This window comes from Podarcis pityusensis (genome assembly GCF_964106645.2).
Source record: "Podarcis pityusensis genome assembly, chromosome: 1".
NCBI classification, from domain to species: domain Eukaryota; kingdom Metazoa; phylum Chordata; class Lepidosauria; order Squamata; family Lacertidae; genus Podarcis; species Podarcis pityusensis.
In genome coordinates, this window is record NC_138028.1 from 118,337,413 (window position 1) to 118,481,591 (window position 144,179).

At 43.1% G+C, this 144,179-nt stretch overlaps 3 protein-coding genes and 1 long non-coding RNA gene across 7 annotated transcripts in view; 1 reads left to right on the forward strand and 3 right to left on the reverse strand.

Moving 5' to 3' along the window:
• Positions 1-638: 638 nt before the first annotated feature.
• On the reverse strand, positions 639-23,034 carry LOC308458059 (mitogen-activated protein kinase kinase kinase 20-like). 2 transcript variants are annotated; one of them, XM_080972666.1, is made up of 5 exons: positions 22,917-23,034; positions 8,513-8,629; positions 6,144-6,218; positions 4,909-5,059; positions 639-2,228 (listed from the first exon to the last, which is right to left on the reverse strand). In XM_080972666.1, exons 2-5 carry the CDS (start codon positions 8,612-8,614, stop codon positions 1,546-1,548), a joined length of 1,011 nt encoding a protein of 336 aa, XP_080828792.1. In that variant the 5' UTR covers positions 8,615-8,629; positions 22,917-23,034; the 3' UTR covers positions 639-1,545. The 2 variants fall into 2 exon arrangements, with proteins under 2 accessions (XP_080828792.1, XP_080828793.1); XM_080972667.1 differs by lacking the exon at positions 22,917-23,034 and adding an exon at positions 19,126-19,171.
• Positions 23,035-39,446: 16,412 nt separating this feature from the next.
• Positions 39,447-107,665, reverse strand: MAP3K20 (mitogen-activated protein kinase kinase kinase 20). Of its 2 annotated transcripts, XM_080971590.1 has the most exons (13): positions 107,507-107,665; positions 107,179-107,367; positions 88,666-88,753; positions 85,722-85,823; positions 83,716-83,781; positions 79,314-79,342; positions 79,048-79,185; positions 74,800-74,886; positions 68,973-69,047; positions 62,655-62,761; positions 53,519-53,654; positions 51,558-51,599; positions 39,447-43,378 (listed from the first exon to the last, which is right to left on the reverse strand). In XM_080971590.1, the coding sequence occupies exons 2-13, from the start codon at positions 107,335-107,337 to the stop codon at positions 43,004-43,006; spliced, it is 1,404 nt and encodes a 467-aa protein (XP_080827716.1). In that variant the 5' UTR covers positions 107,338-107,367; positions 107,507-107,665; the 3' UTR covers positions 39,447-43,003. The 2 variants fall into 2 exon arrangements, with proteins under 2 accessions (XP_080827716.1, XP_080827717.1); XM_080971591.1 differs by lacking the exon at positions 51,558-51,599.
• A 17,172-nt stretch (positions 107,666-124,837) lies between these two features.
• On the forward strand, positions 124,838-133,826 carry LOC308458753. Its single transcript, XR_013977639.1, has 3 exons — positions 124,838-126,870; positions 127,881-127,963; positions 131,886-133,826. It is a non-coding gene; the product is annotated as an uncharacterized lncRNA (long non-coding RNA).
• A 118-nt stretch (positions 133,827-133,944) lies between these two features.
• The window catches only part of RAPGEF4 (Rap guanine nucleotide exchange factor 4), a 175,495-nt gene continuing 165,260 nt past the window's right edge, over positions 133,945-144,179 (reverse strand). For both annotated transcript variants that reach the window (XM_080973326.1, XM_080973327.1), the window contains 6 exons: positions 143,386-143,476; positions 141,346-141,396; positions 140,581-140,668; positions 140,200-140,264; positions 135,807-135,861; positions 133,945-135,340 (listed from right to left, as the gene is read on the reverse strand). In XM_080973326.1, the coding sequence (XP_080829452.1) occupies positions 135,213-135,340; positions 135,807-135,861; positions 140,200-140,264; positions 140,581-140,668; positions 141,346-141,396; positions 143,386-143,476 (478 nt within the window). In that variant the 3' untranslated portion in view covers positions 133,945-135,212. The remainder of the gene's footprint in view (positions 135,341-135,806; positions 135,862-140,199; positions 140,265-140,580; positions 140,669-141,345; positions 141,397-143,385; positions 143,477-144,179) is intronic.

The window sequence follows — 144,179 nt, forward strand, 5'->3', positions numbered from 1 at the left end:
CTGAGGTGACCCAGAAATAGAGGCCGTTTCCATTCTAGCCAGGAAGACAAAACCCTAGAGACAAAACTTTGGAAGGATGGAGCTCCGCTTTAGTAATCTGATGACACTTAATGTATACATCGTCTATGCAACCTTTATGTACTGCTGTTTGATGTGAGATAGTTTTATGTTATGAATCCTTTGCTGCGAGTCCCTTCAGAGACCTCTGCAGACTAAAGGATGTTAAGAATCATACAAAATAAATACTTAAAATAGTTATATACGTGTGAATCTGTGCTGTGTGATTGAGAATTCTTGAATAAATGGAAGCAAGTCATTTCTCAAAACTTGGTCTCTGTGCTTTCCCCTCTTCTGTTTCTGGATTGGATTTATGGCAGCAGGGCACACCATCTTACTGAGAGCTAGGAAGGTTTTATTTTCTTTTAAAAATCTTCCAGTGTATTGCAAGGAGGGGGAGAACAGATTTGGGAAATACGGAGTAACTGCTCCACATATACATACCACTTCAAAATCAAAAGATTTGAAAATAAACCCTCAAACCATTTCCTTTTCATAACGGACTGATGCGGTTGAATATGCTAAGCTTTGTTTTCTGTTTATACAGAATTAAAAATTTCATTGCCAAAGTCAACAAGAAACATTGTCCAATCCAAAGCATGTTTACTCAGACAAAAGTAACATTTAATGCAGTGGGACTTACTTTCGTGTTCAGGACCACAGTCTTAGAAGACAAATCCCTCCCCAAAGGTACCTCAGTAGAATTATAGCATGTATTAACAGTAGTTTATAAGGCTGGGTACAATTAAAATGCAATTAATAAAAAACATTTGCCATATGTTAATAAATAGTCATACCAAAACAATAAAAAAATAAAACAAGAGCGATCAAGGCTATTTTTTTTCTATTTTGTTTGCTCTTCTCTGCAGAATATACAGTATTAAATTATTTCATGATCGTAAGAATTAGTCCAAAGGAAATATGTGGGGACTGCATCTTTAAATGGAGGACTGGGGTTCCCCCATCACCAGAGAGGAGCCTGGGTAAGGTGCAGTGAGCAGATCGGGAGAAAAAAACTCAACAGGACAGGATATTGTAATGAGAGCTGCATAAGTAAGGAAAGGATAACCTTTCCAGTCACATTTTTTTTCAGCCATTGTGTTGCAGGTGGGAGGCAGTTGTGTTTTGTGGTCCTATCCCTACAGGATCAGACTGAAACTATGGTTATTTCCTAATTTAACACTTGTGGAAGTATTAAGTTAAAATCATGAGCACCCAACTGGAAGCAAAGAGAACTTGCAGCATGTGACTATTCACAATGCAGACAATAGCATCCTATTCACCAGGCTGCAGTGAGTAGAAACCCCAACAACCCATGCTTGTCGTGGACTTGTGGGTTTGATCTCCATGAGAGGTAATGTATTCATGTTCAATAGCGCTAGTCTCACATTCATTGTCAGGCGAATCTTTAAAAACACCCCCCACACCTTTCTCTGTAGAAACTAAATGTCCAAAAGAATAAAATAAAACCTATTTCTCAAAAAAACATCAATGGACTTTCTTCTGGCTGGCTCCAGTTCCTTTTGCCTTCTCTTCTCTTTGTTTGCCAACGATATGCCGATGAGACTTTTTCGAATAATCAACTTTGGTCCATCCGCCTTCACCAACTTTGCTTCCCTCTTCCTCTTCTATTTTGGGTTTGCTTTCAGTTTTCAAAGGCATCCCTGGTATCAACTTGGGCTGCTGGGGGTAATGAGGAGACTTCCTGTCATGTGACCTTGATGAGTGTTGACTGTACGTTGGCTGGGAATGCCTGCGGAATTTCTCTGGGTTCTTAGCAGCTGCCTGAGCACCTCCCGAACCCCTTGCAAAGCGCCTTCCGCTTCCTGACACACTACGAGAGTCGCCGCTGTGGTAGCTGTGCCTGCTTTTAGTTTTGGACCTGTCTCTTTCCGAAGGGCTATCTGAAGCTGCGCTGGAGGTGCTGCTTCCCTTTGAGTTCAAATGCAGTGATGATAAATACGGTGTGGGAGACGATCCTCTCGACTGACTCAGAGAAGTGATCTGATAGGTTACAGGAACCTGGGTCCGTCTCACGGCGGCAGCGTAGGTGCCTTGGTCCTGAAGGTACGGCAAAAAACCGTTAGGGCTGTGAGGGCGGGAACGTTGGAGAGAAGGGCTGCTGGTCACTCGGCGCAGTTTCAGTGCATTCATCCATTGGGCATCAATACCTGAAAGAAAAACAGAGGGCATCAGTTTTGAATTCTTTCTGAGGAAGCACCAAAAGTAAGGGCTGTCCATGACTTCGCATAGGTGCCGGTGTCTTGTTATCTGTGGGCTGCCTGGCCATGTCACAGTCTGACAGGAAGGGCAGTTGGTTCGCAGGTTGGAGAGAGAAAGAGAGAGAGGCTTAGCTCACTTGCAGTTAGTTTCTTTATGAAGGGAAACAAAACAAAGAATTTACAGAGATTTCTAATGGGTAAGGGACGCAGGTGGCATTGTGGGTTAAACCACAGAGCCTAGGAGTTGCCGATCAGAAGGTTGGCGGTTCGAATCCCCGCAACGGTGAGCTCAGTCCCTGTGCCTGCCAACCTAGCAGTTTGAAAGCACGTCAACATGCAAGTAGATAAATAGGCCACGACTGGACATAATGGTCAGGGGTCCCTTTACCTTTACTAATGGGTAAAACTGTCTAAACGAAGACGTTGTTTGGACTGGTTTGCAGCCCCTCCTTAGCATTCCCTAGCACTCGGTATCAGGCCTCTCTTTCTGTGATTATTTGTTACGGCGACCTACATGGGACTCCCTCTGTGTCTGCCTGGCTTGCTGTTCGGCAACATGCAGCTACAGCCACCTCGTTCTAGGAGTGGAAGGGGAAGGCAGGCTGTCAGTAGAGAAGCTGTCAGAGGGCGTAGTCTTTCTCCTCTCTATCGTTGCTGCAGATTGTGAAGCTCCAATACTTTGGCCACCTCATAAGAAGAGAAGACTCCCTGGAAAAGACCCTGATGTTGGGAAAGATGGAGGGCACAAGGAGAAGGGGACGACAGAGGACGAGATGGTTGGATAGTGTTCTCGAAGCTACCAGCATGAGTTTGACCAAACTGCGGGAGGCAGTGGAAGACAGAAGTGCCTGGCGTGCTCTGGTCCATGGGGTCATGAAGAGTCGGACACGACTAAACAACTAAACAACAACAACAATCGTTGCTGCCAGTGCCTCCATCCAAACTAGGAACCCCATCCCCCTGTCCTGTGCTGGGGCACCTGTCTGCTCCCATCTCTTTGCTGTCCCTCAAGCTCCATGCTTCCAGCACTTCCCAGCTTGTCCTCGCCTGTGTGACTGGTATCCCACCATCAATTGCCAGGTTCGAAATCCTCTTCCTCTGCATCTTCCCTGTGGGGCTCTTGGTTGGGCAGATTCCACCACTCTTCCTCATCCAGCTAGTCCCTGACAGGCCATCAATCAGCCCTTTTCTTATAGCGGTGCTGCTAATGTGCTTGGGGAGCTGTGTTGTTAGTCCTTTTCCTTCCAAGGAGATTGCAGTCACTGAATAATGTTGACGCATGTGTTGAGAACACACTTAGGAAAGTTGGTTCTTTCGGCAGGATTTCGAAGACATGACCTCCATTGCTCAAACAATTCTAATTGTTTATAACTGTGCAATGCCCGTCTATGCACCTGTCAGGGAACTGACATCGGAGCCTGAGGCGGAGGCAAGGCTCCCAAGCAATGCTGGAGAAGGGCCCAGCAGGGAGAGAGGCAGCTCATCAGCTGGGGAAGGAAATCAGCGTAACAACAGGGATAAAGGGGGGCAGATGGGGGAATTGGCGAGGGGGCTCCAGGACTCCTCGCCGGAGACCAGCGGGGAGAGCACGGGTCCTCCGCTACCCACACCCTCCCTGCGCAGAAGACTTCCGCGCAGGGAGAGTAGGAGGAGACTTGGCGTCAAACAGCTTTTATGCTGGAAAAGGTTTAAGAAACGCCCACTGACGGATTCTGCTAGCGACTGAAACAGCCACGAAGTGAAGGGCTGTCCAGACAGAAAAAGTTTAACAAGGCAACCTAGCCAGGAGTGGTTGCACGAGCAACCCCTATATTTATTACAGCACCCTTCGAATTAGGCACATCCTATATACAAATTAGTAGATACAACCGTACACTAAAATACACGACTAAACAGCACACACTTATTTTTAAAGCTCTTCTGCCATTATTCATTGACTTGACAGACTTCTAGCTGTTTGTACTATCTGCAGTTAAGGGATGAGCGTGGCGCTGTGGGTTAAACCACAGAGCCTAGGACTTGCCGATCAGAAGGTCGGCGGTTCGAATCCCTGCGACGGGGTGAGCTCCCGTTGCTTGGTCCCTGCTCCTGCCAACCTAGCGGTTTGAAAGCATGTTAAAGTGCAAGTAGATAAATAGGTACTGCTCCGTCGGGAAGGTAAACAGCATTTCCGTGTGCTGCTCTGGTTCGCCAGAAGCGGCTTAGTCATGCTGGCCACATGACCCAGAAGCTGTACACAGGCTCCCTCGGCCAATAAAGCGAGATGAGTGCCGCAACCAGAGTTGGTCACAACTGGACCTAATGGTCAGGGGTCCCTGTACCTTTAATATCTGCAGTTAAGTTTTTGTCCATTAAAATAAACTACAAAGTTGATATGTCAGGAAAGTTCTGATCCAATGGATGCTGGAAAACAACTGCAAAGTTCTTAGTAAGTGTGAATATTAGACACATTTCTCTGAGAAAAGGGAATTCTAGAGAGATGCCTTCGTTTCTTGTTGAGTGAATGGGATGAGCTAATGGGAGTGTGTTTTCTGAAACAGATATTAATGTCTTGTTTTGTTTTGTTTTGTTTACTTATGTCCTTCTTTCAACACTCTGCATCATTAAACTTACTGGAATTTAAACTTACTGGAATTGGATCTGCTCCGAGGGTTGCCTTCTGAGTTTGGGAGCGATGTCTGTATTTTAAGCTGTATTGACTTCACCTCATCTTGAAGCTTCACTTTACTCCATTCCACTGGCTGGATATGTCTGGTGGATTTTGGAGTTCTGACAATGCTCTGTTCAACAAGATATTCAGAAGCAAAAAAATAAAGACCCCCATTGCAGTCATGCAGTGTTTGTCCAGACACTGAACTTAGGATTGTGACATTGATGGTACCGTAAATTCTCATGCTGAGTTTGTTTAATATCCTCTTTTAGTTTGGCCGCAAAGAATTTTTTTCAGTTGTGCAACCAATCTGGCGGCAAATTACGCTTTCTCCCCCCCCCAAAAAAATAGTGTACTGAACAAGGGCAAGATTTTAATGGCTGCCTTTTAACAGAACCGTTTAGTAATTATGAGATCATGTAGTGCTTCAAGTAAATAATCTTTTCTGCCAGAAGAGGTAGGCACTAAGGAGGTATTGTTGCTGAGGTTTCCTTATGGTAGCTTGCCTATAGTGGCTAGCTCTTTAATCCTGCTGTCAGGCTCTGAGACCTGTGAGGAGCTACAGTCTGAAAGGAACCTAGGGTTATTCTTCCTGTTAATAGAAAGCTACTGTTCTTCACTTCTGAGGCAGGCGAGGTCCAGAATTTTCCTATATCGCTCTCTCACTGCTTGAATGCATGCCACAGGACAGAGCTGAAATTTCAATTATTGGCCTCAGTGTGAAATATCCCATTGGTCTTTAAACACTTTTTTTTTGTAAGTATCCAAAAATCTACTCATACAAAGGCTAATTTCCATCCTATTATACATAGCTAAATTGCTTCTAGGTTTTATTTTATGTTTTCCCTCTTGCCCTTTCCCTTCTCCTGTTGTTCCTCTGCTCTGCTAATTAGCGTTTTGCCAAAAAGGTAAGAAAGATTGTCTGTTCAACAAACACCACCTACACCGACCATTACTCAAAAGGAAGAAAAAAGAAAGGTATGTGTGTGTGTATATATTTTACACTTAAGGGAGCAAGCTTTGCCAGCTAGGAGTCTGGGTGTGATTTCTGAAGATGGCATTCAAATTCGCATGAGAAGTTGGTAGTTTAAAATTAATTACAGTATTTGGTGTTGACTACAGTGGGCAAGAAAGTTAAGGCATGTCAACTCCTTATTCTGAAACCCTACAGGCAAAAGGAGCGGGTTGGCTCCCCACCCACCCACAACACTTACCTCATAAGTAACTAAACATTCCACAGTCTGATCGTCTTCTATTCCCACAATCCATTTCTCCATGACAAATGGTGGCTGCAAAATAAAAATAAACGAAAGAAACATTTTTGTTTTCTGCCTCATTGTGCGAATCAATTTCTATGCATCCATCCTCTGTCCTTCAGAAAGAGTGAAAACAAGCAAACACAGAAACTGTGTCAAATGACTAAATAAATACAAAAGTACAAATCTTAGCACATGATGTCTCGTTGGGCCTGCATGTCTTCTGTGATTTATTTTCACGTTTAGGCATTTCAATTTTTGTCATGCTTTTATTGTTTTCTATGCAACCAACTGACCGATTCATTTCATACTGTATACTCATTGCTGGTTAGAAGTTTAGTCATAGGCATTTTTCATTCCGGTGAAGGTCCGTAGCAAACCCGGAAGTACCGGAACAGGTTACTTCCAGGTTTGCCACTCGCGTGTGCGCAGACGCAGTGCTTTGCCCTGTGTCCTTTTTGGCTAGCAGCTGGGGCTCCAGAACAGATCCCACTTGCAAAACAAGGTACGACTATACCAGGCTGCAGAAAACCTGCTTGGACTACTGCAATGCGCTCTACGTGGGGCTACCTTTGAAGGTAACACTAAAATTAATCCAGATTGCAGCAGCTAGACTGGTGACTGGCAGCGGCCGCCGAGACCATATAACACCAGTCCTGAAAGACCTACATTGGCTCCTAGTACGTTTCCGAGCACAATTCAACATGTTGTTGCTGACCTTTAAAGCCCTAAACGGCCTCGGCCCAGTATACCTGAAGGAGCATCTCCACCCCCATCATTCAGCCTGGACACTGACGTCCAGTTCCAAGGGCCTTTTGGCGGTTCCCTCACTGTGAGAATTGAAGTTACAGGGAACCAGGCAGAGAGCCTTTTCGGTAGTGGCGCCTGCCCTGTGGAACGCCCTGCCATCAGATGTCAAGGAAATAAACAACTACATGACTTTTAGAAGACATCTGAAGGCAGCCCTGTTTAGGGAAGCTTTTAATGTTTGATGTTTTATCATGTTTTTAATATTCTGTTGGGAGCAACCTAGAGTGGCTGGGGAAACCGAGCCAGATGGGTGGGGTATAAATAATAATAATAATAATAATAATAATAGTAAGTATTATTATTAGTATTACTATTACGAATGAGCTCTAATACTAAGGCTTGGGGTCCAGACTTGGCCAAGCAGAAAGCCACTTGTGCAGCTGGGCTTTTCCCCACCCCTCCTCCTTACTGCAGACCCCTTCCCCTGACAGGCTACATCTTACACACTTTTCAGAAGACCCAACAGGATTTCAAACAATGAACACAGCAACCTTTCTCAACCTGGTGCCTTCCAGAAGTTTTGGATTACAGCCCACATCAGCCCCAGCTAGCACAGCCAACAGTCAGGGATGATGGGAGTTGTGGTCAAAAATATCAAGAAGGCACAAGGTTGAGGAAGGCTGGAAGAGGACACACTCAAATAGCAGGTTGAGTCTAGGGCTACTTCCACACCAGGCACTTAGGGTGGAATTGCCATTCTTCAATCACTCCCCGTTTTTATGGGACACCTATAGCATTCCATAAACCACTCTATTGTCACCTTGTATTTTCCTGCAGTTATTCTGTCTTTGAACTAAACAAATAAAATTTAAAGATAACGGCCTTTCCTAATCATTTCCCCCCCTGAAGAAGCATTTTAGCATTAGTTGAAAGACTGGGTTTAAATAACAAGCAGGCTGATAATATGAAATGAATATTCAGGAAAAACTGCAATTTTTTGATATGTGTGGAAAACCAGTGGAAAAGCCATTATTATTAGTCCAGAATCAGTTTTCATAGAATAGCACATTTCTACCATGAATCTGCTGTGGGTTTTTCCTTTCATAAAATGGAAGGAACCTGGCCAAACCTCATAAATCCTGGTGATTATAGGCCTGGTTCAAGACACCTTCCCACTAAATATACCTGTTTTATTTCCCCATTTTAATAACATAAATTGCTGCCAAAGGCCAACACTTTATTTTCCCAGCGCACCTTGATGAACACTCTTCTCATTTAGAACTTGTCTGTACATTGTCTGATGTACGATTTACCTTGTTACGGAACCAAGAAATCACACACTTTAATTGTAATATCTTAAGCGTGCCATCGCTTTCTTATTACCATGACTGAAAAGGTAATGTTAACAGGAAAAAAAATCTATTGTGATACAAATGTGGGAAGGGGTGGGGGGTCTTTAAAAGCTGCCTGCAGAATGAGTTTCTATAGGCACAAAAGTCTGCCGCTGTGGTATTTTAATACCTTTGTTCGAGATCTAGGCAATCATGAAAGCTTCAAGCCCGTAAACAGAACCTTACCTTTGTCATCTTTAAAATCTCTGTGTCAGGTAAGTTAGTGTTAAATGTCACGTCTTTTATGTAAGTTATTGCAATCTCATCCCCATCCATTTCCATGTACATCTTCCATTTACAGTCCTGGCACGGAAAAGAAAATACAGAATATCAAAACTGGACACTGGAGCAATTGTGACCTTTTCTTGTCTCCAAGGGGAAAAAAATAGAAATCCCAATAAATTAATTGATTTTATATTATCTTAGGAACTGAAGCATCCAAACTCCATTTTAATGTGAAATAATCCTTACTTGTCAGCAAGAGGGGTTCTTAAATGGGTTTGGGGACGCTCCTTATCCCCAAACAACACCGAAAGGTCAGGGGTTTAATCTGAAATTCCTAAAAAAAAGGTAAAGGTAAAGAACCCCTGACAGTTAAGTCCAATCGCAGACGACTCTGGGGTTGCAGTGTGTCCGCAGACAGTTTTTCCGGGTGATGTGGCCAGCATGACTAAGCCACTTCTAGTGCAATGGAACAAACCGCCGCGCAACGGGAGCTGACCCTGTCGCAGGGATTCGAACCACCAACCTTCTGATTGGCAAGCCCAAGAGGCTCAGTGGTTTAGACCACAGCGCCACCCGCGTCCCCCTGAAATTCCTACCACAGAATAAAAAGACAACCCGCTTTTCAGTAATTTAAAACTTAAACAGGTTGCCTTTCCTGCAGCGTTGCAAAGGGTCACAGTGAAATCTTTTTAATAAACTTCATCTTTCCGAATATGCTTCGTCTCTATATGTACATATAGCTTTAGCTGGCTCACAGCCACAAAGCACAAATTTTGAAGCCTTTCAAGTATTCTGCATCAGCAAGCAGGAAAATGTGGATGGCATGCAGGAAACAAGCAAGTTAACTTAAGGACTTCTGTTCCACATATATGACAGCCTTTCTCAGCCTGGTGCCCTCCAGCTGTTACTACAGCTCCCATCAGGCTCTGCCACAACAGGGATGCCAGTTGGAGCTGATGGTAGTTTTAGCCCAAGAGTAGCTGAAAGGAACCAGGTTGAGGAAGTCTGTTATCTGCAAATGTCACCCGAGTTATAATATTATTTACATCTGCACCTGGAGCATGTTTTCCTAAAAGGATCAGAGAAGCCATTTGAACTACGCACATTCAACAGGTGGTCTGTTATTTTGAGAGCAAGTGCTGAGGACTGTTTTAATAAGCGGTCTAGGAAAATTCATAGATTAACAACAAATGGCCTTAAAACAAGGCATTTCAAATTATTTTCCATTTCTCATTAAGTCTTTATTTAATTCATGATTCCATTTCCCAGGAAGGCATCACAGAGTGATTAACAACAATTAAAAGAATTTCAAATCCAGCAAAGATAATAAAAAAAACCTTCCCTTCCTTCCTCTCGGCTGTTCAGGGCAACATCACTGGCCGTTCCACATTTTATCCCTATCACACAAGGATGTGGTGAATGGCTCAGCCACCCAAGGTGTTTCACCAATAGCCCACCCTGTCTTCATTCCCATTTTACAGAGAAGTCAGACAATACTAGGTAAAGGTAAAGGTACCCCTGCCCGTACGGGCCAGTCTTGACAGACTCTAGGGTTGTGCGCTCATCTCACTCTAGAGGCCGGGAGCCAGCGCTGTCTGAAGACACTTCCGGGTCATGTGGCCAGCGTGATGAAGCTGCTCTGGCGAGCCAGCACCAGCGCAGCGCACGGAAACGCCGTTTACCTTCCCGCTATAAAGCGGTACCTATTTATCTACTTGCACTTAAGGGTGCTTTCAAACTGCTAGGTGGGCAGGAGCTGGGACCAAACGACGGGAGCTCACTCCGCCGCGGGGATTCGAACCGCCGACCATGCGATCGGCAAATCCTAGGCACTCAGGTTTTACCCACAGCGCCACCCGCGTCCCCTCAGACAATGCTGGTGACAAGTAATTGTGGTCCACTGTTTTCTACATTGATATCTCGTGTTTCTAAAGAACGATCAATAAAGAAGAAAGGGGGGGACCAGAGAGTTGCCACACCAGCAATCTAATGTGGCCAAGGCTTTTGTGCCTTTAATTACATTGTGCATTATTCAGGCTTGGGGGGGGGGGGTTTGTGCCTTTAATTACATTGTGCATTATTCAGGCTTTGGGGGGGGGGCTTTTGTGCCTTTAATTACATTTTATTGCCTGTTTTCTGCTGATAGTGGAAGTAGGTATTAATGACGACTCAGTTAGGACTGACATTGGGGCAATTAGTTTCTTCAGCATTACTCCTGCAGCTGTGATCAATAGGAAGCAATGAAATGAAAAGAAGAAGGAAAGAGGAACCTTTTAATTAACATTAGGAAGGACTTGTGAGAAAACATTACAGAGGGGCCTTGGCCACTGGGAAGGGCATTGATAACACTGTATTAAAAGCTGTTGGTAACCAATGTTTTAAACCTGCTTCCAGTTAATTATAGAAAAGCAACCCCTTAGCATCACTAAAGAGTTCTGTGTGTGAAAACAACTTTAACGATCTTCTAGCATGGATTCAAACCTAAATGTCCTTAGTCCAAGTCCTACAACCAGCACACCAAACCTGCTCTTTTTGTGCACGGTACAGCAAAGAAAAACAGGACATTGAGAATAAATTTTTACTATATAATAATAATATTTTTTTATTTATACCCCGCCCTTCCCGGTTCAGAAAACCGGGCTCAGGGCGGCTAACAACAAATTTAAAACACTTAATTGTAGAAGCAGCATAAAATACAGTATAAAAACACGAATAACAATAAAATTCAAAGTTCAAAAAACAATTTGGGGGAAATCCATCTAATAAGCATTAGATAGTCACCAGGGCTAGCTGGCGGAATTAGTCCTACTTGGGCCAGCGAGGAGGCCAGGGGAGAATTAGCTGTGGGGTCTCAGAGCGGGTAATCTTCATAAAAGGGGAGGGGGAGGGAAGAGAAGGGAAATAAAAGATCAGGCTGAATTCAAATTAAAGGCCAGGCGGAATAGCTCTGTCTTACAGGCCCGACGGAAGAAGGTAAAATCCTGAAGGGCCCTAGTCTCATGGGACAGAGCATTCCACCAGGTTGGAGCCATCACTGAAAAGGCCCTGGCCCTGGTGGAGGATAGTCTGACTTCCTTAGGGATATATATATCCTTAACAAATGCTAAAATGGCAATGAAAAGACATTCCACGTGATTTAACAGCGAAGGCCATGTTTTGTGTTGAATCCCTGTACAGTGGTACCTCGGGTTAAGTACTTAATTCGTTCCGGAGGGCCGCTCTTTACCTGAAACTGTTCTTAACCTGAAGCACCACTTTAGCTAAGGGAGCCTCCCGCTCCTGCTGCGCCGCCGGAGCACGATTTCTGTTCTCATCCTGAAGCAAAGTTCTTAATCTGAGGTACTATTTCTGGGTTAGCAGAGTCTGTAACCTGAAGCGAATGTAACCTGAAGCGTATGTGTCAGGGGTTCAGGGACAGAGGCACAGGGTAGGCAGGAGATGGAGAGCGATGGGGATGAATCCCAGGACAGCGAGGAAGAGGATGACAATGACTCTAGAGATTCCATGAGTCTTTCCAGCGAATCAGAGGATTCCCAGAAGGGGGCGCCGGTGGTCAAGGCCAGGGGAGCCCCAGGGGGGACTTGTCAGGAGCAGGGGGCCAGCGGGGGATCCCAAAGTGGCAGCTGGGCGTCAGGACCAGCCTCCCCGCCAGAGTGCAGCGAAGGGGGTGGAGGTTCCAGTGTATCAGGGGAGGCGGCTCCGGCAGTAGAGAAAGGAGGGAGGTCGGAGCAAGCCACCCTCCCGGAAGGGGAGGGGAGTAGTGAAGGGAGTAGCGTAGCTGTCAAAAGGAAAGTTAGAGGTTGGGGGCGCGCGCCAAGTTCAAATGTAGAGGCGCGCGGAAGTACAGGGAGCCCGGAGGAGGGGCCAGGTCCCAAAGCCCGCAGGAGGGGGCAAGAGCAGTCTGATTCCGCGTCGGAGGAATCCAGGAGGGGCGAAACCCCAGTGGGCAGAAAGACCCTGCGGAAAAGGAAAGAGAGAAAGAGGTGGAGCAGCGCAAGCCTCTTAAACTGGTGCAGGGCGGGGACAGATTCAGAAGGGACTTCAGCGGTCTAAGCCTAGCAGACGTAGGGCTGCGCGCCTCGGATCTGAAGCAAACAATGAACTGCAATAAACACTTTTATATATAAGAAAAGAAAGGCGTTGGTCTTTTGTGAGCTGAGACTTGAGGCAGCCCTGACAGTAAGTCCCTTCTCTGAAAAAACTGCAAAAAATTTTTTTTTGCAAAGCTCACGAAGTTTGGCAGAAATGACTACTGAGGAGCAGATAACGACCCTGCAAAACGCAGTCGCTGAACTCTCCGTTGCAGTACGGGTCTCTCAGAAGACAGTTGCCGAAGCAGAAGCGCGATGCCAGGATCTGCAAGCCAGGTGGGATCAGGCGTGCACACAGGGGTTCCCGGGGTCCAGATCAGAGGGAATCGCTCTCGGACGAAGGGGAGGCAATTTAGTAGCCCACTTCGATGGGAACCTGAAGCATTATTCCAATTTCAGAGCAGACGTCCTATACGCGCTGCATTTGCTTCGAAAAGACTTCAAAGATGAGGAGGAGAAAGTAAGCTTTATTGTGTCGCATTTGCATGGGGAAGCTAGAACCTGGTTACGCAATTTGTGGCGCGAAGATGGTCTTGCCCGCAGGGACTCTGACGAATTTATCAAAGCCATGGACGCTTGCTTCCAATCTACTGTTGACGTTGATGTGGCGCGCCAGGAGATGCATGGATTGCGGCAGGGCAAGGCTACAGTGCGTCAGTACCATTCTCGCTTTTTTGCATTGCTGAATGTGCTGGGCTGGGAAAAAGACTCCCTGGCAGTGAGAGACTTGTTTTGGGAGGGGCTTCATGGCTCAGTAAAAGATGAGCTGGCTAGGGGAGACAGACCTCAAACCCTAGCAGACGTCGTCCAGAGGGCACTCACGATAGGGGTGCGCCACGAAGAACGCCCTTGGCACAGTGAGGAGGGGCGTCACGTCCGCCCACCAGCTAGAGCGCCTCCTTTTCTTCTTCCCAGGGACCTGGGACGTACAAATCCCTCGCCTATGCTGAAGGGAGGGGAGGAGCCAATGGAGCTGGGTCGTGCAAAGGCTCAGTCAGCTGCCGGAGCCTCAGCGTCCGGAGCAGTCAAGGCGAAGCCTCCTAGAGGGACCAGGAAGTGTTACATCTGTGACAGCCCACAGCACATGGCTAAAGAGTGTCCCCAGAGGCTCCAGAAGCACACTGCAGCCTTAGCAACAGTAACAGGGGAAGAGTTCCAAGGAGAACAGTTTCAGGGAAACGAGAATGCCTGGATGGAAGCAGAGATGCTGGGGCTCCACCAGGCAAGTCAGTGAAGCAGTCCCCAGCGCTTTTGCAGCCTACAGACCCCTTACCACCCAAGCCAGTGGTGCAGCTCACTGCTACTCTCCAGCTACCTAATGGACTCACCCTGGAAGTCCCCATTACGATTGACTCAGGGAGCAACGCAGACTTCGTGGGGATGCAGTTCATCAAGCAGCATCGCATAGCGCTACTACCAGCCACGCTGCCTCTGAACGTCGTCACGGTAGATGGCAGAAAGTTGCTGGGTGGGCAAGTGGTACAACAGACGCCACCCATGCTGCTGAAAATTGGGAATCATCGCGAGGTCATCAGTTTCAATGTCACCCAACTGTCAGACACGCCTATAGTGTTAGGCATGAGTTGGCTGGATAGACACAGCCCATCATTAGCGTGGTACCAGCGGCAGCTCACCTTTGGCTCGTCCTACTGCGCACAACATTGCATCCAGACAGGCCAGGAGGAGGAGGGCCAGGAGGAAGGGCAGCAGTTGCATCTAGGCATGGTGCAGGCAGTGCCCCACAAGTACAAGGGGTTTTTGGAGGTCTTCTGTGAAAAGGAAGCTGACCAATTACCACCCCACCGGCCCTACGACTGTGCAATTGACCTCTTACCAGGGGCGACGCTGCCGACTGCGAAGCTGTATTCCATGTCTGAAGATGAAATGCAGGAACTCCGGGAGTTCATAGATCACAATTTGAAGCGGGGATTCATCCGAGAATCCAAGGCCGTGGGGGGCAGTCCTGTGTTTTTCGTGAAGAAGAAGGACACGCCCCAAAAAAGGCTCATTGTGGACTATAGGGCCATCAACTAGATGACAAAGCCCAAGGCCTTCCCCATGCCCAAGATTGACGACCTGCTCGCGACGGTGAGGAAGGGGAGGATCTTCACCAAGTTGGATCTACGCGGAGCATACAATCTAATACGCATGAGGGAAGGTGACGAGTGGAAGACGGCCATGTTCACGCCGCTGGGCACCTATGAATACAGAGTTATGCCGTTTGGTCTCCAAAATGGCTCCCACTGTTTCCAAGCATTCATGCACCACGTGCTAGCAGGACTCCTCTACAAGAAGTGCGTATGCTTCCTCGACGACATTCTGATCTTCTCAGAATCGCAGGAGACTCACGAGAGAGACGTAAAGGAGGTCCTGCAGAGGCTACGGGAGCACAGGCTCTACGCCAAACTGGAGAAGTGCCAGTTCGACGTGACGGAGGTGGATTTCCTGGGCTACCGGCTGTCAGACAAGGGACTAGCCATGGACAGCGCCAAAGTCCGCGCGGTGTTGGACTGGAATAGTCCGCGCAATCGGAAGGAGGTCCAGAGGTTCGTCGGTTTCGCCAACTTTTACCGCAAGTTCATCAGGGGTTTCGCGAAAGAGACGGCAGCTATCACGGACACCCTCAGTTCCAAGAAGAAAAAGTTCACCTGGACGGACCAGGCGGAGCAGTCCTTCAGGAGACTTAAGAGTCTCTTCGCGTCCGAAGACCAGCTGCTACACGTGAATCCCGGCAGGCCCATGCGGGTTGAGACTGACGCATCTGACAGAGCAGTGGGGGCCGTCCTCTTGCAGGAAGATCCGCAAGGGAACTGGAGGCCCTGCGCTTTCTATTCCCGGAAGCTCAGCAAGTCGGAACAGAACTACACCATCTGGGACAGGGAGTTGTTGGCCATCCACGCGGCTTTCAAGGCGTGGCGGCACTTCCTTATCGGAGCCAAGCACACCGTGCAGGTCCGCACGGACCACAAGAACCTAGAGTATTGGCGCACGGCGAAGCTCCAGAGCCAGAGGCACATGAGATGGGCGGAGTTCTTTGCGGATTTCGATTTCCGGATAGAGTATATCCCGGGAGACAACAACGTCATAGCGGATGCGCTCTCCAGGAAACCGCAGTATCTCGAGGAAGCGGCACCAGTGGCAGCCAGGCACATTTTCGCACCGCAAGCGTGGGCGTGCGCTTCCGCCGCCGTGGACCTGGACGCGGTACGACGCGCGCTGCAGACGGATCCGTTCGCACAATCCAAGATGGAGGAGGTGCGAAGAGGGACAGCAAAGGACGGCGAATTCCAGATACGCGACGGTCTGCTGACCCGCAAAGGTGCTCTCTACGTGCCTGGAGACGATCTCCGCGCGAAGGTTTTACAGCGAGGAAGAGGATGACAATGACTCTAGAGATTCCATGAGTCTTTCCAGCGAATCAGAGGATTCCCAGAAGGGGGCGCCGGTGGTCAAGGCCAGGGGAGCCCCAGGGGGGACTTGTCAGGAGCAGGGGGCCAGCGGGGGATCCCAAAGTGGCAGCTGGGCGTCAGGACCAGCCTCCCCGCCAGAGTGCAGCGAAGGGGGTGGAGGTTCCAGTGTATCAGGGGAGGCGGCTCCGGCAGTAGAGAAAGGAGGGAGGTCGGAGCAAGCCACCCTCCCGGAAGGGGAGGGGAGTAGTGAAGGGAGTAGCGTAGCTGTCAAAAGGAAAGTTAGAGGTTGGGGGCGCGCGCCAAGTTCAAATGTAGAGGCGCGCGGAAGTACAGGGAGCCCGGAGGAGGGGCCAGGTCCCAAAGCCCGCAGGAGGGGGCAAGAGCAGTCTGATTCCGCGTCGGAGGAATCCAGGAGGGGCGAAACCCCAGTGGGCAGAAAGACCCTGCGGAAAAGGAAAGAGAGAAAGAGGTGGAGCAGCGCAAGCCTCTTAAACTGGTGCAGGGCGGGGACAGATTCAGAAGGGACTTCAGCGGTCTAAGCCTAGCAGACGTAGGGCTGCGCGCCTCGGATCTGAAGCAAACAATGAACTGCAATAAACACTTTTATATATAAGAAAAGAAAGGCGTTGGTCTTTTGTGAGCTGAGACTTGAGGCAGCCCTGACAGTATGTAACCCAAGGTACCACTGTAAAATGTTCTTATTCCTAAGTCCATGCAGTTGACATAAATATAAAATATTTGGGCTCTTATTCATTATTGTTTTTTCATATGTTTTTGGCTTTTTTAAAAATCAGTTTCAGCAAAACTTTAAGCAGATGGACCAGTCTTCTTTCTGTATGGGAATAACCCATATTAACTTGTATCACTGTAGTCATGATAATTAGGCATAGCTGCCAGAAAATGACCCCAGCTACTTCATGACTCTCCAGGGGCCTTGCTGCCAGTATCTGCCGTCAAGAAAGGCTTTCGACCCTGGTTAGCATTGACCCGTTACTTCTTAAGGAGTCAGCCTAAGGACAAATATTTAGGGGAATCTAAAATTAAGCTACATTGCTGCCAGCATATGACAGAGCAGTACCATTTTGGAAGTTTAATATAAGATTACATAATTAACTATATTCAATTTAGACTTGGTTATATGTGTTCACTTTTTAGTCCCCTTGCTTTCCATTTTTATCTTGCACGCCCTGAAACCCTGCATGTGAGCTCAAATATATATCTTTTCCCCCTGTACGGTATCTCTACATCAACCCACAAGCTTCAATACATCTCGAAACAAAAAACGGCAGGCTATGGCTACTTGACCCTCAATGGTTTCATGTCGCAGGATGGTCTACTTTACAGTGGCAAAAATACAGAAATTCAGATACATATAAAATACTGTAACTTGACCTTGCTCCGCCGGAGATGAATAACAGGCAATGGTACAGCGACCATAGTTAATTTTACTGTGCTGGGAAATGGCGCTATCGCTACAAAGAACTTGGAGCAGAAAGAATGTAAATGTTTTGCAAAGATGTTGTTGAGAATTTGGAAAATGGAAAACAAGTGCTCAGCAGAGTCACTGAATATGTGGTAAGATTAAAAACAAAACAAAATCTAAGACCTGAAATAATTAGAGGTCCTCTGTTAAGTTGCAGTTATAGCCCCAGGTACAACCTGGAATATGTAGCCTCAGTGGTGTAGCCTCAGTTGCCAGTGCCCGGGGCGGGCATGCATGCACTGGGCGGGGAACTCCAGCCCAGTCCTTGCTGCCGACGGAGCAACCCCACCACCACCAGAGCAAAGTGGGACCATGCTGAGCCACCTGCCCCCCGTGCAGGGGGGAGCCCGGCCGGCCAATACAGCCCTTGGTGGGCAAAGAGGAGCACTGGGGGCGCATGGTTTGCACCCCCTCAAGAATTGTGCACCCAGGAGCCACGGTCCCCCCAGCACTGCCCACGCTATGCCCCCGAGCACAGTGCAATCTTAACCATGTTTACTGAGAAGACACCCTGGTTACAATGGGAACTTACCCCTATGTGTGTATAAGGATGGGCCACCTGTGGCCCTTGAGATGCTACATTGCAACTCTCCTCATCTTTGACCATTGGTCTTACTGGCTAGGCATGACTGGAGTCCAGCAACGACTGGAGGACCACAGCTTCTCCGTTGTATGTTAACACAGACACACCTTCCACGAAAGCATCATACAGCTTATCAGAAATTAAATCTGCCATCCTGTGGTTCCTGGGAAGGTGTCCCAGAGGCCTCACGATACAGCAGGACTCCCTCTCCATTGGAGAAAAAGCTCCAACAAGAGAGAAGGAGATCCTGCCTTCCCACTGTTGCACAAGCTTACTACACCCTGGCTCTGTGGGAATCTTTAGGGATGCGAGGGAGGATATATTGTCTAAGATATCCTATCCCAGGGGTCTGCAACCCGCAGCTCCAGAGCCGCATGTGGCTCTTTTACACATTTGCCGCGGCTCCGGGGCGGATACTAGCGAGGGGAGGAGGCGCATTGTGCGCCCCGACACTCCCCCACTGTGGCGGGCGCTGTACGGGCTGTGACGTCGCATGGGGGCGGTGCGTGCATTAGTCCCGCCCGCCTGCCCGCTACATTGTAAGGGGCATGTACGCTGGTCACTGCTTTGAAAGGGGGCGTGTACGCTGGTCACTGTTTTGAAGGGGAGTGAAGAACACACACACACAAAAAGGTAACTTGTTAATTTAACGTTTATTTCTATGAGGAGGAGTAATTCTGAGGGGTCAAACAAAGAAATAATAAAAAAGTGACAAAAAGGTTATTTTTATAATGACGAGTTTTGCGGCTCCCAGTTTTTTTTTCTTCGGAAACGGGTCCAAGTGGCTCTTTTTGTCTTAAAGGTTGCAGACCCTGTCCTATCCCAACTTGTCTTTACAAGTTCAACAAAATCAGCAGAGTTAACATTCCCCTTTTTTAAACACACGCACAGCAGATAGCCTGCTCAGACTCGTTAAGAGTCTCTGTAAATATTTCCTGGTATTTTCCCTGTTTAATCCCTCCTAAAATAAGACGCTACACAGTCTTCTGTATAAAACGTTTACTCACAAGTAATCATCTGCTCACACAAAGGTTCCCAGAAGGCAGACTTAAAAGGTTATAACATAGTTTAAATGTGGATCTCCTTATGGGAGAAAGCCCCCTTATGGGAGAAAGCCAGTGTGGTGTAGTGGTTAAGAGCGGTAGACTCGTAATCTGGGGAACCGGGTTCGCTTCCCCGCTCCTCCACATGCAGCTGCTGGGTGACCTTGGGCTAGTCACACTTCTCTGAAGTCTCTCAGCCCCACTCACCTCACAGAGTGTTTGTTGTGGGGGAGGAAGGGAAAGGAGAATGTTAGCCGCTTTGAGACTCCTTAAAGGGAGTGAAAGGCGGGATATCAAATCCAAACTCTTCTTCTTCTTCTTCTTCTTCTTCTTCTTCTTCTTCTTCTTCTTCTCTCGGCCTGGAGCCAAGGGTGCATCTTAGTAGTGCTGTTATTAAGATGGCGTCGATAGAGACAAGAGGAGACAAGATGGTCACCAGCCTGTGGTTCTGGTTCTTTCTATTCCATCTAAGTTACACATAGGAAGTTTCGTCTCAGTCCTGGAAAGCAGGAAGTTCCGGCTGGAGGACTGAGACAACCTTCATGTCTACTCTAGCAATCTTGTGTTTGACTGCATCTGATTCTTACATCCCACAGGCTCTATGGACAATGCTGGTAAAGCCAAAGGGGGGGGGGGGAGAGATTGGGGCACGTCCAGGGAGGAAAGGGGAAGGGCTTGGACCCCAAGCCTTCCTGATCACCTGACACCTACCCCACCTCTGAGCTAGAGAGAGGTTTAGAGAGAGGCTCAGAAGCTAGCATAAATCTCTCCTGATTTCTCTCCCCACTGTTTCTATTGGTAGGGAAACAGTTGTTTCAAAAAATAAAATCGTGAAAAAGGATGGAGGAAAGAAAGAGCACTTCTCTGCACTGCCGGCAAAAACCCAGAAGGACTTTGTGTAAGGCTATTCTTCACAGGGCCTACCTCCTACATTACGACTGCAGCCTTAGTCTAAGAAACAACACTCAGAAACAACAAAATCACATTGAAAAGGGTTTGCTAATTGAAGAGAATTTCACATGGAAGATTGGAAGTCATACAGTGGTACCTCGGGTTAAGTACTTAATTCGTGCCGGAGGTCCATTCTTAACCTGAAACTGTTCTTAACCTGAAGCACCACTTTAGCTAATGGAGCCTCCCGCTGCAGCCGCACCGCCGGAGCACGATTTCTGTTCTCATCCTGAAGCAAAGTTCTTAACCCAAGGTACTATTTCTGGGTTAGCGGAGTCTGTAACCTGAAGCGTATGTAACCTGAGGTACCACTGTAATGTTTCGTTTGTTTTATAGGTTCGCAAAGTTTCCCCATCATTTCTCACAATTCAGACTAAAAAACTACACTTGCTACTTAGCAAAAACTATATGTAAAGCCATGATGTAAAAACCATGGCATCTCTTACTCTGACAGTTTAAACAGATCTGATAGCCTCATTCTATTAAAAATGGACCAGAAGCAGCGCTGTCCATTAGTTCTTTAGATCCAGAAGAAGGAGCTGTGGGTCGCCGACCCCCTTTGACCCCTGCTCTCCTGTGCCAAAGAACTATTGTGCATAATGATTTCACCCTTCATGAGCTATGAGACAGAAGAGGTGCAGCAACAGAGATTGGTTGCATTTATTCGCGACGCTAAGCCATGGTTTAGGGCTATGTGGCTGAGCCAGAATTAGCTCAGCTGGAAAAGAAGAAGAAGGTTTTTTTAAAAAAAGAATCCCAGCTTAGCGTTCTGTTCAAAGCAGAGATCATGGTTTAAAACAAACTCTGGCCATTTTCAACACAAGCCAACTTCAAATCATGAGTCATGAAGCGTGCATGTTTAATTAGGCAGAGTTGTTTTATCTCTGGTTCTAATGTAATATGAAAGCCAAAATCCTCATACTTTGTGTTAAGTTGTGGGTGAACATATCAGACGACACAGCAATTCTTCAAACAGCTCTTGTTTATTCAGAGCCCAGAACAGAACTGAACTGAAGGGTTCAGTCAGCCTGCTTATATAGAGCTCCAGTACAACGTAACTGTAACAATTTTCTAAAACTATCCAATCACTGAACGTCACTTTCGATCCCTTATTTGCATAACTATCTACAGTATCCCCCTGCTGGCCCAGGGTGAGAACTTCAGTACATAACACTTCGGAGCCAAACAACCTACAAGAGAAGCCCATGAGGAAATGTTGCTTTCCTCAACCTCATCCATGCAGTGGTAAACCGTGGTTTACCATGCTGTGTGAACGATTATTAGCCTCCCTCACATTATTGTATGTGTTACTAAGGTAGGAAGCAGAATACTCCGCAAAGCAGTATTATTTAATTATTTAATATAGACATTTGTATTATATCATTATTTAATATTGAAAGAAGCTAGGAAATTATGTCATCTATGAAATCCCATCCTAATTGCCAAAGGCCTCAAGACAGAAGCTTGTAGAAGCAAATTATACATCATGACATTCTTTAAAATCTGAGGAAGCAATTGTGCAAAGCAATAATAATAAGACAAACACTAAAACCAACTGAAAATTCTGGAGATTTTGAAAGTGGCTGTGGAAGGAGAAAGCTATTATGAAACATTATCCCCTCCACAAATGATCAAATCTGTACTGGTGGTGAGGCTTTTAAAAACTCAAGGTGCTTCCTGAACACAGTGACTTTCCCTCACATACATTATCTGAACCCCAGTGTGAAGTCATAGAATTTGGTAAAATAAGTACAGTGGTACCTCGGGTTAAGTACTTAATTCGTTCCAGAGGTCCGTTCTTAACCTGAAACTGTTCTTAACCTGAAGCACCACTTTAGCTTATGGAGCACGATTTCTGTTCTCATCCTGAAGCAAAGTTCTTAACCCGAGGTAATACTTCTGGGTTAGTGGAGTCTGTAACCTGAAGCGTATGTAACCTGAAGCGTATGTATCCCGAGGTACCACTGTAATATTTTACGTTGCAGAAGATTCATAACTTTTTTTTGAGGTGTGTGGGGGGGAAGGGATAATCAGTTTTGAAGGAGGCCTATATTCAGAATATGAATTTTATAAATTAGAACGTATTATTATTATTTAATTCAAGAGTTACAGCAAACTAAAGGAGAAACAGAAAAGGAAGATAAATGAGAGGAAAAAATGGAAGTGCCATCATAGCAGGCAACTGGGTATTGAAAAATATAAGATGTAATGTAAGATAAAACAAACATGGGGGAAAGGAAAAGCCTGATCATGCTGGTATTAAAAGTCGTAGCATGTTGATAATTTAAGCTCCCAGTAGCTCCTTTACATTCTCTGCTATTATCTATCTCAGCTGCTGAAACCTGCTGTTTTAAAGGCAATAAGAGTTGGAACTTCTATAGTGTGAGCACCTGGGTTATTTATCATTAAGGCTAACTCTGCTACACTACATTTTATTATGCCCGATTTAAAGGGAGATAACACAAGTATGGTTAATTTGCTTCTCTTCTTTATATATAGTGTCATGACCCACCACTGCTTTGTCCCAGGAGAGAGAGAGAAAGAGAGAGAGAGAAGGAAAGGGAAATAGATAGAGAGATTTAATAATAATAATAATAAATAAATAAACGATAAAAACCCTAAAAAAAAAAAAAGAAATCTGCAAGAAACTCTCCCTCAAAATTCCATCAATAACCTCTTGTAGCGTGTTTAGGGTTGCAGGGTCTGGAACTAAGAATGTTTTAATCTCTTTCAGCAAAACAATGTCTCATAATGATGTACAGGACTATTGCTGTACTGATGAAGAATCATACATAATTCAGCACCTTTCACTTGGCACCACTGTGATATCCTCATTAGTAGTGGCTCACGGTGGCTGTCAGATGGTGTCCATGCGAATGCAGGCATTATATTGTCTTTGAGATCTGCAGCTGCTTCCATGACACTGCCAGTATATAAAAACATGACGCCAGTTTGTTTTATTTAGTGCTAAACCTTCCAGTTTGTAAAAACAAGGCTGACACAGAGCCTGACATGAGGCAGTGAAAATAATTAGCTCTCATTTTCTCAGCCTCCTATTTCCTTCTCCCCGCTGCGTTCCCTTTCCACTAAACCACCACATGTCAGTCGAAATGGGAGGCAATTAGTGGGCTCATTTCAGTCCCCACAACTGTGCTGAAAAGAAAGTATTTATGATGGCACAATGAACAGCTGAAAGATTAAATAACATTTGCCTTTTGAAAAGAAAATGACTTCTAGCTAAATGGGCAATTTTTGATTATTCTCAAACAAGCTTAGAGTAGTTTGGTCTTTTTTTTTTTTTTGGAAAAAAAAATACAAGAAAGGAAAATGAGTCATTTTTAGGTGAAAGAATCAAATAAAACTTGACACAGTAATGCAAATAACTGATGTTTTATTGCAAAATATGTAAATGTGTTATAGCCTTAACAATGGCCCCAGCCTTGGGTCAAGGGAGTCACTGCCAAGTGGAAACCAGGGAAGAGAGGGGTTGCTAGCACAGCAGGGTGTTGTTGTTTTCCATTGGGGTTTTTTTTTGGGGGGGGGGGAAGTGTTTGGGTTTTTTAAAACCCTGGTTTTAGGGAAGAGGTGTTTATTAAAAACAGTAAACAAATGGAGCGAAACATCAGTGTACGTAACTTATGGCTTTTCACTACTACAAAGGCTCCAGCAAGGTTCACGAAACCATCCCAAATCAGTTGCTATTTTGGCCAAGGAGAACTGAATCAACCCCTCAAATGTAATTAAAACAGGCAGCGTTTTATTGTAGGGTGGGGGTTTTTTGGTTTGGTTTTTTATTAAGAAAGAAAGGAATTATGCTTTGCTTGCTGTTCTCTTTGTTTTCAAGTATTGTGAGGTAGAATTTATGCATAATAATGAATTGCTGAGGTACTAGAAATAGATGTTTGTCTCCAGCACTTTGCAAACAGCAGGTTTCAGTGGCTTAGACGGATGGAATTCTAAGACGGGAAATTATATTTCGAAAGGAGCTGCTGTGGCTTTAAGCTTGTCCACTGCCGAAGTGATTGCAAGAGCGGTATTTTGAAAGTCTCTTGGGCTTAAGCTCAGATTTGCTGCACACCAACCCAGAAGAGCTTCAAGTGTGTGTGGCACCAATGGAATAGCTGTGGAGCCAGTATTGTAGAACCATAGAATTTTAGAGTTGGACAGGACCATGAAGGCAATCTAGTCCAGGCTTCCTCCAGATGTTTTTGGCCTACAACTCCCATGATCCCTAGCTAGCAGGACCAGTGGTCAGGGGTGATGGGAATTGTAGTCTCAAGACATCTGGAGGGCCGAGTTTGAGGAAGCTTGATCTAGTCCAACCCCCCCTGCAGGTTGGTAGGAAGTTGCTGCTGGGTACAAATATTCAGATATAATGGGCTCTATGTTTTGAGTCAGGCTGCCTGTCATAAGCAGTATCATAAACGCAAGAATGCCAATACAATACCCATCTTTTTTTAAAGAATACCAGTGGATTTTTCTTGTGAATTTGATATGTAGTTTTAAATCTTTAGATGTATTTGTTTGAGAATCCAAGCTTTTGTCGCCATTCAATTAAACAACTCTATAGACATCTCTGTTTTTATACCAAAAGGTGTGTCAAATAGTGTGGTCTGGTGAGCCCTCAGTTACTTCCTTTATAAAGGCTAAATTTAATTGAAATCTTAGTATTATCTTCAGTCCTCCTAGAATCATATAGCTGGAAAAATGACAAGAGTCCACCCCTTTGCCAACAATAGGAACATACAGTGATACAGTGGTACCTCGGGTTAAGTACTTACCGTAATTCATTCCGGAGGTCTGTTCTTAACCTGAAACTGTTCTTAACCTGAAGCACCACTTTAGCTAATGGGGCCTCCTGCTGCGGCCGCGCCGCCAGAGCACAATTTCTGTTCTCATCCTGAAGCAAAGTTCTTAACCTGAAGCACTATTTCTGGGTTAGCAGAGTCTGTAACCTGAAGAGTATGTAACCTGAGGTACCACTGTGCCTTGGTTCTCGAAAGGCTTAGTTGTCGAACAAATCGGCTCCCGAACGCCGCAAACCCGGAAGTAAGTGTTCCAGTTTACGAGTGTTTTTCAGAAGCCGAACATCCGACGCGGCTTCCGCTTGAGTGCAGGAAGCTCCTGCAGCCAATCGGAAGCTGTGCCTTGGTTTTCAAATGCTTTTGGGAGTCGAATGGACTCCCGGAATGGATTAAGTTCAAGAACCAAGGTATCACTGTATATACTTAGAGCACCCACAACAAACGCCCCCTCACAACAGCTCCTCTTTTTTCCTTTTCGAACCTCCAAGGAAGTTGATTTCATAATCTTTCGAAAGGTAGATAATTCTCTTATTGAGCTGCTCTTACAGTTAGGATATATTATTCCCAATACTTAACCTTGGGGTACAACCCAAGGGTCTTCTAAATGCAAAACAGATGCAGCACAATTAAATATATTTAACGGAATACAAAAAAAAGACTGAAACACAGAAGAACTATATTTGCCTACATTACTAAATGGATGCTCTGTTTGTGGTGGGTTAAGTGTCAACCTGCCACTTATATCTGTCTCAGGCAACTTCATTATGACTATTGGTAATTTCATCTTCTCACCGGATGGTATATAGTCCAATAGATGACAACATTTCGCTGCCTAAAGACAGTATTCATGTTGCTTGCAACTCGGCATACACAGTGACATTTGCAAGCCAGTCAAAACACTTTCCGCAAACATAATTCACGATAGAGATTATTTGCACTGAGGGAACAGATACATAAAGTTTTCAGTAGATCGCAGTGGTCCATGTTAAGCCTCAGTTGGCCTTCCATTTCAGAAAGAAAGTACCCAGTCACCTCACATTGAACTCTGAGTATGATTTAGCTGGCTCTGACCATGTCAATTTACTAGAACAGTTTGAAGTTGGCTTAAGAGCCTAGTTAGGAAACTAACGTGAAACCCTAGTACCCCAATTTTGGACAGAATGACTAACGATGATTTAATTCAGGGGTCAGCAAACTTTTTCAGCAGGGGGCCAGTCCACTGTCCCTCAGACTTGGGGGCGGACGGGGCGGACTATATTTTGGGGAAATAATAATAATGAAAGAATTCTTATGCCTCACAAATAACCCAGAGATGCATTTTAAATAAAAGCACACATTCTACTCATGTAAAAACACCAGGCAGGCCCCACAAATAACCCAGAGATGCATTTTAAATAAAAGGACACATTCTACTCATGTAAAAACACACTGGTTCCTGGACCGTCCTCGGGCCTTAGTTTGCCTACCCACGGTTTAATTAAACCAGTATGTAGGGCCTGAGAGAGGGGAGAGGGGTCTCACTGCTCATTCTTGGCTGCTAAACTCTGATTTAACAAGCAGGGAACGGAGCATCTGAATTGGGAGATATAGCCCACAGCTTCTCAGTTTCGTTTTTCAATCACTTTGGACTTCAGCTTCAATCTAAACCGGATATTAGAAGAGAAGACCATCTTACAGGAAACCAGCTCACTACGGAGAAGGTTGGGCTGGAACCTTCCTAACTTGGCGCCCTAGTTTTCCAGAAACAGCAACTTACTGGGGTATGGGAAAGTGCTCAATGATGTGACTTCATTCTGAAATATGGCAGCCCTAGGAATGCTGAGCCCTGTGCTCATTCTTAGTGAGTTGTTTGGTTCTTAGCATTCTGGCATGCAGAACAAAACATCCTTGCCACACTACTGAAAAGCAGGATGAGTCGCACTCGGCACACTTCCGCCGATTTTGGGTTCCTCCAGATGCTGCTGCTGCTGCTGATTTTATTGGGCGTCTTCCAGCATATACAACATAATAATAATTAAACATTAAAAACTTCCCTACACAGCGCTGCCTTCTAAAGGTTGCATAGTTGCTTCTTTCCTTGAGGTCTGATGGGAGGGTATTCCACAGAGAGGGTGCCACTACCGAGAAGGCCCTCTGCCTGGTTCCCTATAACCTCGTGGTGAGGGAACCAGGGCTGTCTGTACCCAGGGGTGTGGGGCAGAATCAATGTATCTGGTGCCCCCCCTACTGGTGTCTTTCATTTTTGCAAAAACGGAAGACGGAGCTATCGCTGCCGCTTTTTAATTTTTCATATTAGCGGTTTTCGTTGCTCCCCTCCTTAAAAGCTGAACAACTTAGACCGTGCGCCCCTAAAAAAAAGCTGAACAACTTTGACCTGCCCCCCCCAATTGGGGGCACTGGGCAGATCTTTGCACACCCCGGCGGCTATGCTAAAGATGGCCCTGGAGGGAACTGCCAGATAACGTGTCTATTGAGCATGCATCTTGATTTGCTGGCACGAAGCTTACACTGAGGTTGGACCGTATCTGGTCTGCATTGAGAATTCATTCTGATCTGTTTTCAGATAAGCGAACATGAGAAAATAAGAAGAGCCTGCCAAAGGCTCATCTACTTCAGCATTCTACCCAGCAAGATCCCAAAGGGAATCCCAAAAGCAGAACAGAAGTACAATAGCACTCTCTCAGCAACTGGTATGCAGAGGCTACCTGCCTCCAGCAGTGGAGCTGGAAAATAGCCTTATCCTCCGTGAATTTGTCTAATCCTCTTTTAAAGCCATCCAAGCTGGTGGCCATCACCACCTCTTGTGGGAACGAACCCCGTAGTTTCACTGTGTGTCGTGTGCTTCCTTTTGTCTGTCGTCAACCTTCCAACCTTCAGTTTCATTCAATGTCCACAAGTTTTATATTATGAGACAGGGAGAAAATCTTTTCTCTATCCACTTTCCCCACACCAACAAGAATATTGTATGCCAATACCACGCCCTCCTTATTCGCCATTTCTCTAAATGGAACAGCTCCAAATATTATATGAGAATGAGCCTTCATCCTGAACTGCTTGTGGGGCGTTTTTACGTCTTCCTGTTAATCATGCATTCATTCCACACTTTTTAATGCATTTCCTCTCCCTTTCCTAACAGCAAAAGCCATTTTCTTTTTTTTAGGTGGATTTGTATTGCTAGGGGGAAAGAGCACTTTAATCTACTTCAACTGTGCAAACTTATGTTTCCTGTTATGAGATTAAATTCATCACCCCAAATATTAACCATCTGGAGGCACCTGGGGTGAATATATGCAGGGAAATTTTTATGTGAAGAAAACAAATAATGTTGTTGTTGTTGTTTAGTCGTTTAGTCGTGTCCGACTCTTCGTGACCCCATGGACCAGAGCACGCCAGGCACTCCTGTCTTCCACTGCCTTCCGCAGTTTGGTCAAACTCATGCTAGTAGCTTCGAGAACACTGTCCAACCATCTCGTCCTCTGTCGTCCCTTTCTCCTTGTGCCCTCCATCTTTCCCAACATCAGGGTCTTTTCCAGGGAGTCTTCTCTTCTCATGAGGTGGCCAAAGTATTGGAGCCTCAGCTTCACGATCTGTCCTTCCAGTGAGCACTCAGGGCTGATTTCCTTAAGAATGGATAGGTTTGAACTTCTTGCAGTCCATGAGACTCTCAAGAATCTCCTCCAGCACCATAATTCATAAGCATCAATTCTTCGGCGACCAGCCTTCTTTATGGTCCAGCTCTCACTTCCGTACATCCCCTTCATGGATCACTGCCTTGCCATGGCGAAGGGGCTTGAATAACTCAGAGAAGCTATGAACTATGCCGAGCAGGGCACCCAAGATGTTTTTTTTTAAATGATATTTATTAAGATTTTCAAAAATACAGAAAGTAAGAGTTAAAGTACATTTAAAGCCTTATTTTCATACATCCACTTTCTGGGACTCCCCCCTTCCCCCACCCCTACCATATTCCCCTTTCATATTGTTGGCTCCACAAGCTCTCAGTTCTAATTGAAACTTAATTTGTTTAGACCATTATTCGAATTTAAAATTTATACACTCCTCATCAGTACCCTTAATAAAAAACAAAAGTTCTCTCCCCAGGGCCCACCCCATTTTCATTCCACAATTTTCCCTTTTTTTAATGATAAAGACACCCCACACAATAGAAATATAAGAAATAAGAAATAAAAAATATAATAGATGAAGAAAAAGCTCATTCAGAAAAAAAAAAAAATTGACAAGCCTTTGGATTTTAGTTCTCCCCCCCCCCCTGTCCCCGGTTTAATATCCCCCTGACCACCAAACCATGTTATCCGCCTGGAATTCTTAAAGTCCATAAATCACCTATTTCCCCCAATTCCTTGCTGGCTTTTTCTGTTTATAATTATTTTTTAAAACATTTAACTTCAAATCTTTAAATAAAACTCCCCCCATTGTTCTTTCCAAGTTGTAGTCCAGTTTCCTCTTGTTCCGCTGCTGAAACGTTCTAATTCAGAAGCTTAGTAACTCTGCAGGGATTATTATTATTCAGGAACGAAAACTTGCGTTCAGTCCCTTCCTTTCTTCAATAGAAAATTCTATTGTCTCCTTTAGCCGAACACCCTGTAGACAAAATATTATTTCCGTTTTGCAGCTTTCCCAGAAGATAACCAGTCCTGTAAAATTCCAATGGTATTTTTCCACTTACGACCATCTTTGTAATGTCCCAAAACTCCGCTAGGGGGATTGTTGTAACTTTGTTTTCTCTAGTCCAAAAGTCCGATTGTTATCCATGTTATCGCCATTTTGTATCCAAGTTTTAACAAATTATAGCAAATTGTAACAAATTCAACCAGCAAAGTTCTCATAATAAAATCCTCTCTGCTTTCCGACTTTGACAGCTACTTTGACAGCTGTCAAAATCTCCGACTCTTTTCACCAGGCTCTCTCTTCAATCACCCCGGTTCCCAGGGGGGGGGGTTACGTTTCTTCTCCCTCAATTCTTCCTCCAGCACAGTTCTTATAGTTCCCCATCGTGGAATTCTTAGTTTTAATCAGCAATACACATCTTTTTGGACCTTGGTTTCCCCGTCCTTGTTTTGGAAGGTTTACAGTAGGGGGGGGGACTGACTTCCTTTTTGGATCCCCCCCCGCTCGTGTCCAATCCGAAAAAAAAGAATTCTTTTTTTTCCTCCTTTTGAACCCGGTTTCCCAATTACTCACGGGTTGTTGTTAAGAAGTCCGAATTTTCAATGGAAGAAGTCAGCGCTCTCCGCCGGATGGCATGCGGCTGCGCTCGGCAGGGATAGCAGAGGACTCAAAGCACCACGCTTCTCCCCGGCACCCGATCCGTAGCCTTTAAAAAGGCTCCTTCACGAGTCGGGAGGGCGCTAGCGGTGCCAGCCGAGTCTCCATGTCCACGACCTCCGTGGCCGTGGTTTTTAAGGGTCCCCGCATCGCCGGTGCGGTAGGACCCAGCCCCTGCCGAGCAGACTCCCTCCGAAGCTCGGAGGGAGTCCGCCATTCGGCGATGGCGCCAACCCGGAAGTCCTCTCAGGGCACCCAAGATGGACAGGTCATAGTGGAGAGTTTTGACCAAACATGATCCACCTGGAGCAGGAACCGGCAAGCCACTCCAGTATCCCTGCCAAGAAAACTCCATGGACAAAGACAACAGGCATATAAAACAAATAATAGCAGCTACGAATTATTCATTTACCTTAGGGCCACTTCCAGGCTTTAAATGATAGCCAAAAACGAGTTCAAGGTTCACGACTTTCTCTTCACTTGTCTCATTTTCACTTGCAGAATCCTACCACAGAAAGAAAGGATGAGTCATTTTTGTTTCAGATCTCAGTTTGTTTAAATTCAGGGTATTTGACAGTCTGGGTTAAATAATGTAACATTTTTAATATCTTTATAAACAGTTCTGACCCTACTTAAACCTTCAGTGTGAAAAACAACAAGTGTAATTTTGCATTGTACAATTTTGGGAAACAGTTTCCTTCGACTTGTAAACTACGGGTGAGTTTCCAGTCATCACTCAAGCAGAGATGATAGTGCAGAACAGGATGTGCAAAAGGAATTCCTCAAATAAGAGGTATTTCCTACAGGAGGAATTTAAGGTACCTGTGACTATTTCAGCATGAAGCAGTTGTGTTATTTGTGCTGGCAGGGCTTGTCTGTGCAGACTAGCAGTGATTAGTACTGTGAACAAGTGGATTGCAGTAAACTGGTTCAGAGTGCCTCTTCAGACTACAGCCATGTGGTCCTAAATGCCCAAATATACCAGTAAATATACCTTACCGGTAAAAAAAACAGCACAGCAAACAAACAAAAATAGACAAGGGAACATGTGATAGCATCATCTTCTCTGCCAGTGAAAGGTTTTAACTTTGTCTTAAGGGTTTAACTGCCTTTTAGTTCTACAAAGTTTTGCTGGGTTATCCTTAGACGTCTGACCTCGGAAACCTTTGGAAGCTACCAAATATTGAGTGAGTTCTCCAATAACTACAGATGAAGACAATTTTTAAGACGGCAGTGCTAGAGGCATTGTTTTCTACTGAAATGTCCTTTGCTACAGAACTATTAGAAGTACATTAAGCCTGCCTTCTTTTACACCTCAGTACTGTGAGTATTAATGAATCTACCACTTTCTGAAACTAAGCAAAGATCTGGCTCCGGAATATTTATTGTCTCATTTCTAAGGCCTAGTTCTCAATAAAATGGTAAACCTTTATCTTGGGCTGTACTTCATCCTAAAACACAATCCATGCACACAGGAAACTAACTTGTCTAGGATCGTTCTTTATGGCATCTAGTTTATAAATATATTATTATTATTATTATTATTATTATTATTATTATTATTATTAATGTATTTGTACCCCGCCCATCTGACTGGGTTGCCCCAGCCACTCTGGGCAGCTTCCAGCATATATAAAAGCATAATAAAACATTACACCTTAAAAAACTTCCCTATACAGGGAATGTTAGCTCTGCTTACAGAGCCTGAAGCAGTACAGGCCCAACATGGGCTTAGCACCTCAAGAGAACTATATCTGAACCAAATATATATAATGCGAGATTATGGAGGTCAATAGCACCAAGATTTCTTTCCCAGGTGTCAACTCATTATATTTTACTTTCTAAATACAATCGTGGTTACCTTAATCAGAGGTGGAAAATGGAACATATTGATGTGGTCCTGACTCAATTTCTCAATGGCAGTCTAAGAGTAAAAAAAAGAGGGGGAAATAAGAATAAACCAGAGTCCACGTCACACAAAACTGCACAATTTAAAGACCTATGGATTCAATTTTTTCATTAAGAGACGCTGAACCAGGTGGAGAAGCATTCCATGAAAAATTATTCTGGTTTGCTTTCATTCTTGTTTCTAGGGGCAGAGCTCCCTTCACCCTGAATTGTAGGGCCTTTATTGTTTCAATACATAAAATAGGTAATGAGTCTGTTAAATATTGTTAAGTTGTGGGTGAACATATCAGATGACACAGCGATTCTCCAAACAGCTCTTGTTTATTCACAGGTCAGAACAGAACTGAACCTGAAGGGTTCAGCCAGCCTGCTTATATAGAGCTCCAGTACAATGTAACTGTAACAACTTTCTATAACTATCCAATCACTGAACGTCACTTCCGATCCCTTATTTGCATATGTGGACCTGAAATATCTACAGTATCCCCCTGCTGGCCCAGGGTGAGAACTTCTGTACATAACAAATATGTTGATCATTTCCCACAACCAGCAAGTTCCAAAGCAATTTTACAAAATGATAAAATGCAGAAAGTACGATATGTAACAAAATATCCATTCAAACAACACAGTAAAATGCAGGTCTCCTACATGGTTCATCCCCACAAAAGGATTTTTAAAAAGATCTCCACCACCACCCCACACAAGAATGGACTCCTTCCTCAACAGTCCCATTTTCATCCAAGGCATTTTTAAGTACCTTCAAATGAATCATGTGGCCTTTAGAAACAATCCCCATGTCCTTCATGTCCTCTTCATCCAGAAGTAGCAGTCGTTTCCCAGTGATGTGATGCTCCTTAAATAAAGTAGCATAAATACTCATCTCACCTGAAGTGTCACCTTAAGAAAAGAGGAAACTGTTTAGAAAACGGATCAATAGAGACAAAAAAAAAAGTCAACCAAATACAGGAGACTTACCTTTCGTAACAAGCTGCTGCATCCAAAAGTACTGTGAAGAAATAACACAGATTTATTATTTTAAGCCGTAGTCAATGACATAGTTGCACAACCGGAATGAGGTCCATTTGCGCAACGGGACTTCCTCCCCCTTCCTCCCCACTGAACCTGTGTTTACCTAGTAACATGAGCTTGGAACCACACCTTACTTGAGCATGGGGAGGGAATTTCCAGGGGAAAGAGCCCAGCTTAAGCTCGACTTTGCCTGGTCGGTTCTCCACTACAATACAGTGGTACCTTGGTTCTCAAACGCCAAAAACCCGGAAGTAAGTGTTCCAGTTTTTGAACATTTTTCGGAAGCCGAATGTCCGATGCGGCTATCGGCTATTGTTTCCGGGGCACCTGCACCAACCAGAAGCTGAGCCTTGATTTTCGAACATTTCTGAAGTCAATTTGACTTCCAGAACGAATTAAGTTTGGCGCTTTTGTTTTTGCAATTCATTTTGCGTTTTTGTTTTTGAGGCTTTTCCAGTTAAATTGTTTTTGTGACTGTGTGGAACCCAGTTCAGCTACTGATTAGTTGATTGTGTGACTGCGGAAATGGATAAAAGCCCCCATCCAAACAATGACTATCATCAATGCAGGTAAGAAAAAATTATAACTTTAATTTGTATCATCTATAATTCTTTCTTATTTATTTTATAGTGCAGTACATTGATTATTGCTTTCATTTTATGGATCAATGGTCTCATTATAGTAAAATCCACGTTAAATTGCTGTTTTAGGGGTTGTTTTTAAACGTCTGGAACGGATTAATTTATTTTGCATTACTTTCTATGGGAAAGCGCACCTTGGTTTTGGAACGCTTTGGTTTTGGAACAGACTTCCGGAACGGATTAAGTTTGAGAACCAAGGTTCCACTGTATTCTCCTCTTAAACTACAAGGGAGAAGCAGCCATTGGTTGCTATTTCACACAGCTGCAGGTTTATTGCTTAGCCCTGAGTGCTCTACTTAAAGTAAGAATTCTTAGACAAACAAAAAAAAGGATGTTTTAATTAATAAAAGGCTGCTTACCACATCTTCTTCAGTCCAAGCACAGATATCAAAGGAAGGCAGCAACTGTGTAAGAAATATGAATTTAATGGTGCACTCTTTCTTTTTTGTGACTCTTGACATCCATTTTCATTTAGAAGTTGATTATTTATTTAGCATTCAGATCCTTTTTGTTTTTCTCCGAGAAAATTAATACGGACAGTCTGCCTTACTTGCATATGACTGATATAAATACATTTCGATGTGAAGCTAAACTGTTCTCCATTCAGCCAAGTCATTTCCATTCCACCTCAGTTTTTGCTCATTCCTGCTGGTTTATGGTAGCAGGGAAGTGTTTTTATTTTATTTTAAGTCAGAATTTCAGCCCTTGCTGCTCCCGGTGCATGAGGAAATAAAACTAGAGCTAAACCAACTTCAAATTAATTAAATGACGAATTATAATTTGAACTTGCTTTTAGGTTTGTAAGCTTAGCGTCAACTAGGCTGTTCGAGATTCATATTTCAATATTTGGGAGTTGCAAAAAATTGTAACAAATATTTAATTGATTGCCAGTTGAGACAAACCACAGTGATGGAAGAATACCATTTCAAAATCAACAAACATCCAAATTGGATTCCCAGATTTGAAAAGCATTACCGCACTTTTCCGTCTATAAGCAGTGGCGTAGCGTGGGTTGTCAGCACCCGGGGCAAGGCAAGTAATTTGCGCCCCCTAACCCGTGGATTTTAGCACTCGAGTGCGAGCGCCCCCCCCAGGTGTTGCGCCCGGCCCCCCTGCACCCCCCCACGCTACGCCACTGGAGCTCTCCTCCCTCCAGTGGCGTAGCGTGGGGGGTGCCAAGGGTGCCGGCCGCACCGGGCGCAACATTGGGGGGGGGGCGCGAGTCCAGAGGGAAGGGACAAGTTCCTTCCTCCGCCGGGCTCCCCGCCGCTACCGCTAGCCTTACGCCCTAGCGCGTGCGCGCTCCCCGCCGCCGCTGCGACTGCGCTCCACTCACTGCTCGCAGGAGGAGCAGCCGCTGCAGCAGCGCCGACGCTGCCACCGACGCCTGGCCGGGCACGGGCAGCCTCCGCACCCCGCCGCCGCCGCCATCCCCTCGGCCCAGCCACAGGCGGCGGCTGCTTCTGCTGACTGGGAGGGAGGAGAGCTCCGAGGGGCCTCGCCGCGCCTTGCGCTCCCCAAAACCCTCCGAGAGGAAGCCGGCGGGCGGGCGAGGGTCTCCCGGCAGAAGGGGGCGCCGCTGGCTCCGGCTCTCAGCGCAAGTCTCAACCGCGGGGGGGGGGGCGAGGACGGAGCACGGCTGGAAGCCCCCGGACCCGGCCGGGAGGAGGAGAGGCGCTCGCCAAGCCCGGATCTGGAGCTCCACCTACAGCCCAAGGAGAGGAGGGGGCGGGGAGGCGCCTGAGGGGAGGGGGCTTCGGCTGCCTCGGCCCGCGGGGGCTCCGCAAATAATAAATTTAATAAATTCCTGCTGAGCCTTTGGGGGGGGTCCTTGGCTCCTTCGCTCGCCCCCAGCCCCAGTGGCGTAGCGTGGGGGGGTGCAGGGGGGCCGGGCGCAACACCTGGGGGGGCGCTCGCACTCGAGTGCTAAAATCCACGGGTTAGGGGGCGCAAATTACTTGCCTTGCCCCGGGTGCTGACAACCCACGCTACGCCACTGCCTCCCTCCCAGTCAGCAGAAGCAGCCGCCGCCTGTGGCTGGGCCGAGGGGATGGCGGCGGCGGCGGGGTGCGGAGGCTGCCCGTGCCCGGCCAGGCGTCGGTGGCAGCGTCGGCGCTGCTGCAGCGGCTGCTCCTCCTGCGAGCAGTGAGTGGAGCGCAGTCGCAGCGGCGGCGGGGAGCGCGCACGCGCTAGGGCGTAAGGCTAGCGGTAGCGGCGGGGAGCCCGGCGGAGGAAGGAACTTGTCCCTTCCCTCTGGACTCGCCGAATGTTGCGCCCGGTGCGGCCAGCACCCTTGGCACCCCCCACGCTACGCCACTGTCTATAAGGCGCCCCCATGTATAAGAAAATGGGGGGAAGATGGCACAGAGTTGTTGACCTTTTTTTAGGGGGGATTGTCGAAAATCGCTAACCCACATGCGTCACAAAATCTGCCTCCTGTCTGTCCCTTCAATGGCGGAAGCTGCCAATTGCCCGCCCAATTGCTGGAGCGTCAGCCAATCAACACCACCCATTAACGCACCAACCAATAGAAATAGAAATAATTTTATTGTCACTGTACCACTTGTTTGCAGTGAGATTGAACGAGCACAATAGCATGCACAATAGCCGCTGACAGACGCAGCAACCAATCAAACGCCCACCCTATGCACTACCCATGTATAAGACGACCCCCACTTTTTAGCATGATTTTTGAAGAAAAAACATTGTCTTATACACAGGAAAGTACGGTATCTACTTTAGCAATTGAATGGATGAGACCAGGACGTCCTAGTGTAGTTTGATGCTCGGAAGGTGAAGTCGTAGGAAATCTAACTGGATCTCAGCAGGTTACGGCTTCCTTATCTGATATCTGATATGAACTTCTTCTTGAGTTCCCTGGCAATAAACTAACTCATGCTAACCGAACTAAAGTTGCCAGCACCACCCATTATCCAAGTGTTTGTTTCTCCTATATATCAAACACAGAACTTGTTCTCTAAGGGTGGAGCCTTTTGCAGCCACAATGAAATCGCCCCCCCCCCCCCAAAGATGCAAAAAACAGCAGGCTTGGGAGAACTCTTAACTTTTGAAAAAGGGAGGAAAATGGTACTAAATAGGTACTAAAAATGCTTGGGGGAGGGATCTGGAATAGCCAAAGAGCACCGAGCATGCTCACTAGACACAAAAGGTTGGTTGACAGTTGTAGGGTATGTGTGGAAAAACAATTGAAAATCAGAGGAGAATGGAATGGAGCTCAAAGGATGGTTGGAGGGAACTCTGAACAGGAAAAGGGTTGTGTGGCAGGTTCCACCTTCTATATATGTCATAGGTAGGCAAACTAAAGCCAGGGGGATGGATCTGGCCCAATCGCCTTCCCGGTCCGGGAATCAGCGTGTTTTTACATGAGTAGAATGTGTCCTTTTATTTAAAATGCATTTGTGGGACATAGGAATTCGTTCTTTTTTTCTCCCCAAATATAGTCCGGCCCCCCACAAGGTCTGAGGGACAGTGGACTGGCCCCCTGCTGAAAAAGTTTACTGACCCCTGTAATAGCAATTGCTGAATGGCTGAGTGCCTATCCTTTCATTTTTCAACCAACCTTCTATCACAGCCAGTATCTGCATTGGAGTTTTAAAAACATTTGCGTTTGTTTTTCATTGACATTATATATGCATCTGCTTTATATATGCTCTTTACTATATTATGAAATCATATGCTTCATAGGAAGATATTCATAACAATATTTGGGTTGAACCACAGAGCCTAGGACTTGCCGATCAGGTCGGCAGTTCGAATCCCCACAACGGGGTGAGCTCAGTCCCTGCGCCTGCCAACCTAGCAGTTTGAAAGCACGTCAAAATGCAAGTAGATAAATAGGTACCACTCTGACAGGAAGGTAAACAGCATTTCCGTGCGCTGCTCTGGTTCGCCAGAAGAGGCTTCGTCGTGCTGGCCACATGACCCAGAAGCTGTACGCCGGCTCCCTCGGCCAATAAAGCGAGATGAGCACCGCAACCCCAGAGTCGGCCACGACTGGACCTAATGGTCAGGGGTCCCTTTACCTTTACGGTTCTTTAAACTGGGGGGGGGGGGTTGCTTTCATTTGTTACTGTGTTGTATATTTTTGTGTTTTCATATCGTAAACCACCCTGTGATCCTCAGATGGAGGGTGGCATAAAATTTAATAAATTAAATCAAATTAAATTAAATCAGTTTCGAAGCACAACTCCATTGATAAAAGGAGGAAGTTATTTCTAGATAATCGATGAACTCCCATGTAGGCCAAAGTATACAAGTTTGTAAATAGAGAGGAACCCCTTCCCCCTCAACCCAGTTCACTGGGCGCTAAATATGCCCAGCGAGTTATGGAATCTTGAGTTTCACTAGAAGAAGAAAAAGAAACAGGAAGAGGAGAATGGGATCACCTGCTTGAGCTCCTAGCAGCTTATATTATATTGGAGGACATGCCTGAAATCCTGAACAGAGGGATATGTTGCAACAGTTTGTGGAACTCCTACTTGCCATGTTCTACTAGTTGCGGTTTCATTCGGTCCAAGCGATAATCCAAATGCAACTAATCAAACACTATCCCAAAGAGACCTTGTTGGGTGTGAGATTGTAGAGCAATGGTGCCATACCCAAGGGCAAAACCACAATTTTTTCACCCCATAAAAAATTATTTCCACATGAATTCACCACCAACCGACGCACTGCATCCCAGTCTTCTATGTTTTACACTCTCCTTAGGACTTAGTTCCTAAGCGTGGAACCAACATTGCATGGGCCATCTTGGTTGTGAGTCCTGGAAGACCTGTTCTCTGACTTGCATGCCTTTTTCTACTTGGTCTTGTAACTTGACTCCAGCAACAAAAGCTAAGGCTGCTGAACAGACTTGGTCTGGGGTGTTGTTTAAGGGGGGTTGGTGTGGAGGGGGGGGTTGCTGCCGATATTGATATTATTATTCTTTGTATCTTTATCTTAGATCTTATTTATTTAGATCTTCTTTATGTGAACATTGTTCAAGTTAGTTGTGTACTTTTTGATGTTTTATTTATCTTTATGACTACTTTTGTCATTTTTTCCCATGTTGTAAGCCACCTTGAGCATGGTTTGCACTACAGAAAGGAGGCATGCAAATAAAATGATGTATATATGTATGTGCAGTCGAGGGAAAAATCAAGTACACCCTCTTTGAAATCTGTGGTTTTACATACCAGGACATAATAGCAATCACCTGTTCCTTAGCAGGTCTTAAAATTAGGTAAATACAACCTCAGATGAACAACAACGCATGACATATTACACTGTGCCATGAGTTATTTAACAGAAACGAAGCCAAAATGGAGAAGCCATGTGTGAAATACCGTATTTTTTGCTCTATAAGACTACTTTTTCCCTCCTAAAAAGTAAGGGGAAATGTGTGTGCGTCTTATGGAGCGAATACAGCCTGCACAGCTATCCCAGAAGCCAGAACAGCAAGAGGGATTGCTGCTTTCACTGCGCAGTGATCCCTCTTGCTGTTCTGGCTTCTGAGATTCAGAATTTTTTTCCCCTTGTTTTCTTCCTCCAAAAACTAGGTGCGTCTTGTGGTCTGGTGCATCTTATAGAGCAAAAAATACGGTAGCTGGCATATACACATCATGTCCCTCATCTAACCCCTAATATTTTTATACGGGACCACAGATTTTATTCCTGTCAAAATGTTTATTGCAAAGTCAGAATGAAGACAAAGAGAAGGAAAACAATTCACAACAAAATAAGATTTATGACACCAAATTGCCCCTTCCCCCAAAATGCATTGTTAATAACTAGACAAGCAAATCCATTATGTGACTGGAGCAAGCCATCATATAGTAGTGTCTTGTGGGGGTGGGAGAGACTAATTACTAAAGGTCTCACCATGCAAGAGTGTAACATTTCACATTCCATAAAAATTAGATATTCTGTTTACACACTGCAGTACTTTTGGCACAGTGTTCACACAGCACAGCAGTTTTCAGGAGAAAACAAAAAAACAACAACAAAAAACCCAAGGTTGAGCTTTCCTAAGTACTGAAAATACTTTCCATTTACATTTTCATACGTGCATGGATTACAAATGATATCATTTCCTTATTAGTCAATATAAAACATTTCAACAGTGCAAAAGCAAATATATATATAAACATAGTGTGCTATATCAGACTTCAAAAAAGAGGCACTGCAGATTCTTATAGACACCATAACATGTTTACTGCTTGCATGATGTTGCTGAAATTATTCCTATCATCAAGAAAGCTCTCGCTGGCTTAGCAAGTGTTAAATTAGAGTCTTCTAATTTAGAGAAAGTGAAGATGGTTTCTTCAATTTCCAGGAATACAGTAGGTTTTAAGGTCTGGAAGCTACTTGTATCATATCCAACTCAACTGTTTTCTTGAAGGAAAAGTTGGAAGAGGGTACAGTACTTGATCTAGTCCTTTGATGTACTAAGTGTCCTTCAAGCAAAAGGTTCTATTAGGCTGTACTTAAGGTTGGATTAATCTGTCCGTTTCTTTCTCTGCATCTCATTTTTCCAACCTTAAATTCAGCCAACTCCATTTCTGCTCTCGTGGGTTGTTCTAAAAACATCTGCACAAAATTTTATACAGATATCCACTCAGCTATACACATTTTGTATGAAATTTCACCTAATATCAACAGCTCTGCTAGTTATATTGCATGTTTTTTTGCATTCTTTTCACTAATACACATTACTGTGTATACTTTTCCTTAATATACCCACTTTTGAACTTTAGTATTTTGGAGGAGTGCAAATTTCAAAAGATAGCTACATTTCTGCTCACATATGGGTTCGGGAATGGCTTATTAGATAGAATCACTATAAGCTATTGGGGGGGTGAACCCTACAACTGCAGGGCTTGGGGAGAGTTTATTTCAAAATGAGTCTATTCACTCTATATTTTCTATGGGACACCTCAAACTGGCTTTTCTTGGTATTTTAAACATTCCTTATTTTCTCTTGGGGGAGAGGAGTTGATCTGGTGGCCAGGGAGAATTCTCTTCACCTGCAGATACCTATACTGTACACCCAAGTCTAATACCAAGTTGAGAATGAACAAACAAAATTTATGAACAAGCCTATAGTTCCCAGCAGAATACATATTCATTATTTTTGTTTTGCTTGCTACATTTTTATGGCATCAAACATGTTTCTTGTAGTGCGTCAGAACTTTGCAATCCTGCTCAACCACTTCAACAGGGAATGCACAAACACAAAAAGAATAATAATCCTACATACAGTGATGGCTACTGACCTAAAGTCTTTCAAAAACCATTGCCTGTATACCCAAGCCTAAGAAATCTTTGGTGCTCCCTGACTGCACAATGCAGTAGCAGTTATACATTGCATTGCAGTATCTGAAGTGAGCCCCCTCAACATTGTGCTTTTAGTAGTATATAAATATTTTACTCAAATATTCAGTTAAAAAAAAATCAAATAGTAAATAAATAGGTAGTGAATGTGTGCTGAGAGCTATTTCAGTTCCAAAACAGACCTGAAGTGGGGTTTTTTACAGTGCAAAGTCTGTGTGTGTTTGTAGCACAGATCCAACTATCAGTCAAATATACTAAAGCACTGTGTTTAAAGATTACTGGAGGGAAGGAATCACAGATATTTGGTTTTATAATCAAGGCTGCAATCCTATGTAGGTAATACCTGGAAGTTAAGTCCCACTGAACACAGGTTTGGGCTGCGTGAAAATTGCAGATTCTTAAATCGTCTGTATTTGGCAAATATCAGCCTGGCCCACATTACTTACTTACTTACTTACTTACACACACACACACACACACACACACACACGTGTGTGTGTGTGTACGCTGTCTTGGTTACAAGACTAATACCAGATTTACTCAGGCACCCTTATCTCCAGAACAGATTTAGAGAGCATGTTTGAGGACATGGTGGAAAAGTTTACCAGTGTAAAACCTTGAACGGATGTGATTCTTACTCAGCACTATATTAGATACAACCACAAGTCCACAGCTATGTCTTTGGTTACTTCTATGCAGTTGAGCATGTTGTGTAAATACATTGCAGGAAAAGGGATACCTCAATGAATTCTCATGTCCACATTCTCTTCTAGAAGCTGTGCTTAAATTGCATTATGTTATTCAGTCGTACCTTAGATTCCGAACACCTTGGTACTTGGACCGTTTTGGCTCCCGAAACCTGGAAGGGAGTGTTCTGGTTTGCGAATGTTCTTTAGAACCTGAACGCCCAACGTGGGCTTCCGCGGCTTCTGATTGGCTGCAGGAGCTTCCTGCAGCCAATCAGAAGCTGCGCTTTGGTTTCCGAACGTTTTGGAAGCCGAACGGACTTCCAGAACGGATTCCGTTCGACTTCCAAGGTACGACTGTATTCGGTTTCTCATTTCTAGTTATGAATTGGTACTTGCCCAAAAAATATACAGGAATGGCAACAAGCAGAGTTCAGTTCCGTTGATGTTTAGTGAGGCTTACTCCCAAGTATGTGGTTGCAGGATTGCAGTTTAAGTGCAGGTTAAATTGCACATCCTGTAAGGACAACCCAATACGTGTGCATAGCTCTTCTGGGTTAGGTCCTTCGTTGTGCAAAAAGAGGAGGGGAAACCTGTATCAGGTGTCAGTTGAATGGAAGGGAGATCTGTATTAGAACTGACAACCTGTGTGAGGAGAGGTCACTGAAGCCAGAAAGCTTGGTGCTGCTTCTACTCCAAATAGATGATCAGCATTGTCAGAAACAATAATATTCAGTGGAGGGAAAGAGGATCAGATCCTAGTGCAAAGCCTGTACACAAGGTAATTTAAAGGAGGTTGTCAAATTTACATGAAAAATCCAGATGTTAACTTGCTCAAAAACCCGGCAAGAGTAATAGCAATGTAGTCATGATTTACCAACAATTATGTGAATTAAAAACACTCCTAGCAGTCTGCAGTTTCCTTATGGTGTCGAGAAGTAAACAAGAAACCAAATATTGTAGCATAATAAAATATTTCCCCCCTTTAAAAAAAACACACATAAGGTGTTTTAAAGCAAATTTTAAAGCCAAATATGGGTATAAACATAACTTCTCACATACAAGAAATAAAATGGGCCTACGAAACTGAGTGGTGCTGGGTTTCAAAGTTGTTTTAATTCACACTTGTAGCTTCTTTTTCAGGAAAAAAAAAATTTCCCCTCCCCCTTTGTTTCACACGCCACATTACAGTTTTTTATTTCTTTCATTCACTGCTACTATCACTTCCATCATCAAAATCAATATCATCAGAATCATCATCATCAGATAAGTCGAATTCATGGAACCCCAGTGACATGTTGACTTTCTTCCCTTTTTTCATAGAGGTGGTTTTGGAAGAATTCTTTTTGGCTTGCATATTTATCTGCATCCCAGAATGCAGGACGGGTCCTGCTTCGTTCATAGGGAAGATATCCCCAAAGCCCTTCATCATCAAGGCCTTCAGACTTGGGTTCACACCAGCTACCTCCCCGTTACTTGTTGCTGTGATCTGACATGACATCTCTGCACTGTTTGATTCCTCTGTTTTAGATTCAAAGTAAGACTCCTCAGACATTCTTGCAGCAAAAGGGAAGCAAAACTAGTGGGGGGGAAAGGAAAGGAAGGATAGAGGAGAAAAAAAGGAAAGTTAGGACCAATTTAAAAACCAGGCAAAAGACACCACCAGATTAGTGAGCAATAAACAGAAAGTAAAATTATTAGTCAGTCTAAATATAAACAGCCAATTAAGAATTTTTTCTTGAAAATACTTGGCTATTTATTTTTAGACCATGAAGATAGCATAACCACCACCAATGAGTATGCAAGGCACCATAGGCAGATTGAGCTTTCACGCTGAAAATTAAAACTTTGCATGGCATGAGGTAAAATATTTTGTAGAAGTGTCTATCCTGAAAACAGTTTTATCAAAGCCAAAGGAAAAACCCAAACAAACCACAATTTTTGTTCCATTTTTGAAAAACAAAGAGCTAATTGATTTAAAATGTTTGTTTACTATTCCAAAGGCCGATGCTGGAATAAATATTCCTGAAGTTCCCAAAGTAAAGGTGCCTGTAGATTACAGTTCCTTTTGTGTCTATATTCACGCTAGAATAAAAAAAAAGGTACCGCTATCAAAATACTCTTACCCTTCACTGCTAACAAACTGCTTCTGTAATGGTTTGGTTTTTGTTGGAAAATGGAAATCAATAAATGTACATTGGAGCCTTGCTATGGTGGAGGCTGCAATGTACACAAAGCGTTCCTGAGAGTGCACATTTCCCAGTTTCCCCCTGTGCCATAGTTATGACTCTGCTCCACATTACAATGGCCCTCTGGCGGCCAGGGCAAACAGCCTCTGCATGGTAAGTGGTCCATGCCACGTGGCTATAACGTGGTTTGAACTGACAGTTTCCATGTCCCTATCAGCTGCCGCTAGGAATACCTGAAAGTGGCTTGCAGACTGTTTCTACACAATGGGAGCAATACACATGGCTAACAACTCTGTATGTTACATCTGTCTGAAGCATGGACCACTCATCAGAGTGAGCTATTTGAAGTGGCCTCCACAAGGCCAGACAAGATCTCACGTTGGGAAGCGATTGGGAAAAGCTCACAAGAAATTTGCCCTGGAGACAAAGGGCTGAATTCTAATGTTATGCATGGACATGTGGCAGGAAGACATCAATAAATCCTAGCTTCCTGGTAGCTTGCGAGCATGTTATCATATGTGCAGAGGAAAAATATGCAGTTGCTGCATGCGCTCACTATAGCTGCACCACACATAAAAGGATGTTTGCATGCTGTGCTCAAGCCAACACAAATCTCGAGTTTCACACTAAACTATGTAAGATATCATTACTTCCACTCCACCAGAATTTATTTTAACCTTTCTTGTGTGTGTGTGTGTGTGTGTGTATAAAAATACACTTGGCAAGAGATCTTTGGATGAAAGAAAGAAATTCTGACATAATGCAGGTTTTAGGTAACATGGACATTCTCAAGTCACATTCCGTGGATGTGTTAGGTTCCCCACAATGTACCTGACATCCCAAAAACCATAGCTGACAAGAACGTAACTAATTCCCAGTAAATGGGCTGACCTGCTTCTTAATACAGCCAGCCGGCCTCCTATGTCTCAGCCTGACAATGCAAGCAATGCATTTTCAGAGGGCATGCTACCTAGTACAGTGGTACCTTGGTTTACGAACTTAATCCATTCCGGAAGTCTGTTCTTAAACCAAAGCGTTCTTAAGGCGTGCTTTCCCATAGCAGCCGGGAACTCAATTTACAAATGGAACACATTCAACAGGAAGCAGAACATGTTCTTATTCCAAGGCAAAGTTCACAAACCAAAACATCTACTTCCGGGTTTGCAGCATTCTTAATCCAAGATGTTAATCCAAGATGTTCACAAACTAAGCTGTTCTTAAACCAAGGTACCACTCTATCCGGTTTCATTCTGACAAGTGCTTAAAAAAATATGTTGTGGGTCTGAGGGCCAGTGTGATATGGTGGTGTCAGGAATAGGACCAGAGAGTCCTGAATTCAAATCTTCACTCAGCCACAATGGCCTTGAGTCAATCACCAACTCTCAATCTAACTGATCTCACAATCTTGTGGATCTAAACTGGCAGAAGAAACAACACATACTACTCTGGACAACTTGGGAGGGATGGGATAAAAATATAATAAATAAGCAAAGGGGGAATTGAGGTAAACTCTGGATATTACCTGGAGAGTGGGGGGGGGGGGGGCGATAGATGAAGGGTAAATATAATTGACTGTACACCAGAAACAAACAACACCAAAGTCAAAAAGTTAAATAAGGAATCTACTGTATTTTCCAGTAGATTTTTTAATTTAAGCTTCTTTTTTTTACCTTGACTTTTGTGTTGAGCAAACTAAGAGATTCTAACGAAATTCCCTAAATGGGGACGAGGAATGACATTAGATGTGCATATCTAATGTCCAGAAGTCTGGGAACAACTCCTTGGTCTTTAATCTGAAGTCTTAATAGGCCAGATATTCACCCTGTACTTCTAGCAGTTACTAGCCTTGAAATGTCTGTATTTATTTTACAATGCTCCCCCCCCATACCAATGCCCTTGATCAACTCCTTTGGTTTGCTGTGAGGCTTGAAATGTTACAGAATTTAGGAGCAAGGAACTAACATGGGCTGGTCAGCTGGTCACATTCCTATTCTCCTATCAGGGCAAGGCATCACTGTGCTTTCTCAAAGAGTAAATGCCAAGCTGGTCCCTTGTCTCAGAATGGTTAAGGTTGGGATCTGAAACAGACAGGAATTTGAACTTTGCTCATGCAGTTGTTGGAACCGTGGTTCTTTACCTAGACTTACAATGCTGAAAGGAAGCATAGCAAGGGGAGGAACAGAGAATATGTTTCTCGTACAGTGGTGCCCCGCAAGACGAATGCCTCGCAAGACAGAAAACTCGCTAGACGAAAGGGTTTTCCATTTTTTGACCTGCTTCGCAAGACGAATTTCCCTATGGGCTTGCTTTGCAAGACGAAAAATGAAAACGTCTTGCAAGTTTGCTTCCTTTTTCTTAACACCATTAATACAGTTGCGACTGGACTTCGAGGAGCAACTCATAGAACGCAGTGTGGTAGCCTTTTTTGAGGTTTTTGAAGACTTTGGTGTTTTTTGAAGCTTTTCCAAAACTTCTTTTAAACTTTTAAAACTTTTTTGGGGGGTTTTTGGATTTTGGGTTGGGGTGTTTAGAATTCAAGGACTTGGTGTTGGGGAGGGGTTTGCAAGAATCTGGAAGCTTGTGTGGTTTTTTTCTGCATTTTTATGATTTTCTGTGACCATTGGGCCACTCTGCTGTTTTTAAAAAAAATTTCTGGATTTGAATTTCTGTGTGGTGGGTGGCTGGCGGAACAGTTGAGGAGGGGGTTCTTCAGCAAGAAGCAAAGAGTGGAAGAGGAACCTTCTTTGAGTTGTCCCCCAGAGTCTTAGAAAATGTACTGTACACTTTGTTGATTTTTAAATCTTTTTCTGTCATGTTTAGAAACTTAATTTATTGTTCCTTCAATTTTTGAAATGCTCTTTACAGTATGTGTGACTTAATAATACAGTATGAGCACTTAATAAACTCTTGTTGTACCAAATTTGGCTTTGTTTGGACTTTTTTTTACCATAGGAACGCATTAATTGGATTTCAATGCATTCCTATGGGATTTCGTGCTTCGCAAGACGAAAAATTCGCTAGACGAAAAAACTCGCGGAACGAATTAATTTCGTCTTGCGAGGCACCACTGTACATTGATTTTAGATTAGTCCTGACAACTTCACTGCAAATGTTCTTGAATATGAGGTTTTCGGATCACAGGGAACCAGGCAACAGTACAGGATCAGGTTTAAGGTTCTGGTTTTAACCTTTAAAGCCCTATACGGCCTAGGACCCTCGTACCTACGGGACCGCCTCTCCTGGTATGCCCCACAGAGAAACTTACGGTCTTCAAATAAAAACATCTTGAAGGTCCCAGGCCACAGAGAAGTTAGGCTGGCCTCAACTAGAGCCAGGGCTTTTTCGGCTGTGGCTCCGATCTGGTGGAACACTCTGTCACAAGAGACCAGGGCCCTGCGGGACTTGACATCTTTCCGCAGGGCCTGCAAGACAGAGCTGTTCCACCAGGCCTTTGGCCAGGGCACAGCCTGACTCCCTCCCTCGGCAGTCTTCGCGGAGCTCTGGCCCAATGGTTGCCAGTGGCTTGAATTAATTAATTTTAAAATGAATGATTTTAGAGTGTTGTTTATGCTGTACTTTTGTACTGTTTTATTGTTGTTAGCCGCCCTGAGCCCGACTTCGGTTGGGGAGGGCGGGATATAAATAAAATCTCTTATTATTATTATTATTCTCGGTAGTAACACCCACCCTGTGGAACACCCTCCCGTCAGATGTCAAGGAAATAAACAACTGTCTGACTTTTAGAAGACATCTGAAGGCAACCCTGTTTAGGGAAGTTTTTAATGTTTGATATATTACCATGTTTTTAATATTCTGTTGTGAGTCACCCAGAGTGGCTAGGGAAACCCAGTTGGATGGGTGGGGTATTATTATTATTATTATTATTATTATTATTATTATTATTATTACAACCCGAAGCCTGATTCACGCTTACAAACAGCATCTTGGATTTGGTATACAATGCAACCAAACACAGTCTGCTCCATGCGGCAATCAATTTGTCATTGCAAAATGGAAAATAAAAGGAAGCATGTGTATTTCCAGTGGCTTGGGGGGCGGGGAGTAGCAAGGAATATATATATATATATATATATATATATATATATATATACACACATATATATATATATATATATATATATATACACACACACACACATACATACACACACACACACACACACACACACACACACACACACACATAATGCTTTACATGAATGACTTGGTGCACTGAGCATTCTGCAGTTGCATTATAAGCAGCCACTATTTGCATGTGTGAATCAGGCCTAAGAGGGAAGAGTTTCCATAATATAACCATAAAACTGTTCAATTTGTCCTCCTTTCAATTCCATGTCGATGTTGCCACAATGCTTGACAATGATACAGCAGGTGCTGTGCAGCTGCAGCTTAGCCCCCTTAAACTTGACAAGTCTCTGCTTAGCATGTGTCTCCATCTGCTTCCAATTCCTGACATAAGTTCTATGCACTAATTCTTGCATATTAATTAAGTATCCTTTTTTTTCCCCCACTCCCCCACCCCCACCCTCTTCAGATAGTTCCTTGCCCAAACTGACACAGAACTGAGTTCCGGAGCTAAAACTGCTGAACGGCATTTGAAACAAAGCATGTTCCTGTTGAAGCGAATCTACTTATTTGACTTCAGTCTTTTCCCACATAGGGTTGTCCTTGCTTCTGCAATGAAAAGCCAAGCATTTCTTTCTTTAAGAAAAGCTCAGGGAGTTTTTCAGCCAGAGCTCAGTTCCAGCACCTCTCAGGTGGGCACCATTGCCATTCTAAGAGAACGAGGGAGGTGTTCATGGCGAGTTCTGGCACCTCTTTTTTCTAGAAAAACAGCACTGGATAAGCTTATATCCTGCTCTTTCCCAAGGAGATCAGAACGGGGAACCCTAAAAAAACAATAAGATATGAGCAAATTCACAGCACCCAAATTAGGTTGAAGAGCTAAAATGTTTGAGGAGAAAGGTTCAACTGCTCCCTGAAATGCATACGGTGAAGGAATCATAGAGATCTCCAGAGATGGAGGGGCCACCACACAAAAGGCCTTTTTATGTGGTGTCACGGTAGGAATTCCTAAAGGGAAAGGGAAAAGGGCCTCTGGAAGGCATTAGTCCTCAGTCCGGACTATATGGAAGAAGGCGGTCCTTCAGATAACCTGATCTCAAGCTGTTTTTAGGGCTTTATGGGACAAAATGAGAAACATCTGGAAGCCAGTGCAGGTGTTACAAAAGGGGAGTACCGTTAATCCCCACATCGCACCCCACAAGAAGCCTAGCTTCAGGAGCCTGAACCAACTGTAATTTATGAATAGCCTTCCGAAGCAGCCCCCTGTATTACAGTAATCAAGAAGTGAGTAACACAGTACCCAAATTCTAATGCTATGGGTCACCCTTCACAATCCTAGCACTTTTGAGTTTTATTGCGCTCTGTTAAATTCTAATTGTTCAGCACCCTGGACAATATATCCAATGCCACTCCCTTTGCCCTGGCAGCCCATGTCTCAAACACTTAAGAAGCATTCACGCCAGTAGTTGTGGTTACTCTTGTGGTGAGATAAAGGCACACCTTCATCATTCCTTCCATGGCTGATGCCAGTTTTCAAAATTAGGTTCTATCCTACAGATTCCCAATTAAAGCTCGTGTTTTGGGGCCAAATTAGATGTGACATTAATTGTGTGAATGCAATCAAGCTGCACACCCTTGAGGCTGGGAGGTGGGAAAGAGAAGTTTAACTATTTGTCTCCCTGCCATGGTACCAACAAAAACTGCCCCAAAGAACCTGCTATTTGCATTTCAGGTGAAGCCTCCTCATATGGTGAAGGAAGCTTTCCATGAATTGTAGAGTGGATTATGCTTTGTTGGGGCCACCAGAAAGAGAGAGAGAGTCTCATAGCCTTGTTTCACATAGTGGTTTGTTTTGTGACTACAACTCCCATCATCCCTGACCACTGGTCCTGTTAGCTAGGGATGATGGGAGTTGTAGTCCCTAAAAATCTGGAGGGCCGAGTTTGCCTATGCGTGTTCTACTGTCATGAAGAAAGAATATAGACCTCTTGTCAACAACGGCAGCCATTTTCACAGGACAGCAGAGGACATTTGTGTCCTTTCTAATGTCAGCGTATCTAGGATTTGTTTTTGTGTATAGAAGAGTTCTGAAGTTAAAATTCTTAAGAAATAAAGCAAAATGGGGGGTGGAGACTTAGGGAAGTCAAGGAAACAGCAAGAGTTTTCATTATTCAAAAAATCTGACAGATGCTCTTTCAGCTGCGTGACAATCCATTTAAGAAGTTTGAATGGCACTCTACTTTCTGCATTATCTTAAGTCTTCTCTGCCGACAGAATTGTCCCTACTTGTAAAAAAAGGAGAGTTGTATTAATGTCCTACAAAAAGGAGATTTATGCTAAGCACAATGGGGCCTCGCCACAACACCTTCGCTCAGCAAAGCCAGCCGGTGAACAGTAGAAGCGATAAGCAAGTGCAGCATAAAAATCCTTGCTAGCCTTGCTTGCGGGAAGACTGGCTCATTAGGGCTATGTTTCATGCTGTGCACCATGTAGGTGATGGCCCATATCTTAGCTACTGGATCTTCGCAGACATTAAAGGGAGCCTACCGGCTGCCTACTGAGAACACAGAGAACCTTGCTTCTGGGGAAAAATCTGTGCTTCATCATTATATGCTACTACATGTTCACAGCTGGAATACACATGCAGCGTGATTCATATAGATGTCATTAAGCTGTGCCTCAGAAAGAAGGTGCAAAAACAGTGAACAGGCCAAAATAGGTACTAAAATTAAAGAGTGATTACAACCTGTGAGCTACAGGCAATCGTAGAAGGGCAACACATGGCAAAAGATGCAGAATCTATCAACATTCAATCAAATGGATGTTGGGTGGGTTTTTTCCCCCTTTGGTGGTGGGGGAAGAAAGTCAATTAGCACCCACTGGGGTTTTCTTTGCGGGGGGGAGTAAAATGCAACACAATGGCATAATGCAAATAGGAAGGCCTGCAGCTTATTTACAAATGCCGCAAAATGCTACGGTAATACTCTTGAATCGTATACAGTATATATATACATTTCTATGGTCAGTTGTCAGTCTTGCACTCTTTCCTTGGGCGTATGATTTCACTCCCTAATCAAGATGACGCAGAAAATGTTACTTGTGTTTTGCACTTTATTTATATATCGACTTTTATGGAATGTCTAATATGTCCAGCAGCAAAGATCCATTGACCATATGCAAGCCTTGATTTGGACTGTGCTTCCACCACTGGCATAGAGATTCCTCGACCTCCTTCCTGCACCAGACTGTTTTTAGGGCCCGGCTCTACTATATGCAGCAAATCTTATAGTAACGTAACTGCTGATTTTGCAAACGGAATCCAATCACTTTTTTTTTAAATAAAAAAAATTGTATATATGCAATTTTGCAGGCTGTTCATTATTCATTTATTCTAAGAATATGTGACCCATAAAAACAGTCTGAAGGCAGTTATGCTAGCACACTACTAAAGCCAAGCAGATCGTAGCCTGGTCAGTGTCTTACGTGGACATCCCAGAAAGACTCCCAGTCAGATGCTCTGTGCCTCTTGGGAGGAAAAGTGGAACGTAAGTATAATAGAGAGTATTGGTAATCCTAAATATTGCTATGGTTGCCCATTTAAAATTGCAATTATTCAGAATTTCGCTAGCAGGTGTATGAGCCCTGATGCCCACACAGGGCTACACTTTCTGGAGCGGCATCAGCATTCACTTCAATGGAGGAAGTTGATCTGACCATGCATTTCCTTGAATGCCTGGGTATTCTCCTTCCTCCCACTGGGAGGAGAATATCTGTGCAAGAGCTCCGTGTGCATATTAAAGCACACGCAGGGACTTGGAACCTTACGTTCCTAAATGGCCTCAGTTCAGTATACCTGAAGGAGCGTCTCCACCCCCATCGTTCTGCCTGGACAGTTTGGTCCAGCTCCAAGGGCCTTCTGGCGGTTCCCTCGCTGCGAGAAGCCAAGTTACAAGGAACCAGGCAGAGAGCCTTCTCGGTAGTGGCACCCCCCCTGTGGAATGCCCTCCCACCAGATGTCAAAGAGAAAAACAACTACCTGACTTTTAGAAGACATCTGAAGGCAGCCCTGTTTAGGGAAGCTTTTAATGTTTAATAGACCATTGTATTTTAATATTCTGTTGGAAGCCGCCCAGAGTGGCTGGGGTATAAATAATATATTATTATTATTATTATTATTATTATTATTATTATTATTATTTTGGAATTCGTAAGCATATATATCGGTGGCAGTGCAAATTGAAACAAAAATAGCAATAGTGGTCTGAAACTGAACACTGTTTAAGGGCCCTCTGTACCAGGGCTTCCCACACACTGGTAGCGTGATCTACATGCAGCTGTGGGTTCCTCCCCCCTCCATTATTAGCCAAGAGTTAGCTAGAACAACCGCATTTATGGGCTTCATTTTTGTAATGCACTAGAAGGAATGTTTCAGGATGCACTTAACTATGCGGTCTAGGACCCACGTACCTATGGGACCGCCTCTCCTGGTATGCCCCACAGAGGACCTTAAGGTCCACAAATGACAACACTTTGAAGGTCCCAAGTCGCAAGGTGGTTAGATTGGTCTCAACTAGGGCCAGGGCCTTTTCAGTACTGGCCCCAACTTGGTGAAACACTCTGTCACAAGAGACTAGGGCCCTGTGGGACTTGGCATCTTTCCACAGGGCCTGCAAGACAGAGCTGTTCCGCCTGGCCTTTGGTTTGGACTCAGTCTGTTTTCCTTCCCATTATAGTTTTGATCTATGGGCAACTTTTAAAATGAGGGTGCATTTTAAATTGCATTCTAACCTGTATTTTAAATTGGTCCCCCCCAATTATGTTTTTATTGTAATTTTACTGGTGTTAGCTGCCCGGAGCCCGGCTCTGGCCAGGAAGGATGGGGTATAAATAAAATTTATTATTATTATTATTATTATTATTATTATTATTATTATTATTAGAGGCAACGGGCTATAGCCACACTTGTTTAAAATATCTGATGCCCCACTCTTCAGCAGAAAGTTAAGACACACTTTTGCTGGAGTTCAAAGAACTACAACTAGAGCTGGTTCCAAGGGAGCTTTGATTCTCAAACGGCAACAACCCTTGCTGTAGGACAAACCACATTTGAAAGCAAGGGAGGTTTCAAAAGGCAACAGAACATGGCAGTCTGGTGCTCAGGGGCAGGGGCAGGTCCAACTCAGCTGCTGCACCAACCTTCCTGCCATCTTTCCATCCTGATAAACACAGCAGTGCAGCTGTCAGAAAGCCAGGTGTGCAGCACCCAACCCACCTGCCGGTCCCCCCTGCTGCTGTTCAAAGTGGAGGGCGGGAGAAGGAGGAGACCCCACAATCCCACTTTGGTGAGCGCAGGCCGTTGCGGTCTTTGGGTCCAGCTTTTGTTGGGAGTATCCAAATTCTACTGCGATGTACGATAAAAGATTCAAAGCCTTGTATGTACTCACAGGTGTGTTGGACTGTTCGGTTAGTTTTTGCTCCCACATCTTCAGCCGCCTCTCCCGTTCTTTCAACTCCTGCTCCTTAAAGCTCAGGTCACGTTCCAGTTTCTTTAGCCTCTCTAACGTTGCCTCAATTTCACATCTGCAAGGAGACAATTTGTTAGGTCGCGTCTTTCTCCTGACAAGTACAAATTGTTCATGAAAAGTTTTCCACGTGACTATTAATTAAACGTGAAAGGGTGAAAAGTGCAGTACTAACTCAAGCAGGACATTTAATTACCACCAAGAGAGAGTTTTCTGAACCATAAACACAACAGAAAACGTCCACACTAGACAATAAAGCCCAGAAGGTATCAGGCTTTTTTTTTAAAAAAAAAAAAAGGAAAGGTGTTTAAAAACCCTGGGTTTTGATGATGTTGTTTGTAAACTACATTTTACTTCAGCTGAATGAAATAAAGTTGTGCCTTCAAATGCAACAGAACTCCTTGGATTTGAGATGCACCATTTCAGACTGTGGATGAGTAGTTTCATGTTGGGGAAAACGATATGCAAACAGAAAGCTAGCATACCAAGGAGAAAGATTTGCATGCTATGTGGTGGTTTTCTACTTGCGATGAGCTTTTAACACAGGGGAGCACTCAGAAACGTGATTCCACCCCCCACCCCACCTGTGTACAGTATGCAGTGCAGCGGTCCACTTTACCACTTCATACTGTTTCAATTTCCTGGCCCCCAGCCATTTCCCTCCACCCCATTGCAAATACCTACATTGCAAACACTTCTCCACTTTAAAAGGAAAAGAGCTTTTAAAAAACCCCACACACATTTCCAAGTAAAATAATATCACATCATAGATAGGCTTGGTTGCGTCCCTGTTTTTTTCCAGTTTTATATTTTGAGTTTTTCCATGTGGTATGCAGGCTGAGACCCTATCTTGAAAGACCTACATTGGCTCCCAGTACGTTTCTGAGCACAATTCAAAGTGTTGGTGCTGACCTTTAAAGCCCTAAACGACCTCGGTCCGGTATACCTGAAGGAGCGTCTCCACCCCCATCGTCCTACCCAGACACTGAGGTCCAATGCCGAGGGCCTTCTGGCGCTTCCCTCACTGCGAGAAGCCAAGTTACAGGGAACCAGGCAGAGGGCCTTTTCGGTAGTGGCGCCTGCCCTGTTGAATGCCCTGCCATCAGATGTCAAGGAAATAAACAACTACCTGATTTTTAGAAGACCTCTGAAGGCAGCCCTGTTTAGGGAAGCTTTTAATGTTTGATGGACTACTGTATTTAAATATTTTGTTGGAAGCCGCCCAGAGTGGCTGGGGAAACCTAGCCAGATGGGCGGGGTATAAATAATAAAATTATTATTATTATTATTATTATTATTATTATTATTATTATTATTAACAAAGTGATGCTTACTTCTGGGTCCATGTGCTGGGGTAAAGTCCTGCTGAAACTATGGTAGTTGGACAAAACCCGTACAGATTTCAGATGGATTGGGGACACTGAATATTCAATATTTAAGCCCATATCAGTGTTTACTGAACATAAACACGCTGGTGTGCTGTAGCCACAATCCAGGTATCTTTCATGCAGTGATCTCCCTACTTCTTCACATGAAAGAAGGTGTCCCATTACACCAAACAGGTGAAGGTGACAATACTGTACTAATTTGTATGCCTGGCACTTTTTCCATAATCCCACTGCACCAAGGGCAACAACCTGCCCTGTGCCCTTTTTGCACATAGGGATCTAATCTGTAAAGGGATCTGGGCACAGAAGGCTGTTCCAACGGATGACATCACCCTCGCTGAGCCAGGGTGCTGCAGGTATCTGGAGCCAAACACTTTCCCTATTTAAACTGAACTGATATGGAAAGTTCCATCTGGTGCCATCTATTTAAAGCACACATGGTGAGCTGCTTCGACAGCCATAGTCAGCCCCAAATGGCAGAGTATACATTTGAAATAAATGAAAAATAAAAACCAATGATTAATTGTTAATCAGGTGTTGAGACCGAAAACAAAGGTATAGGAATCAAAAGGAATGGCAGCTTAAGGATGACTAGGCGAAGGGACTTTGTGGCTGAGTTTCTATGCATATTGACATAAGAATAAGTCCTGCTGTACTTACTTGCAAGTAAACATGCATAAAATTGTGCTGCAAAATAATTTTATGGGGGGGGGAATCAAATAGCTCAAAAAGAAACTTTAACTTTCTTGAAAGAGTTTTTGTTTGTTAAGCAGCTTCACATAGCACGTTCAAAAATAAAATAAAATGTAAGCCTCCATATTCATTATATCTAATCCTCATTTTCACTCTTTAGTATACCTGTCATGTACAACTAAGGCTATTCATGGTTTCCCCCCCTGTTAAATAACTTTGAGAAACTCCACTCATGAGTTTTTGAAACTCGGGAGATCCCTGTCTCTTCAGGTGGCAATGCTAGCGTCATTTTCCCCTGCGCCTTCCCCTACTTGTTTTTCAGATCTTTCCTAACCAGCCATGACTCCCATTCACTGCCAAGCTCGTGTTGTGCCTGAATTATAAGCCTGGCACCGAAACAACCCATAACTGTCAACAGGAATAGCCTTGGCAAGAAAAGGCAAAAGAGCATGACATGCAACCCCAGTGTCACCAAGTAAAATACATCAATCCATTTAGTAATCTGTTATACGTGTAATCCAAATGTAACGTGGCATTGTGAGAGGCACAGGACTGCTGTCCTCTGCATTTCTTTGTCCCATCTTTCTAGTATCGTCCGGGAAACAGAAGCGTGACATGTTGTCAACACCGTACACGCTCCCCATCTATGCAGCCAACGCCATAAGGTTGAGATGGGGCAATAGGTAGCGTAATGATGTCATCCTGCACGTCTTAATCGGCGCAAGACATTATGCAGAAGAGGAGACCTAATTAAGTCCTAAATTGGCAGGTGCTGCACTGCAAGGCAACAGAATATAGATGGAAGGGTCAAACTTGATGGAAACTTGGGGCAGGTCATTGTGGACCAGAATATAAGCTGAAGAAGTGTAAATGCATCTTGAATTAATGAAGACACTTCATTATCTTCAGAAATATACTGTGCAGTATATATATACATGTACACACACATTAGCACTCAGTCATAAAGGTAAAAGGTAAAGGATCCCTGGATGGTTAAGTCCAGTCAAAGGTGACTATGGGGTTGTGGCGCTCATCTGAAGGAGCTGGCGTTTGTCCACAGTCAGCTTTCTGGGTCATGTGGCCAGCATGACTAAACCGCTTTGGGCTCAACAGAACACTGTGACGGAAACCAGAGTGCATGGAAACACCGTTTACCTTCCCACCGCAGTGGTACTGATTTATCTACTTGAACTGGCGTGCTTTCGAACTGCTAGGTTGGCAGGAGCTGGGACAGAGCAACGGGAGCTCACCCTGTCGCAGGGATTCGAACTGCTGACCTTCCGATTGGCAAGCCCAAGAGACTCATTGGTTTAGACCACAGCGCCACCTGCGTCCTTTATCTTTACCTTCAGTCATATACTCGTGGTGGTTTGCAAAAAGAATAAAACAATTAATAAAACAAGCTAATTCCTTTGCCATTTTACAACAACAACCCTGTAAAATAAACAATATAAACCCCATTATCAGTTGCAGAGTACAAAAGAAGAACACAAGTTATCTTTATTTGTATCGCTTAAATGCGTGCATCTATCCATTTTAAAACTTTATGAAGATGCTATCCAGTTTTAAGTAAATCACTGGCCTAGGAAAGTCTTGGAAACAACCGCTTTCCATATGTCAAAATCATACTGTGTATGTACTATAATTATCTCCCTTCATTAGGCAAAAACTTCTGTATAATAAAAGGTCAGACTCGGGGGGGAAAACAGCTGCATTCTAAAAAAGAAAGAAAAAGCATAATAATAGAACAGTGTAATTAAATGGAAGGCTCCTGTACATTGCCCAGTTAATGAGTCTGTTACTCCACAAGTTTAGCGATCTGCATCTAACATTACTGAGAATGTGTATTCTGTTTATTTCGGTGGTTCTTGCAGATTAATGTGGCTTGTTTCTCCACAACTCAGATCACTCCACTATTGCAGTTCATTTTTATGTAGGCTAAAGGTGGAAATCTGTTTATGTAAGGCTAAAGGTGGAAATCTGTTTACTTGATACTGTACTTTTATATTGTGCTCTGGCAAACGTATCAGCAATATCTCAAATAAAAGCAAAAATCCTTAAAAATATTATGAGCTTTCTTTCTACTGTAACAGGCATCTGATAACCAGGGACACTGTGCTTTTATATACTTATAATTGGGAACTGTGCTTTTGTATATTTTAAAAATCCATGAACTGTTTTTTTTTTGCTATTAAGGTTTTGCATATTATTATTATTATTATTATTATTATTATTATGTTGCTTTATTTATTTAAAAAATGGCTCAAAGCAAACTTATAAATATTAAATATGTTCATGTATCTGGAAGCTGCCCCACATTTCTTAGTGAGACTTTGGATAAAAATTGAAATAAAAGTGAAAAACCACACGAATATTCTTTTACACAATGCCATTTTGATAGCATTTGCTTTTTTTCCCAACCAACAATAACAAGGGGAAAACTTTGCAATTTGGTTCTGATTCTTGACATTATTTATACAGTATGCTTATAAAAATCATATTGCTTTTCAATATCCCTGAGACCCAATGGTTAGAAACCACAAACTACCATTTCAAAAGAACAGCTGTTTTTTTTTACATATCTAGAATATTGTGTTGGCACTGTGGCATAAGCGGCTGTCTCTGTGACAGCATGAATTGCCATAGAAGACTTGAGCCTTGTTTGCATGGGACATTAACTGAAACCATGTCTTAGGCAGAAGAAACAAGAACATGGGAACCCACAGAAAAAAACAACACATGACTGCTTCACTTGTCCTCCAGTCTTCCTGCCGCTACACTGATTTCAAGTGAAGGCACAGTTTGGCAAAGTGCAAACCTAGGCACAAGGTTTGTCTCTGCCAAACAAGCCACAAGAGGTTTGCTGCCCTATGGTTTGGCATGTAACACTACGCCAAAGGTAAAGTAAAGGTGTTGCTGTGGTCTAAATAACCATGGCTGTTGTGGTTGTTGTTGTAAAATGGCAAATGAATTAGTTTGTTTTATTCTTTTTGTAAACCACCATGAGTATATGGTTGAAGGTAAAGGTAAAGGATGCAGGTGGCGCTGTGGTCTAAACCAATGAGCCTCTTGGGCTTGCCAATCAGAAGGTCAGCAGTTCAAATCCCTGCGGCGGGGTGAGCTCCCGTTGCTCTGTCCCAGCTCCTGCCAACTCCTGCATGCCAGTGCAAGTAGATAAATAGGTACCACTGGGGTGGGAAGGTAAACAGCGTTTCCGTGTGCTCTGGCTTCCATCACAGTGTCCTGTTGCACCAGAAGCGGTTTAGTCATGCTGGCCACATGACCTGGAAAGCTGTCTGTGGACAAACGCTGGCTCCCTCAGCCTGAAAGCGAGATAAGCGCTGCAACCCCATAGTCGCCTTTGACTGTACTTAATCGCCCAGGGGTCCTTTACCTTTTTACCTTTTACTATGCCAAACCATAGTGAAACAGCAGCAGAATCAAGGGAGGAAATGAAGCAGCCTGCTTGCTGTCGCCAAGCTAGTTTGGGTTTAGTATTACATGTGAGATGGGCCTAGGTAGAGCAGCAGTATCTACAAGCAATTCAGATACATCATAAGGACACTTCAGCAACTATGGAACCTGGTACATTGGCTGGATCCTGCACATCTGACAGCAGAAAAACAGTAATTACGTGTAGCAAAACGAGACTAGCTTGCCTCACCTACCAAAACCTAAGACACTTTTTTTTCTCTCCATCTCAACTAGTCATTTCTGCATATTCCAGAAGTCTGGCATGCAGTGAAAACTACGTATTGTCAACATCTTCCAATGCTTCGAATCAGTTCTGCTGCTTTAACAGCATTTGCTAAGTTTTTGAAACCTATACGTGCTATTTGTATGCTTTTGCATTCAGATGTGTGCTGATAATGCACTTCTGGCTACTTGCAAATATTTCCCTGTTTATGCAACAGGAAAGAGGAGCGAAGGATGCATTGCTTCATCTTGAAAAGCTAAATATGAATGGAACTCAAAAGGCTGAAAATGCAAAGCGCATTTCTTAAGTAGTAAGTGCCACTTAAATCGGCGGGAATTGGTACTTCCAAGTGAGCATGTTTGGGATTAGGCTGAAAAGTATGTTTCGTAGGAAGCTTTGAGTGTGATCCAAAGTTCTGTGATGCAGTTTCCGTTTTTCAACAGAAGATGGCGCAAAGCATTCTAACTCTTCCCAAATGCTGGTTACTGCCATGCTCTGCTGATTCAGTGGGAGAATAATGTCTGTTCTGAAAGAGGCTATTTATATTCTGACCATGTGACTTGGCTCAAACTTCCGATCTTGTGCTCACTTTTTCCACCCATGCAATAAAATTCTCTTGTTATCAGTCCACTTCTAAAGTTCTCTTGAGTTTAGGATGTTTTGTTTTGATACACCCTGTTTCTATAAATCTTTTATTTTTTTAAAAAAACCTTTACATCTTTAAACCATTCTATACAATTCCCATGTATTTTTCTCTGCTCTCTCTCTCTCTCTCTCTCTTTGAGAGAGAGGCAGGCCCATAACAATTTAGTACGTTATTAAATTGTGCTCCGCATTAATCTGGAGAACGGCCAAAGGTTCTTAATTTAGACTCCTGCAAAGATCCCTGGGTTACCATCCTTCTGCTTGCACAGCTCTCCGTTCAAAAGGCCTTCAAAGCACACTAAGCAGGCCTGCTTTAATGTTTTATCTGTAAGATGGATATAACAACGTTTTCAAAAGGTACACAGAGGCCGCCTTGTGCACACTTACTCCCATAAAAATACCACCGAACACAGCAGGGCTTCTGAGAAAACGTGCTGAGAACCATGCAGCGAGGGAGACTTTTAGCACCTATGAATGCCGTTAATGCTGGACCCAAAGTGGAAAGTGTCAATGAGTTTGAGCTCAGTCGTCACTTGCACCGAGATCCATGGAACCACGGCAGAAACAAGAAGCATGCTGGGTTTACTGAGAGTCAAGTCAAGTCAAACATCATAGCCCATCAGGTGCTTGATAAACCAACAAATTCATCTGCTTATTCTCAGTGGTGACCTTTCAAGAAGAACAGGGAAAAATGAAAGAGTGCTGGAAGAGAGTGCATGAAAAATGTCCAAATCCGAGATAAAAAAATGTTGCAATAAAATTCTGTTTCTGAACTTTAGAATTTAGTTTCAATTCCATTGCATCAGAAGTTTAGAACTCCGCCGTTTGCTATTCCTAGCCCTCTTTATCGAGACGGAGGCCTTTCTAATATGGCCATAAATTTTAATGTTTAATTTTACACACCATCTCCTGCCCCACCAAAAAAAGTACAGCCTTCATTAATAAGTACAATGGGCCTTAGAAGTGCTGAACTGTGAACTTGATGCACATTAACATCTTGCTTACTCTTCTGAATATAATCAGCCCATCCTCCAACCCTGATTATTTTGTAATTATTAGATGGTGATGTCACAATCTGTATTGCGCAAAAAAGAACAGGGATCACTTAAATCTTGTACACTGCTTAGAGATGACTGAAGTTAAGCGCTATATAAATTGTTTAAATAAATAAAATAATAAATTTAAATAAGTTGTGTTTAAGGGTAAGGTCCTTAGAATGTCAAAAACACTTTGGGGGGGGGGGGGCAGACCAAGTAGTATCACGACAATAAAGACAAGAGCAAGACCAAATCTAGTATCAACGATGCAACAGTTTAGTGGTAGCATGTAGGTCTACTGACTTCCCCATTCTAAACATTTATGTTGCCAGCAAGAGTGCTTGCCATACTGTTGACCTGCACTGCATTTGTGATGGTGTGCTGGCATCACAAACCTCTGTTAGGCCACCCCACTTTCCCCGATCTTTAGCACTGAATCGGAACAAACGACAATTGGGTTTTCTACGGAGTGCCGTTTGTTTCAATTTAGCACTAAAGAGCAGGCTCTCTGTGAGAAAGCGGGGGAACAAGCAGAAAACAACTCAAACCCCAGCTTTTATGGCATGGGAGGAGCAGAAGTGTAGATGCGTCCTTAGTTGTAGTTGGTCTTGTTGAGTGTTTTGTACTGGATGCACCAAGGCCACGTCCAACGCAGAGTTCATTAGCTTGCCTATCTCTGTACAAAAATCTGACTCAACTCTTAGGTTTAGTAGACTAACAGTGCCACTGTGAAAAAAGCCCCCAGTTAGAAGCAACTTACTGTTAAAAATAAATAGAAACAACAACTTCTGATGAATGCAAATCAAACAAGGTTTCTCAACTTGAACTCAAGCAACTGGAAGAACTTTTTGTCATTTAAATGCACCACATATGAAGTTTGTACTCAGGGGCTTTCAGACAAGTGTTTATTGTGGGATCTGTGCTCTTCACGCATGCATGCATGTTCACAGCATTGTGTGAATGCTGTGGAGATCAAAAAGCCAATCCACCCATTTAATCTGGTTTTACTGTTTTCTAAGGAAAATTACTTTGGAAAAACAAACTGGAACCCATTTGTGATGGGTTTGCAAAATTAAGTCCTTGCCTCAGGAGGCAATTGTTCAGGAGTGAACGTTTGTGGAGTCAAACTCCTTTCATATTCAGCCGAGAAGCAATGAACTCAGGTCAGAAAAGCCATGAATTCATAGAATCATAGAGTTGGAAGAGACCACAAGGGCCATCGAGTCCAACCCCCTGCCAAGCAGGAAACACCATCAGAGCACTCCTGACATATGGTTGTCAAGCCTCTGCTTAAAGACCTCCAAAGAAGGAGACTCCACCACACTCCTTGGCAGCAAATTCCACTGTCGATCAGCTCTTACTGTCAGGAAGTTCTTCCTAATGTTTAGGTGGAATCTTCTTTCTTGTAGTTTGGATCCATTGCTCCGTGTCCGCTTCTCTGGAGCAGCAGAAAACAACCTTTCTCCCTCCTCTATATGACATCCTTTTATATATTTGAACATTTTTATATATTTGAATTCAGACAACTGGGATCTCTAGCCTTCCATAAAACATTTTAATCCCACCCCCTGTCACAATCTCACATTCATTAGACTCACCGCCACTCTGCCTTGTTATGCAGGAATGAGTTGCATTGGTCTGGGAGGTTGCTATCATTTGACATAGAGTCCAAGATTGAAATGATCTGCTTGAAAGACGGTCTTTTCTGAAAAGTACATATATTTTAGACATGATGAAAATACATTCTAGGACCACATTAACAACGGAATTCTCCCAGGAAAGCTGCAAGTGCAACACATATTGGTGACTAGATAATTATTATGTATATGCAATTCAAGGAGGAAAAAAAAAATCTATAAAATGTAACTGGTGGTGTTTGTTTGTTTTTACACATGCAAAAAGAAGTGTCTCAAAATTGTAGAAGAGCAAAAGTCCTGCATGTACCTTCTATTTTTAGATATAATTTTATTATTCATGTGCAATGCTATGGTAACTAATGACTCCTAAACCTATTTTTGAATTTTTTCTCAAGCACAGATAATAGGATGACGACTTCTCCAATGAAACTAATATGGAGACCAATGTTCCTTCCCTTCCCTCAGTGGCACCTCTGACAAGATCGAAATTTCTGCTTACAGCACACCATGTTTAATTCTAATTCTATTAATTCATATGAAAAGGCTGGTTCAAAGGGAGTCCGGCTTTGGTGAGGAGAAGAATTTGCAGATTTTAGGTCTCTTCCGCTTCTTGAAGGTTTGAAATCCTAACCATGGATATAGCACATAAGTGCAAATAAATGTCGGAAGGACATCAGAATTTGCCATTTCCCAGTCTTCAAAAATGTTCCCGTGGGTTGTTCCTTTTGGTTTGATTTTATATGTTGTACCTGAGACCTCCAGGTGTAGGGTGATGTATAAGAAAGAAAGAAAGAAAGAAAGAAAGAAAGAAAGAAAGAAAGAAAGATATTTGCCTTATGCTGCATTTGAAACACCTTCCCATAATGGCCATGTGGCAATAAATGTATGTAAAATGAAACTGCAGCCCTATAGGAAGGCTGCATACTACAGATTATACACTTGTATGGCAGGAACCCATGTTCTTGAGATAAAGTAAGGAAAATAAGTCCAGATATTTTTTTTTTAGAAAAAAGAAGACTTTAAATATCAGTTTTACAAACACTAACCTTGTATGCCTCACAAGCATTATATGCAAACACTGGCTTCCTATTCACTTCAAGGCTCAGTTCAATAGTGCTGGTTCTAACCTTTAAAGCCCTAAATGGTTTAGGGACTGCTTCTTCCCATATAGGCCTACCCGGAGACGCACTTTTGGTCCAACTTGGGATATTCAGTGATTGAGCATGAGAGAGCCTTTAGAAAGACAGGGCTGCAACTCTGAAATGTTCTTCTACTCAAAACGAATCAATATCTCTCTCTGTCAATTCTCTTTTGCCATACGTATTTGAAAACACTTATTTCAACAGGCTTTTTGCATGTAACTCCTAGCTTTATTGCTGCCAGTTTTATGTGTATGTTCTTCTACCCTTGCTTTTGTTTTCTTTAAAGTGTTATTTTGCGTTTGCTGTTACTGCTTTTGGTAAGTTGCATTTATATGTTTATGACGCTGTTGTATGGTTTTTATGAATATACTCTGGGCATGTTCAGTCAAAAAGTGGGACATAAATATTGATTATATTTGTGGCCTAAAATCAAAAAATCATGTTTTACAAAGCTCATATATTTGCTTCAGCATGAGGCCATTCTGATTAATCAAAAGCAAGCACGCTATTTGTAATTACGTCTTTATTTCAGGGCCTAGAACAAAAATATGGAAGGAAACTGAGGGAAATTATCAAAAATAAGTACCAAAGTAGCACGCTACTTGTAATTACGTCTTTATTTCAGGGCCTAGAACAAGAATATGGATGGAAACTGAGGGAAAGTATCAAAAATAAGTACCAAAGTAGCATGCTACTTGTAATTACGGCTTTATTTCAGGGCCTAGAACAAGAATATGGATGAAAACTGAGGGAAAGTATCAAAAATAAGTACCAAAGTAGCATGCTACTTGTAATTACGGCTTTATTTCAGGGCCTAGAACAAGAATATGGATGAAAACTGAGGGAAAGCATCAAAAATAAGTACCAAAAATGTTTAACACATCAAGAGACTGCTTGTTTGTTGAAGTGACATTTAAAATAGTAATGGGGATTTTTTATTTTAATTGAAGTTTTCACAATACAATTACAAGAACAAACTAATCTACAAGAAATAAAGAAAACCTTCCTAGCATGTGAGAACCCTGAGGCCCAGCACAATAAAGTAGCAGACAAGACTTGGAAAAGTTTTGTGTGCCCTCATGAGGCATGACAGTGACATTTCATTGTGAAAGTTAGCCACACAAATGCAGAATACAGCCGTGTTTTTCTTTCTTGTGGAGTGAAGCCTTTGTTCTGTAAAAGCACATAGGATTCACTTTACGCAGAAGTTACCCAAAAAGACGTGGAGTTATTTATATTTCAGTTTTGCATAGGTAAACAGAACATTTGTTGTCCACATCTTCAAATCAGGTCCTTGAATATCATAAAATAGTAGTACGCAAGAGGTTTTTTTGGTTGAGCGTGCAAATTTATGCAACTTTTTAACATCCTTTCCTCCCTGTGCCAATTCTAGCACTGTGGTTACAAGGCAGATTGGGTCAGAATGCAGTCCAGAAACAGAACAGGGGAAAATGTGCTCCACATAACCAAGGATGACCAGATTATTTCAAGTTTATAAAAAAAAACAAAAAAAAAACTGTCTCAGGCAAAGCAGTCATAAGTTCTTTGCATTTTCTTCTGCCTTCATTGCTTCCTTTGTTATGCTGAAAAAAAGTGGGGTAATTGTTGAAAACTGAAAAAGTCAGAGTTAAAATGTTTCTCGAGAGAGAGAGCATCGCCTCCGTTAGTCTGTCTGACAGACCCCAGACAAGGTTGAGACAAAAGGTTGAAACCAAAATGTGGATACATAATAAACGGATGATACACATTCTCTCTGCATCACGCCTGTAATTATACCATTTCTGCTAAAATTACAGATGCAGCAATTAAAACGTGCATTTTAATTCGAGTGCACAAAAACAATTAGGAACAATGCTGAGGTGTCTCTCCCAGGCAGATCCAAGTGATTTTCGCATTATAAAAGAGAGACAATTTCTTTATTTCAAATGTCAAACAACATTAAAAAAATGTCAAATGTATAACAAAAAGAGACAAGTGCTCTTCTATGCAAGAGCTGCCTATTCAACGTTTAGGTGAAGGGATCTCTTTGTCTGTCATTTCTGGTCCATCTTGCACACAATTGTAAGACAACTGCTTAGAGCTCAGCGGTTGCCGTTCCCCTCACCTCATCCCACGTCTATTCTGCATGTTCACACACAGCTATTTCCCTCAACTACTCCTGTAAAACCTGCATTTTTAGGACCCTACTGTATAGTTTACAGTTAATCAGCTTGGAGCAGAAGGATAGCAATGGCAGCAGGTGCATTCTTGGCAGTATATGATTTCCACCTGTTGATATAATTCCATAATTGATTCCTAATGTAGAGTCCTAATGGCTTGCTTCAGTAGTTCATGCCTCCCTGTGGTTCCCACATGGGTAATGAGTGGCTACAGCCTCACAGCAATAAATGTGAATGAGGGCATGGAGGAAAGACTCGATTCCTTTGCACCAACCATGGGATCCGCTGGTTCAAAGTACATCAGTCAATCCCAGTTTAGATTTGGAACAATGTACATCAGGACGGACTATTTCTGTTCTGCGTTAGTGTCACATGTATTCAATGATGCATTCAATGTTTTATGCATTCTTTTTTTTAAGCAACGCAAAAATTGTATGCATTTCCTTTGCCCCACCCAAAAACGCATTTTTGTTCTATAACACTGTAGACATATTTTTGGAAAGGAAACTGCTTTTGCAAAACTTGGAGAAGCGTGTGATCTAATGGATAGCTGAGTTGTGTCTAGAACGGTTGAATTAGGTTGGCTTGCTTTAAAATGTGGGTCGAATGTCTCCACCCTGAATGGTAAATCCTCAAGGGTAAAAATAATTATCACGGGATAAGCCAGAAATCAAGCGGATATCTCTTTAGTGATCACCAAAAATATATATGAATTAAGTGTAAAGTTAAGCATTTAAGCAAGATTTGAAATTACTCATCTAGTAGGGAAATATTGTATCAAATTACTATTAGCAATATAAGGTAAATAAATTCTGGGACCCTGATAACTGGAAAAGGAGTTGGTGGTCGTGGTGAGGGGAGATGTAAAGTAGATCACTGTGCTCACTGTTGTTATGGTATTGTTGAGAAATGCTTTGGGCCATATGAAGAAGGTCAGTCTGCTTCAGGGCCTGCCAACCTTTTTGGGCCAGTGGGAACATTTGGAATTTTGAGGAAGTTCAATGGGCACCAGTCACAAAATGGCTGCCACGGGGTGTGCAACATAATACAGAATGTCTCTCTGTAGGATGTGGTGTAACAGAAAATGACTGCTGAACACAAATTGGCCACCACACCTAAATGAGCAGAAAAAGGGACAGGAACCCAAATTGTGTGGGCACGCTCCTTCCCCATTAGGCATCTTCAACAACGTGAAAAAGACATCTACATCAGGCAACACTGTGATCGCTCGTAAAAAGAAACTCTTTCCTCTATTCAGAATGGAAGGGAGGGAGCGTGGGAGTTCAATCCTGACACCCAATGAAATGTGGGCATGTTTAAGGGGCACAGGCTATTCAATATAGGGGAAGATTTTTGAGGTAACATTTATCAAGACTTTTCAAGGGTGAAATTTAAAGAACTGGCAGGGATCCTGGCCTCTGCAGTGCCTGGATTCAACAGTTTATAAGGTAAAAGAAAATAGAACATCTGCTAACAAAATTTATAATAAATATATGATTGATACAAAAAAGGAATTTGTTATAGTTTTATAATTATTATTGTATTTATGAAGTTTTGTTCATTGCTTAAATCCGATGATAATATACGCTTACCCAGATAATTCACAGGGCAATCCATTACATGAGTTCAGTGGGACTTACTCCCAGGTAAGTGCATATAGGATTGCAGGCTCTGTACCTGAAATCCTGGCTCCCTTAAACTTATCCAGTGTCAACAGAGAGGGTGGGTGGTACGTAGAAATGAATCATAGAATCATAGAGTTGGAACAGACCACAAGGGCCATCGAGTCCAACCCCCTGCCAAGCAGGAAACACCATCAGAGCACTCCTGACATATGGTTGTCAAGCCTCTGCTTAAAGACCTCCAAAGAAGGAGACTCCACCACACTCCTTGGCAGCAAATTCCACTGTCGAACAGCTCTTACTGTCAGGAAGTTCTTCCTAATGTTTAGGTGGAATCTTCTTTCTTGTAGTTTGGATCCATTGCTCCGTGTCCGCTTCTCTGGAGCAGCAGAAAACAACCTTTCTCCCTCCTCTATGGGACATCCTTTTATATATTGGAACATGGCTATCATATCACCCCTTAACCTCCTCTTCTCCAGGCTAAACATGCCCAGCTCCCTTAGCCGTTCCTCATAAGGCATCGTTTCCAGGCCTTTGATCATTTTGGTTGCCCTCCTCTGGACACGTTCCAGTTTGTCAGTGTCCTTCTTGAACTGTGGTGCCCAGAACTGGACACAGTACTCCAGGTGAGGTCTGACCAGAGCAGAATACAGTGGCACTATTACTTCCCTTGATCTAGATGCTATACTCCTATTGATGCAGCCCAGAATTGCATTGGCTTTTTTAGCTGCCGCGTCACACTTTTGGCTCATGTCAAGTTTGTGGTCAACCAAGACTCCTAGATCCTTTTCACATGTACTGCTCTCAAGCCAGGTGTCACCCATCTTGTATTTGTGCCTCTCATTTCTTTTTGCTCAAGTGCAATACTTTACATTTCTCCCTGTTAAAGTTCATCTTGTTTGTTTTGGCCCAGTTCTCTAATCTGTCAAGGTCGTTTTGAAGTGTGATCCTGTCCTCTGGGGTGTTAGCCACCCCTCCCAGTTTGGTGTCATCTGCAAATTTGATCAGGATGCCCTTGAGTCCATCATCCAAGTCGTTGATAAAGATGTTGAATAAGACCGGGCCCAAGACAGAACCCTGTGGCACCCCACTAGTCACTCTTCTCCAGGATGAAGAGGAACCATTGATGAGCACCCTTTGGGTTTGGTCAGTCAGCCAGTTACAAATCCACTGAGTGGTAGCATAGTCAAGACCGCATTTTACCAGCTTTGAAATGAAATGAAATGAAATAATACAAATGGAAAATTCTTATCTCTCATTTAGTGTCCCATCTGCAACAGGAGGGTTTGGGGTTTGTTTTTGTTTTTTAAAACACAGTACAGTTAAAACACACAGTGGATAACAGTAAATAAATACCTTTGGATCTGCTTCCCAACACTGGAGCATCAATCCTGCAAAGCTTCCAGGGCAGCTGCTGGGAATGGTCAGTCTCTGTAATAGAAGCAAGACAACAGTTGGACAACCAAGGGACTAGAAATGAACAGCAGAAGATAAACCCCAGCTCCCATATGAAAGCAGATCTTCCAATGTTCTCAGTAAAAGAAAGAAAGAAAGAAACTATACAACAAAGTACAGGAATTAGCAAGCACTGGAATAGGCAAAAGCCCTGTAGAACAGATTGTTTTTGTTTGGAGTCAAATCAAGCTGTCTCTGTGCCATTTCAAAGAGAGATGATCTTCTAGCACCAAGAATGATGGATCCTTTACCACTGAATTTTACAATTCATGGTTTGAGATAGGTCATCTATTATGTGCCACCCAGACCAATTCTAACCATTCTAGAGGTTTCCTCCTTGGAAGCAACCACACTCTTAATGTAACTTAGAGAGTTTCTTACACTCACGCAGCAAGAATATGTTGTTTTATAAATAGATATGAAATTTCTGAATCTCTTCTCAATTCTGAGTGAGTATGAAGCAAACCTTATCCAGCATACTATCTCTGGAAAAGGAGAAAAGCCCTAAGAGCTTACAATAATTCCATTCCTCAGTCTATAGTCTTCATTAATATACTATCCTCCTGCCTGGAAACCAGGCTATTCAAAACTGTACTAGGGAAACTGTCCCATAATTTTATTCCTCTAATATTTTTAATTTCAAGCACAAGTCCACAGGTTCTTATTATGACTGTATATAGTTCTGTATATGTATTTCCCAAGGTTTTCCCAATTCTGCATCCCTTCATATATTTGAGATAGTATTCTTCCCACGCACAAGCTCAGTTTATTTGAACTACAGACCATAAACATCAAATGCAGTAGATATTATTTATTGTTCTTATTCCAATTAATCCTTCCTTGGGCAGTGCATGTTCAAGTATCTCACATTAGTTCTCATCAGCTGTTTTGTATGTGTACTAATATTTACTGGCGTCCATTAGCTATTTTGAACTAAAGTGCTAGATTGTGCTAAGCAGTCTTCTAACAAAGTTCCTACTTAACTGGAGCAATCCACTATCACTCCCAGTTAACCATGAATAATCCGAGTTGAATAAGAATCTAACTTCTGAACAAACGTTCTAGTAGATGAAAACTATCAGGATCAAGAAAGGCAAGATGAACCAAACACAGAGGAGTGAAATCAGAAGAGTTTTAGAACTGGTTTATTGAGTTATTAGTATTGTTGGGCTTTGCAGAGGTACCGTGTAGATATTGTAGAGCTGTCATGATAACACACTTTCCTTAGCAGGGTATCCTACTATGGTCTCTGGCCAAAATAAGTGCTAAGATTCTCTTAAAAGTGAAATTGAAGAAGGCCTGAATCTAGTCTAGATGACCCACATCTAGTCAACCTCATCATTAGTTCAGCACTGGACTAAAGGAAGATGTTACAGTTGCTTATTAGAAAACTGAAGCAAATATACTTAAGCACAATTTTCCTGTGTGTATATATACTCCATTTTTTCTAGTAAATGGAACTTTTGAGTGGTTAAACTACTGCAGGGTTAATGCCATGGCAGAAGGAAGGGTTAAGTCATTTTTGATGCTTCAGAGAAACAACTGTACATGGCCTTAGATTTAGTAGGGTAAGAATGCTAAAGTCACCCTTCATCATACATTTATTGACGAACTGATGAAGCCATACAAGAAGCCTAATTAAGTGTTGCAAGAATAACTAACATGTAAATACTCAAAGACCTTAAATAACAACATTATTCAAGAGTGGGAAGAAAACTCTCATATTGCAAATATTGACATTAGACTGAAATACTTACTGCCAACGTGAACAATTAGTAACCTAGCGACAGAAGGCAGACGCAGTGCCAAAAGCAGATTTGTGTACAAGCACAAAAACCTGATATCTTCATGCTGTGATCAACATATAAGAATGCGTCTACACACTTTCAGTAATGCAATTAGCTATCTAAAAAACAACCTTTTCATTGAGAAAGTTTCTACTGATTAACACAATTGACCCAATTATACAAAGCAATCAAATCTGAACTTCTGTCCACTCACGTTGCTCCCTAAGGTTGCCATGACCTGCACGCCACTTTGTCAAGTAAGCTAAACAAAACAGATATCTATATAAGTGTAATGGGACCTGCAAGAATTTATGAACGGCTGTGTGTTAAAAGCAAGAATGAAATGCAAACTCAGGAAAGAATGCCATGGGGGGGAATAAAAAACCCCCATAAAATATACATAGCAAGTGCTAATCAAATATGCAATCATTAAATAATGAGTACTATAAATGTGAAAAACTTTTATACCAAAAGTATGTTCAAGAAGTCTATTTGGCATAAACAAAGTAGCAATGACACTTGATCCTCAGTCAAGTCATTTGCCTAAAAATACAACTGATAGTCTAGCAACGGCATTTGTCTGTAACCCTCACTGTTCCAGGAGTTGGAAAATGAGTTACTAAAAGACATGTAATCATCACTTGCATCCATCTTACTTGAGTAGAATGTTATTTGTCAGGTAATATATAGGTAGCAGGTCCCAAAGAGTGTCATACTCTAATAAAAGTGACATTTCTAAGTAGTAATTTGATGTTAGATAATGACATCTCTAATATGAACTTTTATATTAGGATTGTGTTTTGGAGTTTAAAACATGTAAGTACCAAGAAAAACTCTAGTGGAATGAGGAAGAAGTCATTTAAAGAACTGATATTTCACTTAAGAGTCGGTATGGTTTAATGAACAGAGTACTGGACCTGGATTATGGAAATATGGGTTCAGATCCCTAGGTAGGAATCTCACGTGGTGGAACTGGGCAAATTGCCATTTCTCAGCCTAATCTATGTCACAGGGTTGTGAGGATAAAATGTGTGCTGGTCTAAACACATTCTAAATTGAGGAAGGATGCAAATTCTTCAGCATTCTTTTCGTAACCTACAGGATAGATGAGTCTGAAAGTCTTAATTATTACTCATTAAAGGTAAAGGACCCCTGACAGTTAATAAACAGTGTACTTCCACAATCAACCATTCTAAGGGTTGTAATCTGCTCTAACTATAACAAGAGAGAAATTCTGCCTGGGACAAAAGTGAGGTTTAGTTGTTCTCTCACCATAGGTCACAAAGCAAATCCAAAGCAATCTGCTTTCCACAAAGAACATTGGGAACTGTAGGTTAACTCCTCAGAGAGCTACAATTCCCAGCACCCTTTAACTACAATTCTCTGGAGGACGTAATGAACTTTTAAATTGTGTTACATGTGCTTTAAAAGGGCAACAAACATAGTTTGCAGACTGACGGCTGAGAGGGAACTTGGAACTCAGGCCCCATCTAAATTATGTATTTACAGCAGTACCATACCACTTTATAAACAGTCGTGGCTTTCCCCCAAGGAATCCTGGGAAATGTTAGTTGTTAAGACTTCCGTGAGTTGTTAGGGGACCCCTATTCCCTTCACAGAGCTACAATTCCCAGAGTTTCCTGGTAAGAGAGATTAACTGGTAACCATTCTGGGAAGTGTAGTTCTCGGAGAGGGACAGGGGTTCCCTAACAATTCACAGCATCCTTAACAAACTAACAGTGCCCAGGATTCTTTAGGGTATGATACTGATTTGTGTATAGTACAGATCGGACCTTCGAGACATACAGAGTTGATCCAATTCTGTCCAGCAGGGACTTCTATCAGCAAAAGTTTGCCTCTCCTATGCAGCCCCCCCACTACCTTCTATGCTGTTCTGAGGGTCCCCCAACCCTCTGGAGCAGATCTAGAGGGCATAGAGTGAGGGTGGAAATTGGCAAAAACCACCTCTCTCCTTCTCCTCTCTCCCACTTTATGTCGACAAAAGTCTCTACTGTCATGTGATTCTGTCTGCATAGAAATACCATACAGCACCAATTTATTAGGATTTTTTAAAACGTTAGAAAGAAACACAAATATTTCACAGCTTTAATAAGCAGGCAACAATTTGACATCATATTTTTTAAAAAACAAACAGAAAACAAAAACAGAATCAGTACGGTAATCTTACCCAGTGACATTAGTTTCCAAATGTCACTGTAGTGTTCTATTCAAAAACATGGGCACCATAACTTTTGCTCTATTGTCCGGACACTAAAAATTACATAACGCCTCAATGACCATTAGAGGTTTTTATTCATCATTTCCAGTCCACTGAAGAAATTAGCAGGCCTTGCTTTCCATTAAAATCAAAGTCAGCACTCATATATTTAACATTATTCCCTTACATTCCCTCTTCTATGTAAACTTCAGACTGAATAGTCAATCTAGATAAAGTTCAATAGTTCTATGTTCCATTTATTTCAACAGAGAGAACGTTGAGCACTGGAACCAATGAGGTTTTTAAAGTGCCTAATTTTGGCTGGATCATGTCCATACTAAGCAGAGCAGCGATCTAAGTGGTCAACATGGTATACACTATACATCTTATATACCAGATTCCGGTATCCAACTATGAAACCAAAGCACTGGTGTATATGGAGGCAATTTGTGTCTCGATCGCCTCGTCCCCAAGGGAAGAAATATTGTGCTGAACCAATAAGCTTTTCTTCACGCTTAGAAATGGAACAGATACAGATTACACCTTATTATTCTAAACTTATACTGTAGGAAGTTACAAGCATAAGGTTGTTCTGAATTAAGGAAAGATTCCCAACTAAGTTGGGTGTTCCATATGGATTCCCGGACAGGACAGCCAACCTAACATTCAATAACAACTTTTAAAAGGCAGAAGGTGGTTTAAACATTAATTCACCCCCACCTTTATTTCTAGGAATATTTTTTCCCCTAATAACACTTTAAAGAGTCTAAAACCATTGGGGAAGCCAGCTATATATATAAAAGAATTCAAGAAGCCAAGCTGTCGCTTTTTAGCCAAGTAGCTTTTTATTAAGTAACGTACCCACAACCTTCCAGTCTGCCTAGATAGAGGATTTCCATACTTGGTGTGTGACACAGCCACAACTTTAATTTTTTTTCCCTTTAGTGGGGGGAAAGAAAGAAAACCCCGTACTTCCTGTCTTTGACATCAAGGAGCCATGCGTTCAAATAAACGCTCACATGTTCAACTACCTGAAAGCCTCAATTTGTAGGAAGAAGAAAAGCAACGCTGGGGACCCTGTACAAAGGGTGTTTACGCCACTGAAGTTCTTTTGAAATGGAAAGACACCGCATGAGGAAGCTTGCAACTATGGCAGAGCCTTACCAGTACCAGTGAGGATCTCATCTTCAATGTAGCCGAGAACGTAGGTGGCAAAACTGTAATTTCCCTCTTTTTTAAACTATTTTTTTCTTCTTTTATTTTTGAAATCCTCATCTAAGTGGCAGTTTCTTGTACTATAGTGACTCCTGCTGGGAGAGTTAAGTTGAAGTAGCTGAAGGTCTCTTACAGATATATCAACTCCCGGCCAGTATAAAGATGTCCTAAACGCAGGAGATGGAGTTAAACTGTTCCCCTACCTTGGACGCAATGGCTTCTTTCATCACTAAGAACAAACCCCTAGGTTTTACAATTGAGACTGAGAAACTAGTACAGTACTTGTACAATTTTTGATCTACAGCATCACGATGTGAAGCTGCAACAATTAGATGTAAAGGGTCCATTCATGAGGAATAACATCACTTTGACCCTTTGTGTTAGCTCCTACTGCTAATCTTTCCATACGCGTGAACTTACTTTCAATTTGAAGAAGATGAAAAAGTCTTTTGCAAAACCCAATACTGTTTTCTGATCTATGTACCTGAATGTAGAAACGTAGTCTTACCTCGTTTTTTTCCACTACAAGCCAAGCTACTTGTAATCCTTCCAAGCCTTTAAAGGGGACCTCCCTTGTTAGCATCTCCCAGAGAACCTGGAATAGAAAAAAATGAAAGAATTTTTATTTCTGTACTTTGTATTTTAAATACATTATTAAGCCTTCATACAGCACTATCTGTATCCAATTACCAGGCAACCAGAGTCCATTTGCAGGAACATGGACATATATTTGTGTGCAAGATCCTCACACTAAATTAAATTTGAATATTTCTCAGGTTTTTTTATGATAAAGAGAAGTGTGGGGTTATATTTTGGTTGTAAAATACACAAGGCTGAAATCTTTCTTTGCTCCTCAGTTGCTCAAGTCTGGTGGTTGAGACTTGCTTCTGCCTCCGTCCATTTATTCTTCCACTAAAATGTCCAAACTGATGTCTGTGTACATGAACACGGTTATTTCGTTAGTTGCTGTCTTCTTTTGTGCAGCCAAACACATTATACAAATCTCGGTCTGGTTTATCCAGTCCTGGTGCATCATCTCTGAAAAGGACAGCTATGCAAATAGAGACGAAGAAGAACTTCCATGAAGAAAGAGTGAGGAAGTCATACAAATGAAGTTTGGGGAAAACCAACCCTGTTGGGCATGGGATAATTCACTTTGCATGAAATGACTTCTGATTCAGAAGCAGTAAATAAAAATCAAACCATAAGGAAAAAACAACAGTGAATAGATATTCAAGGTCATTCAAGGCAACCAGCAAAAACACAAGTAGTGAGCCACAGTAAGCTGCTATGTATGCAAACCCTGCTTTTTCTTTTTTCTTTAATGCTACCACTCCAGAAGTTTGATGAACAAAGCTAACGGGAGTTTTAGTCTTTAATTCAGGAGCATATGCATGGCTCCCAAAATGTTACTGGCAATGGCAGCTGAGGCTTCCCAAGAAAACAGGACTACCTGTTCTCCATACATTGTGCTGGAGAAACATTACAAGCCCAGTGGATCGCTAGCTACCAATTCTAGTTAGGAAAGAAGTCTGGGTGTTTTGCATGGCTGAACTATCTTAAAAAGCTGGATTAAAAGAAGTGTCTCTCTCACTCACTCTATAAATAGGTTTTCATATCCAAGGCAACACATGCTCAGTGTAATGAAGATGAATCTTACAGGATCTACATTTCTAAAGGGAAATTTATTACACGAAACCCCTGCAATTAAATATATATACAAATTCACTGGTAAAAGGAATCCTGTTGAACTGATATTTAAATTGAATATGCTGTGACAATTTCAGAGTTATCATCATTATCCCATAAGCATTCCCCCTATCAGGTAGAAAGACTGCATATTATTTTCTGCCTCATGCAGAAGGATATGTCTACTCATGGGAGCACAGGCATTTTTAATGGCTAAGGAACTATTGGACAGACCACAGGAATCCTAAGACTTGGTATGGCATTTGGATAGGTAGGCCAACTATGTGTTAAACTCTGACTGCAAACTCATTTACTTACAAGTATATTTCATTCATTTACGTGGAAGCCCCTTGCAGACAAGTTGCAGTACAATCCTAGGACCTGTTATCTCACAGATATAAGCCCCATTGTTTCCCACAGAACTTGCAACCAAGTAAGGCTTCAAGGGATTTTTATCCTCAAGTGCCCCGATCTCATGAAATTGTTTGCCAAATCTCAAAAAGTTATGTGAATTATAGGAAAAACTAACTAATATATGCAATCCTTCCTAATGTTCTTGTGATTTATTCAGAAGAGGCAACTTCAAGTTGACCAAGGAAAAAACTATGGACCTATGGATTGACAGCATTATATTGTACTATGGTGGGAAAATGCTCCCCCCCCCCCCACTTTAACATTGTAAATAGAAGATAGAAAACAATATAATAGTTCAATGAATACAACCCATTCTGGCAGGGGAAAACCCAGGGAAAAAATAAATAAAAGAAAGGCCATGGATTCTGCCAGCAGAATGCCATTTCTCGACATCTTCACTCTTTTACATTTGAAAAGGATTCTACTCTTTGTTATCAGAATTTCAGCTGCACTTCAACGGATGAAAAGCAGATGTCTGTCTAGCACAAAAGCCACTTGTAAGTGCTCTAAATTGTGATACCAGGCTGTTCAAAACTTGTATTTATGGATGAGATTGTTTAAAAAGAAAAATAGACACGATTTTCATGGATTAATTCTTTCTCTTCAAAACACATTGTTGGCGTAAAGGGTTGTGGCTTGGAGAAGTTGAAGACCTATGAAGAGGAAAGCTTGGCTGAACCGATGGCTGGAGAATGTAAGCCAATGCACTACTAATGGTGCAAATCTACGCACTTGTAGACACAGTTCCACTGAGTTTAATGGGGCTTACGCGTACGTAAATGGGTTAAGAATTGCAGTCTAATCCCAACCCCACTTACTTGGAAATAATTTCTATGGAATTAAACAGACTTTACTTCTGAAGAGACATGGTTAGGACTGAACAGCAAAACTTCTATCTAGATCAGAAATTAAATGCACATAAGCATATTCTTGTGTAATCTATAAATATTTAACTAAGCGCCAACGTGCAAATTTTTCATGTGGAGGGTTAACAATGTAGTCAAATGCACAAGTAGTGAGCCAACATGAAGTGTCTTTGTGTGCTCTTTCAATGTTATACTTTCAGGTAATTTTTCAAGTTATTTTCATTGGGGGAGAAATCCAAACTGAAAAAGAGAAACTCTCTGAACTGAACTTGCACATATCTGCCATTGTGATATAACAACTTGTCCTAGTTAAACCAGTCTAAAGATGGGATAAAGATTAAGGCACTTATTCCTATACCTGAACTTCATCCCTCCAATGAGATGGATTTCCTCCGAAAACAATGCCTAAATTACAGATTAAGTTAACTGCAGTTCAGTAAGAAATCAATGCAATCCAAGTTAGTCATGGCGTCTAACTTTTCACACTGATTCCAATGGCACCTATATGCAATTAACTATATGAATTCAACCCTATGTCTTCAGATCTTATGATTTTGTGAGTGAGAATGAAAAACTGACCGGCATCAGTGGCTTTGAGCTTGGTGGCTACAAGCATGGATCAATGGGATTGGGTTAAGAGTTCTCCTCACCCTGGCATGTTGTAAGTGGTAATGGGCTTTGGGACCCAATATTTCTTCCTCATCCCTTTCCCAATCTCCTTACTTTATATTGAGGGGAATGTCTGCCCTAGGAGAGTCTTTCCTAACCCAGGACACTGAACCCATTAGTTTAGTCTTAAGAAGAGTGGGGAGTAATTTTCTAAAGATCTCTGCCATGGGTGGCAAAGACAACCACCCACAATAAGTATTTATTGTTGTTAGTCTCAGTTCTAACACTAATAATTATTAGTGTTGTTAGGGCTATGGTTTCTTACTGGTTATGAGTGCTACGGTTTTTTCCTGGGTCCTTGGTGTTTGTCCTATCAGGATTGGAGAGTAATAACTGAACAGGACACATGACAGAGAAACATGGGAAAAACATGCACCACAAGAGTCACGTTGAAGAAAAGAAGATGGCAACAAAGCATGTCTGTGTACCAGAGAATGGGCATCCAAAAAGGTACATGCGCAGAAATACTGAGGCAGCTGTAAAGGAATGAGCACACAAGTACACATTCAAGAGCTTTGTGTGCCTCATATGTCTGTCAGTGTGCTGATAGAACTTCCTGCACCTGTCTTTTTGAGGAGAGGGTATTTTATAGATTGTTATGAATTGCATGTGTTTTAGTATTAATGTGTTGATATCACAATGTATTTATGTTTAAGGTTTTTAAATACAGTCGTACCTTGGAAGTGGAACGGAATCCGTTCCAGAAGTCCGTTCGACTTCCAAAACATTCGAAAACCAAAGCACAGCTTCTGATTGGCTGCAGGAAGCTCCTGCAGCCAATCGGAAGCCACAGAAGCCCCGTCAGACATTCAGGTTCCAAAGAACGTTCGCAAACCGGAACACTCACTTCCGGGCTTGCGGCGTTTGGGAGCCAAAACGTCCAAGTACCAAGGTGTTTGGAATCCAAGGTACGACTGTACACTGCAAGCCACTCGAAGGTCTCTGTGTGACATGTGACTACCAATTCTAAGAATAAAAATGTTTTAAAAAATATTACAACCAGCACTATCTTTTCCCGGCTTTGTGTTAGATGAGACTTGAAAGGCCAGCTAGATAGCTTCTCCAAAGATAATCTTTTTGAACATGTATGGTAGTGTACAAAGAAATAGGCTACTCACCACACCATACGAATAAGTGTCACATGTTTCAGATACTGGCAGACTCTGGATAACTTCTGGAGCCATCCAAGGAAAGGTACCAACTAGAGACATGTGTGTTGTATGGGAGTGGAATCTTGAAGCACCAAAATCGCATATCTAGAAAAAGCAGTAAATAAACAAAAATGAGCGTCCACATTTTTTTGAGCCGGGGGAGGGGGGACAACTATGATGCAAAATACGGTGCAACAGCAAATAAACTTTATAGGTGCTTTATATTTTCCTACCTTTAATACTCCATCACCAGCTATGACCACTGAAAATTTAAAAAGAAAGAAATAATGTAAATAGTTGTCATGTAAATTATTTAATGATGATGGGCTTGTACATACTGGAAAGCACAGTTCATATCATTTCTCTAGCTGAATCGTCTGGCAATAAATCTAACTGACACTGAAATATCTCATACTGAATTGTCCATGGCCACCAAAGAAATATTGATATTAGGGTTGATAGCTTACTGAGAGTAAACTCAGCGTGCTATGACAATGGAAAAGAAAATACTCAGTGTCAAAAAATTATTGAGGAGTGAGACTGAAGATAAAACTGTTCGATATTATAATGCCATGTCATATAAATCTATACTGTAGACATGACATCTGGCATATTCAGAGTACCACAGAGCAGGAGGTGTCAGATAAGGACAGCCAATATGATCTAGCAATTGGAGCACCTACTCTCAACAAAAAATCTAAAATATTCACAGTATTATAGTTTAGGGAGAAAAGAAGACGACTGAGTGAGAAAATGACGTGGGTTTATAAAATTATGTAAACTGTTGAAGAGAGTGAACAGAGGGATCTATCTATCTATCATCTATCTATCTATCATCTATCTATATATCTATCATCAATCAATCAATCAATCAATCAATCTAATATCACTTGGAATATTAGGATTTGGGATCAATTTACATGTAAAGGATAAATCTTTACACATAGCATAATATACACACAACCACATAGCTTTAAAGTAGATTAGAAGACATTAACAGTTTATAGGTAAAAAGTAAAGGTAAAGGACCCCTGGATGGTTAAGTCCAGTCAAAGGCGACTATGGGGTTGCGGCGCTCGTCTTGCTTTCAGGCTGAGGGAACCAGCGTTTGTCCATAGACAGTTTTCTGGATCATGTGGCCATCATGACTAAACCACTTCTGGTGCAATGGAACACCATGACGTAAACCAGAGCACACAGAGATGCCATTTACCTTCCTGCTGCTCCTATTTATCTATGTGCGCTAGTATCCTTTTAAACTGCTAGGTTGGCAGAAGCTGGGACAGAGCAACGGGAGCTCACCCTGTCAAGTGAATTCGAGCAGAAGGTCGGCATTTCAAATACGCACAACGGAGTGAGCTCCTGTTGCTTTGCCCCAGCTTTGGGCAGCCTAGCGGTTCGAAAGCATACCAGTGCAAGTAGATAAATAGGTACCGCTACAGCGGGAAGATAAACAGCATTTCCGGGCCCTCTGGCACTCGTCACAGTCCTCCGTGCAGCAGTAGCGATTTAGTCATGCTGGCCACATGACCCAGAAAGCTGTCTGTGGACGAACGCTGGGTCCCTCGGCCTGAAAAGTGAGATGAGTGCCGCAACCCCATAGTCGCCTTTGACTGGACTTAACCATCCCTGGGTCCCTTACCTTACCCTTTTAACGGTTTATAACAGACAATTAGCGAAATAGAACCTCTTCTATTCAGAACAAGAATACCCCTATGCAGCAGGTGCTGCTGTCCAATGATAGGCAAAGACTCTTGCCTTTATGCTGGGATGGGGAACCTGTGGCCCAGGACTGCAACTGATATTATTCCTGATCACTGCCTGGGAACTGGAGCCCAACAATACTTGGAGTACACAGGTTTCTCTCTCACCATGCATCATGCCCTGATTTGACCTTGTTCATTATTCACCGTGTTCACCATTCTTAGTTTTATAATTCACTTAAAATGTAAAGATTTTAAGACTGGTGTTGCTGGTCCCCGTTTCGTGTCAGTGTTCAAGCTCACAAGTGTTATATAGTCCTGACTATTTTGTCAATGCTTAACTTTATTTTGAAGTAACGGATTTCAAAACAACTTTTACTGGGGGTGGGGGTGGGAATAAAATGTTTAAAAATGAAAGTTCTATTAAAAAAAACCCTTCCCAAAAACATTTGGGCTGGATGTTTGTCTAATCCAACATGGAGTTCTCCTACTCTGTCAGAAGGGCCATCAAATAATTGGTCAAAGTATTAGAATACCCAGCAATAAATAGTAAAAAGGCACAGCATTAAATAAATTGCAAGACGGATCGACCACATTTCAAACAAAACATTCTCTGAAGCAGTTTCCCTAAGTTATCTGTGTTTGCAGACAAAACTTTACACAGAATTGTGAATGTTTGGTTTTCAATATCTAAGTACCAGTTATAAAATATATTTTACGTAGAGGTAACATTGGATTTCTCTGGTCAAAAATCAAGAAAAGAAAATGGGGCACAGCCCGTTTTAATGTGATTGTAAGAGAAAAACCCTTTCAGGATAAAAGCAACAACTAATAGCAACATTACAGTGAAATAAGGCCCCTTTCATTTTTTTTCCCCCTCTGCACATTGGTTTTGGGTGTATCCCACAGTACTAATCCCATTTGGCACAAAGTAATTCTATCTTGCATAACAGCCACAGAGATTCATGAACTGCAGTTACTACCAAGCAGGAAGAGATCAATGGATGAAAAACTACAGCTATTTCGTGTTGAACTTGGTTCAGCAGCCTCTCACCTGGGGCATTAACACTAGCTTAAGTCATTTTCTTGACAAGGACATGGCTTGCAACTCATAGTGTGTTTTTTCATGGCTGGAGAACTCTTAACATATTTTAACTCATTGTGCAACTAGAGCAACAGATTAGGACCATGTGACCCTCCAGTTCACTCCAATTCCCATCAGCCCCACCCAGTATGGCCAATAGAGATGCAAATTCCACAAGGCAGTGGGCTCAATCCAGACTAAGGGCCTCTCCACACTTATCATTTATAGAACTGTTGCTGTTCGATCCAACATTTTAAAAGGTGAATACAGTCGTACCTTGGAAGTCAAACGGAATCCAAAACGTCCAGAAACCAAAGTGCGGCTTCTGGTTGGCTGCAGGAAGCTCCTGCAGCCAATCGGAAGCCGCAGAAGCCCTGTCGGATGTTCAGGTTCCAAAGAAAGTTCACAAACCGGAATACTCACTTCCAGGTTTGTGGCGTTCAGGAGCCAAAATGTCCGAGTACCAAGCCCAAGTACCGAGTACCAAGCCCAAGTACTGAGTTCGGGATCCAAGGTACCACTGTATGTAGCTAATTGTCTGCATCTTTGGCCACAGTCATTATTAGAGAGTGAGTGTGGAGTTTTCCTTTCCACACTAATGGAGGGTTCTGCCCAAACTGAGAAAAGTTCCATGGCTGTAGTCACTCTCCTAATGTAGCCTTACATCCTTCCGGCAATTATTGTTGGTGCTATGAGCCTGCACATGGGGACAGCACTTTTGTGATTTATTTATTTTTAAAATTATGCCTACTGTTCAAGAATACAGTGGTACCTCAGGTTAAGTACTTAATTCGTTCCAGAGGTCCGTACTTAACCTGAAACTGCTCTTAACCTGAAGCACCACTTTAGCTAATGGGGTCTCCTGCTGCCGCCGCGCCGCCGGAGCACAATTTCTGTTCTCATCCTGAAGCAAAGTTCTTAACCTGAAGCACTATTTCTGGGTTAGCGGAGTCTGTAACCTGAAGCGTATGTAACTTGAAGCGTATGTAACCTGAGGTACCACTGTACTGATCTTGTGGGGGTAGAGGAGATTAGAAAAGGAACTACATGTTTGCCTGAACAATGGTGACTCTGGTTATTGTGATGAAATTTCGTATGCATCTCATGACTGCTGACAAGGGCTCAGTCCCATCATTTCTATCTGTCATGTATCTCCTTTGAACTGAGCTCACAAACTTAACATCTTCCACTGGTTTGAGGGAAGGGCCAATAAAAACTGTCTGCCAAATCTAGGGCTCCCATACATCCGGAATTTCGTGGACATAGCTGGGATTCGGCCATTGTAACCAACACCTGGGCGGAAAATCTCCGAATGTAAAAGCAGGGTTTTGAGTACAACATCCGGGAATATTAGCTGAAGGACGCTGACATTGTGTGGCAACATGCCCCAAAATCCCCCAAACCCCAGCAACTATTCCATTATAAATAGTAGGTGTGGGGGGGCCCTAGATTCCATAGCGCTGAAAAGCGCTATGGAAAGTTAATCATGACTAACTTAGTGGCCTCTAAAATAAATGGGACAATTAACTTATCCTGGAATCCAACCTAATGTGTTCTCATTTTGCCATTGTCCAGAGGTGCACGAAAGCTCTGCTTACCTAAATGCATCTTAGAATAATTGTACAGAATGGTAAAGTTCAAGGAAGCTAAAAAGAGAGCAAGCTAAATACACTTTGTTGAAGACAAACAGGATTAGAGGCGAATCGAAACATGTTTTGAAGTGTTTTCCAGCAATGCTTAGTAAACATTTTAACTGAAGGTAGAATCGCTTTCCTGTGTTCAGTAACTAGCACTGAAAAACCAGGATTTGCAAGAAAAACAAGAACATGTAAATTCATGCTGTTTTACCATTTCGGGACTTCAGATCTCGGTGAATTACTTTGACTGGAGCCTCCATATGCAAATAGTGCATTCCTAAAAGGAAATGGTATTTAAAAAGAAAGGAAGAAAATCTATGTTATAACATGATCACTTCTTATCAGCACTTGCAATGGCTTCTTCAGAAGCCAAATGCAAATAAGGCAAAATGGGTCTAACAAAATCTTGGAGCAATTCATGTATTTCAATTCTGTGGTGAGGAAGAGAAGACACACATTCAAATAAAAAAAATACTCAGCGAAGGAAAGGGTACGTGCATTTTTCATGAAAGGCTACATAGCACACGTCTCTCCCCAAAGTAGCAAGTGAACAGGCCTTCAATTATTTATGTATAGCCTTTATACCGTATTTTTCCGTGTATAACATGCCCCTGTGTATATTTGGGGGACTCCAAATTAAGAAAATGGGGGGAGCTTGTTGTTGAGCTTTTTTTGGGGGGGGGATGCCAAAAATCACTCACCCACATGACCGTATGCGTCGCCAGAGGCACCAATCGTATGCCTGCTCACCGCCAGCAGGTGGAAATCGCCCAACCAATTGCTGCTGACAATCTCCTAATCACTGTGATTGGGCCAATCGCCTGTACCCCCAATGTATAAGAGAAGCCCAAAATTTTTAACTTTTTTAAAAAAGAAAAAACCCTTGTCTTATACATGGAAAAGTACGGTATGCCACATTTCTGTCAAGGCATCCTAGGTAGTATACAATTTTAAAATCCTAAAACATATGAATGGTTAACTATATGTTGTAAGCCACCCAGAGTGGCTGGGGAAACCCAGCCAGATGGGTGGGGTATAAATAATAAAATTACTATTACTATTACTATTACTACTACTACTACTACTACTACTATTATTATTAATAGAGTCATCCTAGGCCAGGCATGGCCAAACTTGGCCCTCCAGCTGTTTTGAGACTACAATTCCCATCATCCCTGACCACTGGTCCTGTTAGCTAGGGGTGATGGGAGTTGTAGTCCCAAAACAGTTGGAGGGCCAAGTTTGGCCATGCCTGGCCTAGGCCAACTGTTGACACAATTTCCTAGTCCTGGGCTAGAGTCTTAAGCAGCCACTAAAGAAGGTGGGATGCAGTTGGTCCAATGGTTCTGTCAGGCCTTTGCTGGTTCTGTCAGAGTCTATATTACATTAGTAATATATTTGCATTTTATGATGCTCAATCGATCTTTAAAAAGCTTTTTTCTGCCCAGCTCAAATATTGATAATGACCCCTTTTCTCCCTACAGGGAAGTCATTCTCATGCAGCCTTTTGCCCTACAAAGATGCCATATAAAGAAAATGGGAACATTACTTATGAACGGAAGCTGAGAACAGCAGAAAGAAATAAATTCTGTAGGTATTTCCAGAGCCGTAGCTATTGGGGGGGGGGCGCTAGCCAGCTTTTTTGCCCTAGGTAAAACCTCCACAGGGGCGCCATTGAGGCTCCCAGTCTCTGTGTGCATATGCATGCAAATGCACATGGGAGGTGTCAAACCAGGTCTTTGACCCGGGTGAAATAAACCATCTCCTTAAACTACATCCTGTACCAAGCATCTGGTAAATCAAGATTCACTAGGAGGTCTTGGAAGAAGAAGAAGAGTTTGGATTTGATATCCCGCTTTATCACCACCCTAAGGAGTCTCAAAGCGGCTAACATTCTCCTTTCCCTTCCTCCCCCACAACAAACACTCTGTGAGGTGAGTGGGGCTGAGAGACTTCAGAGAAGTGTGACTGGCCCAAGGTCACCCAGCAGCTGCATGTGAAGGAGCAGGGAAGCGAACCCGGTTCCCCAGATTACGAGACTACCACTTTTAACCACTACACCACACTGGCACCACACTGGAAGCTTTCGTGGAAGATAACCAAGTTGATAGCACTGGAGAACGTGAACAATTCAGACTAAGGATTAAAGATAATGTTGCTCCTTTTTTTCAAATTATTGCAATAAACCTCCCTTTGTTACCAATGAATCTCACTTACCTTTAGCTATATCAGTTGCCCAGGTCATTATATGATCCATATCCATCTCTTCGCTTCTGTTGCTATTTATGTAGTCATACAGTGATCCAGCAGAAGCATATTCTGTGAAGAAATAGCACACATCTTTAAAAAAGGCTTTGTCTAATGCTGGACAGGTGCACGGTGATGTTTGGCTTTCCTCATGAAAAGCATTTACATGAGGAGCACGCTTTGAACGCATGCAAATGGGGAGTTGCCTGTACTGGAGAGTCACACAGGGCCTTTAAGGGTGTGCTCTCTGAAAATTGTCAGCAATAATCCACCAATTCTGGCAGGAGGGCTTTATCAGACTCCGTTCAGCCTTCTGGTGCTGATATAAAAGACAAATTTTGGATTCTGTGGTGTGTTCTGAAGTACATTTCCAGTTCATGCAGGGCCTTTAAAGGTAAAGGTAAAGGGACCACTGACCATTAGGTCCAGTCGTGGCCAACTCTGGGGTTGCAGCGCTCATCTCGCTTTATTGGCCGAGGGAGCCGGCGTACAGCCTCCGGGTCATGTGGCCAGCAGAACTAAGCCGCTTCTGGCGAACCAGAGCAGCGCACGGAAACGCCGTTTACCTTCCCGCTGGAGCAGTAACCTATTTATCTACTTGCACTTTGACGTGCAGGAGCAGGGACCGAGCAACGGGAGCTCACCCCGTCACGGGGATTCGAACCGCTGACCTTCTGATCGGCAAGTCCTAGGCTCTGTGGTTTAACCCACAGTGCTACCCGCATCCCTCACAGGACTTTTAGGTTCATAAAATTTCAAATAAACCAAGTGTCATCACTGAAACTTCTTAAAACCTACCACATCTTATTTCCCAGAATTTCTTTTGCACGCAGCACTGTAAACTGTCCCCTGGGTTCATGTTCTGACAAAATACTTTTAAAAATATACAAATCAGCAAAGATTCTCTAACACATAATGCTTCTTCGTTTCAGTTATTTCTGCTTTATAAGCTGCTCGTCCTGTTTTTGCAGTCCCATTGCTTTGCTCTTCCAAGCACATCCATGTGCCTTGTTTCGTATACATCACATGCTTCAAATTACATACCCTTCAACCAAGGACTTGTGTAAACTGTTCATACAACAGTTTGGCCAATTAAGAGAGATAAATATGTGTAAACAACTCACATAAAAGTAAGGATATGTGCATTGCCGTCTTTGAGGAGGAGCTACATATGTCAAGCAAATTTGTATTTAATTCAAAATATAGAATCATAGAATCGTAGAGTTGGAAGGGACCTCAAGGGTCATCTCATCCAACCCCCTTTGATGCAGGAATATGCAGTTGTCCCACACAAAGATCAAACCTGCAACCACAGCATTATTAACACCATGCTAACCAATGGAACTATCTAGTTTATGTGTTGTAAAAAAGGAACGACTTCGATTTATTTAAAACAGTTAGCATGCCCTCCACGAATATGTCTAACACTCTTTTAAAAAGTCCTCCAAGCTGGTAGCCGTTATTATATCTTGTGAGAGTTCACCCCATAGTTTAACTATGCATGAAGAACTAATTTTGCTCTGCTGCTCTGAATCTTCCAACACTCAGCTCCATTGTGCGGTCCTAGTTTTACAAGGGTGAGAGAAACACATGCACTCTCTATGTACTTTCTCATACCATGCATAATTGTATACTTCACTAGTAAGTTCTCCCTCACCCTACTTTTTCACCTTTTTTTCCTATCCTAAAAAGCCCCAATGTTCTAAGAGAACAAGGGAGAAGTTCACGGGTTTTTTTCTAGAAAAATAGCACCGGTTACAACCTTTCTTTATTGGTGACGGGGCATTCTTTCTGAGGTGTGCACTCAGTATTTCAAAGGCATTATCATATTGACGGTCTTATTTTCAATCTCTTTCCTAACAATCCTTTTTAAGTGGGAGATACAGCAATCAGCAGTCCAAGTGCAGTAACAGTTGTTGGATCTCACTCTGTGCAATGTGTGTTTTCAGAGACTGAAAGGATGGCAAAGGGCACTAAACCCTAGGGCTCAATCTGAAGACTGGCCTGTAAACTCCTGGGAGTAGTCTGTAGCCATTGTAGCACTGATGCCAGGGCAGGGCACAAAGTATAAAATATAACTGCAGAAAGAACTATTTTTAGACAGAAGCACGCTGGTGTTGTGAGCAGTGTTAAACAGAGAAAGGAGTTAAAATGGGAGCAGGGAGGGGGGTGGAACTCCACTGAGGAAACTATAACATCTTTAAAACTTTCTGGCCATGAAAGCTACACAAAAGTAGTAATACACTGGTCACTGCAAATATAGATACAGTGGTACCTCGGATTACAGACGCTTCAGGTTACAGACTCCGCTAACCCAGAAATAGTACCTCAGGTTAAGAACTTTGCTTCAGGATGAGATCAGAAATTGTGCTGCGACGGTGCGGCAACAGCGGGAGGCCCCATTAGCTAAAGTGGTACCTCAGGTTAAGAACAGTTTCAGGTTAAGAACGGACCTCCAGAACGAATTAAGTTCTTAACCCAAGATACCACTGTTCCTAGGATTTCAGAAACAAGAACAGCTTCTTAAATGTAAAACACATACACCCAGGGCCGGATTTAGGTTTGATGAGGCCCTGAGCTACTGAAGGTAATGGGGCCCTTTATATGTCCAGCTGTCTTTTGTCAACAACAAATTGTCGCTGGTTTTTGTGTGTGTGTGTTGAATATATGCTATATGGTAATTTATGGACCTAATAGGTTTCTAAAGCCATTTGCACATAACAAAAATATGTATTTTATCAAAGTAATTGCTGAACAGAAATGCAGTTAAGAAGTATATTAATAGTGAAATACAATTAAGAAGAAGCATATTTTTGGGGAGCCCTTAAGAGAGTGGGGCCCTCAGCTATAGCTTGTTTAGCTTATACGTAAATCCAGCACTGCATAAACCACAAAAGGAAGGCTTGTAACTTACCAGTAACTATGCCATAGTTGGGGGGTTCGAGAACAGCTCCATAAAACTGAATGATGTTTTTGTGGCTGAGCACGCTGAGGATTTCTGCCTGTTCAAAATACAGAAAATTTTAAGTTGTCAAAGCAAAACTGCGTACGGTTCCACCTATAGTAAACGTTTAAATCAAACTATCTCTGAATCCATCTGTTTCACAAACAAGATTTGAATATTCAAAGAATGCACGCCGAGTTAAACGGTGAACACTCAGCAACACTTCTGAGAGTCAACCACCTTCACATCCTTGAGTAAGGCTTTGTAAGTGTCATCAACCAACAGTTTCATAATTTGGAAGTATGAAAGCCGTTACATTGCAAGGTCCATCTTCAGGTGGTTGAGCTGTGACTCTAGAGGCCTTTTCCTGTCTCGATAAATACACAGATGCAACACCCTTCATTGGCTACACAAGGGACGAGGGGGGTTATTTCTTACCAAAATACTGTAGAGACAGAAGTCAACAGTAAACAGGGGTGGCACGTCCCATTTCACTGCCGCCCTCTCACGGCCTCCCCTCTGGTGGCACCACACCTCTCTTACCGGTGAGATCTCGCCAGAAACCAGTGCCACTGCCAGCAGTAGTGAGGCGGGCACTGCCTCTTGGGCTTCTGCTACTCAAGGTAGGCAACTCACCTTGCCTCATCAGTGGGCTGGGACTGGGGTCAATGCACTTGTAGACTGATTTTACCTTTTACAGATTAATTTTCTGTAGAAGGCTGTACACATGCCACCAGCATCCACCAAAAATCAGGAACATTACATTTCACCCAGAAAAGATGAAAAAATGCTCTACAAGTTGAATGGCAAGAACCATGAAAATTGCCACAACATACATAAATTTACATTTTCCTTCTGGCTGAACGTATTTGTGAAGGCTCCATTTTGAAAATAAACTCCATTCGGCTACCAGATCAACCAACCAACATCGTGTTTAATATATCAGCTAAATTTCACAGCGTGAAGCACTCTCTCATGCCACAAAATTACAGGGTTAGACGTGTTTAACTATGCTAGCACTCTGATTAGCAGAACATCACTAAGTGCTTACTAATATTTATCACTGTTTCACGTGAGAGTTGATTAGTTATATGGTTCGGAAATATTTGCCACGTTCATGTGAAGAACGCTAAAATGATTTAGAAAGGACTGAAGGCAGGTAAGGAAAGAAATGGAACCCAAACATTCTCCAGAATTTTAAGGATCAGTAAAAATTTAAACCTGGGAAAGTTTTAATCTGATAACTGTTCCCCACAATGTTTTATGGAAGTTAATTCTTCTCTACCATCGGCGGCTCAATCCTGATGGTGTTGGGGGTTACAGCAGGATAATGCCAGCATATAAACACCCTTGTAAAGTTGTCACAATGCTATACCTTCCTAGTTGCATAACCAAAAGCAAAAACAAAAACAAACAACAACAGAACAGGAGAAACAAGAGATTGGCATACCATCACCAGCCACTTCTGCAAAAGCTCTGGCCGCACTGCACCCCAATGACAACCCCACAGTACCCATGGCAGTAGCACACCAATCAACACATGACGATGGCAGGGCCACCATGATTATACATCACAGAACCCAGCCCACCTCTCATTCAACACAATGCGCTAATTCAGACCCAGAAAGAGGTCACAGAACCACACGTATCAGACAAAAGCCTCCATGATTAGAAGAGAAACGAACACCTGCCACCACAAATTCCAAGACTCTTCTCAAACCCCGTGGAATCCCAAACATAGCTGGCCCTTTCAATACCAAACTGTTTCTAGCCACTTATCTTAAGCACTGATATAGAGTAAAAATAAGAGATTGACCATGAACCCCACGTAGCTGTAAGAGATCTGATCTTCATCAGAGATTTAACACTCGAACAACCGAGATCACAAGGCTTCCTGTCTACCACAGTGTAATATGTGAGCAAACCCTTAGCCCACAACCCCCAATGTGGAGAGGCTTTAGCTGAGCAGAAGGACATACCTTTCATCACATGCAGAATGCCCAGGGTTCAATCTCAGCATCTCCAGGTAAGGCTGGGAAAGACTCATGACCGAGGCCTTGGAGTCCTGGTGAGTCGCTATAGAAGAGGGTTTCCCAAATTTGGGTTGCCAGCTGTTTTGGACTACACCTCCCATCATCCCTAGCAAGCAGGACCAGTGGACAGGGATGATGGGAACTGCAGTCTAAAAACGGCAGCAAAACCAAGTTTGGGAAACCCTGCCTGGATAGACAATATACTGAGCTGGATGGACCGATCATAAAAGGCAGCTTCCTTTCTTCTTAAGTCTTATTCCAACCACATAAGGATGATGAAGTTATGCCTGTCTTGCTCAAAAGTAAGTGGTTTGGGGGATTATAAACTTTCACCCTAATCCCACAGATGTTCAGACCTTGTTGTAGTTTAGTTGTTTAGTCGTGTCCGACTCTTCATGACCCCATGAACCAGAGCACACCAGGCACTCCTGTCTTCCACTGCCTCCTACAGTTTGGACAAACTCATGCTAGTAGCTTCTCATCCATCTCATCCTCTGTCGTCCCCTTCGCCTTGTGCCCTCCATTTTTCCCAACATCAGGGTCTTTTCCAGGGAGTCTTCTCTTCTCATGAGGTGGCCAAAGTATTGGAGCCTCAGCGTCAGGATCTGTCCTTCCAGTGAGCACTCAGGGCTGATTTCCTTCAGAATGGATAGGTTTGATCTTCTTGCAGTCCATGGGACTCTCAAGAGTCTCCTCCAGCACCATAATTCAAAAGCATCAACTCTTCGGCGATCAGCCTTCTTTATGGTCCAGCTCTCACTTCCATACATCACTACTGGGAAAACCATAGCTTTAACCATACGGACCTTTGTTGGCAAGGTGATGTCTCTGCTCTGATGTCTCTGTTCAGACCTATGACAGCACAAACCACAGTATGTGCCATCAATCTCATCTTATGAAAGGCATTAGTGAAAGGGTTGTCTTATCATTATCTTAACCAACAGCTATCGTGATTCTTAGGATATATGAGATACATCATCTGCACTGATGCAGCTAATTCTGTTGCAGTTAAAAGGCTCACCCACCACTGTTCACAAGCCCCAGGCTGCTCTCTGTGCAAGCATGTGCTACTTTGCAATGGTAGCTGCCGCCAGCACACATGTGGTTGTTTTGCCACAAGTTACCAGCACTGTGGTAAACTGGGACATTGTGCCAAAGCTGCAGCGCTTGCACCTCACTCCACACAGTGGTTATTTGCCATGGGGAAAGCTCAACTCCTTAGTCCACCAGAAGGTTTCTCTCCTCTTCATAAATGGTCCTTACAATTCATTTGCCTCAAACCTTGGGGAACAAGTTTTTCCAATTGCTGTCCAATTAAAAATATTATTCGTACAGCCACTATATAGACATATATTCTTCTCGTACTAGGCAAAGCAGAGGGGAAACTGCACGATGCACAGTTTGTGGCTATTTTATACCCACAAAATCTGGTCTGCCATCTGTTTCATTGAGGCCGCTGCTCTTTCTCTCCAACTGCAAAATGAAACTGCCATATAAAAACCCAGACAGCATGTTTACTTAGATAGGCTCATTTCTTCTCGGAATCTTTTCAGGAAATAAAACATTTAAACAAAAGCCAGTTGGTTACGTTTGCTGAAAAGTTAGCTAGGCACCAGAAGTTCCAAAATACATAAATAAAATTAATGGAATATGTTCCCTATAATCCATTCTGAGCCACAGTGGACCCTGCTTGGAACTCGTAACTGCCCATGTATTCCAGATGCCACTGCCAGAGTTTAAAGAACACAGGGGAAAAACAGCACACAGGAGACAGAGTTTGAAGAAAGAAACACAAGAACGCTCTTGTAGTGCCGTGGTCCCTGTCCAAATCAGCTCCCCCACAGGGCAGTAGTTCCCTAAATTTTGGGGACACTGCCCCCTTGATTCCTTAAATTCATCCCCAGTGCTGCCTACCCTACCCTATAAAAAGCATTATGCAAATAGCGATTTGCATGGCCCACTAAGAAACCCAGCTTTTACTTATACCACAAAAAAACTTTTGTAAAAGATCCAGAATGGATTCTCAATATTTTCAGTTGTGTGACATGTGTACAAATATCATCCTGCATTTTCTGTGGGAGTTGTTGACTTTTTGACTTTTGGGGTGCCAGATTATGTTTTGAGCTATTTTTAAGGAAATTCGCCAAAATCTACACTTTCAACATGGGTTGCCATACGTCCAGATTTTCCCAGACATGTCAGCGATTTCCTCCTCGACACTGTTTACAATGGCCGAATCCTGGTTAGGTCTGGAAAATTCCGAATGTATGGCAACCCTAAACACCAGAGAATAGAGCTACTTGGCATGTGCAGAATTGTGGACAATTCCACTCATGTGTTGCTTTTTCTGCTAACTGTAATGGCGGCATATGATTTCTACACTGCACACAAAGCCGTTGGGGGAGACCAGGATTTCTATCTAACAATGCCCTTAGGGCAAATGCACGAGACCTGTGCAGATTTTCATACCTGAAAAGTTATATTATATCAAATTATGTTCCACTAAAATGTCCTATTGGTCTTTGATAAGGCAAGCACTGGGGCCAAAGTGTGCAGTGTTGGGAAGCTAGGCATCTTGGACAGAATAATCCATTGTCTAACAAAGATTCTCTTTCTCTACTTCATGAACAGCAACATCTCTTGAGAAATTGAGAATGCTCCCCTACAGCGTTCATCAATGGACTGCCCTCCAGATGTTGTCATCAGTGGCAATGAGATCCCCTACGCCTCACCCTGAGCGCATCATAGTCTCAGTTAAGTTCTGATTTTTAATGCAACCCAAGTGAATATACATTTCGCTTCCATAAACCACAGGAACCTTTCTTGCAATGTGTTCCAATAAATAATACATTTCTGGATACATAAGTATGACTATCTTGGGCACATCACTTTTAAGGCACCACTAATAAGCATCAGGGACGCGGGTGGTGCTGTGCGTTAAACCACAGAGCCTAGGACTTGCCGATCAGAAGGTCGGCGGTTCGAATCCCCGCGACGGGGTGAGCTCCCGTTGCTCGGTCCCTGCTCCTCCCAACCTAGCAGTTCAAAAGCACATCAAAGTGCAAGTAGATAAATGGGTACCGCTCCAGCAGGAAGGTAAACGCCATTTCCGTGCGCTGCTCTGGTTCGCCAGAAGTGGCTTAGTCATGCTGGCCACATGACCCGGAAGCTGTACGCCGTCTCCCTCGGCCAATAAAGCGAGATGAGCGCCGCAACCCCAGAGTCGGCCACGACTGGACCTAATGGTCAGGGGTCCTTTAATAAGCATCTTGAGACTTTATTTAACCTCTGTGGATGTTCAATTTGATTGCAAAAGGAAAAACAAAAAAAATCAAAGACACCCATTTTAACATAAAGCTGCACAATACCTTAATTTATAGCTTAGTATTGAGTCACTGTGGCTTTGCCATAGTTGTGCTATTGCCTAACTTGAAATCTAGCGCTTGGGCAACTTGTGAACAAAGTGAGAAAGAAAGAATGAAAGGCAGACAAAGTACCTTCCTTTCTTCAGCAAAACCTTTAAAAACTTCTCATTCCTGAAATTGAGAGAAATTCTACGGACTTTGTGCATCCTGAGGTAAAGTTCTTAACCCGAGATACTACTTCCGGGTTAGCGGAGTCTGTAACCCGAAGTGTTTGTAACCCGAGGTGTTTGTAACCCAAGGTTCCACTGTATATTAAAAAGTAGATTGGTCTGCTTAAAAAACTCCATTTTGCTTCAGAGATTTGACTGAATTCAAACTTTACCACAGTCAGAATCACACTGAAGTTTCCATTTTCAGATCTCACTTCTTCAGAAAAGAACATTTTCTTGAGAACATAGCCCACACTTTTTTTTACATTAAAATTAAGATTTCATCCTTGTTTCTTCTTTTAAGCACAGTGGAAAGGACCGGTTTTTCTCCTCTATATTCCAACCAAGCCGAAGGACAGAATCTTCACTCAAAGCTCACAATCAAAGAGACCTCTCCATCGCTTCTCAATTTATCTATTGCCACAATTCTCTTTTAAAAGGGGTATCTGGCAATAGAACCTGAACACAGGGATTTTAAAAAAGCATCGGGCAGAAATATACCTGTCAAAATCCGATTGTGGTCCAAATCCAACCAGCTGTTAAGCGGAGCAATAAGAACGCGCACACACTTCTGCCTAATAAAATTTGAATCAAACACTTTGCATCTGATTCTCCATGTGAGCTTTTATGCAAACTTCTAAAGTGCAAGGAATCCTGGGGTGGAAAAGCTATTCTGAGAGCTTTCACATAGTTCATATAATTAGGGAAACCACTTCCTTTGATTGTAAGTGTTCAAAACAGCTGAATTTCTGCTATCAAAGGAACTCTATGATTTGGGTCATCTCTTTCACTTCCTCTTTCATGTTTCTCAGGATGAGAGGTGAGAGGCTGTGGAGCACATTATTGGGGGAAAAATTCACTTTTTGTTTTAAGGATTGAACTTGGACTATTCAAAAGGTTGTCATTTGGGAGCGATCTTTCTTCCCCTCCTTCTGTTTCCTTCTTTTTCTGTTGAGGTCCTTCAGTAGTGTTAGTGAACGCAGTCCAAAATGCCAATTTAAGACTCAGAGAGAACTGGTTTATATGGTTCATAAAGAAAGCAATTTTTAATATATTTTTTTATTTTGCTTTGTACGGTTTGGGATGAATGTGTAATTGGAAGGGGCAGAAACTGGCACGGTCTTAGTCTCTCCATCTTCATTTCCTTTGGCAGTTCTAAACACTGGCTGAGCCAGAAGAAGAAGAATAAAAAATATATGAAAAGCGTAAAGAAAACCTTGCCTTTCAGAACAGCTATTCGTAAGTATGCCTCTTTAAAAAAAAACATACAAATCAAAAAGAAACCAGCTATCCTGTTTAAAGTGGGGGGAGGGTTACTAGTGTTTAAAAATCAATTATCAAAGCTGTGATAGTGTTATGTGTCCAAAGGGCTTTCTCCTGCCAAACCACCATTCTTTGTGTGTGGAACAAATGCTCTTCCCACTCTCTCTCTTGCAATAAAAATAATTTTAAAAACGATTGCATGGAATATCCATGTGATTCGTAAAATCACTTTTGTATGTTTTAAAGTAGGTTTTACAGTCCTCCGGTATGGAGGCTGACCTTAAGTTTGCTGGGGAGAGTATTGTTTACTAATGTGTATAAATTACTATTGTTGACTGTTTTGAATATTTTTAGTACGTACCTTCTGCTGTGTATATTGTAATTTTGTGTTGTGAACCATACTGAGACCTTCAAGCATAGAGTGGTATACAAATTTAATTTAATTTAATAATAATAATAATAATTTTTCTTGATTTTACTGTTTTATCTTTTGTAAACCACTTTGAACGTTGTTGTTTTTTTATCAAACAGGCAGTGTATGCATTTTATTAAATAAATAATTTAAGCTACTGGGAATCCGTCGACTAAGGCCACAATCCAAGACAAACTTAAGCATGCTTAAACTGACTTCAATGGACTTCAGTGCAAGCCACTCCTTATTGTGCTTAAGGTACAGATAAGGAATTATTTCTGTGAATTATTTATTTCCTTGCTGGGCGACTTGCTTAGCCTTGGAAATACCAGGTGCTTTCATTATCGTACGTTCAGAATTATTTCTACAATTTTAAAGATATGAAGCTTCACTTTTTTTTAAATGGAAGCAGGAATTCTTAGGAATCAACCAGAAACTTGGGTCTCCAGCCGTTTGTGGACTACAACTCCCACCATCCGTAGCTAGCAGGAACAGTGGTGGCGATGATGGGATTTGTAGTCCAAAAGCAGCTGGAGACCCATGTTTGGGAAATACTGAACTAGAGCCAGTAGATCAGATTGAAGAGTCAGGCAGGAAAGTTACAGTTTACATTATATAATATGATCTCTTCTGTAAGACCATATTCTAGGCATCATAGTTTCCCAGTCACCTGGCCAATACATAGCACTGGTACCTGAAATCAAACACAGTACTGGATTGGTGTCACCTAAACAGGGAAGACCTAGGAGTTAGGATGGTCTCAAAATACTGGTCCTATTCAACTGCTACTTGTGCCATGGGATAAAACTGGTCCAGGCCTTTAGTTCATGAGCTCCACTCGCTATCCCTCTCCTCACACAAAAAGAAAATAATAACTATACTAGGAGACCTTTTATTTGTATGTGATATAGAGGCAGGTTCTCTTAGCTGCCATTAATTTCTTTTTGGGGGAGAAATGCAGAACAAGGGTACGTTTGTGTGCAGTAAATTCAAGGTCTCTTTCCGATATCATCCTAAGTAGAATTGCAACAGCCCTTAAGTAACGCAACCAAATAGTTGCATTGGAGGGGAAAGTGAAATGTACCTTCTCTCGATAAACATGAATGCTTCTGCAAACGGCACTCCAAAAGCCATATAAACCTTGTGGGATAAGGGAGATGCCAAGTCTCACAAAAAAAGCATATCTGGTTGGCTACCTTTTGCCCTTAACACAATTGCTGTGCCTGACCAGTTTTGTGGCAAGAACAGGAGAGCTCCTTGCAAACACTGACTTGACCTTAAATAGTCAACACTGGGTCTTGAGTATTTTTATGGTTTAGTCGAAATAGTTGATCACCACACTCCCCCCCCCCCCCCAAACTGCCAGGCAGCTTCCAAGGCCTATTAGGCTTCTACTCTTTCCCGTCCAGGAATGAGTACCCTAATTTGACATCTTAAGCCACTCGCTGCTTTTTAACTTGTTCATTAATTATCTCAAGTTAGGAGCAAGCAGCGAGGAGGTGACTCGATTGATGATACCTAATTATTTAAGGTGGTAAAAACAAAAAGGGATAGCAAAGAGTTCCAAAGGGCTTTCTCCAAATTGGGGGAATCTAAACACGTGTGAAGTGGTGGTTACAAAATCTCAACTTTACATACAAGCTGAGTGGGTCTAAGCTGACCATAGGTTTGTTGAGGATAAAGGTAAAGGTACCCCTGCCCGTACGGGCCAGTCGTGTCCGACTCTAGAGTTGTGCGCCCATCTCACTTCAGAGGCCAGGGGCCAGTGCTGTCCGGAGACACTTCCAGGTCACGTGGCCAGCGTGACGAAGCTGCTCTGGCGAGCCAGCACCAGCGCAGCACACGGAAACGCCGTTTACCTTCCCGCTACAAAGCGGTACCTATTTATCTACTTGCACTTAAGGGTGCTTTCGAACTGCTAGGTGGGCAGGAGCTGGGACCGAAAGATGGGAGCTCACCCCGCCGCAGGGATTCGAACCGCCGACCATGCGATCGGCAAGCCCTAGGCACTGAGGTTTTACCCACAGCGCCACCCGCGTCCCTTGTTGAGGATAGCTCAATGAAAATGTAAACGAAGTGTGCAGCTGCTGGGGGCAGGGGGATAACTCCATGTTGAGATTGTTGGGAAAGGAATAAAAAATAAAAACTACCAATATCATAAGCTGCAGCCACACTTAGAATACTGTATACACTTCAGAAAAAGGGTAGTGTAGAGGTGGAAAAGGAAAACCAAAATGGCCAAGGGGCTGGAGCAACTCCTCTATTCAGAAAAGTTACAGCATTGGGGCTTTTTTGTTTGTTTGTTTGTTTGTTTGTTTAGAAAAAAATATAAGGGGGTATCTTACTGCAGATAACCAGCTTTATCAGTTCTCCTGGTGAATGTAACTTCCGATGCCAGCCTTGGTTTGGTTTGGTTTAGTTTCTATGTGCTTCTCTCATGAAGATCTATTTTGTTACATGGGATTATATGGATAGAATTCGATCAAAATGCTTAAAAAAAATAAAAATAAAAAGGTAAGGCTGAACTATAGTAGAGGAGTATAAAAGCAGGCGTAGTATAGAGAAAGAGTGGGGAGGCATTTCTTCCTGTCATAGTAATATAACTAGGGGTCATCCACTGCAGTCGGTGGAAAAATCACAACACACGAAGGTATTGCTTCACACACCACAAAGTTGGTTCCGCTTTTCAGTTTCCGTTGTGTTCTCTAACCGGCCAGCATTAAAGAAGCATGTTTGTCTGCATGTGGTAAAAGTCTGAATGTTTGATAACTGGGAGGAAGGCATCTAAACATGTTTGCTCCACCCAGCACACCAAGGCTGTGAGAGACTTTGAGGACATCCTTGCCTACAGAATGTGGGACTAACATCTAGCTGCTTCGGCAGCCAGGAGATTCAGTTGTGGAATGGCATTTGTTGAAAGGGGATTTATAGACACTTCTAGTGACTATTATATCCAGTGCTATTTGCCTAGAAAAAGAGGTGCTGGAACTCACCACGAACACCTCCCTCGTTCTATTAGAATAGCAATGGCGCCCACCTGAGGTACCAGAACGAGATATTCCAGTGAGTTCTGGATGGGGGGGGGGAGCCCTGATTGTATCACTGTTTTATTTTGTATCAAGAACTTTGATTAGTAGGCAGGGTATAAATACAGGCCACGACCATTTTGCACGGGGGTTCAGTTCCCAGCCCCCATCCCTGTTCCCCACCACCACCTATTTTTCTCTCTTCCAGGTCCAAAAGGATCCACGTGTTGGCGATCGCACATCATTTGGATGTGCCTGAAATGGCCACTGGCTGTACTCTTAAATAAAAATGAATAAACTAACTGTGGGAAATGCTATCACAGGATGGCTCCTAACTTGGGGGGCTTTAAAGGGGGGGGTATTGGACAAATTTACGGAGGATAAAGCTATCAGTGAGTACCAGTCAGTGGTACCTCGGGTAACAAACACTTCGGGTTACAGACTCCGCTAACCCAGAAATAGTACCTCGGGTTAAGAACTTTACCTCAGGATGAGAACAGAGGAAGGCCCCATTAGCTAAAGTCGTACCTCAGGTTAAGAACAAACCTCCAGAACGAATTAAGTTTGTAACCAGAGGTACCACGGTATATTATCTCCAGAATCAGTGGCACCAATGGCCCTGAATATAAGTCGCTGAAGAATACAAATCAGAGAATTATGCTTCACTCATAAACCTGTTTGTGGGCTTCTCAAGAGTGGGCCACTGTATGAATCTGATCTATCAGGGATCTCTGGTTTGATCCAGCAGGGATTTTCTTATTCTTATTCTTATATTATGGGACAACAGTTCCTGTGATCAGCCTGTCCGTGCGTTTATGTAAGCGAACCAAGTGGGAGCCTTTTCTGTTTCTCTGCAGTGCCCAGCTAAGATAAACAGGTGCTCAATGTTTCCTTATAAATGTTTATACTTGCCCTCTTAAAAAGGAAACTTTCTTCATGCACATCTTAAATGGCAGGGCGAGTAAGCAGAGAGGAACTTTATGATAGTCTGCAGCTGCACTGCACTAGGATTCGATTTATATTTATTTATTTTCTGTCCATATTGCTCGATGCACAAATATTTTGGTTTTGGGTCCCGTTCCCCCCCCCCCCAGTAAAAAAAGCCACCTTCTAAATGAAAGGGAGGGAAGGTAATTGGAACATAAGACTGCATTGCGAAGTGTAGCTACTGTCAAGCACTGTATTTTTTAAAAGGGGGGAAAGAGTGAAATTGCCTTGGAGAGCATCTAGGACAGGGGTCAGCAAACTTTTTCAGCAGGGGGCCAGTCCACTGTACCTCAGACCTTGTGGGGGGCCGGACTATATTGGGGGGGGATGAACGAATTCCTATGCCCCACAAATAACCCAGATATGTATTTTAAATAAAAGCACACATTCTACTCATGTAAAAACACCAGGCAGGCCCCACAAATTGTCTTCTATCTAACAATGCTAAACTTTTTTATATACAGAAAGGTTGGGTTTTTGTTTTTGTTTTGTTTTTGTTTTTAAAGATGGAGCATAATCCAAAAACATGATTCTTCATCTGCATTCTAAAGGGATAAGATCTTATATTAAATGTTAAAAAAAATAAAATGATACAGAGTGGCTGGGGAAACAAGCCAAATGGGTGGGGTATAAATAATAGAAATATGTTGTTATTATTATTATTATTATTATTATTATTCTTTTATGTCACTTTTAATGGCAAAAGTCTGCTCAAGGTGGTTTTCAAGGTAAAAATACAGTACAGTTAAAATAAGCAATGCAAATAATAAACAGGGTACAGTATAATTAATAAACTGCACCACATTGTTGTATGTACAGGAAAAGACTAAGCCAATGGTTGCTCCTTGTATTTAAGTGTGCAAGTTAAGAAGCGGAAACAAAATCCACTGACCAATGCTGCTAAGCTTCACTTCTGTCTCTCCTTATCACCACCCACTTCACACCATGAAGGAATGTTGTGCTTCCCCACGCCTGACTTAAATTTGCGTTTGAATTGTATCCTGAGAATGCAGCCTATTTAGGTCAAGGAAAATGTTCTAAATGTAAAGCAAAACTGGAACAAAAATGTTTATACTGCTGACTTGACAGGGCAGAGACAACCCCATTACAGTGGTACCTCAGGTTAAGTACTTAATTCGTTCCGGAGGTCCGTACTTAACCTGAAACTGTTCTTAACCTGAAGCACCACTTTAGCTAATGGGGCCTCCTGCTGCTGCCGCGCCACTGGAGCATGATTTCTGTTCTCATCCTGAAGCAAAGTTCTTAACCTGAAGCACTATTTCTGGGTTAGCAGAGGCTGTAACCTGAAGCGTATGTAACCTGAGGTACCACTGTATTTTCAATGGAAGGTACTCCCAGGTGAGAGTAACACAGGATTTGCAGCCGTATTTGGCCAAAGAACGCAACCACAGGAGGAAAGAACATGTACAACACGCTAATAAAACAACTTGTCACATCACTTCTTCCTTTATCACACCAGCCGTTCCAAAGGATGGCACATCATGGTAAAGAGCTCCTTATAAACAGAGCCTGCTCCAAATTTTGCAAAGCTTGCCTGTTTGCTATGCCCTCATGGCAACACGCAAATGGGTCTTTTCTGTGGTGCTCCCTGTTTGTGGAATGCTCTCCTCAGGGAGGCTCACCTGGCGTCTTCATTACCTATCTTTAGGTGCCAGGCAAAAACCTTCTTCTTCTCCCTGGCCTTTGGCTAGTTAAACTATCTTTGGCTGATTCTGTTTCTTACTATATTTTGTTTCTTACTATCTTACTTTTTTAACAAAAACCTGTAAACCACCCTGCGATTCTTGGATGAAGGGTGGTATAGAATTATTATTAATTTGAACACCTCTTAAGCTATTGTAACAAAATTGCTCAGATCAAGGAGCAGGTTTTCGTCTATATTAGCACGTAATTGGACACTGTTTTGAATCAAGATGGTTGTCCTTCAGGGCACAGGGATGACAAAGGTCAGAGTCCCCTGAAAGGATAGTCCAGAGACCAAGTTGAAGTCACAATCCAAGGTCGAAGGGGACACAGGGGTCAATGAGAGACGCAGAGTGCAGTCAACAGAGCATGGTCATAAACACAGGGAAGTCAGGTTTTCAGAAAGGCAGTGCCAAAGGTATAAAAAAAACAAGAAAAAACAACAACCTGGAATATGAAAGTTGTATTCCAACAACTTTCCAAGAGACTGAAGGCTTTTTCCCTAGAACCTGCTAAACCCCATCCTAGGTACAGCTCCTACCTGAGGAAGCAGCTCCTGAACGGCTGCTATTGCTTGCAATGGTTTCCGTAACTGATTTATAGTTTTAGCTGTATTTTATCTTTCGTGTTTTTGTATAACCTGCTTTATACTTTGGGGAAACTATTCTATGATTCTTTGGCAATAAAAGGGTGGCCTGACAGTTTTGTTAATATAATCACAATGTTTAATTCTGTGAAAGCAAAGTTTCATTATCCGTTTGTTTAATTCTGTAAATTGTTATCTTGCTATCGGTATAGACTAGCATATGAATACATAAAACACAGTTGTTTGCGGAGGAAGGAATGCATTTATATAAGCAGGTCAGAAGAATATGTGCAAGAAACATTCCGGTTCTTAAAGGAAACAGTGAAACACCTCTGGGGCTTTGAATCATTTGCTAAGATAATATTGAAGTTTATATTGTACCAATATTGAAGTCCAATACTGTACCAATCCCAGAGTCCCATCCCTGTTTTCACCACCTACAATAGGTCCTCACAGGCAACTCTGCAGATGCAATACAGTAAATATGGTGCACAGTTACAAATGACAACACCTCCTCCAAAATACAAAACAGGTTCATATTTTGAACAATATTGTGTAGATACTAAATGTGCAGGAGAGACTACGGTGTTAAGCGGTACATAAATTGTTGAAATGAAATTAAATAAAGGAAGGAAGAAATGAAGATAGCAAATACTATACTTGTTGCTGCATTGCAGGCACAACCCATGAGCACCCAAGGCTACAATCATGTCTGATATCACAAACCCAAATCTCTTAATAATAAACACGTGGAAATAAAAAACAAGCAGTACTATTGAATTATATTCTATACTTTTTTTAAGGTAACTTAATTGGTTGCTTCACCATTTTTACAGGTTCCGTTTGCAGGATTAAATTTAACCTACAGGGTATTTACACAAGCGACTAACCAGTATAGTATAAAGGAACTGATATGTTGGGTTTGGATGTGGGAAAATCTCAGTTCCACTCTGCTCTTGACCACAGAGATTATTAGATAGCCTAACCCAATGATTTTTAACTAGAACCATACAGTCTCCTCAGGGGGCATTCAGGACTTTAGGAAACAAATGGGGCACTTTCAAGATTTTAGACAGTCCCTTCTTCCAATGGCTTCCGACAGCCAGGGGAGGAGAGTTGTTGTACACTACTCCCTTGAGGACACACTGGCTCAGGGCTGGCCTAGATGTTCTACTAACTGAAGCAAAAGACAAAATTAAACACAAATTATATTCCACAAACAGAAGCCAACTGGACAGGTGGTGAGATCTTAGTTCAACATGGACAAGAATACATTGTCCCAGTGGCGGAGCAAGCCAAACGGGCACCTGGGGCAGGACTGCTGAGGGGGAGGCGGCGGGCGGACTGTTTGGGGCAGCGGGGAGCCTGCGTGCACCCAAGCCACCGTGTCTCTCCCAGGTCCCGCAGTGAGTGCCACCCGCCAATTTGTCACCCCCCTCAGTGGTGACACCTGGGGCAGACCGCCCCCACCGCACCCCCCTTCCTCCGCCCCTGCGTTGTCCACAACAACACCTGAGGGCAGCAGGTCATCTCAGGGTAAGGTAAGTGGAGCAGGCAGAAGAAAAACAGGTCCTCAAAGAAAGAGCCAATAACGCTCAAATAAAAATTCCCACTTCTTGGAGAACGTGTTTTTCCCTTTGCTGCACAGGCTTCCAAAACTCACCAGCTCATATTATTACATCTTTTCCTACCACAGCCAATTCTCCATTCTGCCACCTATAAGAACAATTCAGTAACCACTTGCCTAACCTGAGGTAGCCTCAGGGATGTTGGCCTGAGCTCCCTGAGGGAGAGGTGGGGAACAAATGCGAAAAATAATATGCATCAAGCACTTAACTGAACCCATTACGAGAGCTGTGCTTTCTTAGTGCAAGGAAGTGTGGATACTTAGTGTGGATACTTGTGCTATCAAGAAGTAATGTGAACATCTGCTATAAATTAAGTACAAGACCCAGAAACACATTTATTACAAGATTCCATAGTAACCCAAAAGGCGAATCCTGCTTCTCGCCCTCTCCCTCAGATCTCTAGAGTTGTTAAATTTGCATGCAAATATGTTATAGGTGCAAATGTGCTAAATAAATGTGATTAATGTTAGTAGCTGAAGAAGTCAAATCCCCATGACTAGAATAGGTATTTTATTTACTGGTTCAAACAGCAGCAAACAAAGGATTTTAATTACATATCTCCGAGACTGAAACTGCTCGGTATTCCCAATTGTCTGCCAAAAATATATTTATGGAAATGAACTGTTGAGGCATCTCAGTGATCTTAATTTTTTTTTAAAAAAAAGAACATATCTGATAATGCATGCAGTTACTTTTTCTTAAAACAATTTTTATAGCAACCATATGCTACAGCCAATAAAAAAGGAACCAGATCATATAAGGAGGCTGCATACATATCATACATTTAAACCATGTGGCTTCCCCCAGAGAATCCTGGGAACTGTAGCTTATCTCTCACAGAGCTACAATTCCCAACTACAGTTCCTTGGATTATTTGGGGAAAGCGGCGCTGTGGTCTAAACCACAGAGCCTAGGGCTTGCCGATCAGAAGGTCAGTGGTTCGAATCCCTGTAATGGGGTGAGCTCCCATTGCTCAGTCCCTGCTCCTGCCAACCTAGCAGTTCGAAAGCACGTCAAAGTGCAAGTAGATAGATAGGTACCGCTCTGGCGGGAAGGTTTCCGTTCGCCGCTCTGGTTCGCCAGAAGCGGCATAGTCATGCTGGCCACATGACCCAGAAGCTGTCTGCGGACAAACACCGGCTCCCTTGGCCTAAAGAGCGAGATGAGCACGCAACCCCAGAGCCGTCCACGACTGGACCTAACGGTCAGGGGTACCTTTACCTTTTATGTGCATTAAATGAATTGGGAAAATGAGGGGTTTCTGAATGGCTGTCCTGGTCATAGGTACTCTGAAGATCACACTGATTACATTTAAAATTATTTTAAAAGCAAACATGCATGGGGCACTTCAGAGTAGACATAAGCAGAACTGTGCTGTTAACCTATTTTGACAACAAACAGAACATCAGATTGGCAGGTCATTTGTTCCTGACTAATAAAAACAATCAACATTAAAAAAAACCTTTCTTCAATACAGACTAGGCAACATAGATGTCTAATGGAATTTCTTTTAAACACATTTCATATTTCAAACACTGATTCGATAAACATTTCTGTCAATCAAGACCGCGACTGTGCTGGCTTTTAATGGCTGAAGCTAGGCAGATCTGAATAATTCAAATTTCTATATTATGAATTAATGTATCTGATTTGAAGGTTATTGTGAACATGACTTTATATATATATAGAGAGAGAGAGAGAGAGATTACATGTGTGATCATGTTTACTGTTTTTAATATATTTCTTCTTTCTAATGCTGTTGTGAAAAACACAGACTATCAATGAGGCTGGCCTCAGGACAGAAATATATAATTTTATTTGGATTACTGTTTAATAGCAGATATGCAGCACAGGCCATTGCCTGTTTAGTCAAAGTAAACCACAGTATTATTTGTACGTCGCCCATCTGACTGGGTTTCCCTAGCCACTCTGGGCAGCTCCCAACAGAATATTAAAAACATGATAAACATTAAAAACTTCCCTAAACAGGGCTGCCTTCAGATGTCTTCTAAAAGTCAAATAGTTTATTTCCTTGACATCTGATGGGAGGGCGTTCCACAGGGTGGGCGCCACTACCGAGAAGGCCCTCTGCCTGGTTCCCTATAGCTTCACTTCTCGCAGAGAGGGAACCGCCAGACAGTCCTCGGAGCTGGACCTCAGAGTCCAGGCTGAACAATGGAGGTGGAGATGCTCCTTCAGGTATACTGGGCCAAGGCTGTTTAGGGCTCTAAAGGTCAGCACCAACACTTTGAATTGTGCTTGGAAACATTCTGAGAGTCAATGCAGATCATTTAAGACCATTATTATTATTATTATTATTATTATTATTATTATTATTTATTATTATTATTACCCTGCCCATCTAGCTGGGATGGTGCATCCACTCTACGCTGCTTCCAACAGATTAAACCTTCCTTAGAAAGCATACATAGGGTTGTGGCTTTCACCTGTTCGTAAAAACTCACATCAGATGTGCTCTTATGGTTTTCATACTCATAAACTACTCAGCATGCAGACCAAAGACTACAAAGCAAACGCTTGATTGTATGCATCCTTATTTAGGAGCGAGTGTTACAGGTCTCAGTAGGACTTACTTCTTAGTGAATCTGCACAGGAATGAGCTCCAAGTATTGTCAACATATCCGTACAAATGAAACGTTACCAACGTCATTGTGATACCTTGCTACCTGTGTATAAACCATGTGGCTTTGAGGAGTTGTGCTGCCTTATAATGGAGGGCCATGTTCATACTGAGAATGCCTACTGGTATGACAACATGTTTCCGTAAATACAGATCGGATTGAAATATGATGTTGCACATCTAGGCTGCAATCCTGCCCTGAACTGTGAGCACGCAGTTCCCAGGAAAAACAGCATGACATGCACTTATAACATTTGGGTACAAAAACCATTGGGCTGGCAATATTTTTAGCAAGGGAGAGACCACCTATTTGGCTCTTGTTATATGCCTGTTTCGAAATGAGGAAATCGACTTGATTTTGATTCTACTGCATCCAGTGACGTTCTCATTTCTTTAAGTTTTAAGTATATTGTCACTATGCAAAAAGTTTGCTAAATTGAAGCTATTCCGTCAAAAGGAAGCGATAGGAAACAGCCTACTGATTTGTTTGAAAGTAGGGAAGCTTGCCAGTATTAAATGCTTGCACACAGGGGTTTTTTAATTAAAAAAAGATGGAATAAAAGCTTCTGCCAATGTAACTTAAATCGCAGCAATTTTTCTGATAAGAACTGGATACATTGCATGCTTACCTCTTTCTCTATTTTAAGCAACTTCTTCACAGCCACCTCCTTGTCCTGGGATACCCATCGGGCTCGATACACACTCCCGAAACTCCCTCCGCCGCAGTTTTCAAAGAACTGCAAGTCATCAAATTTAATTTGCACAAATGAAGCACCGAGAGACAACATCTCATAATGACAAAATAACCACGGCAAAACCTGCAAGAAAAAAAAGGGAGGGGGACAAAAAAAAAACTCCAGTTATGCTTTCGTTGCCATGGTTCACCTATTCTGAACTTTCCCTTTAATACGATAATGCAAACAAGATACGAATGGTATAAAAAGCGGTGGCACTCACACTGTATATTCCGTCCAGACCCTTGAAGCTATTATCTGTGGATAAATGGCTAAAAAATCCACCGCATTCTCTGCTATTTTCAGATGCTGGGACCACAGGAAAAGGCTCTGCGTATGTGTGTTCAGTTCCCTTATAGTGACGTACACTGTCAAAAGGAAAGCTCACTTGCAACTGTTAGCTTGCCTAGGAGTTCTGGAATCTGGGGTATGCCATGTATCCATGTCGTGATCACTTCTCGAGAAATATACATAACCTAAGCTCCTGAATATTCTGGCACAACAGCAACTTTAGACCTCTCCAGACCAAGAGCTCTGTCTGCAAATGTTCACTAAGGTAGAAGCATTTGTTATATGCGGCGGAGGGAAAAGTTGGCCAAAACACAAGTCTGTTCCAGAAGTGGCTTAGTTGTGCCTTCAACAGCAAGTGCAGAATAATTTATCTTGCTTGCAATACACAAAAACCCTATGAGTACGTGAAGGCATACTTCTTCTTTCTTATTTTTTAAAAAAACGAAGAAGAGATATCATATTTCTTGCCAGCGGAACAGAACATTCTTGTTCTAAGTCACGGGGTCTCTTCAAATAATCTTTAATATTATTATCCAGCCTATTGCTGAATCACTTAAGAAGACTGACCCCTGACCAAAAGAAGTTATCAAGCTCAAAAATCCATATATGTCAGGTTCATGTTGAAAGCAAAGTCTAGAAGTAAGCTTTCAGGGGAAACCCAGTGTAACTTAAAAAGCTGGCACAAACTCACAGCGACTACATTTCTCTGTACATCCAACTTAAGAGATTTTTTTTAAAAAGTACAAAACAGTGCAAAAATTAGTACAAAAGTAGCACAGCCACATGGGCTCCTGTAGAAATTCTTGCATGATTTTGCACAGAATAAGATGCTCTTGCGAATGCACAACTAACCTTTCAGCCTGAATTGGCCTCACTAGTTGAGAGGGACGCTATGTGTGATCATTTTCTAGACACCAGGAAATCTCCACCAATTCCACACCTGTTCACACACCACTTAACATTAACCTGTGCAGTGCTGCTTAAAATAAATAAAGTTAACAGTTTGGAGAATTAAGTGATACAGTCCTGCCGCAACCTGTTTCTTGACAAAGATATATGTGTGCATAAGCATTGTATTTTGAATTCAGAGCTTAGTTCTCTAAGGGGGAAAGAAGTCAGATTGAGAAGCTACTAGTTCTAGATTCAAAATCCTTTTGAGTTTCCATGCCTGCTGCTGGCCAACAAAGTGGACTAGTACCATTATTTCCCTATTACAAAATGGGGAAGGGGACCAGAGTCCAAGTCACACAGACTTGCAAGAGCTGCAGATAGGAGTTTGCGACTCAAGTGAAGTTTCCAATTAGTGACTTGCAATGCAATTGAGTACTTACCATGTTTGGTGCTTTGTATTAGCAAATAAAATGCTACCCTATCCTATGTAAGGATCTGTGAAACCTCACTGCAAATACTTAGGCACATGTCTAAGTTTAGCTATACAAGTATCAAAGACAATGGATATTAGAGACAATTTAATTTCCCTTACGTATGTACACTCACACTACGGTTGCGTAAGTGCACACGACGTTCAATTTCAGTTGACTCATCGTCAGTTGAACCCAACCCCAGCAATAAGCTCAGAGATCAGATGAAAGGAAGAAATAGAGCAAAATGTAATCAGCATATTGATGGCATATGCAAAACACATGATTGTGCAAGCTCCCATGGCTCCATATATAGACTAGAATAAGGGTAAGGATAAAATGGACCCAGCCAGGAAGTAATGCAATCACTAAAATGGGAATGCCACAATATTACCTACTAAGCCTCACAGTGGCAACAAGGGAAGAGCCACAGCTCAGTGATAGAGCATTTGTTTTGCATGCAAAATACCTGAGGCTCAGGTCCCAGAATCTGCAGGTAAGACTCTCTCTGATGGTAGATGTTGAACAAAGCCATCATGGCTACTAGCTGTTGTTAGCATTATCTTCCATATATTTTTGTCTGATTCTTGTTTAAACTCAGCCAAGTTGGTAGCCATCACTTCCTCAGTCACTCCCATCCTACAAAACCTAGGTTATGCACTGAGATCTGCCCTGTTTTCTGCTGATGCAAAGAATTTGTGAAGCTTCTCTGCAGTCTCTTTATCCACCTTTGAACTCCTTCGTCATCCAGGATCAGCACCAAAACTGGTCTAATTAATTATGGGCTGAAAACCCTCAACTATGCATTTGCAAGAGGGTCAGAACTAGACGACCCACAGGGTCCCTTCCAACTTTATGATCCTGTGATTTATTGTTCAGTGACAAATCAGAAAATGCAGACATTATAGGTGGGGCCAGACTCCCATCTCCATTTCTAAGCTCATTTGGAATTAATGTTTTGCTGGAATCAAGGAAAGCTGCTTCCAAGATTAAAGTGTTTAGAATAAACACTTCCATCTCTTCAAATGCAAATATTTCACTTATCTATTCCAAGAGCTAGTTACTTCCATCTTATATCTCTCTAAGCTACATCTTCTGTGGCAATTTTCACGAGGAAGAAGGAGACAACACCCTGAACCTCTCCAGTGTTCCATGGTCCTGTCATTTGCCGAAATACAATTGGGAACTCCTAGCTACTATTGTATGAGAACCATGGGGAAGGTTATGGAGATTGGCTTTGTTGCCTGCAGCAGATTAGTAACACATGATGTGCATTTGAAGGAATGGTTCTGTCATTATCCATCATATAAAGACATTTCTAAAGTATCCATCACCTTATGAAAAGGACGTGCTTTGTTTTGGCAAGGTGACAGCTGCTTTATAAGTGTCTCTATAGGATGGATTGAACTTCAATTTTGATCTAAATAAGTTAATGTGGCCCGAGACTTTTTATTTAAAAATACCCCCAAACACTGCAAGATGTGAGCTTATGTTCTGTGGATTTGTTGAGAGTGATAGGTGAGTTTTTCACTTCCTGACAATTATTATTTTTATAGCTTAGAAAATATTGTCTTCCGCACCATGGAGAAAAGAATCCCAGACCTTTTGTTGCATTTTGTATTTCAATTTTAATGCCCAGCAGTCTATTGTCATGTGCGCTTTGTATATCCAACTCTTTTAACAACAGCACGTCCAGTTCAATATAGTTAAATAGATGCTCAGTGGGTTCCTGTTATCTGATAGCTTGCCTTTATACCTACTCTAACTATAGGTTTCACTTGCTCTAAAGTAAGAATAAGCCAGCAGAGGAAAGAGGAAACCCTGTGCACATTATAGTATAGCGCCAGGCTAAAGAGTTCCTTTTCTCCCTTTGGAAAGCTAAAGTTTGGCTCCTGGCTTCCTTAAAATATTATTTGCAGGGGGAGAAATACTGTTTTAAGATCTTAACCTTCAACAGAGATAGGAGCCACACTCCAGGTTTGTAGAGAGTGACTCATTTAGTTGTTGGTATATGGTTAATAAAAATTGTCACCTGGTAATTATGCAGTGAAGCTTTATTAATTCTGTTCTTTTTTTCAATCTAGCACACAAAAGGGATTCACTTTGCTACATTCTATGGGCTGGCTGGGCTTGGGAAAAAGCTGATTGCCTTTAAAAAGTAATGACTGCCTCTAGGTAATAAAGGAGGCAAGTTTTTATTACTTAAAAAAACACATTTTCTCTCCGCATAAGACCTACCATATCTATGTGTCACAACTGATGTTTGTTCATTAAAAAAAAACTATTGCCAGGTGGTAAATTTTGTGGGCTTCTTTGCAAAGCTGAACTTGAACCCTGGAGATGTGTGCCATTTCCCCCCTTCCAATGAAATCTATTGTTCAGTGTCAGGCATGGTTCAGGAAATCCTGTATGCTGTGGTTGCCACTCTATTGGGACTCCAGCTCCCATCATCCCAAGCCAGCATGGCCAAGGGGCAGGGATGATGGGAGCTGTTGTTAGGCCACTTCTGGAAGGCCAAAGTTCCCCCACCCCTGCCCTAAAAGGATCCCAATGCTTCCTTAAGAGGTTTATCTGAAATGGAAGGGAAAATTGCAACGGCAGCCAAAAATCCAATGGAACGAGAATTCACATTTTATGCATGCTTATGATTTCATAACACAATTATGTTATAACTGTATTGTCACAGATTATTGCAGTTGAATATATTATGCTTGCCACTGCGGCTCACAGAAGCCTCTTTAATACTCATGGTGAACATGAGCAGAAGGTGCTGTTTTCCCTGGCAATAGTGAATCTACATTCATAAAGGCGTTATGAACATTGATCATGGTCTATGCTACTATCCTGATCCATCTTCTATTTAGAGGGATGACGAACTGTGCACATAAATGCCTAACGCAGCAAATGGTCAAGTTAATGAAGGAGATTGTGCATAGCCCGTCAGCAGAACCTCCCTCTTCTGCTCAGTCCTCTGACTAGGTCTAGTCACAAATAGCAGTTTGGATCAGAGTTTAAGGCCTTTAGGCTGAAATTCTAACCAAGGAGTAAGTCCCACTGAACTCAATGGGGTCATTTTTGAGCAGGCGTGTATTGGATTGTCCTTCTGGGCGGAGGGGGAAGGGGGTGCGGTGGGGGCAGGCCGCCCCAGGTGTCACCACTCAGGGGGTGACAAAATGGCGGGCAGCACTCACCGCGGGGCCTGCAGTGCGCCCGTGGGAGAGACACGGTGGTTGGGCGCCCACAGGCTCGGCACCAAACAGTCCTCCCGCTGCCTCCCCCTCAGCTGTGGGGCGGCTGAATGGGAGGAGGCAGACAGACTCCTTGGAGGCCCCACGGAGCGGCCTGCCCCAGCTGGCTCCACCCCACGGCGAAGGGCACACGCGCCGCTCCACGCACCCAATCAGCTTGCTCCACCGCTTACTTTTGGGTTGCTTACTTTCTTATGTTTCTGACATTTTTTGATTAACAATTTATTTACTTTTTAAACTGGACTTTATTATCACTGTATTTTACCTTAGGCATAACTAAGATGGGCAAATGGGTAAAAAATGTTTTTTTAAAAATACAGCAGCCACAGCTGGTATGGAAAAATCCAGTTTCCTCCTTTGCCAAAGCTTTCAGGCCTATGAAACCCTACATGGCTTGGAGCCATCCGCTATTGAGTAAAGGGGCACAGCTTCAACCAGTCTCCCCCCCCCCCCCGCCCCCAGCAGTTATTCCAAAGGAGAAAGGTCTTCTTCAGCTGGAACTCACCAGAACTCAGTTCTGGCACCTCTCTGGTGGGTGCCATTGCCATTATAAGAGAACAAGGGAGGTGTTCCTGGTGAGCTCTGGCACCTCTTTTTCTAGAAAAATAGTGCTGTAGAAATCGTTTCCCATAAAGGCCCACCGAAGTCTGTGGTTGTTGCCAGTTCAGGAGTAAGGGGAAAGCTCAACATTTGGATAGCTGCCTTTTGAGGTGGTTTCAAGGTGGGTGCAATTGTCAGTGTTCTTTAGGGCGCTGTTCTGAAATGAACACAGGGAGGAGGCTCAGGTTGCTATGCCCCAAGAAAATATATGTCAGCCATACTTCGAATTCGGTAACTACAGTAAGCTATCACATGATGATCACCACTCATCCCAATTTCAGTTCAAACGCATTTTGTCATAAACTGACACTGATTTTTTACACCCATGTCTTGAAACATATTGAAGTTCTGACTTTTGTAAACAGACACAAAGGTTGTATTTCCAATTCCATTTTCTTCCTCACTTTAGAGTTGCGCCTTTTGGCTTAGCACCCCTTACTTTTAACTAAATCCAAGCCAAGTCATAGGCAGTGCGCAAGCTTACTCAGAAGTAAGCCACTCTAAGTTCAGTGGGACTTACTCTCTAATAAAAATACGTTGCAGTGTGGCACCTTAAATTTACCATTTCACAGTCAATTTGGTGACTGTAAATGACAAGCTCGCTAAATGTAAGACATCATATCCCAATATATCACTGTGTGTCTGCAAACTGTAAAAACCATGTATTTTAACAGAGTGCCACATCCATGACATTACATGCACACACAGCTGACTATAATAATAATAATATTAACTCATTTGGAATTGGAACATTCAGTCACCCAGTTCTCCAGGTATCCAAGAATTAAATTCTCCTATTTCCAGCTTAGATCTTTAAAATAAAAAGCGATTAAGCCAAGACACTTCGCAGCTTTCAGTGATTCCTTTGGAAAGGCATTCTGCCAATGTATTGCCAATAAAGTAGTAACTACATTTGTGCTAGCTTAAAACATACAGCAGAACGTGCCAAGTTTCCTTATTTGGGAAAGAAAACACAGTTCCATGGCTTTCGAGGACTTTGGCCATCCATTTTTAGATTCACGATTTCTTATCCCCATACTGCAATTCATCTCTTGGGATTTCAAATGTGGCCCCATTCCAAGCACCCTGAAACAAAATGAACTCACTATTCCTCTAAGTGGTGGAAAGGAATCTATGCAATATAATGGTGCTAATATGCTACAAAAGGCACAATAAAGCCTGGCTTTCTTAGCAAACACAGCTCTGTTTCAGCCTAAGCAAATCTGAGAACATATATTAGGACTGGCCATCTTTTCCTTCCTCTCCTACTCATTTCCCCACCCTCAACCCCAGGCATGGATCCTGCTGTCTTCAGCACCTGCTCAACAGCAGAGATAGGTAGCTGAATCTCGTCCTGCTAATGACTCTTACAAGCAAAAAAACAAAAGTTTAACCAGCCAATTCTCATGTTGTAAAGCAACCTGCTGCAGGAACAAGCGCCTTACCAGAAAGAAATAAAGAAAACAACGTATTACAAATTTTCTCTCCGGTTTTCCCGAAAGCTGCAGTTACCAAAAAACCCAAAATGAGGCTGATCAGCTAAGAACTACGGAAGCTGCAATCTGGGAGCAAGCCTCCTTAAAATCAGTAGCAATCAGTTCTGAGTAGGGGTGTATAGGAGTGTACAGTAACACATGAAATGAGGACTGATAATGTTTCGTTTGGGTGTGCAAGGATGCAAGGCATAGCTGTCAACTTTTCCCTTTCCTTGCGAGGAATCCTATTCGGAATAAGGGAATTTCCCTTAAAAAAAGGGAAACGCTGACAGCTATGATGCAAGGGGGGGTTACTCTTTCGGTGCCAAGTTTTAAGCAGAAGGGATGTACTGGTACCAACAGCAGTTATGGTGGTTAAGAGAGAATGACATGGGTGCCTCCAGACGTCAGTATTTTGCAGGAGGGAGCACTGTTCGAAATTAACCAGGGGCCAGGAGCATTTTGCACCTGGCTTTTGACCACTTGTGACCAAGTGAAGATGTCTGGGTGCCAGGATGGCATCTGGCATCTCCACCAGCCGGAGGTGCATGCCTGGGGATCCTTGGATCTTGACTGTTTTCACACACTAAAACCCCATCCTGTTGAATTCTACCAGTCATATTTTACCTGCACAATTGGAATGAATTTCTGTGCAGCCAGAACCGGAGCAGTCACCATTAAGAAAAGAGGTTGGAATAGGCCAGACTGCCCCTGGATCAGGTGACTTTTCTTCTTTAAGTTCTCAAAGCTCTTAGCCTAGTTCAAGGTTGTCATCTGAACTAGCCAGATGTTTAACTGATAATCAACCACAGTCAGTCCATAATTTGAAAAATGAAACTTTAGAACCGTCTTGCCCCCAAATGGCAACTAGACATCCCAGTTTGGCAACTTTAACCTTGGTTTAAGGCAGGGTAGGCAACCTAAGGCCCGCGGGCCGGATGTGGCCCAATTGCCTTCTCAATCCGGCCCACGGATGGTCCGGGAATCAGTGTGTTTTTACATGAGTAGAATGTGTGCTTTTATTTAAAATGCATCTCTGAGTTATTTGTGGGGCCTGCCTGGTGTTTTTACATGAGTAGAATGTGTGCTTTTATTTAAAATGCACCTCTGGGTTATTTGTGGGGCATAGGAATTCATTCTTTCTTTTTTCAAAATATAGTCCAGCCCACCACAAGGTCTGAGGGACGGTGGACCGGCCCATGGCTGAAAAAGGTTGCTGACCGCTGGTTAAGGAGCCATTTGACACTTAGCTTATATATCTGAGTTTCTAACACGGGGAGGGAGTCAAGTGCCTACCGAAACGTTAGGATTTGCCCTAGTGCAACAAATCCAGGTGTTTTGGGTTTTTTTAAAATGGACTTTCTGCAGTTTGGAAAGCAACAGGGAAATCCAATGGAAAGTGTGAAGTGAACAAATGATTAACAGGAAGCTGTGTAAACACTCTACAAGCAACTTGGGATGAACGCTTGTTATCGCATAACCACCCCATAAACGAATCAGAACAAACGTTCAATAAGCATAGGATAGCATCTAACCTCTGCAGCACACACTTTCTGCCTGCAAATCAGAATGCTCAAAAAATGGGTTGCCTGCAGCAGCCCCTATGACCTGCAAATGCTGTACCCCTTCCACACTGTCTCAGTCCCTCACCTATAATAGGGGGAATGGATCTTTGCAATTCGTAGAAGAGTCTCACTGACACTCTCATGAAACTTTAGGAATCACATGAAGGCCCAGACATTTTAACAAGAACAGGGACTATATGGTTTTTATAATGAATAGTGGTTTTTTAAAAAACGAATGCAATTTTAAAATGCCATTTTAGCTGTGTTGCGTGCTGCTATTGCAATTTTACAGTTTTTGAGTAGGCAACTTTAAAATGTTTGAGGTTTGTTTATTATTTTCATATTTCTGCTCTTAGGAATTTTGTTTTAAATTAAAATTAATCAAATTGAAAAGCAGGCTATAAATACTCAGCACCATATCTATTCATGTTTATTCTGAGCATAAGGATTACCGAATTATCTGAAACATTTAAACCCTTGGGGGAAAATACTACATGAATATAAAAAGTATATAGTCCATATGTACATGTCTCAAAGCATATAGATAAGTCCAATAAATGTGTGAGGTATCAATGATTCAAAGTTATTTTAGCTGTTCCTAGTTTTAGCTTAAAGCAAGTACAGTGGTACCTCGGGTTACATACGCTTCAGGTTACAGACTCCGCTAACCCAGAAATTGTGCTTCAGGTTAACAACTTTGCTTCAGGGTGAGAACAGAAATCGTGCTCCGGCGGCGCAGCTGGAGGCCCCGTTAGCTAAAGTGGTGCTTCATGTTAAGTACAGTTTCAGGTTAAATACAGACCTCCAGAACGAATTAAGTACTTAACCCGAGATACCACTGTATGAGTAGCTTCCTTATTCTTGAAAAATACTATAATCTCTGACCAGTAGTCCATAGATCCGAAGCAGACACAGGTAAGTGCTGGGCCAAAAAACTACTCTGTGTTTTTTCCAACCATTGTTCAGCAACTGAGGAGAACGGAAATTGTATCCAAAAATGACCAAAGGGCACAGAAAATTTGGGTGAAATCCTGATGTGAACGTCCTTATATTCTACAAGTCATTTTTCCAGTGGTCTGCCGTGTGCAGCCTCTTTGGGTGCAAGTTTCCTCTTAAAAAACAAAACCATGACATCCTCAGCTAAGCTCTCTTGCAAACAAGGTGGGGAGACTGCCTACTATGTACCTGGCAGTTGTGCCTTTAAAAAAAAAAAAGTTAAGGTCTTTTAAAGGAAACTACTTTTAAATCAACAAGGTGGAAATAGTTCTTTAAAAAGAAAGCTAACAGGAAGGGCTTCCCTTAAACACAAAATCAACGAGTACACCAATCCCGGGTTTCTATCCAACATAGCGCTGTGTAACTGTCATGAATATTGCCAAATTAACACATATTTAGTGGGAATGCGCCAAGTCAGGAGCTTGTTTGGTCATATAAATTACAAACAGTCCCAAAGCAGAAGCACAATTGAAGGGGTCCACATCACCCCCAGTCATTTTGTCGGAAATGGCAATGAACATGACTTTTTAAAACCATAGATCTGTATAACAACAAGTTGTGTCCTTTCATCCCAGAGAGATCATTAGACAAGCAGCAACCAGCAGACACGGAATTAATTGTTGACAAGTAAGATTAGCATTGGTGCTATCAAAAATAGATAAGAGTCATGACACACTGGCCAAGGAGACCTGTTTGCCAGCGATAATGCCAATTTCCGCTACAACTGGCTTCCAGAACTTGTGTACATAGTTACATCCCCATCACATATGGCAGTATGTTCCTAGTCGTACTTTACAACCCTGCCAGCACAAGAGGGAACCAGATCTTACAATATGAGCTAGCCGGACCAGGGTTAAAAAACCGGTGGTTGACCACCTTCAAAGAAGTATCCCTAAAGTCAGCAGACATGGACCTAAAGGGACAAATCTCGGAGGTTTAAGATCTGGTCCACACATGTGGCTTTTTCAGGTCAGTAGTGCAAGCAGGTGGGGGAGGCTGCAGAGAAACGCTTTGTGAAGAGAAAACACACCAGCAACAGCCGCCTCACAATTATTAGGTCAAGTGCACCCAGTAAAATTCTCAGGAGCCTTAAGGGAGAGACAGAGAAACTGTGTGTGTGTGTGTTTAAAAAGGTTTGGGCCCACCCACCAGCACTCTCAGGCAACTGCAAAGGGCCTGAACCCCAGTAACCAGGCCCGCTGGTACTGATGCAAGCCCTGAAGCATGGGGCCTGGTGGTGGCAGCAGCAGTAGAAAGCAGCCATTTTAATTTCCCACTAGTGCCCTGACATGCCATGGCTCCCTTTCTGGCTATAACCAATGCCCTCTTACTTAGACCACTTGCGTTTCCATGTTAACAGCTCTTTCGTGTTTTGTTTACCTAGTGATCCCACCTAGTATCAAGCCCATGAGGGTACCATCACCTAAAACCCAGTAGGCTTTACTTCCAAATAAACCTGCCAAGTATCAGGCTGTCAAAATTTCAGGATCTATTATCAGGGCTTTTCCCCCCAGATGGAACTTGCAGGAACTCAGTTCTGGCATCTCTCAGGTGGGCGCCATTGCCATTCTAAGAGAACAGGTGAGTTCCAGCACCTCTTTTTCTAGAAAAACAGTACTGCATACTTTGTTAATTTTGGGTGCATTTTGTTACTTAAAAGGCCATAATGCATTCTTTACACACACTGGCAAAAGTAGTGGCGGTGGGAAATATTGCTTAGCAAACTTTGGGGAATACACAAGGCAAGGGGGTGTCCAAAAACCAGAGCTAAATACCCAAGTTTTTCCTTGCTCGCTTGCCTTTTTTGTTTCTCAACTGGTGCCACTCCAGCTGCTGCTGCAAACTTTTCGACATCCCTACGGGACTAGAAACCCAAAACGAGTCTAACGATTTCCTGCGAGATTAGCCGCCAGGATGAGGAATGCCCGAAACCCAGAAGATGACAGGTGGCTTGAATCATCCCTGCGCCCATTCCCAGGGCGGCGCTGCACAGGTATGCGCAATCCTGAAACCCGGGCGGCAGCGGCGGAAGGGCCTGCGGAAGCTGCCCTTCTCCAAACTTCCCAGCAAGTTGCAAGCTACTTTTTTTAAAAGAGAGGAAAGGCGTGTGTGCCACCAAAGCGGGAACAGGAGAGGGTGCGTGTGTGTGTGTCCGAGCTAAACGCAGAGAGGCGCTTCCAAAGAGCAGGAAATGATCCTTTCAACTTGCTGAGAAACTTACATAAATCCTCTTGGCAGGCAAAGGGGGCTGCGCAAGCCAGACTGCAGCGCTCCCTCCAAGCGCCTGAGGCCGGCTTCAGGGAGGGAAAGAGGACTCTCTTTTCTTCCCCCCCCCCCGGCCGCCCAGACCCCATATAGGGCGGCCTGTTGCGCAAAGTGGTTTCTTCTCCCGTTCCAAAAGCGCAAAGCCTCGGCGGGGTCGCTCGCCTTTTGGCGCTCAACTGTGCCAAGCGCGCGCCTCCTCCTAACCCCCGAGGCAAACCAAGCGAGGAGCGCGCTCGCTCGCTCGCGCCCGCCATGTCAGCTCCAGACATTCTTGGGGGGACGCGCGTTCACCCGCCGCCGTCCCCCACCTCCTTTCCCACTCAGTCAGGAGAAACACCCGGGCTTCTCCTCCTCCTCCTCCTCCGGCGAAATCTCCACCCCACCACCACGCCGAGCCCGCCAGGCTTTGCAGCAGAGCGCGCTTCCCTTACCTTCCCGGAGGGACCCGCCGAAGAGCAACTCCGCTTTCACCCCGCGGGACCTCGGCTTGCTCCCCTGGGCGCGCGCGTGAGTGCGAGTGTGCGTGCCCCGGATCTCCCACGCTTCCGGTTAATGTCACAAGGAGTCACACCACAACCCAGCCTTCCCAAGTACCTTCCGAGCTTGCAAGAACAGCACCACCCCGCGCCCGGCCAGGCTAGGAGCCGAGGGGCAAAGCACGGCCCGCCCACTTGGCGGCTGGCTCCCCGGCAGCTGCGGAGTTTCCCCACATCACTGGGGAGTCGAGGGCGACGTTAATCCCTCGCGCTCTTTCCCGTCCCCAGCACACCGACCGGGGGGGGGGGTAGGGGTGGATAAAAGATACTCGAGAGAGCCAACTTTATATTTAGCCCAACTAAGCCCCTGTCAAATTCGAAGGCAAGAGCCCAACAGAATAGAATAAACTGCATTTCTCCACAGAAATGTTTAAATGCTCTGTTCCGGCCTCGTTTGCAAATCAATGCAAGCCTAACTTACTGTTTTATAAATACTGCTGAGGCGAGGTTATTTCTGTGTGCACGTTTAGAAAAAACGTTTTCCCAAGATTTCCTGGCAAATGGCACCAGCTTTGCTTCTTATTCAAACATCAACAGTTACACACACAAAAATATCTGCGGGAGATTATATTTGATATAAGGAGACTTGCACATTGCCATGGTGTGGCTAAAAACTCCCCGGTTGTTCCAATCATGTGCCTTTTTAGAACTTGTGCTTTTGGATTCGACAAAAGTTAGAAGAGAGACATGAACATATTTCTGTTACTTTAATCTAAGGGCCAAACTTCTGGTTGCACTATTTGGTCTCCTAAAGACGACACAAAATAACTGGTCACTCTTCTTTTGAAAGAAAAAGCACCCATGCAACCTTCAGCCTGAATGTGCTGTCAGTTCAGGTCTACTGAGAAACAACACACACAAGCTGTTATTTGCCCCCAAATATGCAGTCTTAAAATACAACTGTGTAATGCAGAGCTACAACATAAAAAACCCCACCAAAGTAGCATCATTTTTTTCCTCCTACTCTTAATGTAATAATTAAGGTTGGGGTGTAACTCACAGAACTTGAATCACCACATGACATGCCTACCCAGCAGCAGACAGAAATTGTTGGCTTTGATTTGGTTTGTCAGTATTTCTCAGGTGTTTTCAATGGGGGGGGGCATGTCTGGAAGAGATCCACTCACTTGTGTGCAGGCAGCAAAAGTGGGCAACCTGTGGTTCTTGGCCTAATTATTATCATTATTATTATTTATTAAATTTGTATATAGCCCTATACCCGCAGATCTCAGGGTGGTTCACAACATAAGGTCGTGTGGTTCTCAAATTAATGCAAGTGGCAAGGAGGGGAAAGGCAACGGCAGAGAGATTTCAGCTGAAGGAGTGCTATTTTTAATGCAAATAAGTTTATAGGGAATTTTTAATTTCATCTACTGTGCCCGCCCCTTGGTGCTGATGTAGTATATGTTGCTGTTGTTAATTCTGCTGCCTGGTCTTTGACCGCAATAAAAGACTGATTGATTGAACAGCAGAGAGACAGAGAATGGGATGATGCAAAGACAGATAAAAAATGCCCCTGGCCATTGTTGACTTTGGACCCTGACTCCTACCGGCCTGTGCTGCCTGACCAAGTGAATGTGGTAGCCCTAAACTGCCTGCTGCTGCATGCAAGGATTTGTGGACTGAGGTGCTGAACAAAGCCAACAATTGTAAGAGAAGAATAACAGTGACCCTGTCCCTAGATCACCTGTCGCTTCTTAGAACTTTGTGCTTGAACTTGAGGTCACTAGGCCTGCTCCACAGCTTTGAGTACCAGACATGTATGGAGAAGCTTCTTCTTCTTGTTGTTGTTTAGTCATTTAGTTGTGTCTGACTCTTTGTGACCCCATGGACCAGTGTCTTCCACTGCTTCCCGCGGTTTGGTCAAACTCATGTTAGTAGCTTCGAGAACACTGTCCAACCATCTTGTCCTCTGTCGTCCCCTTCTCCTTGTGCCCTCCATCTTTCCCAACATCAGGGTCTTTTCCAGGGAGTCTTCTCTTCTCATGAGGTGGCCAGAGTATTGGAGCCTCAGCTTCACAATCTGTCCTTCCAGTGAGCACACAGGGCTGATTTCCTTCAGAATGGATAGGTTTGATCTTCTTGCAGTCCATGGGACTCTCAAGGGTCTCCTCCAGCACCATAATTCAAAAGCATCAATTCTTCAGCGACCAGCCTTCTTTATGGTTCAGCTCTCATTTCCATACATCACGACTGGGAAAACCATAGCTTTAACTATATGGACCTTTGTCGGCAAGGTGATGTCTCTGCTTTTTAAGATGCTGTCTAGGTTTGTCATCACTTTTCTCCCAAGAAGCTAAGTAAACGCAATTATCAGTAGCAGCTGGTAGGGCAGCCTTGCTTATCTGGCTTCCCAGTGCAGTACCCAAGATGGGAGAGGCCGCAGTGCTGTTGGTGTGGGTGCAGCAGCAGCAGCAGCAGCAGCAGGTGCATCAGAATGGCTCAGCTGCTGCAACAACATCACTTTGACCTTGTCTTGGTTACCAGCAGCCACCTCTGCATTAAAGGTAAAGGGACCCCTGACCATTATGTCCAGTCGTGACCGACTCTGGGGTTGCGGCACTCATCTCGCTTTATTGGCCAAGGGAGCTGGCGTACAGCTTCCGGGTCATGTGGCCAGCATGACTAAGCCGCTTCTGGCAAACCAGAGCAGCACACGGAAACGCCGTTTACCTTCCCGCCAGAGCGGTACCTATTTATCTACTTGCACATTGACATGCTTTCAAACTGCTAGGTTGGCAGGAGCAGGGACCGAGCAAGGGGAGCTCACCCCGTCGTGGGGATTCGAACTGCTGACCTTCTGATCGGCATGTCCTAGACTCTGTGGTTTAACCCACAGTGCCACCCGCGTCCCATCTCTGCATTAGGAAGGCGTATGTAACCCAAGGTACCACTGTACACACAAAGCACAACTCATTCTACCTCTGTGGTAGATGATGGAGCAGCAGGAATTTCGAAACTTCCTCTCCCTGCAACCTCTCTTTTCCGTCTCCCCACACTCCTCGGTTGGCTAGAGGCTAATCACCTAGGAGTAGTGGGTCCCAGAGAACAGGTGTGGGGTCTGGCTAGATGGGAAGCCCCTAGACTGGAAGTTCCCTTCTCTGCCCCTCGTATCACCCCACTGATGTTTATTACTGGCTGCTGCTAACTACAGGAGCAGCTGTGGCCTTTCTGACTCACCAGTATAGATCTCTGGGTATTCATATCTGTCAGGGGTTCAGGAGCAGAGGCAAGGGCAAGGGAGGAAACAGAGAGCGAGGGGGAGGAGGCAGAAGAAAAGATGAGTGATGACGACGACCCGAGATCTCCGAGTCTTTCCAGTGAATCAGAAGATTCACAGAAAGGAGCACCAGTGGCCAGGGCAAGGGGGGAGCCTAGGGGGACACCCCAGGAAGATAGAGCCAGAGGGGACTCAGAGGGGAGCAGTTGGAAATCGGGACCAGCGTCACCGCCAGAGAGCAGGGAAGAGGAAGGGCGCCAGGGATCAAGCGCTGGCAGCTCACAACAGGGGGGAGGGCACGAGTCAGGAGTGGCCACACCTCCATCGGGGAGCGAAGAAACGGTCAGACGGAAGGTGGAAGGTTGGGCGCGCGCGCCAAGTTCAAATGCACAGGAAGGTGGCGCAGTAGGCAGCCCGGAAAGGGAGCCAGGTCCTAAAGCCCGCCGAAAGGAGGGAGAAGAGTCAGGGGGGTCAGCGTCAGTGTCAGAGGAATCCCGGAAGGAAGAGACCCCGGGGGGCAGAGGGACCCAGAGAAGAACAGTCAGGCGGAAAAGGTGGAGCAGGGCTAGGATATTAAGTTGGTGTACAAGGGGCGGAGACTCAGATGGAGCTTCGCCGATCTAACCATTAGACGTAGGGTTGCACGCAGCAGCTTGAGAATGGAAACTGTAACTCAATAAAGACTTTTATTTAATGATCGCTGGCTAGCGTGATCCTCTGTGAGCTAGGATCTGGAAGCAACTCTGACAGTATCTCAGAAAAAATATTGCATGACTGTTGCCTCAGATACTGTAACTATTCTGCTTGCCTCTCTCTACCACCTCCCCACACCTTTTAGTCTGAGGCAAATGTGAATTTATTCAAGCAACTTGCTAATATATTGACATAGAGCACTCTGACGCACACAGGCAGTTGCCTCAGCCTCACTTCATAATTAAATCAATGTGTGCATCTTAGTCCATAGGACAGGATGCCTCAGGGAGGACTCATAAATAATGTTGAGGGCGCCATGACCAGTTTTTAAACACAAGCTAGGTGGTTTTATGAATTTTATCAGCTATGCCAAATATCAAGCTATTTCCAGGTCTGGATCTTCAATAGCCTGAGACCAGTCATTCAAACTGCAATGCAATAAACTACAACATAAGAAACAAAAGAAAAAACACAATTAAAACCAACACGAGCGGTTAATGTAATGGATGTGCCGTCTCCCATCTTCACAAACACGTCGCCAGCTGAATGCAGACCATGGAGGTTCTGGGCTCGTACTTCACTCTTCCGAATGTGGCTTGCCCTGTTTTAACGTTGTGTCTGATTGGCTATGGCAAATGCCACAATAACTGAACGCTACATATAGATACAGGGAAAGAAGTTCCCCTAAAGATTAGGGGACCACATAATGGTCACCTCCAGGCTTGATTACTGTAACTTGCTGTACGCGGGGCTGCCCTTGAAGCTGACCCAGAAACTCCAGCGGGTGCAGAATGCCGCAGCGAGGCTCCTTACGGGGTCCTTGCCGCGGGATCACATTCATTCAGTGCTTTCCCAACTGCACTGGCTCTCGATGGAGTACAGGGTCAGGTTTAAGGTGCTGGTTTTGACTTTTAAAGCCCTATGTGGCCTAGGACCCACACACCTATGGGACTGCCTCTCCTGGTATGCCCCGCGGAGGACCTTAAGGTCCACAAATGACAACACTTTGGAGGTCCCAAGTCGCAAGGTGGTTAGATTGGTCTCAACTAGGGCCAGGGCATTTCAGTACTAGCCCCGACTTGGGGGAACGCTTTGTCACAAGAGACTAGGGACTTGACGTCTTTCCGCAGGGCCTGCAAGACAGAGCTGTTCCGCCTGGCCTTTGGCTTGGACTCAGTCTGACCCTTATGTTTCCCTCTCCTTATGGTTTTGATCTATGGGCCACTTTTGAAGTGAGGCTGCAATTTAAATTGTATTTTAATCTGTATTTTAAATTGATGGTCCGTCCCCCCCCCCCCCGTATTTTGTTTTTATTGTAATTTTACTGGTGTTAGCCGCCCTGAGCCCGGCTCTGGCCAGGGAGGGTGGGGTATGAATAATAATTATTATTATTATTATTATTATTATTATTATTATTACCCCCCCAAAAAAGGAGGAAATATGTCGCTAAAAAAATAACACGACAGTACACAGATTTGTGTAGCATTTGCCTATGATAATTCACGTGAAGTCCAGAGGGTGGTAGCATGAGAAAGGGCCTTTTTTGTAGTGGCTCCCCGTTTGTGGAATGCTCTCCCCAGGGCCGTTCACCAGGTGCCTTTATTATGTAATTTTAGGTGCCAGGCGAAAACGTTCCTCTTCAACCATGGCTGATTAATAACCTACAACATTTTAATTGCATGTGTGGGAAGGGGGTGTTTGTTGTTTTAGTTTAATTATTTACTATGTTTTATCTTGTATTTTATTCTGTGAACCGCTCCAAGATCTTTGAAAGGGTAGTATATGAATAAAACACACACACACACACACATACGCCCCCCCACATGTGTGTATTGTTGCAGATTCTGAAATTATTTTTATGATCTAACTAAAAATGCGCACCTCACCATAGCAGGCGAGGTTGTGAGGACCAATCTTTGTAAATTAGGACATGATCTACAATTAGATTAAATCATCCTTCCTGATAGTTGGTTTGCACCCCAGTAACATGTATCCCCTGTAGAAAGGTGCGCTTCTATATTGTTGTGTTCAGAAGAAGCCTGGAGCACAAGAACAAGATTAATAGGCAACAGATTTGGTTTCTAATACCACCCCACCCCCTTTTAAGCCATGCAGAAGTTAAAACCATTTTATCCTTTAATATTTCCACTAGTATCACAGTTTGTAGTTGATGGCTTTACTCAGCTGGCAGTTACTCCTACATTGTAAATATTTCCAAACATATTTCTAATCTTATATATAGCCCTCATGCTAGTTCTTATATTAAACTTTGAGATCCAATAGTGTTAAATTGCTGTTCTAATTTCAGAGCGGCTTTCCTCTGTGGTGCAATGTGGGTTTTAACATCGTTCGCCTTGTTTTATGAATCTACTCTGAGCACCTCATTGTTTCATCCATTTGCGTTGTCTAATCTAATCTAATAGTACGTTCTTGCCAAAACATTTTTGTGTGATCTGCATAACGTGAAAAGATGCCGGAATGCTACTTCTTTCCATTTAGCATGTGTGCGTCTTTTTAAAATAAATTAATCAATATTAAATTGTTATCCAACACATATTTGATATGTAGCCTCCCTAGAAATACATGTGGGCTGAGGTACAGGTATAAAAAAGGGAAAAGAAAAAGAAAACAAATCATAATAAAGTGGTACCTCGAGTTAAGAACTTAATTCGTTCTGGAGGTCTGTTCTTAACCTGAAACTGTTCTTAACCCGAAGCACCACTTTAGCTAATGGGACCTCCCGCTGCCCCCACGCCGCCACTGCACAATTTCCATTCTCATCCTGAAGCAAAGTTCTTAACCCAAGGTAATATTTCTGGGTTAGCGGAGCCTGTAACCTGAAGCGTCTGTAACCTGAAGTGTCTGTAACCCGAGGTACCACTGTACAAATATACATAATACAAATCATAATACAACAGGCATATCCATGAAGCAACAGAAAAGGGGTGGAGCAACAGAATTGTTCTGGGACCAGGCCTTGGGTAGATGTAGCCAACTTTGTGGCGAAATTAAATAATAATAATAATAATAATAATAATAATAATACCTCACCCATCTGACTGGGTTTCCCCTGCCACTCTGGGTGGCTTCCAGCACATATAAAAAGATAATAAAATGTCAGAAATTAAAAACTTCCCAATACAGGGCTGCCTTCTTCTAAAAGTCAGTTAGTTGTTTATCTCCTTGACATCTGATGGGAGGGCGTTCCACAGGGCGGGTGCCACTACCGAGAAGGCCCTCTGCCTGGCTCCCTGTAGCTTCACTTCTCACAGTGAGGGAACTGCCAGAAGACCCTCAGAGGTGGACCTCAGTGTCCGGGCTGGAGACGCTCCTTCAGGTATACTGGACTGAGGCCTAGATGGTATTGCTCCTCTGGGGGGGTCTCAGTGTGCTTTATGGTGCTAGAGGTCGTTAAAGGTAACCTAGCCATCTTTATTTTTCATGGATGCTATCCAAGACTAGCAATATTTCCACCTAATTATGAAGAGGAAACGATGAGGATGTCGCATCTTTCCTCAGATTAGGGTTCCACATGAGTGAGGAGTCAAACTGAGCTCCTCCGGCACTGAAAATGTGTGAGGGGACAGCAGACTTACCCAGGCCAGCAAGGAACTTTATCAGAGTTCAAGCAAGACAGCATCACCCAAGAAAAAGCTAGTGAGAAGTCTGGCCTCGGAAGAGTCCCAACTGGAGGACCAGATAGAGAGAGCTAGAAGCCACATTCAGTTATCCCATCCCTGCTTGGCACAATTTGGTCTCTTATTTTCCTTCTCTCTCTCTTACCATCATCCTTCTGTGGCAAGCCAGAATGCCCGGTGTGTGTTGAGTCCAATTTAGTTGCAGATGGCGAGCTATTAATTATTTTCTAAAAATGGCAAATCGAACTGGATTCTCGTAGATTCGGATCTCCATCATACTTAACAATTTATTCCGACTCCCCAATGTTGAAATCTGTACATGGAATGTTTATGCTCAAAGTAAGGTCCAGGGTGTTGCAGAAGTTTCTGGGGATTTTTTTATTTTATTTTTTTATTAAAGGGAAACTTTTTAATCTGGCTATTATTTCCTTTGATTGCTAATACGTTGACCCTTCGTGACACCTGCTGCTTGTTCCTGCTGAACTTTAATGCTGATCAGAGTAAAGAACACTATGGTTATTTGAAAAGGCAGGGTGTAATGCATTTCAGATTAACAGCGAAAGAAAAGCTATTCAAGAAGGCAGAGGTTCACTATGCCGTAGCGCACTCTGTGCTGCTTTTCTTATTACGAGTAGGGGGAAAAAAAAACGAAATGAGAATAGCACATCTTTTAATTTCCTTCCACTATTACCTCTTGATTTGCATTCAGGTCTCCCAGAAGAAATACCTCTGAATTCAGAAGAAGGCTATTTAAGCTGCATGGTGTTTAAAAAATTGCTGGAAGAGGTTAAGGTACCGTATATTATGCAGTTGACCTTACTAAGAAGCTATGTTAACAATTTAGAGTTATAATTTTCTCCAGTTACATTTTGTTAAAATATTTCTTTTTTCCCCTCATTTTATTTTTTCATAGCAAAACTCATTATCCCTTCTAGGTACCCCTGCAGGTTAAACCCTTCGATTTTTATCTTAACTTGTTTTGTTAGCTTTTTAAATGGCATTAAAAATTATACGAAAAGTTATTTGACTCGCAGAGAATTATCTGGTCCTTTTCCCTTTCAGCGGAGTGAATTATTTTGTTTTGTCTTTTCATCTCCTTTCATTGCTAGCAGCAGACAGTATCCTCTAATACAGTAATGCAGTATTTCCAGAATTATTTTTTCTTCCTTTTTTTTTTTTTTTTTTTTTTACTCTTAGGGACTGAGTAAAAGTGATTTTTGCCTCTCAGTTAAAAATAAAATAAAATGGGATACTATTAGAATGAACAAAAGGTGGGAGATTTAAACATCCGCCCGTTGCTACTGTCCCCTTCCTGAGCTAAGTGCTCAGGGGTATTGTGGCAATTCCAAGCATTTTTTGGATGAGGCTGGTTTTCTGGATTTATTTCAGTGGAGCATTAGATCTAGATTTTATTGCCCTGATGGATATCTTAGGCCGGAGACAAGGGAGTGTGGCCCTGTTGTTTCTTCTCGATGGGGAATTGGAGGCGCCATTTTAAGATGGTTCCATTCCTTCCTGGATGACCAATTCCAGAAGATGGTAACATTATGCTATAACATGAAAACTAGAATTGTAGACTTAGAAGGGACCGTGAGAGTCATCTAGTCAGGATTTTTAAAAGAGTCCTTGGCATGCACATATTTTATTCTTAACAGCTACACAAAATAACTGAAGTCATATGTGGAGATTTTGGGGTGAGGTGTTATCAATATGCAGATAACGTAACAGCTTTATTTCTCTTTTTCAACTGATTTGGGTGATGCAGTGGACAGGGCCATCTTTATACGTAGGTGCTAGGGGTACGGGGCACCAGGCTGAGAGTCCAGGGAAGAGCCCACCCGTCATTCGGAGCGCCGCGATGGGCTCTTCTGCTCCGGGCAGCTCTGTGTCACGAGTTCGGGGGCGACCAAGCCAGTGAGATGCTGAGGTGGCCAGCGAGCTCCGCCCTCCTGCGCGCCTGGGACTGGGCAACCTGGGAAACTGGGGGGGGGGGCGAGCGGATCTTTGTACCCCAGCACCGCATATGCTTAAGACAGCCCTGGCAGTGGAACTACTAAAATAGTGCTTGATCATGGGCTGAGATGGAAGTGATGTTGGTTGGCGATTTGGCTACCTGAATGCCATTTATTATGCTTTTGTATAGGACCGCACTCCCTCCAGTGTGCTTGGCGGTTTGAGAGGGTGCTCCCTGAACCATCTCTGTCACTTGGAGGCACAGATTTCTCCTGTTGAATGGAAGACCTTTTATCAGTTTAGGTAGGCTGACTTGTCAGCTGCAGTCCTATCTGGACAAGAGAGAGCATGGTCTCAGTGATTCTTGCTCTGGTGTTTACAGTGGTACCTACCTCGGTTTTCAAATGTAATCTGTTCTGGAAGACTGTTCGACTTCCAGGTTACTTCTGGGTTTCTGGTGTTCGAAAACTGAAACGTTCGACTTCCAAGATGTTCGAAAACCAAGGTACCACTGTATAGCTACTTTCTCCTGGAATCATGCTTTGAGGCTCAACAGTGCAGGAGTTGAAACTTGGTATGTTGTTAAAACAGTTCCATGAACTTCAGAGCTTGAGACTCTTGATGCATGTCTTTCTGTTGCAGACAGATATACTGTCTGCTTTCGAACAAAGAGGAACAACGTCTGCAACCAGATCTTCCTCACTGCCCACAGCGGAAACCGAAAATTCAGCTTTCCCGTTCTGCAGATTGCAATTGAAAGCCAAGGAATGCATGGGGGTCTGGATCCCAGCTATGGGCTAGCATCCTCAGTTTTCCACTTCAAATGTTTCCAGAAAACCCACATCACTAAATGCAACTGATTCTTTCCAGATATGCAATGGATCTCTACCAGCTTCACTATACCCTTGGTTGGCTCCGGGGGCTACACCACAACAAGGCGGGCTGCTGTGATGAGCCCTGAAGGGCATGGGAAGTGGGTGGAGCCACCGCAGGTGCAGATCTTGGTGATAGTAGGAAACATTCAAATGAGAACTGGAGAAGGGTTCCATGTGAACATCGGTAGAATGTGGGTCAGTCGGTCCTAAGAGATAGGAAAACACCGTTCTGAAGGGATGGGCGATTGCCTCCATTGCCGTTGGCCAATCAAAAAGGAGTTGGGTTCAGATCTCTGAATCCAGAGTGGCAAAGACGGGCACCACCAGGAGGGTAGGACCCGAACCAATGCCTCAAGTTGTCAGAAAAGAGGTTCTGACTAAACATCAGAAAGAACTTACTGGCAGCAAGAACTGTTCGACCGTAGAATGGACTCCCTTGATGATTATGAGTTTTACGCTGTACAAATATAATTATGAACAATAAAGCATTAAAAAGAAAGAAAGAATGGACTCCCTTGGAAGGTTGTGGATTCTCCTTCGTTGGACTTTTTAAGCAGAGGGACACGGGTGGCGCTGTGGTCTAAACCACAGCGCCTAGGGCTTGCCGATCAGAAGGTTGACGGTTTGAATCCCTGCGACGGGGTGAGCTCCCGTTGTTCGGTCCCAGCTCCTGCCCACCTCGCAGTTTGAAAGCACGTCAAAGTGCAAGTAGATAAATAGGTACCGCTCCGGCGGGAAGGTAAACGGCGTTTCTGTGCGCTGCTCTGGTTTGCCAGAAGCGGCTTAGTCATGCTGGCCACATGACCTGGAAGCTGTCTGCGGACCAACGCCGGCTCCCTCGGCCTGAAGGAGATGAGTGAGATGAGCGCGCAACCCCAGAGTCATCCGCGACTGGACCTTATGGTCAGGGGTACCTTTACCTTGGATGACCATCTGTCATGGATGCTTTCGCCAAGATTCCTGCATTGGAGGAGTTTGGACTAGATGTCCCTGTCTGTGCTACAAAAAGGATGTAGGGAGACAGTGAGGCACCAACAATGGATACGAAACCCATGCTTAGATACTGAATGAACAGCATGGCACCCGTTCACCACAAGACGACCAGGCAACTGATTACAGCAAGATTGCCACAAATGGGAAACACTTCGAATACTCAAAAGGGCTTCAGTCTTGACTGCATCTTTCCTTTCTCGTGATATTCTTTCTCAAGCTCTGACTTCTAGCAACAACTGTGTGTGTGTGTGTGTGTGTGTGTGTGTGTGTGTGTTAAAGGCATACTTAAAATTTGCTTTAAAAGATGCAAATTGTCTCATCTTTGATAGTGGATGTTGACATGAAATCTAATGAGGGAAGATATCAATTGTCATAAGCGTTAATTTAAGCTGTTTATTTTATCATCAACATGTAGCTCCTTTGAGACCATGGGGGGTGGCTTGAGTAGCGCAAAGGAGAAGACTGTTGTTTTCAAAAGCAGCATTAGTTTGATCATTTATAAATTCCTGCACGCCAGCTGCGTGCCTAGATTATTCATGCTACTACAATTAATACCATTAAGGAGGAAACACAGGCGTCCTTGGGAGACTATTGCTGAAAGGTGTCAGATCTTAAACCAGGTTCTGTTGCTCCGCATAAAATAGAACCAGAAGTTGCTTCTGCGACGGCACTTTGCGCCTGTATTTTAAACAGCTGTGATCCACCCTGGGCCCTTCACGCGAGGGGCAGACAAAAGCCTAATTTAAAACAACAGCCACTGACGCTCTGTCTCCACTAATGAAAAGCTAAGTGAAGCACCCATTTGTGGGACAAGCATAAAGGAAGAATATGGCAAGGCTCATTTTAAAAGGGTGAAATGAGGAGGTTTGTAAATGTGTCTTTACTCTTTCCAGGTTTGAAGAAGACTCTTCTTCACCCAGAGTGAGGCAGCCACCTCAGGCAGGAAGCCAATTTGGGGTGTTGTGAAAAAGTACCAAAATGGTTAGTTATTTCAATTTTCCTTCTTTTTGGACTTCCAGGGGAGGTGAGGTATTTTATGTGGGATTTTCTGCCTCACGTGCCAAAATAATTTGGGTACTATGTAGGGAGGCATGAATATATGGATTTCAGCTTCTCATTTTTCCAACCGTAAGTTCAGTTCTCCACATTGCTACATTGGTTTGCAATTTTTTTTTTTTTAAAGCCCTCACCAGAATTCACGAGCATTTTAGTGCGGATTTCTCAAAACACACCTATTTTTTCTGTGTGATTTGGCTTTATATACACACCTTTGTTGTTGTTGTTTAGTCGTGTCCGACTCTTCGTGACCCCATGGACCAGAGCACGCCAGGCACTCCTGTCTTCTACTGCCTCCCGCAGTTTAGTCAAACTCATGCTGGTAGCTTCGACAACACTGTCCAACCATCTCGTCCTCTGTCGTCCCCTTCCCCTTGTGCCCTCCATCTTTCCCAACATCAGGGTCTTTTCCAGGGAGTCTTCTCTTCTCATGAGGTGGCCAAAGTATTGGAGCCTCAGCTTCAGGATCTGTCCTTCCAGTGAGCACTCAGGGCTGATTTCCTTCAGAATGGATAGGTTTGATCCATGGGACTCTCAAGAGTCTCCTCCATACACGCCTTTACAAAACAATTTTCACGAATATATGCATTTATATGCACACTTTACCCTCGTGCATGCATTTTTGAATACGCCAGTTGGAAAACTGCACTGCAAAATTTGGAGAAAGTCTGTTCCGGTTCTCATCTTGTTTCAGAAAATGTAAGTTAGGCAAGTTTACCTTAAAATGCAAACTGAATCAAATGCCCCTGCCCCTTCCCCACCCCCTACGTACCTTGACTTGGGCTATGGGAAGGGTAGCAAAGTGTCTTGAGCCAGCCCTGAAACTGAGGAACACCACCCTTTGCACTAGCTCAGTGCAAACACTGGTTTCTAAAAATCTGGAGGGAGTTTCCTTTCACAATCAAGAAACCTCGGCCTGTCAGTTGTACACCCACCTTCCCATTTTATGCCAAGCTGATGACTAAATTCCAGGATTATAACCTGGTATGTTAACGTGATTTTTAAAGGGCGGGGACATGCCCCAATCTGTCGTTTGAAGAGAGACAATCCCTGCCTGAGTTTAGGAGGCTTTTGAGAGGATTGTTTTCCTCTCTTGCCTATCCCAGCATGCTGCATTAAACCCTTTGGACTCACGTAACACGTATTAGTAGGTGGCCCTTCGTCGAGTTGCCTCTACTTGTCTCTGTTTGCTGGAGTTGAGAAAGCCATTTCTATGCAATGCCCCTTGAATTCTTTTCTGGGTCCTTTTCACCTTCAAAAAGGCAGACCGCTTGTTCGTCGAGCATTCATTCTGATTTGCTCGCACAAAGTCTACGCTGAGGTTGGATTATATCTGGTTCTTGTTGCGCATTCATCCCGATTTGCTTGCAGGGTGTTCAGATGCCTTCCTTTCGGCTGCTTGTTCATCCTACACCTTTCTGTGCATTTGCTGCAGACCGCAAAGCACCCAATTCTTTTATGAAGTGGATCTGTCTTGCTAGGGCAACAGGGCCCTTGAACCCCCTTTAACTGTGCAAACCTAAAGTTCCAATGTGCTTGAATGCCTTCAGTCTAGTGAAGCCCAAACTCATAGGAAGGCAAGCCAGACCAATGGCCCATCTAGCTCAGAAGTATCTGTGCTCATGGGCAGAAGCTTTCCAGTCCAACCTAGAGATACTACGGATTGAATCTGAAGCTTTCTGGCATGCAAAGTCTGCTCTATCATTTGTGCTATAGTCCAGCTATTTCAGTGTCAAATAGGAGGTTTCTGAAAGGGAGAGAGGAGGGAAGTACTTATTGAATGCATAATAGCAAAGTTCAACTACTGTCTACGTTGGGCAAAGATAGTGTCTATAGTAATAGATCAAGGTGCAAATAACAGGCGCTACCGTTTTTAATAAAGGATGGCACACATGCTTTCATCGGCAGTTACGTTTAATGAAGACAGTGCATTTTATTTACATAAAACATACGACACACTCCTCGTAGCCATGAAATGTAGAGTGTGTACAGTACAAAGACCAAATTGTACTTCAATTACATGCTGAATAAAACAAGATTAAAGTAATTTGTTGTGGCGCAACAATGAACACGTAAAGAAATAAATAATCCTCACAAAGATTTGACATTTCTGTATGCTGCCTACTTAAAAGTGCAAAACGGTTCCTGAAAATCGGAGGATATTTTGTAAAGTTTAAAATCCAGAAAAGACAAACCTAATCAGCCCAAAGGTGTAGCTGATTGCTGAAGGTTTCAGTGCCCAGGAAAAAAGAAACATTATTTTGAAAATATGTTGTGCATATTGTGCTCTTTCTGAAGAAGTTTTGTGGGTTGTTGTAGTTTTTTGCAAGTTTTTAATGCTTTTTCCTCCCTCCTCCCAAACTATCATTACTTTTTTCCTGGCATTTTGTAAAATCCTGATTGGCAGTTTAAAGAAAAATCCCAAAAGAAATGAAATGTAAACAAATATGTACCTAAGTATTAGAGGCCCAGTCAGTGCTCAGGTTAACTTACGTGGCCACAATGCTCTACTGTAGTAAGGCAAATGTGGTTAAGAGCTGACTTAAAAAATATAATTCTCTTACAGGGAAAGGCTTTTTTGACTATTCTCTGAATACTAAAGCCATGGCAATTCGTAACTGTACCTTGTTTTCTGCCATTAGGTATTTTATTTTTAATTTTTCTTTTGCTACTGAAGCTCTTGAGAGCCAAACATGCAAAACGAAGGGCAGAAGTTGGCCTTCAATTTGATAATGTATTAGAAAATACTGCTATTTCTTTTATTAGATAAGAGAACCCACCTATACATTCACTGGAAACGGCAGAAGTTATAGGTTCAACTTTTCACCAGGTGTTATACCATTTTGTTTTTGGTGTCCTCTTTTTCTCTCCTCCTTTTTTTTAAATTTCTTAAATAAAGATTTATTTTATATACAAGACGTTTCGTGTGTTTCAAAACGAACCAGAAGTATATATAACACCAGTAATCTCCCAGCTACAGCTCACAACCTCTTCAAACAGCCTCTGTTATTTCTCAGGGAAGGCAGGTACCATTGTGCGTTAATTACCTAAGATGTTAGAATCTGTTGTGGCTTATATTTGCAGTGGCAGTGCAGTAGCACAGAAAGTCGAACAAATGACCTTGTACCGGAGGAAAAGGGGAAGGTGTAATCACTTGAAACGTTTTAAGCACGTCGTGGTTCTAACCGGTGTGACATCTGTGATAAAGTCCTCTGGTTGTCAATCACACTTAATTGCCGAACGTAACTCCGGACATCCTGATGGTTCTTATTCACCAGAGATGCGTCGGGATCTGATGAAACAGAAGTGATGTGCTATTGGTATGCTTAGTCAAACGCAAATCTGAGCAGAACAAGACAAGCCATGCGGCCTTTCACCAGCAGAATAATATATAAACATGCAAAGCCAGAACGCTACATTCACAAAGCCCCGTCCTTCCATCCCTTTCAAATTAACCTTGCTGTATTCGTCTGTAATCCTCGTCCCACAAATTGGTGCTTCGTATAGTTCTCCTTTGTTATTTTTCACAAACACTGGAGGAACGGTGTGCATCATTTTATCAGCATAGGTAACCTGATTAAAACCCCAAAACTTTGATATCTCTAGTAAAATGACTCAGGAGGCACACCCTGATTTCTGTAGAATTAGATTGTGCCTCTAACATAGGTTGTAATTCCAGATTGTGTTCGCAGCCTATAAACTTGTGGCATAGAGGGAACAACTGTTATCAGTAACAACACACATATTTTGATACTTACTGAAAGGCTGGCTCCGGCAGAATTTCACTGTCCTAACGGTTTTTGAAATCATACGCTGAAAGGAAAAATAATAGCCAACCATATTAAAACCATCGTCCTGCATGTGGCAAGCAAGCCTGTCAGAATTAAAAAGGGTTTAGTCTAGACTTCCTCCCCATTCCAGGAGCCCTGCTTTTCTATAGGCATGCCTCTTTTAACATGGGGATGCATTTATAGATGGACTGCTCCACCTATGTTCAGAAATGATAAAATGCCCCACACGTGGTTTTCTGCAGTATCTGAACAAGCTCTCTGAGGCTCTTCCAGCAAGAATGACAAAAAAATAATAATGTTTGTATGCAACCTAAGCAAATCACCATGTGGGATCAAACCAAGGCTCTATTTATTATTCAGCCTGGTGTCTTCCAGAAGCTTTGAAACAAAAAGACCATCAGCCCCAGCTAGTATAGCTAATTGTCAAGGATGATGGGAGTTGTAGTAAAAAAACCCAAAAAAACACCTGGAGGATACCAGCTTGAAGAAGGCTGATAGGACATGGAGACAATTTGCTTTCCTTTTTTTGTTGCCCCCAAGGTATCTGCTATTCAGAAACACACTGCTTGTGAACAAGGAGGCAAGATTCTTCTGTCCTCTCTGTTGAATGAATTTGTTTAATCCTTTTTCTGTTCCGGTAAAATCTTTTCAGTGACCTCCTCCATGCTGAACAGGTGTTTATTTATGTTTCATTCTTACATTTACCTGGGAGTGTTTTAAAAACCATGCAGTACCAAACATTTGGAAACAGGAGTGAACACAAACACAACATTCCCATAGCCACATCTACCGAAAGGTGTTGTACCAAAGAGGAATGATTGCCAATGACTCTTTCAGACCAATACGGCTCAGGAAAACATATAACTGTACAATGCATGGACCCTTTGCATTTTTTAAAAAAAATATGGTTATAAATCTGGTTCTTTTTATTATTTTTCATTTAGGAATCTGGCTTTGAAACTGGTTGTAAAGCTGGCCTGAGTAATGTTTCATAAGGGAAACGATAGATCAGGGTTTCCCCAAACATGGCTCTCCAGATGTTTTGGGACTACAATTCCCATCATCCCTGACCGCTGGTCCCGCTAGCTAGGGATGATGGGAGTTGTAGTCCAAAAACAGCTGGAGACCCATGTTTGGGAAACCCAGCAGCAGATTTGGTGACTCTACTTACAAATTCCAAGAGTTCAAAGTTCTGCAAAAAAAAATATAGTCGTACCTCGGAAAAGTCGAACGGAATCCGTTCCGGAAGTCCATTCGACTTCCCAAACGTTCAGAAACCAAGGTGCAGCTTCCGATTGGCTGCAGGAAGCTCCTGCAGCCAATCGGAACCCATAGAACCCGCGTCGGACGTTCGGGTTCCAAAGAACGTTTGCAAACCGGTTCGGAAGCCACAACGTTCAACTCGCAAGGTGTTCAGGATCCAAGGTGCGGCTGTAATAATACTCACACACATGCAACCCCCACAATCAAACTGTTTGCTAACTTTGTACCCCCCCCCCCAAAATAGTTTTAAGTTTTCCCAGTGTGGTTTGGAACTCCATTGCTGGAAAGTTACGCAGCACTAAATCTGGATCCCTTCAAAACAGAGCCAACCATACATTACAATGAATTCTCCAGGCTTGCCCCGTCATCTCACCCTGCAGTTCCAATTCAGCTTGCAGGCAGCCTAGAATAGTGGCAGCAGGCCAGGACATTTTCTGCTAATCCATTCCTAGACCCAGGCTCCAATGTTGTTATAAATATTCATACCACACCACACAAAAACCACTAAGGGTTTAAGTCACATACTTCACTTTTTTTTTTTGCATAATCTTTATGTTCCAAAAACGAAAGAATGCTTGCCCTCTCTTCCCCCGCCCCCCCCATAAGGATCAGTGCGTGGATTCCTTTTGTTCAGCTCCATAAAACCTGAAAACCAATATGCACAAATTCGCTAATCCTCATTTCACACCTCAAGGGTGAAGAGTCTCAGTAAAAAGGAGAACCAGTGGTTGGTGGCACTATTTTTGTACGGCCATGGATGGAGAAGCTTGTGTTGCAGAGGCGTCTTGGAATGCCCCTATGGGCTGCTTTTCAGCAAGTACCATGACAGCGATATTCTTGTGAAGCACGTTAGATAAGTACCACCAGAAGCTCTTTTCCTGATGCAAGGAATTTGGGGAGGGGAGAGAGACAGGGACAACAGTGGAATCTGTTCTCGTCCATCTTGCTTTTCCATCAGGAAGGCATGTTCCTCTCATGGCCAACTCCAGGCATAAAGGCGAAGCTCTCTAGCTAGGCCCCCAGCTATGCACCTGCAATTCTTCTTCTACCTTTACCTACAACAGAAGCCTTGATTTCTTTTTTCTTGGTCAGGTCAGGAGCCACAGCTTTGCAGCTGCATTTTATCCTCATTGCCTGGATCAGGCAAAACAGGACTGGGAGAAGATGCTGTGTCGGTAAGTGACAGGTAGGTTAGTGAAGACAGGATTAAAAAAAACAAAAAACCCGGACCAGGACTCCTGAGCCTTTCGGGAGTTGTGCAAAAAGGCAAATTTCAGCAGCTTTTGTCATTCCTGCATGAAAAGTGGCACCTGCCAGGACGCTTTCTTTAGTGCAGCTATTAAAGACAGAGAAGGCCTGTCCTTCTAGGCCTCTAGTCCCCTCCCCCCCCCCCCCACAACAGCACCGGTGCCAAATATTTGACTGCATAATTTGTCCTGGAGAACTCACTAGCCTGACAGGTGAATGGCAGCCTCACAGAATCAGGCAATTTGCAACACTGGCTTCTGTTTTTTTGTTTTTTGTGTGGTGGTGGTGAGAATTAGAGCCACACTGGGCTTGATTTTTGGCACAGATTAAGTCACAACTCTCCCAAACAGCAGACGACACGGCAAACCTTCATCTCTGGGATGTACTGAATGGTCTTTCGGGCAAAAACAAATGTTCCCTGCATGTAGAAAATGGGCATGTGAGGGGAAATCTAAGGCCTTTATCTCCCTGACCTTTTTTTAAAAAAAATATTATTTACCTCATAAATAATTTCTCCAGACAACTACACTTTACTAATATTCAAAATATTTTGTTGCTATGGTTATTATTTTATTATTTGCACAGAAAACTATCCATTCACAAGAGCTCCGTTGGCATGCTTAAAGTTAGAGACCTGCAACATTTAAAAAACCGGGCCTTTGTCGTACTATAGGGGTGCTAACTCAAACAAAAAGGCCTCTAAATTTGTGGTCTAATGCAGACAGTCCTTACGGGCTCCAGGGATGCCACTGCCTGCTCAACATGCTGTACCAAATCCATTAGGCAAATCGAAATAGTTTTAAAATAGGTACGTTTTTTTAAAATAATAATAAAAAATAGTACAGTGTTATTAACATGCCATTACACAATCCATTGACTTGGTATGTGAGAGGCTGCCCTCTAGAGGCTGATTTGGAGAACAGGTAGTCTGAGCGAGAAGTGAAAGAAAAAAGAGAAAAAGGAAGCAGCAGAATTCTATTAACTGATGTGCGTCAAGGAAGTCCGTTTCCTAAGGAAGCAGGAAATTCCAGGTAGATCAGAATATGCCCAACCATTGGCATTTGCCAGCAAAATTAGCTACTGAGAGAAATTAAGCAGATAAATAATGATTTTGGTAAGAGAACTTGCTGTGGCTTCGTTGGCAGTATATAGATGAGCAGCGCTAACCTACAAGGGGCAAGTAACTTTAAAATATGTTTTTTATGCTGGATCTATGGAATTAAATCAGTGGTTCATTTATTTGCCAATCACTTTAAAGCATTTCCAAACTGCTTAGGATTTCAAAATCTGCAAGTGGTATACATAAAAGCAACAATACAGTATACAGTATATACCTTGGAAGTCGAACGGAATCTGTTCTAGAAGTCTGTTCGACTTTCAAAACGTTTGGAAACCAAAGTGCGGCTTCTGATTGGCTGCAGGAAGATCCTGCAGCCAATCGGAAGCTCCTTTGGACGTTTGGCTTCCAAAAATACTTTACAAACTGGAAGAGTCACTTCAGAGTTTGTTGTGTTCGGGAGCCAAAACATTCGAGAACTAAGCTGTTCGAAAACCAAGGTACGACTGTACTTAAAAACACAGATCTGCAACCCAGAAAGGCAATAGATTTTACTCTGAACTGAAACCTTCTGCCCTCTGAAATATTTTCCAGTCTGAAAGCCTGCCTTGTCCTGGGGCCAGCCTGCTACTCAGCCCTTTTTGTACAACTATGGGGTGGACCCACATCCCAAAAGCAATGGGAATCAGTTTCCCCCCACCCATTTCTGTAGGATGCAGGTAACGCCCAGGGTTCAGTCATCACTCTTACAGAGCCATCGAAAATCTTGCTTTAGTAATATGCCCTACTTACCATTTTTTCAAAGTTCACTAGATTGTCGATGAAGGTCTTGTTCCCTTCATGGATAAATGTCATGTCTGCAATACAAATAAAGGCACCACCTGTGTAACTGGCAATAGTTGAATCCGACATATATAGATATCCAGACACTGAGAAAATGGACCAGCTTTCTCACTTCCTACATGCTATTGCCCATTCAAAGCATTTACTTGTAAAAAGGAAAAGGAAAAGAAAAAAGTAACATTTAGACAGTAACACTTAGATTTGTGAAAGAACCTTTTTCTTTCTTAGGACTTCTGCAAAATGGGGAGACGGGGATCAAAAGTATCATTTGAGATTATTATTATTATTATTATTATTATTGCATGCTCTTCACCCCCTTCAGATAGTTACCTTTTATGAGTAAAGGCATGAATGGAATAATGGGTGGTTGCAGTTTAGCTACCGTCAATCTGTAGGCCCTGTGATTTCTTGATGGGTCCTGGGGGGAAAAAGACACAGTCAGACCTGTGCAAGTATTTAGCAAAATACAAATACTTGTTAGTTAACAGTTTTTTTTTTTAATGTAATAATTTCATAACCTAATTTATGCTTCGTTCATAATAAGGATAGTCTTCTTTCAATGCTTCTTTGGAAAGATAGTAATCATCCATTTCATTAGCTGCCTGTTCCTTATAAGTTACGTGCTGTCTGATGAGAGTGTAATTACTTAACAAAAGAAGTGTTTATTATCAAAAGGGAAAATACAGCTAGAGGTGTGGTTATTAAACAGTGTGCTTATCTGAAGAAGAGAACTGTTGCATGCTTCTCCTGTATGCATTCGCTGAGCCATCTCTATAAAGCTCTAAAACCATAAATCTGTAACAATAATGCATGCTGGTTGGAATATAGAATCTAGCAGAAATATCAAGGGATGATAAAGTTTTCTAAATTTCCCAGGCCGACTTTAAGTAGGGCATACATTTTCTCATAATAGGCTCCCTGAGAGTATAATTTATTAGTCATACATGCTTGTTTTATCAGTGCTGTGGCGGGCTCATAAATTCCTTAAAGTCACACAAGGACACATAAAACGTTGGAAAATAGACAAATTCAGATCAGGTGTTCAGAAACCAGGGTGAATCCAGGTAGCGCACACTTAAGCATTAAACCAGTTACCATTAAGCTTTCAAACTCTGCATAGATCTTCTTGAACTTGCTCGGGAGTTTCTGTCAAGAAAAGAGACAAGCACACATGTGGGAAGCCTGTAATCGAATCAAGATGGACTGAACTGTCTGTGCGGCAGACTGAATTTCCCCAACGCACGGTTCCTACAACACAGCCCCGAGATGGAAAAAGACTTGCTCTTTTGCCACAGGTTTACAACAATGCAGCTGCGGGAGGAAAATACAGTAAGTCTCCTAGCAACCAGATTATAAATAGAGAGCCACGAAGCTTTTAGCCGTTTGGGATCCAAAACACACCCCACACCACCCCCAATACCCTGGGAAATGCCAGAGAGATTTTCTCTTGGTTCGCAGAGGTTATGGAGCAGCAAAGCGGTCCACATGCCAGTGTGGATTTCCCAGCGTTCATCTGCAGGGTTTGTTTGGGGTTTTTTTTTGTGGGGAGGGGATGAAACATCTGTTTCAAGTTTCACGTCGGCCCCATCTTTAGTGCAGCGCATTTAAGAAATAAATAATGACGTCCTTGGGAGCAGTGATCTGGCGAAATTATTTACATTAAAGAACAACAGACCTCTACAATGTGTACACAGGCCAATCGTTCCTCAAGTGCGCACTTCCGGAAGGTGCTGTATAATATGAACTACCATACATAATCTGAACTAGCTCTGGAACCAAAGGTCACTGTTTCTCTCTCTCTCTCTCTCTCTCTCCTTTGTTATCATTGCTAGAATACGTATGACTAAGGTCAGGATCCAACAAATGTATACACTAGTTCTCTGAGCTACAGGGGACTTTTGACTTGTTGTTTTTAAATGACCATCAGCTCCCTCACAGGAACATAGGAAGATGCCTTATGCTGAGTTCATTGCTATTAGGTCCATTGAGCTCATTAGCAGTCAGACCATTAGGTCCCTTGAGTTCATTAGCATCCCCGTTGACTAGCAATGGCTATCCTGGGTTTCAGGCAGAGAATCCTTCCCAGCCCTCCCTGGAGATGGTAGGGATTGAACCCGAAACCTTCTGCACGCCAATGAGTACGACTGTACTCATTTTAAACATCTTTTTTTAATTATCTAACACTCAATTGTGGCCCAGTGCAGGCTTCTGAATACCAGTTGCAGGAAACTGAAGTGGGAGAGTGTGCTGCTGCAACTCAGATCCTGTTTGTAGGCTTCGCATAGGCATCTGGTTGGCTACTGTAAGAAAAGGATTCTTAATAATAATAATAATAATTTATTTATAGCCCACCATCGGGCTGGGCCTCCCCAGCCACTCTGGGCAGCTTCCAACCAAATATTAAAATACAGTAATACATCAAACATTAAAAGCTTCCCTAAACAGGGCTGCCTTCAGATGTCTTCTAAAAGTTTGGTAGTTGTTGTTCTCTTTGACATCTGGTGGGAGGGCACTCCACAGGGCGGGTGCCACTACCGAGAAGGCCCTCTGCCTGGTTCCCTGTAACTTGCCTTCTCGCAGCAAGGGAACCGCCAGAAGGCCCTCAGCGCTGGACCTCAGTGTCCGGGTATAACAATGAGGGTGGAGACGCTCCTTCAGATATACTGGACCGAGGCTGTTTAGGGCTTCTCAACTAGTAGGGTCACTGGCCTGATCCAGCACAGCCCTTCTTATGTTTGGTTCCACTGCCACTGTAAACAATGGTAAATGGTTTACTGTGAATGCAGAGATCACTACCGCTTCACTCCTCCCTTAGCACAAGCAATGGCACAGAACCACAATCCCAGGGCTTAGTGTGATGAAATCACTAGGAACCGCGACTGAACAAACCATGAATGGTAAGAGAAAAGGAAATCTTGACTTCATCTTGTGCTCTGTGGTGCCCGATCCAGATGTAATGCTCAGCTAGGGATCATGGTTCATTCTTCCCGGTAGGGGAGGAGCAAATTGGGAGAAGTCTCTGCATTCGTGGTGAACTGTCAATGACGGTTTACCACGATGTGCAAAAGCAGAAAAATCAAAGGAAGAAATGAAAGGCGGCGACATTTGTAGAACTAGGATTTACTCTGCACTCACCTCCCAGGTCATTGTGAGGCGGCTTACTGCAACGTTGCTCAGTCCCATGATCAAAGCGAAAAAGGAATTCAAGTTTTTGTATTCCTTGCAACTAGAAAAGAAGAGGTTCACAGTTTGATTGGGCGGGGGGGGGGGGGGCAAACTGAGAATCAGAAAGCCTGGCTTCTAGAGTGCTTCTATATTTTGGAAGTATTCATCCAGACAAGTCTTATTATCATGCTTGTAGGGATATCCTCCTGTATTTATTTTAGACTAACTCCTTCAGTTGCAATTCTGAGCATATTTTCTCACAAGCAAACCATCTGAATCACCCGGACTGACTTCCAAGTTAGCCTCTTGAGGATTACATCAAATCACAAGCAATTGTGAAACAAGAAAGGTTTAATAATACACCCACAATGTCACCACTTAGCGTCTTATTCTGATACTCCTTAAAAGACCTCTTCATACCACTTTATTTTTGTTCTACGTATTTCTTAATTCTCTTCCACTCAATAAACACCATCCTCGGGGCATTTCCAAAAACAATGCTCACTTAGCTAGGTTTTGGGAGTCCCATTCAGCAGAAATTCAGCTTCCAATTTAGAGAAACAAAACTAACATAACCTGCTAAGAGACAAAGGCCGAATTCAAACGTTGCTTCTGTTGGTGCAAGGGGACATTTCCCCATAAGATCCTATAGTGTTCTGGTAACCTACATGGTAATTTTTATCTCTGCTGTTGTTAGTTTTTAATGTTGTATTTGCATTTATGTTTTGATGTATGCCGCCCAGAAAATTAACTATGGGGGAGCA

What these genes read in the sequence shown, in the direction of transcription:
- LOC308458059 (XM_080972666.1), bottom strand. Translation starts at nt 8,614, where the DNA reads ATGTACATGGAAATGGATGGGGATGAGATTGCAATAACTTACATAAAA. An exon ending in AGATTTTAAAGATGACAAAG is followed by an intron (nt 6,219 to 8,512) that starts GTAAGGTTCTGT and finishes TTTATTTTGCAG; the next exon opens with CCACCATTTGTCATGGAGAA. An exon ending in TCGGAGCAGATCCAATTCCA is followed by an intron (nt 2,229 to 4,908) that starts GTAAGTTTAAAT and finishes TTTTTCTTTCAG; the next exon opens with GTATTGATGCCCAATGGATG.
- MAP3K20 (XM_080971590.1), bottom strand. Translation starts at nt 107,337, where the DNA reads ATGTTGTCTCTCGGTGCTTCATTTGTGCAAATTAAATTTGATGACTTG. An exon ending in AGATCTGAAGTCCCGAAATG is followed by an intron (nt 79,343 to 83,715) that starts GTAAAACAGCAT and finishes TTAAATTTTCAG; the next exon opens with TGGTCATAGCTGGTGATGGA. An exon ending in ACACTTATTCGTATGGTGTG is followed by an intron (nt 74,887 to 79,047) that starts GTGAGTAGCCTA and finishes TTTCTATTCCAG; the next exon opens with GTTCTCTGGGAGATGCTAAC.